At 31.1% G+C, this 121,896-nt stretch overlaps 2 protein-coding genes and 1 long non-coding RNA gene across 3 annotated transcripts; all 3 read right to left on the bottom strand.

Moving 5' to 3' along the window:
- Positions 1 to 2,568: 2,568 nt before the first annotated feature.
- LOC139494055 (uncharacterized) lies at positions 2,569 to 27,592 on the bottom strand. Its single transcript, XM_071282222.1, has 19 exons — positions 27,480 to 27,592; positions 26,474 to 26,565; positions 24,510 to 24,684; positions 23,871 to 24,173; positions 21,355 to 21,412; positions 20,656 to 20,714; positions 19,442 to 19,513; positions 18,047 to 18,130; positions 17,146 to 17,193; positions 15,939 to 16,157; positions 15,001 to 15,221; positions 13,828 to 13,897; positions 12,756 to 13,681; positions 12,405 to 12,447; positions 11,191 to 11,248; positions 10,080 to 10,285; positions 5,267 to 5,457; positions 4,802 to 4,874; positions 2,569 to 3,794 (listed from the first exon to the last, which is right to left on the bottom strand). Exons 2-19 carry the CDS (start codon positions 26,525 to 26,527, stop codon positions 3,790 to 3,792), a joined length of 2,865 nt encoding a protein of 954 aa, XP_071138323.1. The 5' UTR covers positions 26,528 to 26,565; positions 27,480 to 27,592; the 3' UTR covers positions 2,569 to 3,789.
- Positions 27,593 to 27,885: 293 nt separating this feature from the next.
- Positions 27,886 to 29,059, bottom strand: LOC139495265 (uncharacterized). Its single transcript, XR_011657299.1, has 3 exons — positions 28,956 to 29,059; positions 28,451 to 28,531; positions 27,886 to 27,949 (listed from the first exon to the last, which is right to left on the bottom strand). It is a non-coding gene; the product is annotated as an uncharacterized lncRNA (long non-coding RNA).
- A 12,463-nt stretch (positions 29,060 to 41,522) lies between these two features.
- Positions 41,523 to 78,125, bottom strand: LOC139494054 (uncharacterized). Its single transcript, XM_071282221.1, has 13 exons — positions 78,104 to 78,125; positions 77,486 to 77,551; positions 76,407 to 76,472; positions 75,310 to 75,519; positions 68,926 to 69,146; positions 68,451 to 68,520; positions 66,016 to 66,953; positions 64,877 to 64,919; positions 63,895 to 63,952; positions 61,997 to 62,253; positions 60,995 to 61,190; positions 50,459 to 50,526; positions 41,523 to 42,397 (listed from the first exon to the last, which is right to left on the bottom strand). Exons 1-13 carry the CDS (start codon positions 78,123 to 78,125, stop codon positions 41,523 to 41,525), a joined length of 3,090 nt encoding a protein of 1,029 aa, XP_071138322.1.
- Between the last annotated feature and the right edge of the window lie 43,771 nt (positions 78,126 to 121,896).

The raw sequence follows: 121,896 nt of genomic DNA, 5'->3' as shown, positions 1-121,896 counted from the left end.
TTCCTCCTGACTGTATCAAAAGTTCACGCCAAGGTCTCCTCCTATTTCCTGCACACAGATGTCCCCTTCCCCCTCCGACCATATGGTCAATTCGTCCCCCATTTTAGACACTGATACCTGGGATATTTGCACCACTGGCTCTCGTGTGCCTCTGATTTGTGTACTACCATAGGGTGTCTTTTCGCCAAGGGTATCGTATCATCGACATTTTCTGTGAACTGTCCCCAATTTTGTTGGGCCCGGGCACAGTATGTACATCCCCCACATGGCAAATCTGCTAGAACCCTCTCTACTTGAAACTTTGGACAGGGGCCATATTGAGGCAATTGAGATAAAGCGTCTGAATTAGGATGTTTAGCCCCGGGCCGGTGTTTAATTTCCATATCAAACTGACTGATTTCTTCCAGCCACTTGGCTAATTGTCCCTAGGGTTCCTTGAAACTGGTCAACCAAGTGAGGCTACTATGATCTGTTCGAACCGTAAACCGCCGCCCAAGCAAGTAATGTCTGAATAGCCTAGTGAACCTGACAATGGGGGGAGGGACTTCTGGATGGGGGCCTAGCATTGTTGGGGACGGCAAAAGATAGCTTTTGGATTTCAGACATAATATTACCAAGGGTTCCGCTTACCTTCCCTTTGAAGGCATGAAATTGGTCCTTCAAATCCTGGACATCTTTAGGGGGATGTTCTTTAGGGGAAATTTTGGTGGGAACATTATTGGAGACTGGGCCTGAGGTGGAATATACAGTATAGAGGTCCCCACCCCTGCCTCTGGCCTCAGGGCTTACACTTTTGACTTCCTTTCGGGCACTGCGGCCATATATGGCTTGGTGGTTATGTTGATGCCAAAGAATTTTATCCACCGCCTCCGCAATACTTTTAAGTTTGGCATTGAAGGCCAACATTCCCCCCTCCTTATCTGAGGCCATCTGACACAATCTCATGATGGCTTGTTGGTACATATGATCCTCGGGCAGATGACGGAAGGCTTTTGTGGCAAGGGATTGGACCCTGTCGGCCCAGTCCTCTAAGGTTTTGTCCCCACCCTGCTTGGCAATGTTTAGTTGGACTTGGGCTGTTTCTGGCAACTCATTGAACCCAAGATTACTAAAAGTTTAGAAAAATGCTTTAAAATTTACTATAAAGGGTAATTACTCCTTAAGGGATCAACTTATTTGTAGATCTTACTTTGCTGAACATTATTGCTCATTACAGTTTATCTCTACTTATAATAGTATTCAAGATGATAACCAAAAACGGCAACAAATCATTAAAATAACCAATTCAGGGGCAACAACCCAACAGCAACCCAACAACCGGTTGTCAGATTTATCTTGACCTGAAAAACAATTTTCCACTGTCAGATTTGCTCTAAATGCTTTGGTTTCAGAGTTATAAGCTAAATTCTACATTTTACCCCTATGTTCTATTTTTAGCCATAGCGGCCATCTTGGTTGGTTGGCCGGGTCACCGGACACATCTTTAAAACTAAATATCCCAATGATGATTGTGGCCAAGTTTGGTTTAATTTGGCCCAGTAGTTTCAGAGGAGAAGATTTTTGTAAAAGTTAACGACGACGACGACCGACGACGAACGCCAAGTAATGAGCAAAGTGCATTTGGACCTTTGGGCCTGATGAGCTAAAAAAAGGGACATTACTGAAGAACCGTAAAAGTGTACTTGATCTGAATTATGTTGTAATAATCATTTTATATAAGTTTCATAACGTTTAGTTTAGGCTAACTTCAAACTTGATCTGTATTTAGTGGTAATATGCATTGTGTATAAGTTTCATTACATTTGGTTAAGCCAAACTAAAAAAATCAGCAATTTTTCATTGTAAAGGGGCATAAATCTAGAACATTTATATGGAAACCTTCAACATTCAAACTAGATCTGTGATTTGTGGTCATAAGTATTGTATAAAAGTTTTATAACATTTCATCGAGGCAAACTAAAGTTAGAGATCGGAAACATCCTTTTGGACGGACGTACGTACGTACGTACAGACGAACAAGGGTATGACTTACTGCCCCCTCCGTTATGGCGGTGACATAAACATACGAGATGAGGTATTAATATTAATGAGATATCTATCATTATAATAAAATACCATTAATAGTAGGAAAACAAATTGTTAATTATTCTTACATTTCCGTTCAAAAGAAAGCATGTGGCATCTTAAGGACAGTCTCCAAAATAAATTTCAAATGTTGGTATGATTATAACATTACTGAATGTCTGATAGTTTATGTATATTTCAGATGCAAACTTGTAACATAACTTACCAAGCTATGTGTCGGACTGATAAGAAAGGTAATAACATTTCTGCTAATCATGTCAGCATACTTGATACCCTATACATGCATTAATAATATTGTTACATAAATATCCATGGTAATAATTTATAGATGAAGTGATGTTTCATAAACCATTTAAGCAAGTTCATAAGTACACACAAGACATATACAATTGTTATAAATTTGACATGCACAAATACAAGCATAAGATTTTGTTTATTACTTTTTATTCAGCATTGAATGAATTTATCAATATAAATCTGGCAAAGGCATAGCTGTTTAAAATGGGAGATTAAATAAATATACATTTCATTATTGATGGTAGAGTTATTTCCCCTTAACTGTATAGTGACAGTAAAACATCTTATTTTCTCATAAAAAATTATTAAGAGATATATCTCTTGTACTCTTGTACTTTTATATCATACTATAAATAAGATAGATCATTCACGACTGATATAAAACACTATTTTACTTCAGCATTTATTGTTTAATGTATAGCTATCTATTCATAATCATGGTAAGCTGTACAAAAATGATAACTGATTAATAGCTCTCATATATTTGTATGCCTCAACTACGATAGTAGAGGGGCATTATGTTTTCTGGTCTGTGCATCCGTTCGTTCGTCTGTTCCTTCCTCCGTCCCGCTGTTCGTTCGTTCGTCCGTCTGTCCCGCTTCAGGTTAAAGTTTTTGGTCAAGGTAGTTTTTGATGAAGCTGAAGAGCAATCAACTTGAAACTTAGTACACATATTTCTTATGATATGATCTTTCTAATTTCATAGCCAATTTTGACTCCAATTTCACGGTCCACTGAACATAGAAAATAAAAGTGCGAGTTTCAGGTTAAAACTTTTTGTCAAGGTTGTTTTTGATGAAGTTGAATTCCAACCAACTTGAAACTTAGTACACATGTTCCCTATTGTATGATCTTTCTAATTTTAATTCCAATTAGATTTTTTTCCCAATTTTTATGGTCCATTGAACATGGAAAAGGATAGTGCAAGTGTTGCATCCGTGTACTTTGGACACATTCTTGTGGATTTTATATTACCTTCCATAATGTCAAAAAGGCCAATTTTTTTATGATATTAGTTTCAGATTTTGCATTCACATTACAATTGTATAATCCAAATATTTTGAAATTTCACAGTGTTTTTAAGTCTTATCATTAGTGTGCATCGGGAATACCTATTGTTTAATCTACCTTTCTTTTTTTTTATCTTATTGACTGGATACAAAATGATGCATTCACACATTTTAACACACACAACAAGTCATATTATTTTATATACAACTAAAGCAAATGAGATCATAAAATAGTAGTTGACGATTCAAAATGTATTGTGCAACGTCACACTCAGATAAAAAAAAAAAAGGTATTACTTCGACTTTCTACAATCGAATGTATTTTTGATTCTCGTAGTATACTTAACGGACGTTGAAACTTTCGCTTTGATATGTACGTTGAAATGTCATCCTGGATTTATTCTGGAAAGAAAGATTATGAAATATTAAAAATGTTTTGATCTATTTAAAGGTATCAAACGGATAAAAAAAAGAATTGAAAAAAAAATGCATTCATATATAGTTTTTTCTTGGCTCTTTGCACCCAAGACGCCTGGCATAAAAATCAGAATGTAGAAAGCTTAATTTGAGAAGAGTATGCCGAGTTTCTATATGTGTTTTAGCTTTTGAGTGCAGTTGGACAACGAGCAACTTTGTTTTGCTTATCAAAAATCTAGCGTATGCATTATATAAGTCAAGACGAGGGTCAATAGATGTAATTTCAATTTAGAATATTCAAGTAGGAAAATTTGTGCTTAGATTTTTTTTTTCGATCATTTAAATGTTTTTTGTCAAGCTTTTGGATTGTTTGTTCGTTTTTTCATTACTATCTATAAGGTAAATTAAGATTATTATCTTATTAAAGTATGTATGTATTGTGTTTATTATTATTATTATTATTATTATTATTAGGTAGGTTACAACTTTTGAATAAGAGCATATCAATCTAGTTTCAGATAAGAAGTCAACATTTTTTATCGATCCAGGAAAGTATATTGACTTTGAGATACGTCTCAAAGGCATATTAGCATTTGGACCAATAAAACATGCAATTAAAAGACGACATATTTTAAAATATGTATGTATAGGTATTACTTGTGTATTATTCCTCTGAATTTACCCTCACTTGTAATAACTTGTTATAAAATCTACCTACAGTTATATCAATTCAGCAAATAAGATTATTTGAACTTGAAAATAAAGTATTCGTGATAACTTATATATAAATATATAAGAAACACTATTATGATTGCAGAAAGGATGAACTAGTTATTTATGATATTATTTAGGTAAGCCTGAGACGTTTGTTTCTGTCTTATGTAATTCTGTCATATATTAACATCAATACAACATTTTGTACAAGGTTTTTGTAATATTGTGAAGAAAAATGTGGTCTATGTATTTACTCCATGTAGTATTATTCTACTTACCAAATATATTTCTGGTATGACGAAGTCTTGACAATTCGTCTTTATACTTTTCTCCTCCCAAGTGCAAGACTGCCTAAAATCATTAGAACTTTCTATCGTCACAAAAATAAGAGGAATCCTTCATACAAATAATTTTAAATATCTCTCTATTATATGTTTACACATTTACAATGTTGGTTTACTTAAAAAAAAAGGGAAGAAAAATACCAGAGTGAGAGTCAAACCCATAGATTGAAGTAAACTAACAAGGCCATGGCTAAAAACTAAAAGACAAACAGACAAATAATAGTACAGAAAACAAAAGACTAAGCAACACGAACATTATAAAAGTAATCATAAGGCTTACTAAGTTGAAAGGTATAAACAAATAGACAAACACAGATAAAATTATATGCACAGTACTATATATTCGAAAGAAGTATCGCGAGAGAACTGTTTTGTCACAGAAAAAAAAATTTGACGTACCTTGCTCATGCGGCTAATAATATCGTTGAATTTTGTTTGGTCCAATGTTCCACTACTGCTTTGAACAATTTCTCTTCTGATCATCTCGGTAGCGTCTAAATGGTTGATAGAGCATTTGTTCCGCTCAGACTTCGATCTTTCTTTCAAAATATTAATCATCAATTCAAAGTCTGGGTTCTTCAATTCCTCACCTAAAATGTACAAGTTTAAGTTTTAACAATGTATCCTATAAATTCAGCACAATTAATAGCTGTTATGGTCATCCGATATCTCCTAATGTAATTAACTATATTGCGGATTATAATATGTTCAATTTGAGGTTTACGATTTCTGTGCTGTATTACTCATGCCGTTTTGATTATACCAATTACTGCTACGTATTACTATGTATGGTTTTAATGGAACAAATTAACACTCAAAGATTGAAAAAGAGTAGATTTGTTGACTTAATTGCATTCAATTTAATGATGGTTACAATTAAACATAGAACAACTTTAGAAAATCATTTTTATTCCCTATCATAATAAACATTATGATTTTGATAACTTTCTTCTTTTTTTTTTTTTTTTTTTAAATTATCATATTTTATTGAAATCTGTACATTTGTTAGTTTAAAACATCAAGTACCGGTACCTTATCCCGGCCTCGTTAACATTAGTAAATATCATATTTATACAGTTGTTAGTATTTGTTAGTATTATACATTCAATTTTCAATATTTGGAAAAAATAAAAAAATATACCATGTCAGTAATTTCAAAAAGAAAGAAGTTTAATATTAAGATTTTTAAACATAATTATCTGTATAACAAATGCACAGGTTTAGAAAAAAATATATATATATGTATTGTTTTTTGTATTAAATTTCTTTTTTTCTTATTTGCACATGACCATAATAAGTTACACACTTTTGTATGCATAATAGTTATATACACTAAAAAGAAGATATATAATATATTATTTAATAGACACATCTGTTTTAGTTTGATACATTGCAGATAATGATTTTAAGACAGAGGCTGTTTGGATATGAAATATATACGTATTACTATGTATGGTTTTAATGGAACAAATTAACACGCAAAGATTGAAAAAAGAGTAGATTTGTTGACTGAATTGCATTCAATTTAATGATGGTTACAATTAAACATAGAACAACTTTAGAAAATCATTTTTATTTCCTATCATAATAAACATTATGATTTTGATAACTTTCTTGACAGCTTAGTTTTATTTAAAGAACGTTGATCTTGATTTGACAGAGCCAAAATAAGTAGAATTGTCCTCAGTTTTGGATTCAACGAATTTCATAACAGGAGAATACGAAAATAGGGTACAGTTTTCGTTGTTCCCGTTATTTGTATAAGGTTCAGAATATTTCAAATTAAGACACACAGGCTGTTAAAGTACAAAGACACCATTTGTGGATTTGAACATGACATGAAATAATGATAAAACGTAAAAATTATAAAACGTAATTCTATATCAATACCTAATTACAATTTTCAGTTCATTTTCTGTAATTGATATCAATATACAAATATGAAATGGAATATATTTGAATGAATGATAGGAAAAGAGAGACGAAAGATACCAGAGGGACAGTCAAACTCATAAATCGAAAATAAACTGACAACGCCATGGCTTAAAATGAAAAAGATAAACAGACAAACAATAATACACATGACACAACATAGAAAACTAAAGAATAAGCAACACGAACCCCACCAAAAACTAGGGGTAATCTCAGGTGCGTCGGAAGGGTAAGCAGATAACTGTTGTCCAGATTAATTAAGGGCTCTAATGGCATCCATATCATATATTTAACAATTTCGTGCATCTGTAACTGTTTCTTTTTTTTTTAAAACGAAGTGATATTATATGCATGTCAAAACTATAACCTATGGTGTTTTGTGCTGCATAAGAGCACCCTGGACAATGTTGTTCTTGTTGATGTGACTATTTATCATATCAAAACACCGTCAAAATTTCATGTTTGGTTATTTAATATTTTTCAATTTTCTTCAAAAATACTAATTTGGTCATCTGTTTTCTGTATTGCCCTTTCTTACTATTTCAAACTGCAAGGTTTTCTTACACTAATTTCGCTGTGCCCCATGCTGTCTATGATTTATGTTGTTTAGTTTGAAATGTTTTCATCTATTTGTTGTTGCTTTGAATATATTGGTCTTTTTTTGGTAGTAATTATAGTTCGTTTCTGTGTGTGTTACATTTTTATGTTGTGTTTCTGTCGTGTTGTAGTTCGAACAGCGGAATACTACTGCCTGTATTTGGGTTATGTATAAAAAAAGATAAAAGATAAAAAAATAAATTCAATTATGTAATTCATTGACCTCTCCCAATATGCGCAGCTACAATATTCAAAGCATATTTCAGCGCGTCAATGACAATGTTAGATATAACAATAAAATAACAATATTACATGACAGGACTACATTTCAAATAAATGCAAGAATATTCAGGACAGAAAATTTCACAAATATACATTATAATAAGACATTTCTACATGTTAATAATTACCAGTCTTATAATATAATACACCATACGCTCGTTTAATCTACGTAAGACTCACCAGTGACGGTAAGATCAATATAGTAACGAGAGCCAAACAAGTATGAAGTTGAAGAGTATTGATGACCAAACGTTCAATAAGGTTGTGCCAAATACGACTAAGGTCTATATGCCTCGGATAAGAAAATCCTTAGTATTTAGATTAGTTCTTACTTTTGCAAACAGTAAATGTATAAAAATGATCATATAATTGATGTTCATGTCAACACCGATGTGGTGACTACTAACCACAGAATAAAAAAGCCAACACGAAAAAAAGAAGGTGAACTGTTGTTTATTTGTATCAATGGTATCCTTGAAGTCGACGCTAGAGCCTTCTTGACCTTGTTGTAGGGTAGGAATGATTCGTTCACTGTTTAAGACCATACATTAATCGTTAAGATTAAGAACAGAAATAAAAGGCCTGTTTATGGATTTTTTTTTTATTTTTCTCTATGTATTGTGTGAGATTTGTCGCATGTACATATTTACTCCAGATCCTTTTATTTTTTATATTCTTAACTGAGCAGAAGGCAAAATATGTAAATACAATAGAATTCTATTCGACATAAACTTTAATAAATGTTTCGACAATGATCCCGAGTTCTAACAGCCGTCATTTGATACCATATTACACTTTTGACCGCTTATTCAATAAAATTCAGGTAAAGCAAAGAATTATGTTTTTAAGTCAAAGAATTGTCTACGCCAAGTAAGGAATATGATAGTTATTTTCATTTTTTTTTTTATATTTGAGCATTTGATTTTGCTATTTTTTTTAAATAATTATCCGTTTTAGATATGCCTTGAAGCTCGTTTTGTCCGGTATTAGTTGTTATTTACTTTAAAAATGAAAACCAATACCGTAATGAAGCTTAAAAAGAGCTCTCGAATCATAATATATCAAACAAGAAAAATTGTTTATTCAAATGATATCCAACCAATAAATGAGTAAAATAAATATAACAGACGGCGACTAATAATTACCACATAATTGCATACTCATGACTACATGTATTGCCAGCCTGTATTGAATTCGTACATACTCTTATATGTATATTAATTTGGAAAACATAAGAATACTATATCGACAGTTTATAGTACAATAAGTGTTTTTAACTGTTTGTTAATTGTTAAAGGTACAGCATTTTGTAGTTTATTGTTATAAAATTAATCAATCATTTACTATTTGTACATGAAATATAAGCCATAGTAATCAAGGGGGATATGACCACGCTAAGTACGGACCAGACGAATTGCTGCATTCGAAAAAGAAACATAAAACTATATAGAAATACATTTTTTTTTGCATGTTTTGTTGAAATAAAATTTCTTATCTGTAAAATATTCTACAGATGAGAGCATTGCAAAATACAGAATAAAAAAATATGGACAAATGAAATGAAAAGGAGATAATAATGAATGCTTAAATATAAAAAATAGAAAACATTTGGATGCGAAATCAAAAAACTAAAAAAAAGATGAATCCCAATCCAATACCCAACTGTTATTACGCAAATGACCTCCGACACGGATAACTTCTATTGACAAAAGATTGTACCAATCAGATCTCGAGAAGGTGTCATAATATAAGGCAACATAATTATTGACTTATTTCTCTCGTATTTAGGAGCTCTCCTTTTTTTCGGGGGATTGTACATCATAGAAGTGAACATCAATGAAGCCGGTTTTGTTGTTGAACAAATAAAGAGATGACAGACAGAGACAACATGAAGTATTTCTAACTATATTCAGACTCACGGTTATTTTAAAATGTTCAATTTTCTTTATGTCACGTGAGACCCTTCTGTCCTCATTCATATAAACATTATGAATATGTTCCTGTTTGTTGAAAACATTTTAAGCTGAAACGGTCACACACATATTGAATTGACCAGCTTTTAAAAGTTTTATCACTAAGTTTTATGGTCAGGTTTCATGTTACAATCTTTTTAAATTGATAGTTTGCAGTATTTTTAGAACTGTTCAGAAGTATACTAGTTCAATGTATGTCGATACTTTTTAGCAACTGTTGTTTTTGCTGAATTGACTGTAAAAAATTGTGAACAGTACTGAATTTACCTTACAAAAATATCTTGAAAAAAACCCAAATTACTGTGATCTTAGATACGACTTGTTGTTTTGCATTTCAGACTTTTTAGATGGTGTTAAGAAAAAAATAAACGTTGTCGATTAACATTTATTATCTAGAGATACTACAACTTATTATCTTTTACACTTACTTGGAAAGAGTTGCTTTTTAAGATCTGGACTTTGATGTTTTCTGTTGATTTGATCTTTTATTACATCTCTGCTCTCTTTCGCAGTCATTTGATCAGGACACTGAGTGTTAAACTTATCTTTAATAACAGGATATACTAGTTTTGTTAATCCATAAACCACCACTAAATAATTAGTTTCTTCAGTAGTCAGATCGTTAAACTTTTTTCTGGAAAATATAAATGCAATATATATATAGTATAAATAATCCATAGAAAAAGTTATAAAAATGTTTTATCGTTTCTATATAAAGACAGCGCCTTTAAATAACAGAGGGAACGATACACTCGATACTTTAAGGTGCGTATGTTGGAAAAAGACAACTGTCGTGCCCAGAGTTGTTAACTTTTTTTCATGTTAAACATTTTCCTTGTTATAAATGTAGAAAGAAAATTCCGCGTATCTAGTATTTTAGAACAACTGTAATGACGTAGTATTTCATGTCGTATTTTATGTCCAACCGTCAAACATATTCACGAGACATTTTTGTACGCTCAAGAATGGTATAGAAGTGGACAAAAAATCGATAAATGTAATAAAAGTGAATGAAGAGTTAGTGTTTCGTATATTATTGAATAATAAGAAATGTAAATCTTTGATCTTTGAAACCATCAACAACAAACGGTTACGTTTAAATATTGTTTTATGAAGCGAAATAAACAAATAAAAAAATGTTTCGTGTTCCTCAGTGAAGTGTAATACAATGTTTAGCTCTTCAGATACAATAACAATGGCATAACCGTAAATTTATTACCAATTATAGGTCGATGTACGGATTAAAAAAATAATGAGCAAACATTAAAACACATAAAAAGAAATTTCAAATTTCAAATTTACAGCATAATGCATGTACATATAGTATCTCGTTAATTATTTCAGACAAAGGTCAATGCAGTACCAGCAATGATTCCAATATTTGTTTTTTTGTCAAAGCATAACATCATCAGGACATTTACTTTTAGCTATTTTTTATTTTGTATAACGTGCTATGTCCAGCTTTTAACTTTTTTTTTGTGTGTATTTTTGTACAACCTTTCACTGTTCGATATGCGAAACCTAATAAATTGTAATTACGTTCTACAAGGCAAGGAAAAATCATCAGGGACCAGTACACTTCTTACAAACAAACCATCTGCAAATAAATGTGCATCATAAAATTAATTGTTGAATTTGAAATGAACTTTCATTTAATCAAACGAATTAAGTAAAAGATTGTGATTTGTAAAATCTAACAAAGTAAGATATTTTTAGCATGAATAATATAAATTACACTTATGTTATTGACATGCATTATCTGAATTTTCATTTTCAATATTTGTGTTACTCGTATCTTACAATATAGTGCCTAACACAATACAAAGAAACATGTTAAATTATATGAGAAATGGTCACAGCTAAAACATAAGGTATTGTGTACCCTTCCCCTCATTTAAAAATAATTAAATGAAAATAATTGACCTCAAATACTCAATGTTTTAAATTTTTGTTATCGAAATAAACGATCAATCGCAAGCATGAACATTTACTCACGACACTCTAGGCTATCTATTAAGACCTCTGACTTGTATAGTGAGTGTTTTTTATAAGGCTTCTTATTTCCTTTATAAAAGAGATTGATGATAGTTATTCAGCAACTTGTGTCATAAGCAGTGGAAAATGTATAGTATATTTCGTTTACTTTACTACATTGGTTAGAGGTATAGGGGGAGGGTTGAGATCTCACAAACATGTTTAACCCCGCCGCATTTTTGCGCCTGTCCCAAGTCAGGAGCCTCTGGCCTTTGTTAGTCTTGTATTATTTTAATTTTAGTTTCTTGTGTACAATTTGGAAATTAGTATGGCGTTCATTATCACTGGACTAGTATATATTTGTTTAGGGGCCAGCTGAAGGACGCCTCCGGGTACGGGAATTTCTCGCTACATTGAAGACCTGTTGGTGACCCTCTGCTGTTGTTTTTTATTTGGTCGGGTTGTTGTCTCTTTGACACATTCCCCATTTCCATTCTCAATTTTATTGTCACGAGGGTACTGATGAAAACACCAATGATACCAACACAAAAAGAAAACCTTAAGTTTCATACCATTTAAAACTGTTCCAAATATGGCTAGATATTTAGATAACCGCGTTAATATTACAGTGTAAAATCAAAGAAACACATACAAGTATGAGTCTGTGAATTATGTAAAGATAACATGATGTTTGGAATTCTTATTCAAGAAAAATCGGCCGTTACGTATACTCTTTGTTTTTTCATTGCCTTTAAACATTAACAATACACATAACATACCCTCATCGCGCATCAGAATTTGAAGTTGTTGTTTTCTTGTTGCCTACAAGTATTAAACTAAATAATTAAAATCACACATTTTCCCTACAAAGGTCTTCGCACATATAACATGTATAATGAACACCACTATAAAAAATTTCATTCAGTATAAATCTTTATCATTTAGATACATTCTACGGGTAGAACGATTATGTTATATTTGAAGAGATTTGTTCAATATAAGACACAGTTTAATCGGTAAATGCACTTGCTTATATACAGAAAAGAGTGACACAGAGTACAGTATGTTTTTCTCCGCATATCTTTCAAATGAATTAAAACTTAATTTGAAAGCAAAATAGGAATACATACTTCTTGTTTTAGCAAATGTTTATCAATCCAAGTGCGTACATTAAATTGTTTCGGTGTAGTTTCTTCCAATTGATTGGGTATAACTGATGACATGTTAATGTTGCACGTTTTGTCTTCTTTCATGTTTTCCAGATCTAATAGAGCGTTTTGTAAGGGCTCACTATCAACAGTCCAATATAGAAAGTACAAAAGAGCATCTTGTTCAATTTTGTTTAGAAGACCAATAGGTCCAGCAATACTGAAAATTTTAGACAAACAAATATCTTCTAAATCTGTGGATTTAATTCCATTTATTACTGAATACTGACAGCAACAGTTCTTGGTTCTGTGATTACAAGATATATTATCTTCCTTTTTAAACAACATGTCCCATTCCTCTTTATTAATAACTATTTTTTCCGTAGGTATCTTATCGCACTTGCAACACATTTCTCCATCCATAGAATGGTATATAACATGCTGATGTTTCAAAAGAAACTGATCAAATTCACAAATGTTTAAACGGTTAATCACATAGGTCAAAATATCTGGTATATTAAGAATCAATGCCTTTGAGACTAATAAATCCCAAGTCGTCATCCTTTTTGGAACAAAACGTTCGATGCATGGTTTTTCTCCAGATTGGCAGGAATGTGAATAACCACTCTTGAGTTTACTATACAATGATTTCCACTGCTGTTCGGGAATAAATTTATGGCAGATAGAACCCGAGGGACATATACAGCATGGAACATTTTTGATGCGTTTATGATAAAGTTGGTGTTTTTCATTTCTAAGAATTTCTTCTACTGTTGTTGACTTTGACGCGCAATATTCAGAAATAACTTGTTGGAGTATAATACCAGGACGGCTTTCAGACATATCGATAAAAATGCCCAGTGATCTTGTGTCGATGTTTTTAGGGTTCAACGTAAGAAGTCTGTCTACTGTAAATGAAACTGACACATTATTATAAACATTAAAAACATTAAAACATTGGTTCTATTATAAAATGATATAAACACACTTTCCGAATTTTATGAAATTTTTAATTATATATGTTTCTTAATTGTAGATAACAATTTGTTCTTACCAATTAAGCGTGTTTTCTCTGGATCATTCTTTGTGTCCAGATTAAGAGACGATGCCAACTTTAATACTGCCTGTGTAAAATAGATGATAATACATACCGTTAAAAACTTCAAAAATATCATATTAATTAGTGCAACTTGTTTATATTTCTCTTCATTACTGTTTTTGTTAGGCTAACATGCGATACACTTAATCCTTACACTTATATGTTCGTAAGAGGAAATCCCAAAAGTAACAATTTTTATAATATGCAATTATAACGATAATCAGTTTCTACCAAGTTGCTAGTTCTTCAGTTATATGGAGAAACTATACGATGACGAGATAATGATGCACATCGTCTTCTATATGAATACTTGTGTATTACCAATTGATAAATAATATCGGCAAACCAAAAAGGTAGGTTGTAAATGATGCATTTCCATCCAAAATGTAACTTGTGTTGAACCACCTTTGTTTTTCTTTAATTATGCTAAATTGACTCTTTTCAATGACTTTTGAAGACATAATAATTTATATTGGAATTTCTGTGTGTTTCCGTTTCTATGTGTGATCGTTTATATAGAATTAGCTTGTATTGATGAGTCTTGTCATGTATCCCACATTCAAAAGCACGAATGTAAAACAGTTTAACAACTATAAGAAACCTTGAATGAATATATCGATATAATTGAAAACTTTGATATATCTGCTTAAACTTTTTTTGATGTTTATTGTTCAAAAATATAAAGTCTTGTACCAATGTACAAGGAACAATTGATTTTTTTTTAATTTTTAATATCATAAGAAAAGTCAAATGTAAAATCTTGAGAAAGTTCAACCACAGAACAACTAAGGGAAGCACTTGTTTTGTTCCCTTTCCCTAAATTATATCAAATACACTAGCACTCAGTGTCTCTAATGGTATGATCTTAATTTAGAAAATTATTGTTTTATATAAATTTGAGTTAATCAACTTTTGTTCAATAGTTAGAAGGAAAGCATTAAAAATTCGTATGCATATTTGTCTTTATCCCCATCTTTTATGTTGAAATCATATTAAAAACTGTATTTAAAAAAAATTGTTAAAATACTTAAAAGTCAATATGTGTTTTGCCTAAACATTTTGACCACCATGTCTGATCAAGTCTGCCATAATTTCTGTACAGCATTTACATACATAAAGGCATTTTACCTGTCCAATGCAATCCCAGTTTTCATTGAATGTATATTCCGAGAGTTTTCCGTCAAAGTTCCGAAGTGTTTCTTTGCTTCTGAATTGAATCCTGGAAAGCATTGCACGGATTTTTATGTCAGAATATACTGGATATAAATCGCCAACATCAATGTTTGCAAGTGTACTCAGAAGATATGTCATGAGTCTTATATCAAAGTCACTGGAAGTTACTGTTTGTCCTGTAAGAAAAGTCGATTAGATTATTACAAAATTACAACAATTCAATAGAAGTGTGAAACATTACAAATATTAGAATATAAGACAGTAAAAGATACTGGAGATTCCTATATTATTTGTCCTTTGTCTGAGTAACTCTACCTTGACATCAATATAGATAAATAGTGGGGTTGTTAAGGCAAAAGTAGCAACGTGAAACTAAACACACACCCAATCTTTTTATTTTCAGACATGTACGGAATTTCACATCGATGTAAAACATACATACAGTAAAGGTTTCCCTGATTTTTCTTTTAGAATTATGGCCAATTTTCTACTTTTTCCACGAACTTATATTTTGTTGTTGTTTAAAATGGAACTAGGTGGAATGGTATTTTTCCCTAGGTTATTAATAAGAAAGATTACAAGATTGCAATGAGCTTCGTACTGCTCAGTATTGTTTTGCCATGACGTTGTCAGTTTTTTTTCTTCAGCTGATGAATCTGAATCTCCCTTTGAATTATATCGCCTGTCATCCCTTGGTCGTTTCAGAAAGTACAATACTTAAGTCAAGGTTAATTGATTTTGCTATATTAAGGTAAAATTTTGTTCTAATCTAATTGATGTCTGCTTCAAACCTATTGCACATTATTTTCTTTTTATTCCGATATGTTTTGCCAGCTTGAACACCAAAATCTATAACCCGAAATCGATTATGGATTATTACTTTAACTGTGTACCTTTGTCTGGTTCAAATAATAGACTCCACTGAAAGTCATTTATGATTTTATCTTTCTTTCTGTATTGATTTAACATTTTTTGCTTGTTTTTATCAAGTGTGTTTTGGAGCTGGTCAGGTTGGATCTCTTCGTCAAAAAACATGCGAACAACTGGACATACCACTCTAACTAGAAGATGTATAAGACGTAAAAAGTTCACTTCCTCTTTTGTTCGATCACCTTGAAAAAATAATTGTGAAAATCAAAACTTTATTCCTGTTTTGAAATTGAAAATTTCATATTAATATCATGAGGCTGATATAAAAAAAAAACATGTTTGAAAGAAAACATTTACTATCCCATCTTCTTTACTTATCATTATTGAATATATGTATCCTTTTTTTTTAAATATAAGTGTTCTATTGTGAATAAAATAACACAATAACTTTAATAAGTTTGTATTTACAAGCAGATGCACGGCGGACATTTAGACCTAAAATCAATTCAGTACCAGAATAAGATGAATTGTTTGTTGATGCATGTAGTATCTACAATAAAAATCTCACCACGAAAAGTATTGTTGACTTGAAATGACTTAAATATCAAATGGATCACGAAGACGGACCTGCACACAATGCAAACATCCGAATTTGGAATAAAAGTTGATCGAGTGTTTATATTATCTAAACAAGATAATTACTGAAAAAAATCAGCTTTAACCCATGCATCATGATCAGTAGGTCAAGATCAATGAAACCTTTAGGAATCAAACCACTTATTCGGGCCTGGTCTGAAAGAACATACATAGTTCCTTTGCATAGCTTTATTTTTTGCCAAAAAAATATATTGGCAGTTTTAATATCATACATGTATGAAAGTTTTGGCTCTTATATGCAATTAAAGGTAGGTTGAATTTTCAACATTTAGTAGTTTTAAACCTTAACGACAGACATCATGGACATTAACACCTTATAGTTATTCGATACACCGCATACATGTGCAGTTGTCCACATATGTAAAGCATTTGAGGTATGGATGAGAAAATACTAAGCTTGCTAACTGATTCATGACATAAGGACACGTTTTCACCCAAAGCTTATCATGTTTAGTATACGACTTCTCCATATGTCTATTTGTATATATTATAACATTTGATTAGTTTGTCAAGTTTCTAGAAGAAAACGAAATATTTTAAAAGAAATTTATTTTAAACTTAATATAACCTTACTATGTCTTATTGATTGGTTTTCTCCCTCGTTTAATCGTTCTTCTCCAGCTGTAAAATTAACATCATATATACAAATGATATGTTAACTGTTTACTTAAAACTAGTTCCATTATTCTATGACAAAACGACATGACTAGAACACGTCCATATATAGAATATAAGGGATCGAGGTGTCATATTGTATTATAAATCAAGTCATAATAGTTATACATTATGATGAAGAAATCCTATGTCTTATCATATGACTATCAACTTTTGTTGTAAATCTTCTTTGATAATAGTAATCAGAGGTACCAGGATTATAATTTAGTACGCCACACGCGCATTTCGTCTACATAAGACTCATCAGTGACGCTCATATCAAAATATTTATAAAGCCAAACAAGGACAAAGTTGAAGAGCATAAAACATTACATAACCCGCGGCAAAAATCACGAGAATATTATATAAGATTTGGAACAGCGTTCGTTTACATATATATAGATCTCTCAAGAAAACGCCAATGACGTAGGTTTATGACTTCAAGTTAATTCCCGTTTTCTTTTTCTTCTTGTTTTCATAGGCTCTTTGACCCATAATAATTGACTTTTACAAAATGTGACTTGGATGGAGAGTTGTCTCATATATAGGTTTTTTTTGGGGACGAATTCAATAAATATACATATAAGTAATGATTCGAAATAAAAAAAAAAACGAAAATAATATTATGTAGTTCGTGTTATCAACCATTATATACGCATGATCTTGATATAATTGTTTTTTTCTGAACAATTATATCTCTTAATGAGAATTTTTCGGAAACATTTTGTCAGATAATTTGTATTTGAATGGATTAAAATAGAAATACACGGTAATTTATATTATATATTAATGTTTCTTTCTATGACTAAAATGAATCTACCTTTATGGGTTCCTCGAAAGTACCTTGCAAATAGTGGTATTTTTTCAGAAGTCCATTCGTGATGTACCACAGCAATGAAAAATCCTGCAACAATTAGATGAAACAATAACTTTTCTATTGTTCTTTACTAGGGTCGTGCGATTATTATTTGTTTAATTGCATATGTTGTACCAGCTACAGTGGGGTTGATTTTGAATTTGTTTAAGTTCTGATCTGTGTTGTTTTTGTTGATTTTGTTGATTTTATGACACATTGGAAATATTTTATAGTACTCGTTGATGTTGCTTGCGATTCAAAAACTTCATGATGATACAGAAAAAACATTCATTGTCTGTAAGTTTTTATTTTATTTGTTCGAAATTATAAGCTGTTTGAATGTACGTTTTGTCTGAACAATTATATCTTCTCTGGAGGCTTGTACAAAAACAATTTATGGTTATTCTTTATTTAATACAAAAGAGGGGCGAAATATATCAGAGGGACATTCAAACTCATAGATCAAAAATAAATCGACAACGCAATGGCTGAAAAAGAAAAAGAGACAAGCAATAGTACACATGATACAACATAGAAAACTAAAGGCTAAGCGACACGAATCCTACCATAAACGTGAGATGATCTTATGTGCTCAGAAAGGGTCAGCAGATCCTGCACCACCTGTGGCACCCGTCGTCTTGTTCATGTTATTGCAACTTTATGAACTTTGTCAAAAGAAATAATAAGGGTAAAAACCGTCATTCTCAGTTAAACTTATTGTGTAATTTAAAAAAAAAAAAATTTTGAAATATTTTTTTAACAAAACACTTAAAATAATCAAACAGAAATTTGAAAATAATGTCATAATATGTATTGGGGTCTTCTCCCCATCGTCAATCTTAGCAGGTCAAGTCGATTGCTTATCATCTGAAAGCTAGTCACACAGTAAGCAGAAATGTTCTTACGATTCTATTTTGTTGTTTTATTTTGTTTACTTCTCATTCATCATTGTTATTCAGATATCAGGTCATGAATACAGTAAATAATGTATAATGCCGCCTTTATTAATATTTGATTTACAATAGTTGAACGAATATCTGCAATAGTACATGTATGCAATTCTGAATTATACATTGGTCACATAACTTGTCTGAGATAATGTCAGGAAGAATTTGCAGGTAGTGTTTTTTGGAGCATATTGGGAAAGAGGTTATTTAAGGGAATTTTGTATTGGGACAATTTGACATGTCACTTAACCGACTTTTGGCATAGTCAAATGATAAGGCATACAGTTGTGGACATAATAGAAATTAATCACTTTTATATTAACTATGGGAAAACATGTTTAAATTGTTATTTGTATGGAGAGTTGTCTCATTGGCACTCACACCACATCTTCCTATATCTATTAAAACTTACCAAGTATAGTCACGATAGAAAATAAGGCTAATATTGTAGTGTGTGTTGTGTATCTCCACTTGAATTTGGAAGCTATTAAAAAATGTAAATAATAATATAATTCCACTGCTTCATTAATCCAATGACATATATTTTTTTCTTTGATGGAAGGTCAAGATACTTTATTCATGCTAACATTATAATGACAGTATGACGTAAACTTAAGTAATCTATTCGAAAAACTTTATCAAAAAACAAACCACATTTAACTTTACTGAACATAACATCTGCACCCTGTCAAATATCTAAACACAAACATTCATAAATATTCAGTAACTATATTCTCATTTACAAAACACAAGATAATTCCAAATGTAGGTCATTGTGAAAAACTTATTTAATCTCACGATAGTGGATATTAGGAAAAGGGGCAAAACATCCCTTGATGGAAACACATACGTGTAAAACTGATTTTTGTTGAGTTTAATACAAATACTTTAATAGTTGATTTTGTCCGTTCGTGTCATAATTTGATTTCTTAAGACTTCTTGAAAATATGCAATATGATATATTTGACCTGCAATCATCAAGTATTTGCGTTTGATAATTACGTTTGATATCTGATTAAAGCTGATGTTTTAAAAGAAAAAAAGTGTTAAAGTCACATGATATTGAGACAAGAAATATAACATGATTAAATTAAAGAATACATGTCAATGTATCCTCATGCGGATTGTCATCTGTGATGTTTGTGAGTTAAATACTCTTTTATACTGAATGACTTTTTCTTAATGTTGGCATTTTACATCATGCAATATATCTTGTAAGCGTTCAAAAAGTCACTAACTATGACAGGTAAATCAGTGATGTTTAATTTCAACTTACATTTGAGCAACTAGATACAACATTTTCATTTGTTGACAGTTTTCGCGTAAGTTAGTTTGTTACACTACTGGTTCAGGATATTAGAAAAACGAGTGTCTCTAATCCCGTTATATATCCCAACGAGAAAACTATAAGTTGGTGATTCCGTTGTTTTTTGTATATGATATATGACTTTCATTTTTATTTAAAAAAATAATCATACATATAGTATTTTTCGTATATTATATTGTACTGTAACATAAAGTTGTTTACATCTACCTCATTAACGTCAGTGGTATACTTTTTCACACGCAATCATACATCATCTTTTTATTTTTATATTTTGTTTGAAATCAATAGTTTAAGCTTACTTGTTATTCCTAATGATATTTGATTTTCTCCCTCATTACCGACCAAGGTTTTGTCAAATCTACAATAATGTTTAATATATATGAGTATTTAAAAATGTACTATATATTTGAAAATAACTCTACTGAACTAACAAACGCATGTAAAGTTTCGTATCAGGTGTCGAATTTAAGTCTTTTTGTGTACTGGCCGGCCAGACCAGTGGACTTAAAATCTTCTGGTCCGGCTCCAAATCTACTGGTCCTGCAAAATGATGTTTTTTCCAGGATATTTTATACTTTATTCTATACTTAATAGAAACATTTTAAAAAAATGGTGTCAACGTTCAGTTAAGCTCACAATTTGCCTTCGACAGAAGCATGCATTTTTGTTAAGGTACTTTTTCTGTTGAACTAATAAGAGAAAAAAGGTAAAAAACAAATAAGAAAATAACTAAATTGAAAAAAAATAATAAAAAATATATGTCATCAATGAGTTGTATATTTTTAGAAGTCCATTCGTCATGTTAAACAGCAATGAAAAATCCTCCTGCAACTGAAAAAATGAAAATAAGATAAAACAATTACCTTTCACTTTTCTACTGTTCAACCCATTGTCAACTTTCAAAGATCGACATATCCTTCGCATTCTGGACACACACTTTTAGTACCACACAACCTCATAAAGAATATATTTTTTATCTAAATATTAAATAACCTTACTTTGTTATTTCAGTACAAGTTTGGTTTTGCTTGTCTCCACTTTTGTTGCAACTATAATCTGAAGAAGAGAAAACAAAAAGAAATCTGGATATATACCTCTATAATCATGTTTCTTTTCTTAAAAAAATAAAATTGATCGGGTGTCCCTCAATTTTTGAGATTGTTTAAACAGAAAATATTCAGTTGAGATCGATTATGGAAATCGTAATTTTAAAGAGAGCAATGTAATGCATTTATAAGACTTTTAACTGAAAGAGCATTTTGTTTTACCATTACGACCGTTTTGCATATACCACACATGTGTTGTGTGATTATTTTTCCCGGACTGAGCCATACTAGGAGATACAACTCATACTAACTTTGATAAAAACAAAAATAGTAGTAAACTAACCTTTTTCTTTTAGTAGAAAGAAAACTATTCCCGTAAACTTAATAATTCCCCCCCCCCCCCTGAAAGCACACTATTTAGTTTTCTGTTATAGTTTATCGTAAAATTTAATTTTATAGATAAGCTTTCTTCCAATTACTCACATTTGTTTATTTCAGTTAGATTCGCAACGATAACTGACAATTAATGTTTTATAAATTTAAAATACATTATATGATGGCAAACTATTAAAATATTTTATCGACTTTTATGTGGAAACTCCCTCACCCGCACCTATCATAAATAGTACAAATGAAATTGAAAAAAATGCTACCAACACATACTAGTGTGTAATATTTAGTTTAAACATATTTATCTATAGTGGATTGGGACACAAGTTATAGCAACTTATATTAATCTCTTTCCACTTTGAGGATGCGAGTGCTGCTTTGTAGCGGCATAAGCCTGCTCTTTTTCGAAACATACAAGGGTGTCATTTACGTGCCATCTATATGGATCTCTCGTAACACTGGTCAGTTATTTATTGTCCCCTTCCGACGGACTATCCGCGATTCTCAAGACCATACTCGCGAATGATGTTAAAGAAGAACCGAAAATTCAGTCACTGAAATTTTCTCTCTGAATCTGAAATCCAACCAAGAACTTTTTTTAGTAGTCCGATGCACTAGTCATTACACCACGGCTCTAATATATAATATTTATATAGTTATTTACAAGTTTATCCAACTTTTATTCCAAATAAGTTCTATTATAAAAATGTATATATATATATATATATATATAAGTCTGAAAATTACACCAAACAGTGTTAGAGTTAGATTTTATACTGACAATTTTTTGTCCGTCCCTCAGCGGGATTCGAACTCACACCTTTGATACACTACAGCACCAATCGCTTAGCCTCAAGTCCAGCGCTCTAGACCACTCGACCACATCCGCTATATAAAAATATAACTTCAATAGTCGTAGTGTTACCTTGTCACGGAAGGTGAATCTAGAGATAGACATGAGACACGTGTTTTTTAAGCGTGTGTAGATGTTATATTATTATTTTCATACACAGTGTATTTATTATTTGTCAGCAAATATATAATATATATATATATATATATATATATATATATATATATATATATATATATATATATATATATATATATATATATATATATATATATATATATATATATATATATATATATATATATATATATATTAACAATAACATCTCCATGCCTTATATATCATGTACTGTAGTACGCCGCCAGATTAAAACCGACGAGGAAAGGTAGCAAACGGCCACCGAAAGCTTGTGAAGCTCAAGTGGTCGTGTGGTCTAGCGGGACGGCTGCAGTGCAGGCGATTTGGTGTCACGATATCTCAGTAGCATGGGTTCGAATCCCGGCGAGGGAAGAACAAAAAATTTGCGAAAGCAAATTTACAGATCTAACATTGTTGGGTTGATGTTTATACGAGTTGTATACACAGCCATGTATCACCATCATTGCTGGTGATCCGATGGATACATCTGTTGTAGAGTTGTCACTGACTCAGACGTACTTATATATATATATATATATATATATTAAAAATTAAATACACAAAAAGAGTTTTAAAAGCTTTTAAAACTCTTTTTGTGTATTTAATTTTTAATATATAATTCTGTACACCGCTTGAAAAGAAACTTTTTTTGTATATATATATATATATATATATATATATATATATATCGGTGAATAACATTTTTGTATATATATTTATGAACGCAAGTATAAATAAAAAGTTATAATGGAAACCAACATATTTCTAAACTCAGTTTTGGATTTTTGATTAAATCTTAAACTGTAATCATTTGTTTTTGTGTCTTTGAAAAAGTATTTGGTTTAATTTCTTTATATCTTCTCAATACCTATGGTTATACCACCAATAACGAATGACCTTGACTCTATATTCATATATTACATAGTTGTCGATCATGAGTGTTTTTTTCAAGTAACATTTTAGATTTCACAATTAAAAGAAATATACTTTGACACATTCCCCATTTCCTTTCTCAATTTTATATATGATCAACCCCCCCCCCCCCCAAAAAAAAAACAAAGAAAAAAAAACAATATAAGCAAGATACCTGGTGATAGTGATGAATTTACTGGGCATGATTTCACATAACAAGAGCAGTCTTCTTTGGTGGGAATACAAAAACAAACATGTTTTGGATTTTTAAGAAATGCATAACTCTTTGTATAATCACATCGACATGTTCTATCATCTTTTGATGAACCGGCCTTGTAAATTACTTGTCCTTCTTCATTGCAGTGTGATTTATCATAGATACAGTCACTCATGCTTTCAGTCTGGAAATTAAATGGCTGAAAGCGATTGTGTATACACTTTCCTCTTGTAAAGGAATTAGCAAATATTCGCTTACTTCCTGTAATATAACAATTATCATGATACAGCATTAGTTTACTTGAATCGACGTTTAGTTATAAACTACTAGACATCCGGAATATAACAACTGCTAATTTATTTACATATCATTCAAAATCGAAAATCTCGACACATGTCGTTAGAATAATGCAAAACGTTCACAATTCGTACAATGGGAATACTTTTCTGGGTATAATAGTTAATGTAATGTTTTACTTTTTTCGTTTTCAATTATTCAGCAGAATTTTTATGAGCATGTTATGATGTGCCTATGACTACATGACGTATACATACTAAAATATAATCTGAAATACACGTTATCTGATATTACATTTACCTTTTCTATCCCAATCTGGTCTATTGCATCCTTCGACATATGTCCCTACCACATTGTTGTACAAGCAAAAGTATTTCAAGGTGATGTTACACATTAATTTGGCCCGAATTTTCCAACTATTTTGTGACGGACATTTCAAAGTGTACGATTCAACGTTAACAATAACTAGAATAGCCTGCAATACATGCACATATTTATTAATAAATGTAAGATGACTTCATAATAATATTTAAGTATTCAGGATTGTGTTGTTGTTTACGGTTTTTTTTTTTTGCGTTATGACTTGAGAGATTGTTTAAGTTCCCAAGTTTACTGTAAGAACAAACATTTACATATTGCCATTCAGGATGTTTCTTCTGGTTTTCATGCACATGCAAAAGCCTATTTATTATTACAAACAAGGGTTCACGTCCGCTATTATGTGATACAGTTGAAAATCATGGCTAGTGAACGATTGTAAAACAATAGTAACGCATCTTAATATGATAGTTAAACCAAAACAATTGATTGATTTATTGTTTTTTTCATTAACTGTAGTATTAGTAGAAATATGGTTATACAGCATACTGTCAAAACTTTAACTTTTCAAAAGGACAAAAATGAACCCCGCTGGGTGTTGTTGTTAAAGTTTTTGACGTACGAAGATACACGTACTTCTTTTGTACGTTGCACCCAATTAAGGTCTCGCATACCTACTTGACATTGCAGCGAAAAGATGTTATCAGCACAATCAAACTAAAGCTAAACGTTAGCAAGGTTTACTGCCGTAACGGGAAGACTACGGATAAACCATATTGAAGTTGCTAAGAGTATGAATGTGTCAATCATGCTGTGCTATGAGTCATTTCTGTTATTTAATTAACTGTTTTAAAAACAACCATTGGTTCTAAAACTTTTCCAAAGATCAATTATCATAACTTTGCAACTCCAGTATCAAACTTTAGCGCTCCGCTTGATTTTATTCAACAAGTTTCAATTTTACTGTACATATATCTGTCAAAATCAATATAAATTTTACAGTTTCTTTTTTCACTCCTGGCATCATAAAACAATACAGTTTCCTCAACTATGGAAAGGTATAAGCAAAAGTGTCATCAATCTATTCATGTATGGAATGATTTAAAACAATCTATGAAAATAAAATTAAATTTCATCAAGCATTTTCTTCAAAATATATGTAAAATTGAGAATGGAAATGGGGAATGTGTCAAAGCGACAACAACCCGACCATAGAGCAGACAACAACCGAAAGACACCAGTGGGTCTTCAATGTAGCAAGAAACTCCCGCACCCGTACTTCAGCTGGCCCTTTTACAAATAAGTATACTAGTTCAGTGATAATGGACGTCATACTGATACCATCATGAAATATATGAGAAGAACATAACCCGGTTTTAGAATAAATGTGTTTAATTTCGATGCAAAGTCTATGAGTAAGTTAATATTAAAGCCTACATATGCAATCTGTAATGATCTGACAACAGTATCGTAACTGTATCCCTTCTTAATAAGTCTGTTTAAAGGTTTTGTTAGCTTTTGAGGTGAATACTGACATTTTTGTGCTTGGTAAAGAATATTGACATAAAAGATTGGATGTGAAATACCTGAACGTATAAGATGTCTGCATGTTAAGTTATATTTACAGATGATTTCCTCATACCGATGATAAAATTTAGTAAATGTTTTGACTAGTTTATGATATCGAAAACCCTGGTGTAATAATTTTTCAGTAATACATACATGTCGTTCGCTAAAATATATTACGTTCTTACAGACACGAGTTTTAGTTGTAACCCGATTTTTCTTTTATGACTATCGAACAGCGGTATACTACTGTTGCCTTTATTTACATTTATTTTGTAGGATATAAGTGTTACAGACGAAGGAACTGAGGAAAAGAAAGACTCGTGTCCCTGCATTTCAATCGATTTTAAGTCGGTTTACAAGTATATGATTATACTTACTTGGAACACTAAGAACTCCAAGACGACGGTATTTAATGAAAAGCCGTCTTTCATGTCTGTATGTATATCATTATCAGGACAAATATCTGTATCTATAGAAAATATAAAAGAGTATTATTTACAGAAACATTTACACGAATTGAAGAGTGTTCACAAAGCACACAGCCCTTTTGATGTTGAAATTAGTTTAAATTGAACTATGACGGAGATTGCTGATAGTTAAATCTGACAATTTAGGCATTATTTAGATTTTCGATGTTCAAATCTTATACACAGTTACAAAAAATACACATAAGGGGCGATCGAAAACAAAAATCAAAGAAAAAAATGAGTGAATGAATTTATGTAAAGCAATAATAAGTCATAGACAATTTGTAAATTCCCACTGTGCATTAATGTGTGACAAAACTTATACACTCTATTTAATACAAATCAATATTATGAACAGGTAAAACATTTTATACGCAGTTTATGTACTTGCTATATGGTATTAAAGAGATATCGTTTCACCATGTTATCTATTATGTATTACATGTATTACTTACTGTTGATTTTAATGTGTTGAAAATGTGAAAATAAAAAAAATAAAAAAAACATTCCGATGACAAACACCGTTTGATAAGAGTATATAGCAATACAATGTCATTCGCCATTTTAGCCATTTGTCTAAAATCAATAATGTATTGTAATAGACTACCTGACTAAACATTGTTTTTTAATGTTATATTTATCATTCATTTTTAAAAATTAGGTCTGTCACACCTTGATAAAGATATATTATCAATTTATTCACAATAGATTAGTATAAGAATATATCTCATGTGTGTCACATAGAAACATTATTCGGAAATATAAATAAAAACTTACTGCCAAAGATAAACCTACAGTTATTTTTTAATGAAGCAAAAGGTGTCACTGACATTAAAGTTAACTTGAATATATAAGGTTTCAAATTTGATAAGTACTGTATCTATTCAAAATTGTTATTTCTTGTACAAAACCTTACCACATTCCTTTCCGAAAACAATTTGTCCTCATATTGTTTGTCCTCATCTAGGTCCTATTGGTAGAGAAAAATATTACCTTGGGAAGCAAACGTATGCTTTTTGCAATCTTGACAAGTGGGAAAAACCTTGTAAATTGACAAAACGAAAGTTGTTCTGTAGTTTTTTAATATCTAATTTGGGTTTAGTAAAGAATAATCTTAAATATTCAATCCTTGATATTTTACGTTCTCAATACCAAAATTTTTTTGTTTTTTTCACTTCCCGAGCATACAGAATGATGACGAATGTCACTATAAATAACGGTATGTTGATATATCTGTAAGGACGTTATCAAAGATATAAATTACTATAAATAAACTAGAAGATAAAAGTTTAAACTTATGTAACAGGGTCGATTCTTTGGTCAAGTAATAATAAACTCTGTTTAGGGTTCGGATGATTTATTATACCAGTAGTATAAAAATAAACTCTGAAATAACAATATCACAATAATAAATAACAGATCTATTATAAAACACAAGTATCTTAAATTACACATTACACATATAGTTATGGTAAAATACAATGCACATTAATCATGTTAATACTGTGTACTATATAGCGAATACACATAAGAGACAATCAGTGAGCTAATGTCACGTGTACTTTTAATTCACATTGTGATACACTACATAAGAATGTAACCCTTCATCGTAAATAATAAACTATATAGTGTTTACTGGTTTTCTATGTGTACGGTACAAAACTAAAGTTAAAACTGCAAATGTAACATTAAACTGATCGGAACATAATATATTGTTTGTTCTTTACATACAATTACGTTACAACAATCGTCGAATTGTAAATACTATTTTCATAAAGACTAATTAAGCCAATATATTAAATATGCTTAAAACCACATATTTAAAGAGAAATAATCCATAACGTCTTGTTTACAACATTACATAGTTAAAAATAGATTGACTCTTACCACTTGTGGAGTGAGTTTTTACTGGCAAGGACAAGGCACAGTTCACTAATACATTCTTTATATAATTACATCAATGGAGTCCTAAAACCAAAATGCAATCATAAATATTCGGACTAGTAAAATATTAAAATATACAATATGACAAAATAACTCAAGTTCATTCATAGCTAGACTTCTATCATTTCAATGTATAATATAAGTGTACTAATAAATATCAACGTTACCACTTTTCCATATTTTGTCTAATATGCCGCCATTTATGAAATATAAATTATCTGTGTCAATCAAATAGCTAAGCAAATATACTGTTCTATGTTCTATCGTGACAAATTAACGGTAGATAATAAAATACCGGTAGCACGAAGCTAAATAAAATATTCTAAGCTACATCTATCATACTTATGTAATAAACAAACTTTACAAGGCGAACGAAATCATACAACAGAAACTTTCCTAAATTTTATCATGTGAAAATATTAATAATATAATAAAGAAGTTAACTTACAATAATCAGGTAATAGGTTGTGTCCACAATGAATTAAAACCATAGCACAGTTATATAAATCGGGATACAATATAATGCGACTGTAATTTTCAAGTTCCCGTGCAAATTATCCCTGGTCAATACAAAATATAAATTGACCGCGAAATCACAATTATGACCAAATAAATACGTAATTTAAAGTAAGAACCTTTTGAATATTCATGAACTCAATATAAAAAGTAAAGTGTAGATTTGATTTAAATAATAATATTCCTTTATCAAAATTCTAGAGTTAAACGTTATTATAAATAGAATTAATTTAAGAACTTTAAAGATATTTTTACTATTATTTATATATAATTAATAGACGTAAAAATGACACTACTACACTTATAGTACAGATTTAGCAATAGTTTATGGTTCAAGAAAAAACGACAAAATGAGAATAATGTGTCGAAAAAAAGTACGAGATGTTAAATTGTTTCTGCTCCTAAACTAACGATAGCTAAATATCTACTTGGTTCCCAAACCACGTTAACATGGTTAATGAAAACTTGTTAATGTATGGATGTTATTATTTAGTACTACGAAATACCATGAAATATATATAAAAAAACTAAGTGTGTACATACCTACAATGTTTAGAAAGAAATCCAGTGTGAAGGATTAAAAATCGAATTAATTTGTTTAAGTTGTCCATGTTGTACCGATTTTATGCTTTTATGAAGACACTGTGTACTAGTTAAGATGAAACGTTCCTTGTGATTATACCTAATTCATATAATTTTCTTTTAGTAAATTGTAAATAATACAGACATAGAATAACATAAAACATTGTAATTTTTTGTTGTTGGTATCTTCAGACCAGTAAAATAATGCGCTTTTATGAGCTTCGACCAAATGTTTTAAAGTGACAAATATAAAACCATTGAAACGGAAAGGAAAAATTTAATTTAAATTGGTTAATCTATTTTTGGAAATTTTTTTTTCTCTTATATTAGTAATAATAAGATTTAAACGAATTTGTTAAATATTAATTTCGTTAACTTGGATAACTGATAATTTTTGAAATTGTTAATTTGTCAGTATATGTTAACATAGGCTAAATATCACAGGAAAATCCAAATAATACTGAAACACCCATAAATAAAACCAACACTATAAACGTTTGACATTGGGCCGTGTTATATGGTCAATTGTTCTTCACGGTAGACACATTTTATAAGCTCAAAGTCAGACACGTTATAAATACATGATAACTATCTACATAATGTTTCTTTGTTATAAATAAAAGTGAGAATGGAAATGGGGAATGTCTTAAAGAGACAACAACCCGACCATAGAGAAGACAACAGCAGAAGGCCACCAACAGGTCTTCAATGACTTGGTATATTATTTCTCTTTTTTCTTATGTAATATTTGCCAGTAACAAACAATACAAAACAAAAATCATAAACACAAAAATCCTTATGCTATAGATAAAAGCAAACTTTTATACATATGTACATTGTTCGTTACTTTGACAGCCACCTGGTATTTATTTTACATGTGTTGCTTTTAAAGAACGGCTGGCAAGAATTACAAAGTAAAGGATACATATCAATATGGGCCTCAAAAGGTTTTTCAATGATACAGTCTATTTATTTATTTTTCACTACGAATTTAGTCGTATGCACTGAATATGCTGTGTGTCGATTAAATTAAAAATATGCCAGTAAAGGCAACAGTAGTAGTAGACGCACCTACAAAGTATTTAAATATACATCAGCAATCTTGTTCCATTTCATAGCTGAAAACAAATATTAAGATGTATGAGTTCTTAATTTTTCAGATGAAATTTTACTGAACTAGTACACATTTGTGTTTCGGGGCCAGCTGCACTATGTATTGGTCTGTCCTAACTCGGAGCCTCTAATTCAGTGGTGGTTGTTTGTTGCTGTATAATGAATTGTTTTTCATTCATTATTTTGTACATAAATCAGCCCGTTAGTTTTCTCTATGTGGTATTGGTATTACATATTGTTCATGGTTGAACGATGAACTGTTGTTGTTTACTTCTGCTTCTTTAGTCTCCTGACGCGAGTGGTCTCATTGCATCCGTTCAACATTTGTCTTACTATCATAAGTGATGAATATTTTGCTAGTGTTGTTATCAAATGTGGTAATCACTGTAGATCACACTTTGACCTATATTTGTTTATACCTTTTCGGGCAACAGATTAACCACGAGAAGACAGTAGGACAGACTGCGGTTTGGAGTCTGGAACTGTCGTGGTTGGTCTTTGAAAGATAACGACAACTCGCAGTTTAGAAAACAGGTACTTTAGGATTCCAATTGCGATATATTTGCCATTCGTGAAACGTTTTTTCGGGGAAATGAAGTTCCGATTGTAGATGGATATATATGGATCGGAAATAATCGGGGAAATTTACACAAAAGAGCCGTTCGCGGCTCAGGCGGAGTTGGCCTCTTCATCAAAAGTGAAATATACAATGATTTTGAAATTTTGTCTCTAGATAAAAGTGTAGAAGGAACTTTATTGATACCACTTAAAAGTAAAACATCAAACTCTTCTATATGCTTTGCCGTTTGTTATTTACCGCCGAGAGAGCCGAGTAGACCAAACGATCAGGAATTATTTTTCGATAATCTGCTTCAACTGGTGTATTGTAACCAAAATAAAGGCTTAACCGTTATTTGTGGTGATTTTAACTCCCGATGTGGCCGCAACAACGGTAATATTGAAGGTGTAGATGATATTAGTTCGAGGAATGTTATTGATCAATCTGAAAACTATAACGGCGATCTGTTCGTTGAATTCTTGTCGGATTTAAAGTTTGCCATGCTAAATGGAAGAATCGGATGTAACGAATGTACGTATATCTCACCGCAAATAAAATCGGTAGTGGACTACCTTTGTGTTCCTTATGAACAAATTGGGAATATTTTAGATTTTAATGTTGTAAAAATGTCAGATATACTGTGAATCACTGTCTGGTTAGTGTACCAGAAATCGAAATCAGAATACCCGAAAATACGCAATGCAGCATAATATTTGATACATCTGATAGAAGTATTGAAAGTGCAAAGCGAAAATACAATGCAAGCAATATTCCCAACAGTTTTCTGATTGATCAATAACGACTTGATTTAATATATGGAGCAATAAACCGTATTTAAAATTCTATAAATGTACACAACTGCGTTCAGTCGACATACGACAATTTTTGTGCTGTAGTGAAAGACGAAATGTAAGACAAACTACCGGTTATCAAAAACAACACCACCAATCGAAACAAACATACCAAATCTATGTACAAACCGTATTGGATTGAAGTTCTCCAAGATCAATGGAACAACGTTTGCAAAAGTGAAAAGGATGTCAGAAGGATCGAATGCTCATAAGAAAACATTGAAGGAAAAGTACTGTTTTGAACGTAAGTATTTTGATAGGTTGAACAGAAAATATAAACGACAAAACGTTTATAGGAAAAAAGAAAAACTACAAGAAAAAAAACTATATTCAACGAACCAAAGAGACTTTTGGAAGTCTATAGGAAAATTGGGAATAGCGAGTGAGAGAAATGAAAGTATTCCATGGTCCGTAATCGATAGTGAAGGAAATATCAGTGCAGAAAAAGGTTTTGTTCTAAAACGTTGGAGATCTGACTTTGAAGATCTTTTTAACAAAATTGACCATGCACAGGCATCGATAGAGGATAACGGAAATGACATTCAGTATGATGTGACGAAATTAAATGATCCTTTATCATTAGAAGAAATCATCAAAGCAGTCGAAGGTGCTAAAGTGCGTAACGCTACCAGGTTTCGATGAAATCCCCGCAGAAGTTTTAAAAAACCCTAAAGCTGTTGAACTTTTATTCGTTATATGTAATGGTTGCTTTAAATTGGTGAAAGTACCAGAACAGTGGACAACAGGGATAATTAATCTGATTTTTAAGACAGGATCCGACGATAGGAAGAATCCTAGGAACTATCGTGGTATTACATTAGTGTCCGTTCCTAACAGAGTATATTGTCATGTATTGAATTCACGACTGAATGAGTGGATGGAAGCTAATAAAACTCTATGCGAGGAACAGAACGGTTTTCGTGAGAAGAGAAGTTGCGAAGAGCATATACATACGACACATACTGTCATCAATAATAGAGAGATATCGAAACTTTAAACTTTTGTGTGCTTCATATTTATGCGAAAGGCGTTCGACTCCATCCCTAGAAATCTCCTTTGGTATAAGATGTTTAAAGCTGGAATACGTGGAAAGTTCCTTACCACCATACAATCTCTGTACGATGATGTTAAATGTCGTTTCAGGGGTTAAACAAGGATGTTTGATGTCGCCTAGTCTTTTTACGGTGTATATAAACGACCTGGATGAACGAGTAAACAACTTAAACTGTGGTATTAAGATTGACGATAATGAGTTAAGCATACTACTGTATGCCGATGACATACATGTAGCTGTTATTGAGCCGGATGAACACAAACTACAGAGAATGCTTAATGAGGTTGCGTCTTGGTGTGATGACTGGAAACTTGAAGTCAATCGGTCCAAAACCAAAGTAGTGCATTTTAGAAGTCCTTCGATACCTCGGTCAGACTTTGAATTTGAATGTGGAACTCACAACTTAGAATATATTGACTCATACAAATATTTGGGACTTTGGTTCGATGAGTTCTTAGCACTAGAAAAGGCAGTTACAGAACTTTCTAAATATGCCAGTAGAGCTTTGGGAGCCCTTTTTGCTAAATTCATAGCGGCAGGTGGTATGACCTGGAACGTTTATCACAAACTTTATACGACGACGATGAGAACCAGTTTTATTCTATGGAAGTGCTGTTTGGGGATACAAATCCTACATAGTAATAAACAATGTACAGAACAAAGCTGCAAAATACTTTCTTGCAGTTGGGAAGCGAACCTCCAACACAGCGGTGCGAGGAGATCTTGGACTAACCTCATGTTATACGAAGCAAAACTATCATGCCTACGTCTAAAATGTAAGATCATACAAGTTAACGATGATAGACGTATATCAAAAGTAACAGGGTGGGCTTCGCGGATACGAAAAGGATGGCATCATCAAATAGACAAACTTGCAAACGATTTACATTTTGCCAATATTGTTCATAACGTCACTATCAGAGTTATAACGGCGATGCGCCTCATAAGTGAAAAACTAACGAACTTTGACCAGGCTGATTTCGAAAAAGATTTATATGACGACAGAAACAATGCTAACGGCAACAAGCTAAGGACTTACCGTATTTACAAGCAAAGTGTTAAAACAGAACAGTATATTCTCTCGCTTTTACCAAGAAACGTACCGCGAACTATGACATTAATCTGCATTGGATCGCTACCCCTAGCTGTAGAGACAGGAAGATACATCAGACCGCAGATTTTATTGAACAATAGACTATGTAAATGTTGTAAATCGAATGATATTGAACACGAAACTCACTTTTTTATGGTTTGCACTCTGTATGAAAACATTAGATATGATTTGTTTCAAAAGGCACGTCAATGTATTGAAAAGTTTGAAATTATGAGTACAGAGCTCCAGTTCAATGCTTTAATGACTTGTAATGACATTCAAGTAACACTGTCCTACTCTATTCACAAATTTTATATCAGGAGAAAAAGTTTTTTATAACATATAATTGTCCATAAAGGCTTTTCTTTAATCAGGGTAAAAACATAATTTAAAGAAAATATATATTAATTAAGGGAAATAACTGTTGGTACATAAAAAATGAAAGTATATGCATTGTAATAGTTTATGTAATATGTCGATAGAACATTTTAAATATATATATTTATATTTTTTAAATTGTTGAAAGTGGTTTCAACTTCGTACTTTATTTGACATTTTAAACTTTTTTTAGATTCTAGCGTCAGTGATGAGCCTTTTGTAGACGAAACGCGCGTCTGGCGTATATACCAAATTTAGTCCTGGTATCTATGATGAGTTTATTTAAATGTACTGATGATTAAATTTTCTTTGTCTTTTTTCTATCACTTTTATTAATTTTAAATTATAATATAAAGTAATATTATATTCTTATCGCAGTTTTACACATAATTTTGTGTCATTAGACGCATTTTTTAAACTAGGTGTATTTAACATTCTTACATTTCTTTAAAATATAATTTTTATTAGTCCGTTTAATTTATCACGTTTGCAAGATAAATACATGAGATTTCTTATCATTTCCTTTTATTTTATATATATTTTTTTCTTTTTTACATGGTGTGATTGAGCTGTTTTATATGTATATAACAGTGTCTCATAAGTCTTTTTAGGCTGGGTTTTGATCTTCTTTTTTTTATGTGATTGTACTTGTGTAAATATTTTACTATTGTGTAAGATCAATACGTGACACTTTAATGAAATAAATTTATCTTATCTTATCTGTATAAAAACATATGTATGATATAAATCTAATAAGAAGCTACATTGATTGTTTCTCATAAACAAACGATCTGATTTGATAAATCCATAGTTCCAGTAACAAGTACGGTCTGATGTGAAAATAACGATATGGAGACGGCACCTAAATATATATTTACGTGTCGGATTTTTAACATTGATCATATCAAAGTAATGCAATATCAGGCACTGCTTTGGGAAATGACAGGTCCCATCCAGATGATAAAAAGCGTGATTGCATTTAACAAACCATTGTTTCCCTTGTTATTCCGATTTAGTCTTTTTCGATAGAAAATGACATATCATATAAGTTTTTTAATGCTTTTTCAATCTTCTTATGAATTGTTGGTTCCTATGGTTATCAGCGGCCCACGTGCCAGTACTTGGCATGAAATACAGATGTATGGATATTGTGTATTGTGTTCTGAACTGTATATACGATGGTTTTTTTTAAGATCTAGCATTTTATTTAAAGTAAGACACGTTGTACATAAAATCGACAATACTAGTAGTAGTGGAATATTTAAAATTGTTATGTTTTTTTCATATATGTAGCTCCATTAAGGTGGAATATACCATACTCGAGCTCCCCCGTCAAATAGCATCTGACAAAAATAATAAACATATATAAATAGCACATACCTGAAAAGGATATGGATCAGATTGACACGCAGGGAAACCACTGTCAAACGGGGCAAAGGCACCGAAATTAGTCAAACATAGTACCAAGAACAAAATAACTCCTCGAGGAATCATTCAGTTATTGTTTGTTCATAAATCTTGTCGTACTCATAATTTTTCTCCTAAAAACTCATAAACATTAACCAACTCTTCATTTAATGGCAATATTTGACCGTTCGAACATTTCCATCGCAGAAAACCTAGAACTCATTCCAGTTATTGATTTGGGTCGTGCTGTTTCAGGTTGAAGATTTCTATATTGTGTTTTGTATACGTAAGTTTGACTTTTGGTTATTTAGTTTTTTTCGAGTGCATCGGTAGTGCATTTTGGATTTGTAATTTTATATATCTCTTTTGCATGTTTCGCAGCTCTTTTTTTATACAGGATATATACTAAGAACCATTCTACAAATGACAAGTTCTGACCCTAGCCAAAGTCTTGAGCGGTCTTTTGGCCTTCAGGGCCCGGTTTTTAAAAGGCTGGATAAAGTTATCCACTGGTTAAATTCTGTATCCACTGGATAACTTCTGTCCACTGGACAAATTCGGTTGTTCAAAATTTGTCCAGTGTTTTAAATAGCTTAACCACGGACAAAATTTGTCCAGTGTCTGGGGGTTCGCATAAGTTCTTATCCAGAGCTAACTATGGGTGCCAATTTGTTGTATGATGTGTAGCAGACATATACCACAATACCATGCATTTCATGGTGAATCATATACAGTCAGAATTTCTGAAGCTAGCTTTGAAGTTATAACAATAATCATTTTACTATATGATGGTGAAAAGACCTACCCACAGAAGCCATGCCATTCCAGTTGCCACACAGATTATATATAAATAGCTACATGTATTGGATGATTTTACAGTTGCATTGTTTGTTATTGTGTAAATTGAAGTGAAAAAATCAGTTCGCACAAATTTTAAATGCGTCTTTTATTTTATTTAAAATATCACATAACGTCACAAATAGTCTGACATAGGATATGCTCGGCCATCGCACCTGCAGGCCACCGTTTCACAAAGCCTTCTTAATTTACAATCATCATATCAGTTAGCGATCTGTTTACTTGTAGTTCTACATTCACGTTACATGTGTTTCACAAAGACATCGTAAAGGACTACTTATTTGTTCGCAAGTTACGTCCTGTTTATCATTGTAAGTTTTTCGTAAACCAAAAAGAGTGCTTTCTTTCACGTCCGTACTTTTTTCGAGTATTGGATGCCAAGTTAACATTTTAAATAATTATTACAAATGACGAATTAGGACGATGTGTTTATATCAATATTAATGCAAGTAAAGAGTTTGAGCCCCTTTTCAATAATCAAGATATGACACTTTTATTATAGATATAAATTTAATTAATACAGAATTTAGTACGATTAAAGAATTATGCAAGTATTCCTGAAAATAATTCTTCCTAATGAGTTAAATGCATATTGCACAGGAAGGGAAGCTTTCAAATACTTTCTTTCATTGAAATTAAATTACTAAGACGACTGAGAGGACATGGATGGGGTATTCAATTCTTTGTTATGTATTTTTTTTTTGCCATTCTTATCTATTCAGTAAGACACATGTTTATTCTAATCCTTGAATTATGTATCCTTTTTGCGATAAAAGGTAAGAGTACTGAGAATTCGAAGCTGAGCATTAATTTTATAACATATACAGCAGCATTAGTTATGTTAGTTATCCGACATTAAGAGTTATCTTGAATTTGATAGAGTAAAATTGAACACCAGAACAAAATGTTATCATTCATAGCCCAAAATCCAACGTTCAACAAAATTAATATAGAAAAAAAATCACAGCAATCAACTGTTTTGGGAGAAACATCATTGTATATTTAACATTTATACATAGTAAAAAAGGGGTCCCCCCCTTTTCCCCAAAAAAACCCAACCACAACAAAACTAAACAATGTCATTCGTCTTCATCCATCTTCTTCCAGTCCTTAGCAATAAATTGTTGTTTTAAATAGAAATGAATTGTGGATCTTACAAATATAAAAATGAAGACTTAGAAATAATTCCTACGAAAGCGACGTTTTGATTCTGATATCACCTTTATGAGTATCGATTTATGAGTTTGACTGTCCCTCTGGTACCCTTCGTCCCACTTTTAATCATGTTAATTGTCCATAAATTTTTACATCATAATGAAACTAAGGTCTTAACACCATGAGGCAAATTTGACCTTCAACTGATTTGGTTATTTATTATGTCCTTTTTTGGTCAGATAGCTGTTCAACTGTTTCTGTTCTTTTGGCATCCTTGGTTCCAAATATTCGGCCCTTAGCGTAATTGATAAATAGAGAATAGCTCTTTGAATGTATGAAATTTATAACTACTAGTAGTTGTTTTATGGCCTTGTGTTATTGCAGAGCTTTTTGTTGTCAGAGGTTATTTTGTTTTGAACTCTAGATCTATAGCGAACTGTTTTATCAGTGTTGTAATAATTTCTGACATAATGTAGGAAAAGAATGTAAAGTTAACTTTAGATGCAATAGTGGACGAAATAGGAAGTCAATATTTGTCAACTCGTGCAAGATCGTAATTTAGGAGGATAATACCGATGTTTGTGAATGAACAGTATGTGCATGGCTAAAATCAATGAACCAGTTCTGATAACGACCAGTTTAATATTTCTTTCCTAATGATATACTTATATCAATTATAAATTTTGTATGCAGAAAACGCAGAGTTCAGTTATTTTGTATATTTACTTTGATTTATATTCTCTCATATATCGGGTTATTTCAAATAAATACAGTCCCACCGTAAGCAGATTTTGAAGAACAAAAAGTACGCAAATGGTTCGGACCGTACACGTACCGTCCAAATACTCGTATGGTCTGGAACATAGAAACCTATCTATATTGTTGAAACTTATACTATATATGTATGTTGCCCTCAAGATGTTCTTAGTATGTCTTTGTCATTTGGTTGCTGTCTTATTAACGCATATCCAACATCTCCAACAGTTTTGTATACATAAACGGTTATTGTGAATGGAATAATTGTCTTCATTTCATATCGGTTGAGAATAAGCTTCTCTTATCAACAACTAAGGTATATTTCTAAATTTGCAGAAAAACTTAGAATTTAAATGCAGTAAATAATATTTTTGTTCTCACTTATTTAAGTATTATATCATTCTCCGCTCGTATTTCGTATTTTGTATTATGTATTATGTATTATATGTTCTGTCATGCTCATCTTATATTTATATATATAATGTATCTCTTGTAAAATTCTTATATTGGTGTAAAATTGTGTATATGTATCCTAAAAGCTGAATTGCTTTCGAAATAAAGTATTATTATTGGATAAAAAGGGGCCACATGACATTCTTTATTTTCATTAACACATGACATGGGTAAAATCTTTTTGTTCTTACTGTGCTATAATCTAATCTGGATAATGCACAGGTGTGCAATAACTACCTCAGATATACTACACAGTTCAAATCTATTTTAATCTTAAGGGGCGGTTCCTGGATTTTGAAAGGGCGGTATCAGTCTATAAAAATTAAAAAAAAATGTCACCCAGTGTAGCGAGACAGAAAAACCAATATAGACGATTTTCTGCTAAAACGCGATACTGTGTCCAATCGAAGGATGAACTACGGTGACCGTTTCGCCCTAACCCCGAATCCGCCATCTGCCTTGAAATTACGACAAAGTTGAAGTTTGCACAAACATCGTAGTTTCAAAAAAGGAAAAAAAGAAGGCTTTCTCAATCCTTTTTTGTATCTACATCGCACGATGTATCTAAGCTGAGACATAACATTTTTAATTAATTTTGTGTAAAACGAAAATCTTATATAAGTGTTATAAAATCAGGAAAATGGTTAAAACAATATTTAGAAATTTCTGCCAAAAAAGACATGAATCTAATAAGAATATCCGAATAACAGAAATCTGATTTAGATTAGTTTTAGACTCAATTGGATTTATATATCTATTCCTATAAAGTGACTATTTTTGGATCGAATTTAATGAGGATCATATTTCAGTTTGTTTCAAAACAAGTCATTATAATACTGCAATTTAAGAGAAGGTTTTATTGATTGAAAGTTATTTTTTTACCGTCCAGTTGCACACACTTCATTAATATTTTTGACAAAAAGTGATATAGAGAATAATTTTCAGACAAAAAATACGAAGTGGCACACTTTTCAATTTAAAAAGAGCGGTTTGAAGGCGGTACGCAACTGCAAATAATAATAAAAAAAGACTTAACACGTTGACCATGACACACAATTAGTGTTGGATATATTTTGTTTGATCTTAATATTACTGTTACACTTACAAGATTAAAAGTAATAATTAAAATTTGAACATGGTGTCTTAATTTTTATGTCGTATGAACAGAAATGTAGGTTATTATTACACATTTTGGAAATTATTTTCGCCATCAATGATAATTGCCTAAACTATTAATGTTACCTTGGCATGCCATACTTGATAGAAATGCGGACGTGAAAGAAAGCACTTTTATAAAGCATCAATGAAGGGCGACGACTTCGTCATTCATATAAAACAAAATACATGTTTCTAAAGGTAAAGATGTACTAAAATTTAATGTTAACATCAATATCCATCTGTTGAGTAAAGATTTTTTTATTCAAAATGAGTTCCTGTTTAGAAACCACCATTCCACGGAGATTACATGCTAAACAAAGCTTTGCAGTTTTTACGCTACAAAAGAAATATTCATGCTTTGAAATTTATGTCTGTGTAACAGGGTTCTTTATATTGAAATGTTGTCAAAAAAGAATTAGTTTTTAGTATGAAAAACTTATCATATATAACTCCATTTACATTCAAAAATTTCTTTGAAGTTTTTCACAGTTTATCACAGTCCCTTCTCATATGTGGTCAAAATTCGACGGTCTACTAAAATGAAACTTTTAATCTATGAATACTAAATACAGGAATGTCCGGTTTTCCTGTCTCAAATATGTTTAATTTTCTTCTTAAAGAAACTAGCCTTTATAACATGAAGATAAGTATGTCTTCCAATCCCAGTGAATAGTGAAACAGAGCATGAATATATTTTTTTATAAGAGTTATGGGAGTTGTCCACCGGATAGTATTTTGTCCAGTGGTTAGCTGGACAATCCTTAACCAGCTTTTGAACAACACAATTTAACCACTGGATAGTTATCCACTGGATTAACATTTATCCAGTGGACAACCTTATCCAGTGGACAGCATTATCCAGTGGATAACTTTATCCAGTCTTTTGAACAACCGGGTCCTGGGAAGCTAAATAGAAGGGAGAAATAATGACACTTTAACGTTTTATTAATTGACTGTGGCAGGAAAAAAGTGTTATGTGTTTTTGAAACCTAAAACCTATCTATTATCAACAATTTTGAAAGATAAAACATTCTGATATCTCTTTTGTACATATTTGTTAGAAACACTAATAAATTGAACTCTTATTTTTTGAAAGTATGATTACAAATTATATCACTTTCTGATTTAGCTTTGAATATATTGTTAAAGTGAAGTCTGTCATCTTCGGTATAGTTGATATCTTTACCTTTGAGTTCCGAAGATATATCAATTTGAAGACGGTCGATGTTCAAAGATTTGCATGAAACAGAAACTTGTTTTCTTATATTTGACAGATTTGTATACATGTATGTACGTCCGAAGTTTATCAAATTTTCATATTTAAATATCTGAGTTGAAACCCCCACTTCCAATTGCCGGGGATGCATAGATAAATTTTCTTTTTCACCAGTTGTGTCATCATGTAAACTATTGTCTTGTTTGTGTAGTGGTGGAATTGTAAGATATTCCCCCTGTTTAGGTGGCGACATTTTAAGTATTGGTTGATATGGATTTATGTAATCATCTGTTGTCTCCTGATGGTCTTCATCATTCGATGAGGTACTGTCACTACTAAACAAGGAACTGCTTTCATTTTTGTTCGTGTTTTTCGACTTGCTAGTTGGAACTGACTGACTCGGAAAATGACGAATCTCTTTTGTTTTGCTTTCAAATATTTCTGTGCTATATGATTCGTTGATAACGTCCAAATAGTCAGACGACATTTGCATTTGCATCTGCTGTATATGACGGTCATCTAGCATATCTGTCTCATCGATTATGTCATATAAACGTTCCTCCATCTCAATTCCATAATCGTTATGCGGAGATGATGGAATGATTTGTACTTGATTAATTGTCTGAATCTTCTCTTTGGCAGCTGACTTATATTTATAGAAAATGAAGCATAAACATACTCCGAAAACTAACACTATACCTGACAATGTCAAGATTATAATCATTTCTGTGGTCAACACACCTGAAATTGCAAAAAAAAAAAAAAAGGATTTAAAGCAGCTCAGAAAAGATAAAACAGGTTTTTAGTCTTAGATGCATGATTTTTTTATGAGTTGTTAGTGGCTTTGAACTAGCTGTCATATAACTGCGAGTACTCTCAGAACTGTTCATTGTGTCTTTTTGTGTCGGGATGTATAAGTACCCGGCCACGTCCACTTGTATGTTTTGTCTATCTGATGAGTTAAGCCTTTTTCAACTGATTTTTATAGTTCGTTCTTATGTTGTACTTTTATACCACTGTCCCAGGTTTGGGGAGGGTTGGGATTCCGCTAACATGTTTAACCACGCCACATTATTTATGTATGTGCCTGTCCCAAGTCAGGAGCCTGTAATTCAGTGGTTGTCGTTTGTTTATGTGTTACATATTTGTTTTTCGTTCATTTTTTACATACATAAGGCCATTAGTTTTCTCGTTTAAATTGTTTTACATTGTTTTATCGGGGCCTTTTATAGCTGACTATGCGGTATGGTCTTTGCTCATTGTTGAAGGCCGTACGGTTACCTATAGTTAAAAATTTTTGTGTCATTTTGGTCTTTTGTGGATAGTTGTCTCCTTGGCAATCATACCTCATCTTCTTTTTTATATTAATTATTAGTCGGGCAATTTCTTCTCTGAGCCATTTTCATTAATAACCTTTCTTTGTTCTTTAATTATTTAATACCTTTATAGAATATGCAGAAATGCGTTGCTTATTTGGATATATTGCTTACTTTATTGCTAATTTTTTTTTATGAACGTTATCGGAAAGATCGGTGAGAAAAAACGGCCATGAGTAGGAAAGCTGACTTTCTTCGATAATGAAGATTGGAGTCGATCGCATCTGCAGAACGGAAGATCTGATATAAACAGTTGTATAAATAGAGATTAATACATGGCCTTTTCCATATAGTCTGGGTATCATCCCGAGACCCCCATATCAGCCCGAAACGGAGTCGAGGGATGATACCCAGGCTGATATAGAACAGGCCATGTATTAATCGCTTTATCATATACTTCCGACAATAGTTTTATGTAAGGCAAATAAACTAATGCAATAACTAAAACAGTCAAACATTTTATAAAGAAAATTAAAATTATGAATCAAATATACTATAGTTATCCAACAACAGCATCATTAACTCCTTATATATTTATGGTAACATTTCCTATAGAAGCATTTTGAAACATTGAAAATTTGGAAGAGTTTTACGATCATTACTACTCCATGTTTGTTGTACTATAAAATGATTCATAATTGTCAATGGCATTTGTTAGCAAGTATTAAACTATCCCCACAAAAGTTCCTGTAAATTTTGACGTCGTCATAAAAAACATCTGACGTCACAATGGAAACATAACAACCGATACCGGAAATACCGGAAGTAACTTGCACGAGAGGCACTATTATGGGTTTTGTGCACGAGATGCACCTGATATTGGTTATCAGCCCGGGTCGGAAATTATGGCTCGAGTATATATATACGTACTTCCGCTCATTACACATATGCAAAAGCTATCATATCAATGCTAAGTATATGATAACTAAGAAGAATATTCAGCTAAGAAGGTCTATTGTGTTGAAAAAGCAAACAAAAATAAAAGAACGCATGTTTATTATTGAAAACGAAAATAGCGTTGACAAAATATGATAAGTGGCAAAATTAGGCTGATTATTCTAAACCATTGCTTGATGAATGTAGAACATGTTGTAAATTTTACCATTCGTGCCTACCTTGTATACTTATCTTTCTCTCTGTGTCCGCTGCACTTGTACTTTGATCTAAATCCCTAAGGTGAGTCGTTATCTCTAAAAGAACTAAAGAAAATCGAATTTTTAATTAATTTCTTCCATGGTGAATCCAATTATTTCGAATCGGTATTGGTAACCTGAGAATTATAATTCATCTTACCTCCTATATACAGTTGGGTGCAGACCAAGCATTACATAAAGTAAACGCAAGTTAACGCCGCGTGCACACATTTCGTTAGTTAACTTCAAATCTCCCATTTACTAGTAAACGCACGTTTACTATAATTACGTTAACGTGGTCGAAATGGAAATTTCTAATGTCTACCCTAGTAAACGGGCGTTTACTATGTGTCCGTTTAGTCAGTAGTAAACGGGCGTTTACTTCAGCATTCTTCAAATTTATTTTTACGTGCACTTAAAAGTAAACGGGCGTTTAGTACAGATTTTACAAGTGTATTTTTACGTGCACTTGAAAGTAAACGCACGTTTACTTTTCGCGTTAACTGATTGGGTAAATTTAGAAATAAACTTCAAGTTCATTTGCACATTTATTTTATAAAAGCGACCTTTAGTCTTTATATTTCACGTATATGTGTTTCAAACCAGAACAATTCAAAAACTCTTTTAATTCGAAATATTAAATTACACAAAATCACTTTCATAAAATCCATTAACTTTACTGATTGGCAGATTTTCTATATTTTCCTTTCAAAAGTTACATGTGCAAATATCGATACGGTAAGAAAGGTTATCCGAGACATCGGGAGAAAATTTTTATATGATGGGATATAAACATCATGGTTTACGTTGTTTCGTTCCCCGTTTATAATTGTCTCTTCGAATTCCTAACTATAACTCGGTGTATTTAATACATTAATTTTTAATCGAAATTCACCTTGTTTGCCTTGGATTAACATGATAAGATTCTGTTTTGACAAATGATAAAAAAAAAAAACGTAAATTGAACAGTATATTGAAAGGGATATCAATAAAGTGTAATATAAGTATGTTCATTTGTACCATCTCGTCAATTAAAATGTTCAAATATTGCTATCTTTACATGGATATATAACTCATTTACTATGCGGCTATATAAATTTACATAATATAAATGGTCAGTTTTGGTTGTTGTGGATAAATAATTTTATTATATGAGTCAGTCTGAGGTATGAAAACTACTGAATTTTGTTTACGATTCAATATTTTAAATAAAAAAAAAGATATGCTGGCACTCTAAATTGATGGGAACAAAATTTTTTTAATCATAATATTCAAATATTACTTCCTTTTTTATAATACAATCAATCCTTACTTGAAAATATAACTCATTTACTATGCAGCTATATAGATTTACATACTAGAATGCTTATATGGTCAGTTTTGGTTGTTGCGGACAAATATTTTATTATATGAGTCAGTCTAAGGTATGAAAACTACTGAATTTTGTTCACGATTCAATATTTTGAATAAAAAAGGACATGCTGGCACTCTAAATTGATGCCAATAAAATTTTGTAATCATAATGTTTAAATATTGCTACCTATTTTTTTATACAATCAATCCTTACATGAAAATATAGCTCATGACAAATACTCTGTGGCTATATAGATTTACATAAGCAAATGCTTATATGGTCAGTTTTGGTTGTTGCGGACAAATAATTTTATTATATGAGTCAGTCTGAGGTATGAAAACTACTGAATTTTGTTTACGATTCAATATTTTGAATAAAAAAGGACATGCTGGCACTCTAAATTGATGCGAACAAAATTTTTTAGTCATAATATTCAAATATATTGCTACCTATTTTCTTATACAATAAATCCTTACATGAAAATATAACTCATTTACTATGCGGCTATATAGATTTACATACTAGAATGCTTATATGGTCAGTTTTGGTTGTTGCGGACAAATAATTTTATTATATGAGTCAGTCTGAGGTATGTAAACTACTGAATTTTGTTTACGATTCAATATTTTAAATAAAAAAAGGACATGCTGGCACTCTAAATTGATGCGAACAAAATTGTTTAGTCATAATATTCAAATATTGCTACCTATTTTCTTATACAATCAATCCTTACATGAAAATATAACTCATTTACTATGTGGCTATATAGATTTACATACTAGAATGCTTATATGGTCAGTTTTGGTTGTTGCGGACAAATATTTTTATTATATGAGTCAGTCTGAGGTATGAAAACTACTGAATTTTGTTTACAATTCAATATTTTGAATAAAAAAGGACATGCTGGCACTCTAAATTGATGCGAACAAAATTTTTTAGTCATAATATTCAAATATTGCTACCTATTTTCTTATACAATAAATACTTACATGAAAATATAACTCATTTACTATGCGGCTATATAGATATACATAATTAAATGCTTATATGGTCAGTTTTGGTTGTTGCGGACAAATAATTTTATTATATGAGTCAGTCTGAGGTATGAAAACTACTGAATTTTGTTTACGATTCAATATTTTAAATAAAAAAAAAGATATGCTGGCACTCTAAATTGATGGGAACAAAATTTTTTTAATCATAATATTCAAATATTACTTCCTTTTTTATAATACAATCAATCCTTACTTGAAAATATAACTCATTTACTATGCAGCTATATAGATTTACATACTAGAATGCTTATATGGTCAGTTTTGGTTGTTGCGGACAAATATTTTATTATATGAGTCAGTCTAAGGTATGAAAACTACTGAATTTTGTTTACGATTCAACATTTTGAATAAAAAAGGACATGCTGGCACTCTAAATTGATGCCAATAAAATTTTGTAATCATAATGTTTAAATATTGCTACCTATTTTTTTATACAATCAATCCTTAAAATTGAGAAAGGAAATGGTGAATATGTCAAAGCGACAACCACCCGACCATAGAGCAAACAACAGCCGAAGGCAACCAATGGGTCTTCAATGTAGCGAGAATTCCCGCACCCGTAGGTGTCCTTCAGCTGGCCCCTAAAATATGCATAATAGTACAGTGAAAATGGACGTCATACTAAACTCCATGAACTTACATGAAAATATAGCTCAAATACTCTGTGGCTATATAGATTTACATAAGCAAATGCTTATATGGTCAGTTTTGGTTGTTGCGGACAAATAATTTTATTATATGAGTCAGTCTGAGGTATGAAAACTACTGAATTTTGTTTACGATTCAATATTTTGAATAAAAAAGGACATGCTGGCACCCTAAATTGATGCGAACAAAATTTTTTAGTCATAATATTCAAATATTGCTACCTATTTACTTATACAATAAATCCTTACATGAAAATATAACTCATTTACTATGCGGCTATATAGATTTACATAATAAAATGCTTATATGGTAAGTTTTGGTTGTTGCGGACAAACAATTTCATTATATGAGTCAGTCTGAGGTATGAAAACTACTGAATTTTGTTTACGATTCAATATTTTAAATAAAAAAAGGACATGCTGGCACTCTTAATTGATGCGAACAATTTTTTTTTAATCATAATATTCAAATATTACTACCTTTTTTATTATACAATCAATCCTTACTTGAAAATATAACTCATTTACTATGCGGCTATAGAGATTTACATACTAGAATGCTTATATGGTCAGTTTTGGTTGTTGCGGACAAATATTTTTATTATATGAGTCAGTCTGAGGTATGAAAACTACTGAATTTTGTTTACGATTCAATATTTTAAATAAAAAAAGGACATGCTGGCACTCTAAATTGATGCGAACAAAATTGTTTAGTCATAATATTCAAATATTGCTACCTATTTTCTTATACAATCAATCCTTACATGAAAATATAACTCATTTACTATGTGGCTATATAGATTTACATAATAAAATGCTTATATGGTCATTTTTGGTTGTTGCGGACAAATAATTTTATTATATGAGTCAGTCTGAGGTATGTAAACTACTGAATTTTGTTGACGATTCAATATTTTAAATAAAAAAAGGACATGCTGGCACTCTAAATTGATGCGAACAAAATTGTTTAGTCATAATATTCAAATATTGCTACCTATTTTCTTATACAATCAATCCTTACATGAAAATATAACTCATTTACTATGTGGCTATATAGATTTACATAATAAAATGCTTATATGGTCAGTTTTGGTTGTTGCGGACAAATAATTTTATTATATGAGTCAGTCTGATGTATGAAAACTACTGAATTTTGTTTACGATTCAATATTTTGAATAAAAAAGTACATGCTGGCAATCTAAATTGATGCGAACAAAATTTTTTAGTCATAATATTCAAATATTGCTACCTAATAATAATTATATATTACGAGTTAGTCTGATGTATGAAAACTACTGAATTTTGTTTACTATTCAATATTTTAAATAAAAAGAGGTCATCGCCGTCAGGCTGGTACAAAAATTGCTGTCAATTGTTTTATATGGTCAATTATGGCATAAAAATATAACTGAATTACTTCTATATAGAATAAGATAACTTGTTAAGAGGTAAATATTGTCAGTTGTGGTGAATGGTAAACAAAATTTTGTTTTACGAGTCAGTCTGTCTAAGATGAGAAAACTGTTTGATTTTGGTGAGGATTAAATTACATGTATTTGAATAAACATACTTAAACTATTATTTGCGAAGAACAAGAAATTTACTATAATTATTGTTCAATTAAATACAAATGTGTGACATTTTTAAATAACTGTAATCGTCAATATGTCAAGCAGAAATGACCAGTTGGTCAATTAATTTTGATGTTCCTTATCATTTCATATTTTAGGTCAGTGTATCCAAGTTACGATGACAATCTGCGTTAACGGGCGTTTACTACAAACAGTAAACGCGCGTTTACTTATTACAAAAATAGAAGACGCGCCTTTTTCCACGTTAACGCGGAGGTAAACGGAAAAGTAAACGCCCGTTTACTCTTTACAAAATTAGAAGACTCGCCGTTTTTGCGTTAACGCGGAGGTAAACGCGAAAGTAAACGCCCGTTTACTTTTAATGTCTACTGCAATTTCGGAGTTAACGCACAGTTAACGCAGCGTTTACATGAAGTGCACGCGAGTAAACGCCGCGTTAACTTTTTCGGCCCGTCTACATGTAATGCTTGGTCTGCACCCAACTGTATGTCTAGGAATATGATTTGTTAAGAGCGTCCTCGTTAAAACCATGCATATTTAATATTAGGTTAATTGGGAGGCGGGGCTTATTTCATACACGGTTAGTAGTGGAGTTACGTCCCTTTATAATCCGTATAAGGTGATAAGGAGGCGGGGCTTATTTTATACACGGTTAGGAATGGTGTTATGTCGCTTTAAAAAACAAAACAGTACTGAGAAAAAATCTGAAAGGTTTTAACAGACAAAGAAAGTGATGATAAAGTAAAAATAAACTCAAAAAACACATTTAAATCAAACAAGTTGTCATTGTTGGCATCTGTTTTTGTCGGATCAAAGGAAGTAGTTTCTTAATCATGTTAATGCTAACTGTATTAAAGACTTGCTCAATTTGATAGGTCACTAGTCTACATTTTACACGTTAAGATAGTCGGTAAGATAAATTCGTTACATAGTGTGCTAGTGACGTAATACGGTATATATGGGGTCAGTAAATTCTATATGGGGATTCGAGCTTCGCTCTCAACCCATATGGAATTTACTGACCCCATATATACCGTATTAGGTCACTAGCACACTATGTAACTAATAGTATCGGATTTGTAACCCGTATTTTGATATTGTAGATGCACTTTTATTCTTTAATAAGCGTTTAAAATAACCTTTAGAACAAAAAAATAAAATGTCCACAACAATTAAAGATTTCCTTCATGCACGAAAACTAGTATATTTACCCACGATAATAAATGAATTCACAGTATATTTAAATTGGTAGATATTGAAATTTAGATTTTTACAGGAGCTGTTTGTATAAAACACTTATTCAAGTTCCAACTTTTACTATTATATATAAGAGTTCATGCTTTTTACTATTAGATATTATATTTCCAAGTTTTACTATTTGATATTAGAATTCCAATTTTTACTTTAAGATTTTAAAATTTCATTTTTTACTATCAATATTAGAATTCCAAATTTTACTATTAGATATTAAAATTACAATTTTTACTATAAGATATTAGAATTCAAATTTTTACTATGATACTTCCTGATTCGTATAAATTATGATATGTACCGAAAAACAGTCATGACTATATTTTAGTTTTTTGTTAACAAAATCCGTATATAACAAATATAAATACAAATGCTGTAATTTAAATTACTTACCTGAAGTTTCATGAGCTATCTTTTCAGTAGTTTTCGGAATTTTAACACAACCTTCAATGATGTCACAACTGCAATAACATTTAACTATATTAAATGAAATTCAATGGACTGTTTAGTCGTTTAGTTTTAAACGGGTGTTTCAACAAATAGTATTAAGCACCGTACATTACCGATGTTCCAACCTCTCAAGACACTATAAAGGAATAAAATTAAGTAGCAAAATATAACACCAGAAAATCGCATGAATTGAAAAACAAGCAAGACATCATATAAAGATATAAGAAGATGTGGTGCGAGTGCCAATGAGTCAACTCTCCATCCAAAAAACAATTTAAAAAAGTAAACCATTATAGGTCAATGTACGCCCTTCAACACGGAGCCATTGCTCACACCGAACAACAAGCTATACAGGGCCCCAACATTACTAGTGTAAAACCATTCAAACGGGAAAACCAACGGTCTAATCCATATAAAAATCGAGAAACGAGAAACACGTATCAGTTACATAAACAGACGACAAAACTGTACATCAGATTCCTGTCTTAGAACAGGTGCAAACATTTGCAGCGGGATCAAACGTTTTAATGGTACCAAACCTTTTTCCTTTTTCTGAAACAATAGCATAAGATCCCAACATAGAAAACCACACGATATGTTTTGAAAATAGCCATTTGTCACCATAAGGTCATATTCGAAAATAATTATATAAAGGATTGTTGAAAACCCGACAACATCCTTGAAAAAAATACCCTCAACCTGAATAATAATAGGGCAGCGATATCTTAGATATGTTCTCCTTGTAAATCAATCAGAATTAAATTTTTCTTTTAAAAAGGCACACGTTGAGACAATAAATAAAATATATCTACATTTCAAAAACTGAGCAAAAACAATCATATCTACATCTTTCGCCAAATGTGTTGTTGTGACATGGCCTACAGTGTTGTCCAATTTCTGATGTGTATCCATTTGGACAAGCTGTAAAATAACAAATTACATATTCCATTAAGACAACTACTTTTTTTGTTTTGCTTATATTTTCAAGCAAATGTTCACGATTTCTCAAAAAGCTGCTACCACAACTGCCAATGATATTTAATAAACATGTGTCGTGAAACTCCAAATTTAAAGTATGTAATAATGTTTATATATAAACATAAAAAAAAGTTCAAAACCAAAATTATGTAAACTTGCGTAAATGAACGATTTTCAAAACCTTCATCTAAGATAGGCTTCCAAAGTGCATTGAACTACAAACTAAATTCTTAACTGTTTATTAGTATCAATTACAAAATTAAACTTGTTCAGTGATACAGATGTAAACGAGAAAAAAAGCAAATGACAACTTACCAATGCAATCGTTTGCTCTTTCTTCATAATCAGCACAACAAGCAAGTTTTACTTCATCACTAAAAAATATTTAACACCATCCTGTTTTAATGTATCTAAAATGTTTGTCAGTTTCTAATGTCCTTGTATTTCTGAGATCTTTATTTCAATGTAAATGTATACGTTTCAAAATTAATATACGCCTTACTTTTCTTGGCGAAGACCCCAGATGCTGCAAGCACAAAACATCCACAATGTATGAGAATTTTCAATAAAGGACAATTATTTCAAATTTATATTTTTTCCAAGTACTAAACATCCTTAATCTAATATCTGTAATACACGCCTGTTCTATGGATATGTAGGTACATAAGTTGTATTAATGTAATTTATCATTTGAAGAACTTTCGACCAACACCAACTAGTTACTCGTACAATTAAAGTTGTGAAAGAGGGGTCAAACCAACGAAAATAATCATTTAGGAATAACGTTAACTGTCTCTTTCTCTATAAATAAGAATTTTATTATGAACTGTTTATTCCTATAGGTATCACTTTTTATCTACGATTGTATGATGATATTTAAAAGTGCGAGTGATATAATTCATCATCTTCTCACAACAAGGTTTCTTAGTTGAAATTGTAACGTGAACTATAACACACACGTTGAACATGTATAGCTTATGTCCAAACCGATCTTTGCATGCCTCCCTTGATGTACACATTAACTATTGAAAGGTCCACACAATGATATTTAAAAAATTTTTTTTTCGAATTAATGCACCAAATAGGTAGAGACTTTGTTCTCTTAGGAGACAATATATATCCAAATCGTCATCTTTTTGTAACATGATTAACGACACCTCATTTCAAACGCTAACCAGAAATTGGTGACTTAAAAATGTAAGAGTTTGACCTGTTTGGATTGAGGAAGCTTGTCTCATGTTTTTTTCAGTATAACTCAAGATTCAAATTATTTAGAATTTTTCTCGAAAAATGAAATTTTTAAAAAGATCTCATCATAAACTTTCAATGACAGATACTCTAAATCAGAAATTTCTATTTCTTCCTCATGATTAAAATATATTTTCCTGGAGCTAAAAATCAAAATATATTTCTAGAAAAAAATTGGTCTCTTTTACAGAGTTAAAAAAAGAGGGACGAATGATACCAGAGGGACATTCAAACTCATAAATCGAAATAAACTGCCAACACCATGGCTACAAACTTAAAAGACAAACAGACAAACAATAGTACACATGACAAAACATAGAAAACTAAAGGATAAGCAACACGACCCCCATAAAAAACTTGAGGTGATCTCAGAAGTTCCGGAAGGGTAATCATATCCTGCTCCACATGTGGTACCCGTCGTGTTGCTGGTAATAAGACTAATTCGTTAGGTCACATTTATGAAAGGGAAGGGGAATTTCCTTCCTCTAAAGAAAAGAGAACGTTTGGTGGCAGCCGAGGATAACATTAACAACAACCAATCAAACTCATACATGCGCTGCACTTGTTATTGATTTAAACTGTGTTAGATATCATTAGATCAGTGTAGTTGGAAGTCAATAGTGCAAATTTGAAACCAATAGTAAACCCTACGTTTGCAATGCCAAAGTCACGTTTGATGAAAAATATGTTTAAACGGATATACTTCGATTACAAAAATATCCTATCTTTTATATATCTAGACTTACCTTTCAGTCTTTAGAAAACACTTTTCACTATAAGCCCGTTGAAAAATTGAAACCAATAATACGAAAAAAATGTATTTTGCAGCCATTATGATGATCTGATCATAACAGTTAGGAAACTAGTTCAGGAAATAACTAATAATCTAATAGGAAATAATGAATATATATGATGCATGAATCACACACAAAAAAAAAAATATTGACATTATTGAAAAAACTAAAATCTAAACATTTTTGTTCGATGTGAGCTACGGCTCCGTGTTGAAGGCCGAACATTGACCTATAATTGTTTACTTTTATAAATTTTTATTTGGTTGGAGAGTTGTCTCATTGCACTCACACCACATCTTCCTATATGTATTGTATGTTTATAGGAAAAGTGTTGAAGAAAAAGACGAACACATACACAATTAGTCAAACGATTTGACAATGATTATTTGTTGAATTCAGAAACAAAACACTACGATGTCCACAGATCATGTTTCTTGTATATACATCGCTTTTAAACGTTTTTACTGATTCTGATTTTAATCAAAAGAAGGTATTTAAATTTATAAATCCAGGGAGGGCCGCAAATGTATTTTCCGATAAAAAAACATGTTCTGTAGTCACGCAAGTCGAAGTCGGTCAGAAAAGCAATGGTTGACACTTTCTACCCCTCTACATATATACAAGGTAGGAATATGACATTGGCGTTTAATATTTGTTTCTATTCAAAGCCTTTTGCTACAACACCAAGCGGTTGCTTTTTTCAATCCTCCAGCAAACCAATGCTTTCGAGGGGCAAATGTTTGCTGTGTGAATTGTGTTGATACCCATTTGATTATCATTTGCTATATCAATCCAAAGATATTTGATTGAAAGAGCCATTACATTAACATCAAATATAGCATTTGTACAAGACAAATGTAGTGCTGCCTACGACAAGATACCTTCTTTAACAGGTTAAGTTAAATCCCCACCCTTTATGTTCATCTACTAACTAGTTGATTTATTGTATAATTATATTTGTCCTGGTCATAACTATAATTAATATACTTCATTGCGTTCTGCTTGAAACAATACATGTATCTAATGTTTTTGACAAATGTTTTTAATATTATGTATAATTTGAATGTTTCCTTTACTGGAAATCGATCAGGGATTTCTAGTTGTTTATTTTTGTGTAGTTTTTTCCCCCATTTGTGTCAAGTTCCCACATTTATTTATAAGTATTTTTCAAATGTCATTATTTCCTTGTATATTTAAATCTAGGACAAAACGAACCGGTGATAATCGCAAAGTTCAATCGTCCATATCCGGTCAATGCAATATTATCACCCTTGTTATAAATTGTAGATTTATTTTCTTAGTAAATCATTTTGTCTATAATGTATATCTCCATTTACAGCACGCAAAGTGTATTATCCTTACTGTAGCATGTTCTATACATGTACAAGTGATGTGAGGCTAAAAGTCAATTATTATAATGTTCTTTGGAACATTTGCTTATATAATGTGTTTATTCGTATTTATTTTGTTGTTTACTGTGTTCTTTGAGTGAAAAAGCAAGTAAATACGTTTGTACCAATAGATTAAACCGAACGTTTCACACTACAATTTATTCGTACTTTTTGTTTTATATTTTCGTGTTTTTTGGTGTTTTTTTAAGAAAAGAAACGACAAATTTAATAGTACGTTTAAAATATTTAGCTTTCAACAAATTATCGGCATTTTACAATGTTTTAATGGGAAGAGACTCTGTACGTGTACATTCCTTATTGTGTTATTGTGCTATTCAGCTTCTGTAATCTTCTTTTTTGCTTAATTAAAATATTATGTATATATCATGTATATGTCATGTTGTTCTTAATTCTCTGTTACATATTTGTTCGTGCTCATAGTGATTCAGATTATAAGGCAATGTTCTGCTATACACCTGTTTTGACATGTTTAACTATAATGAAGTTTGTTTTGTTCACACATCGTGGTCAATAAAAGGGAATTGTTTGCTATTTTCTTGCAAGTGTGAGGTTTAGTTAGCTATAATACCTGGTTCAATCCAGCATGTTCTACAGAATATAAGAATATGAAAGTTGTAATACACTCGGTACTTCTGTGATTTTTCTTTTTAACAAGGAAGCGTTTATAATAAATGACTGCATAACGCTTCTATAGCCCATGTTTTGCCTTTCAAATTAAAAATTATCTTTAGGTAAAAATACTAGGGCAATAATCTGTGTTCATCTGATCAATATCTGGTAAACAAAGCTTGTTTGACCATTCGTTAGTGCCTTGTATTTGCCGTTGTCATATATTTTTGTTCATTTAAAGTCACAGAACCAATCGCAAAAAAAAAAAAATACTCATCAGGCTTCATTTGCATTTGTTCCACTATTTCAATAATATATTTATGTCATTCGCATTAGAAAAGTAGTAAATGGCACACATAGTTGTCAAACATTACCTTAACCGATAACAACTAAATATAGCACTAATAGTCACTACAGACATTCGAGACAATTATTATCGAACGAACCAACTGCTACTAACGGCTAATTATAATAAACAGTGTGATCCAATGCAACCGTGTATGTTGATGACGTAACATAAATAGCCAACAATGTATGATGATGTTGTGATAACAAATACAATTTGAACAAACGAACTTGCGTCAAATTTACGACTATGTAGAAAACTGATACAGTCATAAAGGTGTTGTAAACTAATGTAAATGGATTGACTCTCTCCGAGATCGAAAACAGCCGACAATTTACTTTATTCAGAATAACATAAACGATACCAATTTCTTTGCAACATATGCGCAATTTGACAAAAAAAATGTCTTTAAGGTAATGATCTAGACCAAATTATTTAAAAGTCCAAAGCTTATGAAAGATAAAGAGTTACATACCAAAAGAGGATAAAAAGGAAAGTCAAAGTCGGGTAAGGAATTAGAGCTTTGTATTAGAGAGTTACAATATTTAATTTAAAATGATTTCACAAATCCTATGTTCATGCCATCATCTAAGTGCTGGCTACTTGAATGGTGAAATTATTGGAAACAGCAGAGAAATTGTTTTTAAAATAGCCAAAACTTCAAAATTGTATTTGTTTTAAACAGTAAAATGATATCCAATGTACAATAGAGTAAAGCAAAATGATTAAAATATGATATATACATAAGAAGATTGTATATGAGTGCCAATGAGACAACTCCCAATCCAAATCACAATGTATAACAATTTATAGCTCAAAGTACAGCTTTTTACGCAGAGCACACAGCGAACAGTAAGCTATTGAGGTGTGCAAGATGACAAGTAAAACAATTCAAACAGAAACCACTTAATGGTCCTATCTATATAAAACAAGAGTGTGTCAGAGTGACCACAAACCAGATTTCACACAGAGGTCGTATCCTGAATAAGTATGGACACTACATTTTAGCTTAAAACTGTACTGAATTTGAATTGTGATTGATAATTTGACTCAGCATAGCTTTCAAGAACTAATAAACTTTGAAATTGGACATTTACCTAATGGTCCAATATCCAAAATATCTGTATATTGTTAGAATCAGCATATCAAAGAACCCAAGGAATTACCTTTTTGATAAAATGAAACAAAACTTTAATTTTAGTAAGGACACGTTTGACCTAAATGTGGACCAATTTGATTAATGAGCCGAAAATCTAAAATCTCTAAATACATGTTAGAATCGTCTTTTCAAGAACTTTATACATTCTATTTTTGTTGAAATAAAACAATGTCTCAAGTCTTACCCTGAAGCATGTAAAAAAATCTAAAAACTCAACTTTTGATGAAATTAAATCCAAAATGAGACATCTTAATATATGTTTATTGATAGACAATTTAAGAGCATTGTTTGAAGGAGGCCACTTAATCAAACAAATATAATAAGCATTCAAAAAATTAGTTTATACAAAATAATAAACAAATCTACCATAAAATTCATCAAACAATTATTGAAGGAAAGAAAAAATCCAAAATGTGATTTATATACAATATAATGTATAAAAGTTATCTGTTAGTGTTCTCAAACTTTACATATAAAATTTACTATTTCTGTTCAAACGGTGAATAAGTCAATCACATAACAGGTACACCTTTTCACTGGTGTAACGGGTTAAAATTCGTATAGGAGAAAAGCTAAACTTGTGAAAGTTGAGTTTTAGTCACAAAAAATGACATATCCAAATTTGAGAAAAGTTTATTTAGGAGTTTTAATGTCATTGACGGACTTTATGGAAGCCGCCCGCCCTACATCCCTTAATTAATAGCCGATTTCTAATTCGAAAATTCAGTTAAAAACGGGAAGGATCCACACCAAAAAAGATGACCACTGTGAAACTGCCTTCTGTCTTAGGACAGCACGAAAGATGCAGCGGATTTAAACTAGTGTGTTGGCACCCCACCCTCCCACTGACATAGGACAGGTGTGACATATTGAATAGGTGCCAACCCTAACCTGCGACAGTATTGTAGAATTATAACATAAAAGCGCACTGCGAAATATAAAATAAAATTACCTAACCCGATCAAAATAACATTTAAACAATAAAAGTAAATATTTTTCTAGTACACACTATAAATACAATATTGAATCGTAGGTGACTGTATAACATAGACGTAACATGTAGTAATAAAAGATATTTAGGAACAGTGTCAAAAAGATAATTTTAACAGGGGTAAAATAACGTTAAATAAAACACATAGGAAAATTAATAATATAATAGTACGAATTGATAAATTTGTTGTTCATAGTGTGATAAATTTGTTGATCAGAGTATGATCAATTTGTTGTTCATAGTACATATGTAGTATGATAAATAGGTTGATCATAGTATGATAAATTTGTTATTCATATTTGGAATACAGAAATGAAAATGTCATACTTCAAACGTACACCTATTCAGAAATATCAGTTATAATTCGATATGCATCCAACCTAGGGACCCACTATTCACGATTGAATGAAAAATTAAACTACAAAAAACTATTCTGAAAAACCATGTGAAAAATATTTGCTACAGATGGAAATTTATTACACTCTTTAAAAAACATAAAGTCTCCACCTACAGTTGGATAAATGTGACAAAACACCAGTAACGAAAATAGGTTAAAGTATGATTCCATAACAGTTTCTTCATATATGTCAATTACTAAGATCAAAATAGAAAATAGTAAAAGAGACTCCTACAACTAAATTCCTACAACAGAATGATATTATTTGGACATTTCTTAGAGTCATTATCTTACCCTCATTCCTGTTTCAATTTTTTTTTAAGAAGAACATTTTGAAGTTACTAGAAATTTCAATGACGTTTTTTTCTAAATAAGAAAATTTTCCTATAAGCAGATGCATTTAAAAAAAAATCTTCAAATTGTAGCCTGTAGGAATCAAAAGTTGCGTTTGTGTATTTTTTTTAATTTTCATGTGTTATATAACCATGTTCTGGCCGAAGTGAGAACAAGTAAATTTAATTAGCATATGCTTAGTAATAAAAGAGATTACAACAGAATCAAATACACGAGACACAATGCAGTATGCGAATGATGTGATATACCACTGACCAATATAAACAAAATCAGAGAACGCTTTAGCGATAGATAAGTGTCTTGAAATCTTTTCCTTGTTATTCAAAAAATGTCTAATCTTCTTTAACACACGTTCAATATTCTTAGATTACACAGACAAACATAAGGATTTTATTTTGAAAATCCCTTCGACTTATTTTCAAAACGATTAACCAATTAATCCTTTCAAGAACTTTAGGTGAAAAAAATATAAAATCAGTAGTGCATACAATAAAATCACTCCGCACTCAAAATCAACATCGTAAGAATAACAAACGACAACAAACATAACATATAAAATGGTTCATTAAGGAAAAAGTAGTATAGCGAAAAGTACATCATACACATTATTTTGTGTACAGTCTCCACTACATTGTAAGGAAATGGTTTAATATCATGTCTGTATTGCACCTGTCACCGAATAATGCCATGACCTAATTCTGAAAAAAATAAACAGTATTAGCATTTTTTTAACTTTGATAAACATTATAATTCGAAGTCTTCAAGTTAACCGACTAGGATTTACCTATATCGATTTACTCAAATTATGTAACGGTCATGTCGTTATGTATACAATAATTATCTAAATGACTTATGTCATGGACATTATAATAAACTGCAGAACCTAGGATTATTAGAATATTCATACCCACTAAAATATTTATCACTTATCCGTGATTTCGGATAAAACACTAATACATACTTTTTCAAACATTTTTTTTAAGGGAGTTCGCTTCTCAGTTTCAAAATAATAAACTTTTCAAAACACTAGTTTATATTAATAGGGGATTAATACAGGAATCCAAAGAGAAAAAAAATATATATAGGTCACCGTGGTTGTTTTCGAGATATTAGCCATCAAGGCATTCAAATGGATAAAACCAGAGGATTCTGAAAATCTGACAAAAAATCCAAAACATGACAAGCCAGCTTCCTTCAATTGATGTTATATGGTAATAACTGTGTTACAAAATATCAGTTGAAAGAGTTGAAATAATTTGCGTTGTAGTTTTTGTCAATTCAATTCTTGTTTACCTTTTAATTAGATTGACAAAAGCAAAGCGTTAACGTTACAAATAATTCAACAAAAATATTTTATTTTGACTTTTTGTATTTTTTTGTATTTTTCAAGATGAAACATTTGAAATCAAATAGTAATGATGTATTAGACACAAAGTATAAAAAGTTAAGTTACACATGCAAGATCGATCGAACTAAAAAAGTAAATTAGATATAAATATTACATTGATTTTGTTACAAAAATAGTTGTTGACTTGTTAAGAACGATGCTTTTTTTAAGATTTGAAATAACTTCATTTAGGTCGACATATGACACATTGAGAAAGGTAATATTTACATACCTAGGATACGTTTAACATGGCAAAGTTGTAAGATCTTTTCTACATACAGTTTTCCTTCAAAATGTAAAAGTGCCTACAAAAAACAAAACTATCAAATTTTCAATGGTAAAGAGATAAAATATCTCGTGGGTGCACGTGATCGCGTGATTACCCATTTATAACCTTTTTTTAAAATTATTTTCTAATGTTTTCTTTGTCAACGCATTAGTTTCGTATCTAAAAATATCAAAAGAACAATTGAATAAAACACAGGTTAAACTGCATCGTCAAGAAAAAAAAATGTCTTGAAATCTGTCCCTTGTTATTCAAATATGTCTAATCTGCTTTAATAAACGTTCAATATGTTAGCTATTCTTAGATTACACAGACAAACATGAGGATTTTATTTTGAAAATCCCTTCGACTTATTTAAAAAAAATAATAATCTCTGTATTGACTCGAAACATTTCCATGTTTCTAGATACCAATGTTGACAAATGATTAAACCTTAAATGTATCACTATTTGTATGCCATCTATGTTTAACTTATTTCATACTTTACAAAATAAGTGTGTCAAGAAACCGTGTCATACCACACCTTTTGTAAGCTATTCATTATATCAAGGAACCTTGTTTTATTTAAAACTCCAGTACTGCTTTGCACTATTTCTTTTCTGATATTCTCGACAGCTTCCAGTTGATGAGCATCATCTGTCTGCGCTTCCTCTTTGGATATATGTTTCAAAATATGAATCATTAATTGCAAATTAATGTTCCGACTTGCTTTCCCTAAAAAAAGAAACTTCCTTTGATATGTGTGTTCCATGTTAGAACTAGTCATGCTATAAAGTTACCATACTATAATTTTATTTAAGGAAGTTGATCTATGCTTTTCCAGATTTTGAATTTAGTAATTAATAAACTAACAGCCTTAATCGTTTTACCGAGCCAATGTTTATTATGTTATATTATTTTGCGCTGTATGATTAAGTATATTAACAATATTTTTACAATATGTGCGTTCATCTTTTTTTTTTGATAGTAGTTATGTTTACGTCGACTGAACGTTGGTCGTTCCCAGTAAATGTCTCCTTTGTTTAATTTCTTCAACTTAGTGTGCAGTTACTTGTATGAAATTAAAAAATCCTGTGTTCGGGATATACACACATAAATTAACAAATTCGCAACATTGATGTTTTGATACTCTCCCCGACGCACTTCTATTCACATCGGTATGCTGTTTTGTAATATCATGCTACATGTATGTTCATGGTGACGACTTCATTGCTGAATGATATAATATAATTATCAGGCCCAAATATTAAAGAAAGAACAACTTGTTACATCTTGTTTTTGTTAAACTCAGAAGTCAAAGCTCTTCAAATTTTGTCGGATTTACTGGCTGGGCACGTTGAACTGTATCGATGATTAACATGATTAGACAGTATGCAAACTTTTTTCATATGCCGAATAGTGATCTCCTTTAGGTGTATAAGTCATAACTACAAAGATAACTAGTGTGGATAATTCATTGTATGATAAACACAAAGCATAGAGCATGAAACAAGTGTTGTTTATCAATGACTAAAACTCACCATATGCTGGAAAAAGTTGTTGTTTTTGGGACTCTGTAAGGTAAATTCTTTTTTTCTGTCTATTGTCGTCATCACTATAGTTCTTGGCTGGTGTTTTTGTGTTAGCTTGGGAAAATTCTATCCAGATTTTGTGTAGCACAGGATCAGGACACTTTGTATCAAAGACCTTTTTTAATACTGGATATACCATGTTTGTTAGCCCATAAAATACCAATAAGAAATTATTTTCTTCAGGAGTAATATCATTGAACTTTTTACTGTAAAGATTGAAACATGAAACGTGTTACTAGCATGTAAAGGACATATAAAGAATTACATGTGGAGCAGAATTTGCTTACCCTTTCGAAGAATTTAAGATCACCACCAGTTCTTGATGGGGTTCGTGTTGCTTATTCTATAGGGGTGTTCTATGTTGTTTATTATGTACTATTATTTGTCTGTTTGTCCCTTTTTCATCTTTAGATATGGCATTGTCAGTTTATTTCGATTTATGAATTTGACTGTTCCTCTGGTATTGGTCGCCATTATCTTGTCTTATGGAGGGATAAATCCTACTTTGTAAAGGATCACTCTGATTCGAACAAAAAATTCTCTGAAACTGATATTATCAAGATGCTTGATTTCTTGGTTGACAACATATTTGTTACGTTCGGAGGACGTGTTTTTCAACAGACTGTCGGCATTCCAATGGGAACAAACTGTGCCCCTCTACTTGCCGACTTGTTTCTTCATTATTATGAGGCTGACTTCATGCAGGAACTTCTTAGGAAGAAAGATAAGAAGTTAGCATTATCCTTTAACTCTACTTTTCGCTATATAGATGATGTTCTTTCACTAAATAATTCGAAATTTGGTGACTATGTAGAACGCATCTATCCAATCGAGCTAGAGATAAAGGATACTACAGATACAGTTAAGTCGGCCTCATATCTTGACTTACATCTAGAAATTGACAATGAGGGTCGGTTGAAAACAAAACTTTACGACAAAAGAGATGATTTCAGCTTTCCAATTGTGAACTTTCCATTTCTAAGTAGCAACATTCCAGCAGCACCTGCATACGGGGTATATATCTCCCAATTGATACGATATTCCCGTGCTTGCATTTCCTATCATGATTTTCTTGATAGAGGGTTGCTGCTCACAAGGAAGCTATTAAACCAAGAGTTCAAAATGGTGAAGTTGAAATCATCCCTTTGTAAATTTTACGGACGCCATCACGAGTTGGTTGACCGTTATGGAATAACCGTATCACAAATGATATCGGATATGTTCCTTACGACGTAACTACAATCCCCTTTCCTTTCCGGAATGTGACCTACCGAATTAGACTATTTACCGGATTTCTGATCACATAAGCAAAACGACGGGTGCCGCATGTGGAGCAGGATCTGCTTACCCTTCCGGAGCACCTGAGATCACCCCTAGTTTTTTGGTGGGGTTCGTGTTGTTTATTCTTTAGTTTTCTATGTTGTGTCGTGTGTGCTGTTGTTTGTTTATCCTTTTTCATTTTTAGCCATGGCGTTGTCAGTTTGTTTTAGATTTATGAGTTTGAATGTCCCTTTGGTATATTTCGTCCCTCTTTTAAGGACATATAAAGACGAACATGCACTTAATATATCTAGGATACTTTAAAACAAAAGATATATATAAGGTCAGTAATGTGGGCTACAGTTATAGTGTACTTATTTTCTTTGGAATTATATTGGAAAACTTTGAATCCATCGATTCATTTCGAATAACTAAACAATACCTGTATTAAAAGTGCATGACAACTTTTTCAACAAAAAAATTAACAACGGCATTTTTGTACAACATGCCACATAAGATTGACTGTGCTTGTATTTTCAGATTTGTAACACATATATGTGTTGTATAATATACAAAGTCATACTTACGTTACAGGAGGCAAAGGGAAATCTTCAGGGATATCTATACTTTTTACTTTCAAACCATCTAACAAATAAAACATTTTGTTTTAAATCATTGTCTTAACTTTAAATGCCGATTCCACGATTGAAATACAGCATTCAAAAGTAAGATATTTTCAGTTTAAACTATTTAAAACACATACATTGTTAATGTCAAAATTTTTTCGTCCATTCGCTGAATAAAACTTAAAAAATGACATTCCTTTGGAAGCTGCAATGTGATGGGTCATATTCACATATTCATATAATAGAAATAAAAACAGAAGTGCTATGAGTGCCAATGAGACAACTCTCCACCAAAGTGAAATTGTGTAAAAGTAAACAATTATAGGTTGAAGTACGGTCTTCAGCACGAAGTCTTGGCTCACACGGAATGAATTGACGAATTCACCTGACAAACAAAGTTCTAGAATGACAACGAATCGATGCATGTCTTACCGATGTTTTAAAATGCCCCAATGAAACAAAATTAACAAATTCCAACTGACAGATCACTTGTGCGCACATTCAATCAGTCATGATGGCACTATCGGGACAAGAACATAAATTTCACAAAAAGTGCATATGCTTCTCTATATCATATATTGTTAAAAAAATACATATGACAAAAACAAAAATAGAATAGAATTGCTATGCTGAATAGTAATGCCTACGTCTCCAATACTGAGACTTTTGTCTCAGGCGGGAAAACAATGTACAAATTAAATTATATGTCTTGTTTCTAGAGATCTAAGACTACGTTTCTTTGTTACTAACAAGTTGTGATGTTTATCGTGCAACGCATCCCTCTTCAATTTCATTCGTTCTCATAGATACATGAAGATGTGGTATGAGTGCGAATGAACACACCCTTGTTACTGGATACAGTATGAGTAATATCTCAATGATATATCTTGTGTGTTATGTTTTGAATAATAATTCATTATTAATTAACTAATGAGTAATATACCTTCATCGCGTACAAGGATTTGACGTTGATGGTCTGTTGTAGCCTAAAAAATATATCAAATAACCTATAAAGATGAACACTCCAATCGTATTTAAAATATCCATAAATGATTTTGATATACTGTTAACTAGAACATATTCATCTCCAAACCTCACCGATATAAGCAAAGATAGATTTAAAAGAATACTTTGTTTTCCATCACAAATAGTAAGTTTTATACAATGGCAATTTTTGTGTGATATTTCATGTTTTCTATTCGTCTGCCTGTCTGTCTGGTCTGTGTATTTGTCAGTCCGATGTATTTCAGCGTGCTTCTTGATTTTCTAACTGGTATATAGTGTAACCATGACAAATGGCAGCTCAAATTTCATTTTTTTGGTAAGGTAGATTATTTTGCAAAGTGTTGGTTTTGTACTGAGAAAATCAGTTGTTTACACTTTTTTGTTACACTTGAAGATAACAATTTGATGTCGTAAATAGTTAACACCCTAAAAATTGAAAAACCAAGTTAGCATTGTTTTCCCAAACATTGAATGGTTAAGCGTTAGGTCTACGTATTACCAAACAAAACTCCCAGAATGCTTGTTGACATCAATATAACATTAATGATTTTATTTCTCAATTGAATTAATTCATATTTTGGATGATGGACCTTTTATATCCGACCATACGGTATGCTTTTGTTCTCATTGTTGAAGTCACATATAACTGTTAACTTCAACTTCATTTGAACGTTTGCTGATAGTTGTCTGATTGGCCTCCATACTATATCTCTTTATGTTTATGTATGGCGAGTATTATAATAGATGAGGACACATATAATGCTCCAGCATGAATATAACGATGTAAATGGACATAACTCGAATACAATAAAGATGACGCTTCTTAAATTGATATTAAGAGAACGGAGACCAAAAATAAAGCTTGACAGTTGAAAGTAACGCCTACCAAATTCAAAATTGATCTAGATCTGTGTTTTCTGGCTTTAAGAATTGTGTATAAGTTTCATAACGGTTGTTTGAGGCATGTCTGTAGTTAGACAACAGAAACCAAGAGAATATATAGCGTACGCATGTATAAATGAACTAAAGTTAAACTAAATACACATTTCGATATGGCAAGGACATATACAGGCATACCTGTTGTTGTTTCAAGTGTTTAGAAATCCATTTCCGTGCATCAAATTGGTTCGTAATAGTTTCATTCGACTTCGAAAGGATCGATGATCGAATGGTATGGACTAATTGTCTATCTTCTATAATGTTTAACAGTTCGATTAACACTCCCTGTAAAGGTTTGTCATCATCGGTCCAATTTAGAAAGTAGAAAAATGTATCTTGTCCCACTTTGTTGAGAACTATTAAAGGACCTGCAACATTAAAAATCTTCGACAACAATGTGTCATCCACATCCGAGTATTTTATTAAACTTCGTACTGCGTACTGACAACAACAATACTCCGAGCCTGTTTTGCAATATATAGCATTTTCTTTGATATAAAGTGTATTCCATTCTGCTTCATTGATCAATATTTTTCCAGTTGAATCATTGTTGCACTCACAACACATATTTGTCTTCATGCAATGGTATATCGTATGCTTATTATTCATGAGAAAATTCTTGAATCCCTCGACACATAATCGACTTATAAACAATTTCAAAATATTTGGTATATGGAGAATTAATGTCGTGGCCACAAATATATTAAATGTGATCATCCTTCTTGGAACAAAACATTCAATGCATGGTTTTGATTCACATTCACATTTACAGTTATATGAATTGTCAAGCTCTGGGACTGTATACAGTGCTTCCCAGTGCTTTTCAGGAATACATTTACTGTAGCTATAGATAGGAAACTCTGTGGTACATTTGCAGCATGATACTGTTTTGAGTCGTTTATGATAAAGTCGATGTTTTTCTTCTCTTAGTATGTCATGTATCGTTACTTGCTTTAACATGCAATATTCGGAAATAAATTGTTCAAGTATCATAGCTGGATATTTTTCAGATACATCAATGAAGGTACATAGTTGTCTATTGTTGATATTGATAGGGCTAATTGAAAGGAGTCTGCCTAAAATAAATTTAAAAAACACAACATTAAAAGATCGAATTTATGTAAAAAGATATCTTTATTGGACAATCTTGTTATCACACGATGCAGGGTTGACCATAATAATCGATTAATGTATTTAATTAATAATTGATAATGTGAAGGAATTTTATGCAATCGATTATTTAAGGATTACTCATTTTTTTTTGTTTATCATTGATTGTTATCGATTACTTTATCAAGAGTAATAACATTATTTTACAAGTGATGTTAATAACATTCTATAAAGTAATGAAGAAAATGTATACATAATCGTGTTGTTCAATTCATTAATAGGTGAGAAATTAACAAAACTCGTATAAATTCCTTGTTTCCAAATGTTATATTGGCAGCTGCTTTCGGCATATCAGCCCTTACAGAGAATATTAACTATTTAATACATGTTTTCGTTTTGTTGTAGGTCGTAGGTCATTTACTCCATAGTTTGCAAATTTTGCTTCATACCGATTTAAGATTGTTATTCACTTGTTATAAACAGGTATATCTGAATAATGGACCCCGTCCCCATAGCATTTTGTATTAATAAAACTGATTTAAATCGATATAAATAAAAAAGTCAGCGTTCACTTTATCTCTAATACAATATCTCTATCGGTGCGTTCACACTGCATTTAGAAAAGCAATCGATATGACGCAAATCATGAGCCTCTAGCCTCTGCTTATCTTGTATGTTCTTTAATTTTAGTTCATTTATATGTTATGGGAGTTAGATATGAAGTCAATTTTCACTGAACTGGTACACATGTTTTGTTAAGCATACCGCTGTAGTTCGCGTTTTAGTGCTGGCTTTTCATGCTGGGTTGCTCTTTGACACTTTCCCAATTTCCATTCTTAACTTTTTTTTTAATGCAAGTAGTACCTTGATTTCGATTTTTTTTGTGAATAGAAATAATTTAGAGGAAGAATTTTCTAATAAAGCTTTAAGTTGGATTAGGTTTTATGGTTAACATATGCTTTATTTATGTAGTATTATTAGTTTATTTGACAATCCTGTTTTCTTTTACTAAAATGTATAACATAAAACAATCTTTTATTGACCTTTATAAATTGGTACGAAACACGAATTCGTTTCACATATTGCAATTTTTCGTTTGATACATAATTGAACAGTACACGAAAAAGTAATCACGATTTCCTATCATTACCAAGTTCCTAAATATTCAAGCTCAATCTTTAAATTATAAATATATGAGCAGCTGTTTTTCGTTTCATTTTGTTTAGGCTACAGTGCTGTCTGTTTTTCTGTAACATATTGTTGAGGTTCCCCATGTTCAGCTAATCATCATATTATTTTACGAATGGGTTCATATACACAGTCACGTCACTCAATTGGTTCATTTTGAAAAGAACAACACAAAACGTTACATGTTGAGTTCACCTACCCAAAACAGGTGTAACATGTACCAACAATGTATAGACGTTATTTAAAATAATTATTGAATATTATTAAATTCTTACCGATCAATCGTATGTCCTCTTGGTCATTCTCGATGGCAAATGTATGTGTAGACGCTAATTTCAGTATAGCCTGTGTAATAAAAGTTTTGATAATAACGAAACACTAAATTGAATTTCTATATTAACATTGATAAAATGCATTTAAGCCGTTCACTTTATTTTATAATGAACAATCACTAAAATTGAATATTGAAATAATTCCACAAGTTGTTTTAACTTCAAGTTTTTTTTTATTTTAAGATTCACGCCCATGTGATGCAATGTTTCAATTTAAGTTAAAGGTATACATATTTGTCATTTTTTACATGATGCTATACACGTTTGCTCTATACGTTAGCATTGGTAGAAGACTTGCTGCCATTGTAACATCAAAGACATCATAATTAAAGTTGATTTTTTTTAAAATTTTATATATATCATGTATAATATATTTACTACATGTAAAATACTACAACAAAATGATATAATATCTGACCTGCCCAATATCACCCCAGTATTGATTGAACTGGTCTTCCGTGAGTTTTCCATTTCCATTTTGAGTTGTTTCATTTCTTATATATTTAATTCTTGACAGCATGGCACTGGTGCTCGTATCAGTTGGGATTGGATATAAATCGGAAACTTTGATGTTTGCAAGTGTTTGTAAAAGGTATATCATGAGATTTATATCAAAATCTTCTGATCTAACTGTTTTCCCTTCAATAAAAAAAAATGAAACAAAATAACAAGATGACAATAAAAGTATCTATATTTCAAGTAGATGTATAATGTACACCACAAGGTTTTCATTATGAGATGACTTTAAAAGTACTCGGGAAACTTTACTTTCTTAATCTCTTCGTGTAATACATGCTCTTGTACAAATACTTCTGTTCTTTTGAAAACAAATTTCATTATTTGAATTTATAACACACCAGTGAGTTATATGATTCAATTCAAAGTTTTATTGCCATATAAACTATACAGTTTGTGACATATAACAACAACAAAAACAAATAAAGACAATAACTAAGTAACTCAATATATATACACAAATTCAGGTAAATATTAAAGGGTCCCCTGTCCTCAGTTCAATTGACTTTTTTATAAAGGATCCTAGTTTATTCACTTGTGTTGGTGTTGATGGGTTAAGTATATATATAACTTGGTCAATGTCAGTGAGATTAGCAAATGAATTACTTTCTCTGTTAATGCAATTAAACTATGTTAATCTAATTTTTGAATTATGAGAACAATTTATTAAGAAATGTTTCTCATCATCTAGTACTCTGCATTTTTTGCAAAGTCTCTCTTCGCGAGGAATTTTAAAATGCCTTCCTTTTTCAATTAATAATGAATGGTCACTGATTCTAAGTTTTGTAATTAATTTTCTAAATTCAAAGTTTGGGTTAGAGAGATAAGGTTTGATCAATAGATTTGGCTCAAGTCCTTTATAAAAATTTAATTTACTTTTATCATCAATAGATTTCAACTTATCCATCAACAGGTTGTTGTAATATGAGTTTATTTGGGGTTTAATATAGCTTTTAATATTTTTTAATTGTTCTAAATTATTACAGTTTTTTAGTCTATCTATATCATTATTTATATGAATGAAGTGTTGTAATCGCAGAACTGCTAATTGATAATGAAATGGTCTTTCGAAATATTATTTAACAAGTCCACTAACAGCTGTATATAATTTCTTATTTTGTTTTAAAATTAAGATCAATAGACTCATTTAAAAATTTATCGATAATTAATATCCACAACTTATGATGCTTGGTAATATTTTGTTATTCCTTGACACTAGTTGCCTAGTGTTGAAAGGGGAAGATGAATGATCGCAATTATCTGCAAGATAATCAAATATACCCCGTAATTCTTCAACCAATAGACATTGATAGTTCTAGCTATAACATATATTAAAGGGGCATTCAAACTTCTAAGTAAAATAAGTCTCTAAATTTGTGTTTAAGGTGGTATGGGTGTTTTCCTCCATCTTGGATTGTAAACAACAGAGAACCAAAGGTCCATATTTTCTATCAAGTTAGCAAAATGTGATGCAGGAATGCAGATATTTAATGTGATTTTCATTTAAAAGAACCATTTAAACGATATAAATTACAAATATTATTATTTTTGCAAATGTTGATTAGTTTTGGTTGTTTTAAAAAAAAATGAAATTGGTATTTCAAGGGGAGGAAACTCTAAAACAGTGCATTTTCTGAAGGATTTTACATGAAATTCTACTATTTTGTATTTTAGCCGGAAAAAACGTACGGTGACCCTATCTTTTCTTTTGATATTCTCAAAGCATTGTCTAAAATCTTTTCCTTAAGTATTTAACAATTCTATCATTTTGTTTAGTTTCTAATCACAAAATGGTTGTTTTTTCCTGCATGATCCATACAAAATGTGTAATTTTGACATATCCTGTAGCTTGAGAAAATGCACGGTGACCTATAATTTTTATTATATTTTTCAACATATATCAATAGATACTACGTTTTGGCAAAGTATGAACAAATTCTATCATTTTTATTTTAGACTCCCATACCACCTTAAAGGTTATCTTTATCCATTATAATTTTCAATCAAATAAATCTAAAAGCGCAAGAAAAAAGGGTAACAACGTTTATAATAACAACTCCAAAAAGTAGTCGTCTGAATATTACCCCCATATTGTCAGATTTAGATTTCGACAATATATGTCTCTTCAGTGATGTTAGGGATCGAAACGGTATTTGGAAGGCCGTATAATTTACCCTCAATTTCAGATAGACTCTTGAATTTTAAGAGTCAATATAAAATGAATGGATCATATTAACCGGAGGGAAAATATGATACAAGCCCAAACGAAAAAATATAAACGAGTTTAAATTGGAAACTACGTTCAAACCCATGTTAATTTATTATATATAATAACTCCAGTCACATTCATGTTTGATATAAATAATGAAAAAAGGAAATTTTTGGAAAACAAAAAATATTTGAAGGAAAATGTATTAATCCCCCAAAAATAATTGGAAATACACCCCTAACATATTGAACCTTTTTTGAAAACTTTGAAGATTATTTTCTTTTTGGAAAAAAATATACAATTTCACAGATAGCGGAAGATAGTCATGACATTAGCAAGCACAATCGAGGGAATTGTGCAAATAATGAAAATTAGCACGAAGCATCATTATAATAACCTTTTTAAGAAAAAAAATCTTTTTTCAAGATGGCCACTGTCTTTTCAAAACGGCTGTTTTTTTTCGAGTTCCAAAAAACTTTATTTTTCTACAAAACTTGTTCCTTGACCTTCTTTTAGTGATATTATATGATTTGGTGGCGATATTCCTTGCATTTGACGTTTAATAGAAATACATAATTGACTCTTCATGGTTTGCTCATGCTCGAAAATGTAAAAAAACTGACACATAAACATTTAAACTATTTACTATTAACTTGGTGCTTTTGGATTTTTAAAGATATTTTGAATTGGTTTAATCAAATTATTTAAGGTTATGAAACAAATGCGTTAATCAATTTTGCTTATGCGCAAACTATTTATAGACATACAGAGCGTTTTGCACCCAATACCAGGGCACACTGATGTAAATCATAGTTCATTTAACAGAAGAGGATTTGAATTTTGTAAACATATCTTGGTCGTCATTTCATTCCTCTAAAAAAATATATTCTTCTATCCCAGTAACTGCAACTTCTTTGATGCCACTGTTTGAAAACACGCCCATTCAGTTGAATTGATCAATCATATGATGGTTAGGTGAAAAAGTGGTTAAACTTTCAAAATCCCGGCCATACATCAATTATATTGCCTTAAAATGGATGGACTTGTGCTCTCAGTTGGAAACCAAAATGGGCCTCTTTGGCTGCATTTGCACCATCGTATCAGAAACTTTTGAAAAGCGGATGCAAAAAATCCAGCGTTGTTGATAACTGTAAACGATTCTGTTCTGGCCTATCTTGTACGGCTGTGTGTGTTGGCAACTGTCAGATAATTATACGGAATGCAAGGAGCAAACAAAGACTCAAAAAACCAAAGGACGTTTACATTAATAATAAATTAGAAACAACACGAAATCCACTAAAAATTAAATTAGAAGAAAATGAAAAAAATAATGAAATTTTAAACGTTTTTGTCGCCATTTTGGAACCGGAAGTTACTTTTTCGTCGTTTATGTATTGTGTCATAGTACTTTAGGTAAGTAATCTACGTTTTAACAAAACATTGGATTATACCTACAACACAGTTTTCATGGGACTTATGAAATGTAGGCATTTCAACGTTTTTTCCACCATTTTGAAACCGGAAGTAACTTTTCGTGTTTTATGTATTGTTTTATCGTACTTTAGGAACTGTTATTTTCCTTTTATCAAACCTTACTTTGGATTATACCTAAAACACAGTTTTAAAAGGATTTACGAAATGGAGTCATTTTCAACGTAATTGCCGCCATTTTTGAACCGAAAGTCACTTTTTCGTCGTTTATGTATTGTTTTATCGTACTTTAGGAACTGTTATTTCGTTTTATCAAAATTTACTTTGGATTATACCTATAGCACAGCTTTCAAAGGATTTACAAAATGTAGCGAATTGAATATGACGCCATTTATAAAATGAGCGGTGGCCATCTTGAAAAAAAGAAATTTTTGATGGCCAGCAGCTGATTTTTTTTAATTATCGTTTAGTTAACCTCTATACCAAATTTCATGCTTGTATCACGATTTGCATAATTATCTCCACAATATCTCCCACTAAGAGTTACATAAACCATTACGCAAGTAGTTGCCTAGAAACTAAGAAAATTCTTGTTTTGGCACCTTTTTGCAATTTATTTCTAAACGTTTGGGACAACTACCTAGAAATCCAATCACGGCCTTTCCTTTATGATAATGAACGTCGTGGTACCAATTCAGAGAGATCATTTACACTTACACACAAATATTGTCCAGAAACTACAAAAACGCTTGTTTTCTTGCCCTTTATTTGACCCGAGTTCCAGATCTGTCGTTACCAGAACCCCCAATCAAAAACCAAATTCAAACCCCACCTTCTTTTTGTGGTATTGGAATTTTTGGTAAAAGTTAGTAGAAATTCATTGATCTAAACTAGGTAAAGTATTTGTCCGGGAATCAAATGCGACAACATTATGGCATTGTGGGAATGCCATTTGTTTACAGTCGTATAAAAGGAAAACATTTTGCCAAAATCATCACTAAAGGCCAATAACTCGAATTCGACCATGTTGACCTTTTTGTATAGCTTGTCTTGCTGATCATCTTAAATATTCGCTGTATCTTTAAAAAAAATTCAAAATAGTATAAACAAATGAAGAAGAAAAACACATGGTAGATTTGTCATATAGGGCATACAATTCTCTAAGAAGTCATCTGACATTTTTGAAATATATGGACAATAAGTAGAGCTTAACATCCTGATTTAAAAAAAAATAAAAGTCAGTTTGCATTCTTCCTCTTAAATTCTATGTAACCATATGTTGGCCATCTTGGTTGACAGGCAATGTCTTCAGAAATATATTGTTGTAAACTATATACCCTTATGATAATTGTTGCAAAGTGTGATTTAACTTGGCAAAATAGTTTCAGAGGTGATGTATATTTTTTTAAGATTACAAACAAATACGTAAAAATGTTAAACACTGACTATAAAAGGCAATAACTTCTTAAGGGGTCAATGTTGGTCATGCTGACTTATTTCTAAATCTTACTTTGCTGAAGGTTATTGCTGTTTATATTTTATCATTTAATAATAATCAAAATCTACAACATCTCCTTAAAATTACTAATCCACGGACAGTTACCCAACAACAGGTTGTCGTATTTGTCTGAAATTTAATGGCAGACATATGATGAAGACATAATCTTTCAATCAGTTTAATTGAAGTCTGGAGCTGGCATGTCAGTTAACTGCTAGTAGTCTGTTGTTATTTATGTATTATTGTCATTTTGTTTATTTTCTTTGGTTACATCTTCTGACATCAGACTCGGACTTCTCTTGAACTGAATTTTAATGTGCGTATTGTTATGCGTTACTTTTCTTCATTGGCTAGAGGTATAGGGGAGGGTTGAGATCTCATAAACATGTTTAAGCCCGCCGCATATTTGCGCCTGTCCCAAGTCAGGAGCCTCTGGCATTTGTTAGTCTTTTATTATTTTTAATTTTAGATTCTTGTGTACAATTTGGAGTTAAGTATGGTGTTCATTATTACTGAACTAGTATATATTTGTTTAGGGGCCAGTTGAAGGACGCCTCCGGGTGCGGGAGTGTCTCGCATCATTAAATACCTGTCAGCGACCTTCTGCTGTGTCTGTTCTATGGTCGGGTTGTTGTTTCTTTGACACATTCACCATTTCCATTCTCAATTTACATCCCAACCTTTAAACATTTATATCCCCTGTCGTATTTGTTCTTAATGCTTTAGTTTCAGAGATCTAAGCCAAAAATGCACGTTTCCACTATGTTCAATTTCAATCGTGTCGGCCATATTGGGATACTGGCGGAATCATCGGACGCAATGTTTAACTAGATACATTAATAATGATTGTGTCCAAGTTTATTTAAATCGTTTTCGTACTTTGTTTATGTTGAATGCCAACATCAATTTTTCATGTTTTACGTCGTCGGTCAAAAAAGCTGGAACAGTCTTTAGATTTTTTGTCGAATTTGTGAAAAATCCCCTTACGAATTTGAAAATGTAAAATTTGTTCAAGTGTTACTATATATGGCATAGTTACAAAATCACTCATGATTCCTGTACTGCAAGATATTTTCACCTCAGACTTCACACACCCAAATATTAACCGTTATGAACTTAGCTAACACACTATAAAGTTCAGGTTTTACCTTTGAATAACAAATTCCATTGAACATCATTGATGAATTTTCCTGTTCTGTTATTAAGTTTTGCAAATAATCCCTTATTTCTATCGAGTGTTTTTCTTAACTGGTTTGGTTGAATCTCATGGTTAAATGTAATTCGAACAACTGGACATGCAACTCTGAAGAGAAGATGAATGATTCGTAAAAAGTATATATCATCTCTTGTTAGTCCATCTGGAAAATATAAAAAAATCATTGAGAATCAGACGTTTACATTTTTCTTGAAAACATAATTCTTCGTCATTATTAATAAATGTACTCTATATTCAATTTGAAAGTATAACATCGAAATAGTTACACTACAAATATAACTTCAAATGAACATTGTAAATGATACATAAAAAAAAAGATAAAGAGCAGATATGGGCTAATAACAATAATAACATACACCATTTGTACTCAAAGATAAAAGCATCGATTTGCTTATAGTTTCTGAGGCATAGACATAGTTTGGATACTTAGATTCGTTCATTAAACCATGACATGTAGGGCAAGGTAAGATAAATTATTCCGAATAGATGTTAACAATATAATTAAATTATTGTTAAAACATTGCTTATAATATCTACACAAGAAACCAACTCAGGAAACCATACCACTGTCCTTGAACCTCGAAAAAGAGGTTAAGGTCAGATGAGGTTACAATAAGAGATAAGTGAAAGATGCATATTACAAAAAACTACATATCGTTTAGCATTCAATGAAACTGAGGTCAAGCACAATGGACATATGGGTAACAAACAATTCATACGTACAAAATTGGTGGAACAAGGTATGCAACATCTAAAATATATAGCTTTTAACAAGGGAATTATGTCGCCCGATTTAAATTGATTTGTCTCGAGACAAATTTTTGTTTTTATTTTCCCTTTCGGCGATTGTATTGTTTGTAGAATACTTTTCTTACCTTTATTTTTGTTAGTACATATTTTTTCGAACTGTTGTTTGTTGCATCATATTTCTCTCGTTTCTAAAAACCAAAAAAAGACGATACAAACAAGGAGGAAAAAGTCTGATTTTGTTGTAATGCAATAATGGTATTACAACATATACACACTCACCAAATTTTGCTGTTTGAGTAACCTTTTCATCTGACTGTATTTCCTTAAAATTCTGTTTATCATCATCTGTAAAATAAAATTGTCCTACAATTTAGAGATTAGCAACCTTGCTATAAATCTAGGTTTTACCTACCACAACGACAACCACTGAATTGCTTAGTTTAGATTGATCGTATCTTTATTGATGGGCTTTATGAACAACATTGCTATACAATTTGAAATGTTCTATCATTTTTTTAGTTAAAACTTGCTTTAAAAAACAGATTCAATGAATCATTTTCTACATATAGAAATTTCTCTTCAGAATAAAAAATAATATGATAATTGTAATCCTTTCGTTTTAAGTGCCTGAGGTTTTGATTTCATCATTTTGTATAGGGTAATTTGTTGTTATTGAGATCATTAAATTTAAACCGATGATGATGCATTCTAAAAGTGAGTCGTTGTCGGGTTTCCCAGACATTGTTCAGTCCACAAAGGGAACAATCATTTCTGCACACATTATTGCAAGTAGTACAATTAACATATTTCTGATATTTTCTAAGAAAGAGACCAACTCACGAAATTATAAAGCTGTCCTTGAACCATGGACATGAGGTTATGATCAGATGAGGTTGTTAGACATAACGAACTTGCAAGGAACATAGACACGAATTTATCAAGCATGATTATTCTTTTTTCCCTAAGAAGCGAGAACTTATCATGATCAACCACTGCACATCTTTAACAAGAAGATGAACAATACAATTGAGGTCAAGTACATTAGCCATATGACAAACATATCGTATGTAAGAAAATGTACACAAATTATGCAGCATCAATCGCTCTGTATTGAGACGAAATAATCTATGAAATATAAACGTGTTATCATTCTCCCTTTTGATAGTTTTATTCTATTAGAAATATGTTCTACTTTTTTATTTTGATAGTACGTATTTTTCTAAATATTGTTTTTGCATCATATTTATTTATTTTTTTAACAAAGTTGGATAAAACAACGAATACATTCAAAGTTATAAAATTGAAGAGAATCTGATTTTGTCATAACTAAATTTTAATATTACAAAGTAATTACAAACCTTCTTTTAATGTTTGAGTCGTCTTTTCATCTGACTGTATTTCCCTAAAATTTCGCTTATCATCCACTGTAAAAGATAAAAAAAAAAAAGTCCTACAATTTTGGGATTACCAACCCAGCCAAAAAAAAACCAAACAGGTTTTATCCACCACAACGACAACCACTGAGCTGTGTTGATTGCACTGATCGTATTTTTAATTGATGAGCTTTTTTTATGCACAAAATCGCTATAATATCTAAAACATTGTATCCCGTTTCAAGTTTAAACTCGCTTTGAAAAAACGGATTTAATGAATCATTTTCTACATAAAGAAATGTCTCCACAAAATAAGAAAAAATAATATGACAATTGTTATCTTTCCGTTTATGTGTTTAAGGTTTTTTATTTAACCATTTTATTTTAGGGAAATTTTTTATTTTTGGGATCATTTGCATTAAAACCGATGGTAGTTTATGAGTCTGTGTCGGCTTTCATAGACGTTTTAAATATTGTTTTTTGCATATTTAAATAGATTTTCGGAAAAATATTGAAAAAGCACGAATACATTTAAAGATATGCAATCGAAGAAAATCTGACTTTGTCATAACTAAATTATGATATTAAAACAGTATTACTCACCAAATGTTGCTGTTTGAGCCATTCCTTCATCTGACTGTATTTCCCTTAAATTTAGTTCATCATCATCTGTAAAAGTACAATTGTTCTACAACCGGGGAATTATCAACCTAGCTATAAAACCAGGTTTTACCTACCACAACGACAACTGCTAAACTGCTTAGTTTACATTGACCGTATCTTAATTGATGGACTTTATGAACAACATTGCTATAAAATTTGAAATGTTATATCATTTTTTTTAGTTAAAAGTTGCTTAAAAAACAGATTGAATGAATCATTTTCTAAATATAGAAATGTCTCTAAAAAAAAATATGACAATTGTTATCCTTTCGTTTTAAGTGCTTGAGGTTTTGATTTCATCATTTTGCATAGGGTTATTTGTTGTTATTGAGATCATTAAATTTAATTCGATGATGATGCATTCTAAATGTGAGCCGTTGTCGGGTTTCCCAAACATTGTTCAGTCCACAAAGAGGAAAAATTGGAAGATATATTTAAAGTTAGTGAGTTGCAGAAAATCTTACCAGGCCATGACACCTTATGGTACTACAACATATAAATACTCACCAGTTGTTGATGGTTGAGGAACCCCTTCATATAATAGTGTTTTCTCCTCTGTTAAATTACCATAATCTGCAAAATGAAAATTGACAAACACGTGGGGATATTTAGAAATACAACCAGTTTTTCAAAACCACAATGACAATCACTGAGCTGATTAGTTGACAAGGATTAAATCTAAATTCATGGGATATATTAACAAAACTGCTATAAAATTTTATAACCAGTCTTTATTGAAAGTTAGCTACAAAATTCAGGTTTAATCAACAGTTTTCTATATAAGGAAATGCCTGTACCAAGTCAGGAATATGACAGTTGCGTTCCTTTTGTATGATGATTTGTTTTTCCCATTTGTTCACGGACTTCCCATTTTGAATTTTCCTTTGTGCTCGGTATTTTTGTTACTTTTCATTTTATACCAATAAAAGCATATTTTGGCGTTGGAGAAATAAGCTCATCATAGATACCAGGATTAAATTTTGTAAGTACGCCAAGATCATTGAGGACCACAATTCCTAAAAGTTTTCCCAACTACAGCTAAGGTTATCTTTTCCTGCGTTAGAAAAGCTTAAGTATTTCGTGATTAAAAGTTCAGTTAACAGTTAATTTATAAATATGACCACATCAACGATTATTCATTTTAGGACGGAAGTGCTGACAACTGGGATACACTCGGGAAATTAAAACTCTAACAGCAGTGGCAACGACCCAGTGGTTGTAAATAAATTGTATATACCTGAATTGAATTTTGGATTTACTCCAGATGCGCATTTCGTCTACAAAAGACTCAGCATTAACGCCCGAATCCAAAAAAGTGAAAAAGGCCAAATAGAGTACGCAGTTGAAGATCATTGAGGACCATAATTCCTAAAAGTTTGCCAAATACAGCTAAGGTTATCTTTTCCTGCGTTAGAAAAGCTTCAGTATTTCGAGAGTAAAAGTTCAGTTAACAGTTAATTTATAAATATGACCACATCAACGATTATTCATTTTAGGACGGAAGTGCTGACAACTGGGATACACTCGGGAAATCAAAACTCTACCAGTAGTGGCAACGATCCAGTGGTTGTAAATAAATTGTATATACCTGAATTGAATTTTGGATTTACTCCAGATGCGCGTTTCGTCTACAAAAGACTCAGCATTAACGCCCGAATCCAAAAAAAGTGTAAAACGCCAAATAAAGTACGCAGTTGAAGAGTATTGGGGACCAAAATTCCTAAAAGTTTTGAAAACAGAGCTTCGGTAATAAATTCTTGGGGTAGAAAAGCCCATTGAATAACGAAACAGTAAAATTCGTGACTTAAATCGCAGTAGAATTTAAACTACAAATTCTGATTTACCAAAAAATGGGTTATATATGCAGAGCTACATATGTACCTGTTTGGCTTTTGTGGCAGTAACTATTCAATGGTGGTAGTCTTTCACTTAGTAAAACAGCAACGAATAACCCTCCTGCAACTAAATGATTGAAAATCAATGTCCTATGGTTCATATTTGACTTTATAAATAACTAGGTTAAAGTAAAGACATTCACGTTTAATAGAATATACAATGTACTAGTGATATGTTTAGCTATTTTGTAGTAGAACTATCTTTGAATATATCTAATTTCATACTAGTTGAGAATTATCGTTTTATCGATCTTGTCTGCTAGCTACGAGTCATGACGTTTAAGTTTTGTTTTACTTCTGTTGTGTTCTGTTTTGTCGGGGATGTTTTCCCCTTACCACTATAACAATTGTTATGTGAAAGTTAGCTTAAACATGTCTTGCGATACACAAGTTATATGTCTAATAATATTATAATGTGATTACCTGGTATTCAACTGGCAATTCAGTATGAAGATTCATACATAAATGCAATCAAGTAATGTCACTAATATTTCAAACAAATTAGATGGTGTTATACTGCACTTACTAATTATAAGTATGGAGCAAATACTTATGATTGTTACAGCTGTAATACTCCGCTTCAACTTTGATGCTGAAAAGAGTTAAAAATAAAACTATCCAAGTGTAATGAAAAAACTACAATTTTGAACACCTGAATTAATTAATTTCATGACTACTTAATTACACAACTATTTGCATCGTGGGGTGATGTATATAAACGATTGTATTGAGAAGGACTTAAACAAGACACAACACATGCACACATCTTATTTGGAATTTTAGATCCTCAATGTTCTTCAGCTTTGTACTTGTTTGACTTTTAATTATTTTGATATGAGCGTCACTATTGAATCGTATGTAGACGAAACGCGCGTCTCGCATTCTAAATCATAATTATGGTACCTTTGATTACTATTTCAAATCAATCTCTGAATTTTGTAAATTGAAAATGTTTCTAAACAACTTAAAGAAGGATGAAAAATCTACGGTTTGAGAAACAGCTTTAGAGAATAACTGCAACATTTGATATTTACATGCACTTCATCGAAAATCTAACATTACATATACCACTAAATCAGCTTTAAACAAGATGCTGATTTTCCTGCAGAGATCGAAATCTGAACAGTTAGACAAGTATAGACACAATATTTAAACGATAGAATATGTAATCGAAAATTTACTTATTATGGACTAATACCCAAAACCCAACACAATGTTAAATCGGCATTTCAAAGAACCCCAAGAGTTAAATGTTTGCTTAAATCAAACAAAAGTTTAATGTTTGTACCTTTTGTGTATAATCTAATAAATCATGAAAAAATATAAGTTTTGATTCAGCATTTCAAAGAACCCTATACATATTCAATTGATGTTAAAATCAAACATTTTATAAGTCTTGACCTCGGTGTGAACCAACTTGACAACTGGACCTAAAATCAAATATTTAAACATATGTTTGACAAAAGACAAACAAAGCATAGTTTTTGAAAGTGTTTGCTTCATTAACAAAGATACTCATAGGATTCAGAAAATAAGTTTATACAGAATAGCAAACCAACCAACCATTCACAAAAGAAAAGAAGAAAAATCCAAATAGACATTTAATACTAATACAATATCTTTTAAAAAATAATGAACAGTAAATATCTGACTTTATTTTTGAAATACACTTAGGGAACAGATTAGTTAAAATAAATATGTCACTATTAATACAATTGTGTGCAAAGGAAAGTAAAGTTATTGGTCATATTTGTTTCATTTTCAATATTTTCTATTCAGTACCACTTAGTTGTGTCAAAAGTTACATTTTTTCAAAATTGACAAAAAAATTATTTTTAACTTGTGTTTGATTATATGACTTTTGTTGATTAAAGATGACTTTGTGTGAATACAGTCATCAAAATCCAGCGAGAAGTTGAAAATATAAATGCTCTATATACTTGCTTGTTTTACTGGCACACAAGTGGTTATTGTCCTTGCAGACTTCAGGTTTCTCATCAGAAGTTTTGTTATTCCTTCAAAAAAGAAAATATGCTTTAATGTGTAGTAAAAGAGGGACGAAAGATCCCAGACCGACAGTCAAAATCATCAATGGAATATAAATCGACAACGCCATGGCTAAAAAAAAATAAAGATTTTAGAGATCAACAATAGTACACATGACACAACATAGAAAACTAAAGAATAAGCAACACGAACCCCATCAAAAACTAGTAATTGTTTAACAGTAAAATCCTTGATTGTTATCTATCGGTATTATTTTCTGTTTTTACAAATAATAAGCAGATTTGTTACTTTTTTAAATTGATGTTACTTACGTTTGTATGCACATTAATATTTGTTCAAATATTTACCTGTTTTATCATTCAGAATATTTTAAATTGATTTTACTCTTGTCATGTTGAAAATAAAATTGATATATACAACAGTTTAGACAAGAATCCAATTTAAATACATTATGTTCAAAAGCGAAAAAATTGTCACCAGATAAAATAAATAAAAGAAAATAACAACATCTAAAATAACTGACGGTTGACAAACTATTGACTTAAAACAATAAGTTTAGGGCAAATTGTCAATTTTGTCTAACTGTTGAGCGTTTAGTATAACTCCATCTTTTACGAATCTGTCATTGAAATAGTTGTAAGTCTTACTTGATTATGGGTATACATTTCGTATTTTCCTTGGAGTCATATCGTTTGCAGCTATAATCTGAAATAATAAAAAGGCAGGCAAAAATGTTATCTATTTTTTTCAGCCATAAGTGATGCTATCCAAAATTCAAGGGAAACACTGAACAAATCTGAAAGAAGTGGAAGGTTAAGGTATATATAAACCATTTTTTCTTCTTTGGATAATGCATAAACCATGAAATTAAAGTGCCAATTATTTTAGATTCGTTCCGTTGGTTTGTAAATTTTAGATTTGAATTATTATATTTTGATAAAACATGAAGATAGTGTACATGTGATTTCACTGAAAAACTAGATTTAAATGAAATACCTGATGAGAGTGTAAAGTTTTCTGGACATGATTTGATGTAGCAAGAACATTCTTCTTCTGTTGGAATACAGTAACAATTATTTCTTGGGTTTTGAATGAATGAATAGCTCTTTCTATAATCACATGCGCATACTCTATCATCTGTTGATGAATCATCTTTGTATACAACTTGTCCCTTCTCACTGCAGATCGATTTAGCATAGATACAATCGCTAACACTACCATTTGTCCAAAATACAAATGGCTGAAATCGCTGCTTTACACAGTATCCTCTGCTAAAATCCCCAGCAAAAACTCGCTTACTTCCTGTAATAAAATCATACAAAAACTGTATTGAACTCGTTAAATTTACCTTCTATAGCTACGTTATCATGAAAACCCCGACAGATAAGGGCCTAAAATATGTTTTATATTTCTTGTGTTTATTATTTAAGCAAAGTTTTAGGGATTATCATCTACAAAAGATATTTGTCAAAATATTAAAATTTACAGTATTCATGAATCATTCTCTTCAGTTGCGATATTTCATAAGAGTAATATAATTTAATAAAATATAAAATGTGGTATGAGTGCCAATGAGAAAAATGTTCATCCCAGTCACAATTTTTTAAAATAAACAATTTTTTTCAATAACACATCGATTGCTGTCAATAGAGAGAAAACGTAGTTAGTTTTATTAAAAAATAAGGGGTAATGAAAGTCATTCAAAAGTTTACAAAATATGAACCAACAAAATGTTCAGATGTTAAAAGAGTAAGACACGTTAACAAAATTATTCTTTGCATGGATACATATTGCACCGCGCGCTTTACATTAAAAATTTGTTGTTTTATGTTAGACCGTTATTACATAATGTATGTTTTTAGTTGTTACATCAAATATGTCTGAAAACTGATTTGTGAAGAATTCGTACCCCTCATGAGCAATTCCATATACACAAGTTTTACTCTTTATGAGCAAAGAAGTAGGTCCGGTAAGGACCGATTTTGACCTTAAATTTCAGGTTCATCTGACGAAAGATATTGAACACTTTTTAAACACTTAAGTGTCTATTTCATTTGAATCAATTAGTGTATGTGAAAGAGTTTTACTGATTTAGTCGATTTAAAAACGATCCGATTCAAGCTCAAATATGAAAAATCTACCAAATATGCCACTTTTTCAGATGGTTTTTGTCAAAAATGAAAGTGGCCGCATCCGTGTTCATCCTCAACCTTTATATATGTTATGTAATATCATCAAATACAACTTACATTTCAATATTAAGGATGAACACGAATGCGGCCACTTTCGTTTTACACAAAAATCGTCTAAAATTTAACTTAAATGATAGAATAGTGAAGATTTCAGTAATTTAGCATGACTTAATGGTGCTAGTACCCGATATTTGTGCATTGTATTGTCAAAAACAGGCCATTTTTATGTAGCAGAAGCATTTTACTGTCCAATAAATAAATGTTAAAAAAACACGCTTTTGGTTATGTAATGCGGTTGTTTGCAAGGGTTCAAAGGTAAGTTTTGGAAAAGATGAAACTTCAAACCAGCTTATGCTGATAATCATTTTATTCACATAACTGTTGTGATTAGAAAAAAAACACGCGCTGCATACATCTATTTTTTCTCTAAATTCGAAATTAAAATGTGAAGATTGCAAAAAAACAGACAAGGTGCTATGTAAAATGTATACAACTAATCGCAATAAAAAAAGGTTTGACTTTTTTTTCGAAACAGTCTTGGTGATATTTGGTTGAGCTGAGGTTGTGACACTATTTTTTCAACATGTGATAATTGAACTATTTATGAAGTTTTATAAAATGAATTGCTTGAATTTTTTAATCAAAAGATATTTATTGTAAGCTGATGTAAATTAAGTTCTCATAGATACATTGAACTAGGCTTAAAATTTTGTACGACAGACGCATATTTCGATTGATAAGACTCATCACTGACACTAAAACCAAAAAAGAAGATAAAGGGCCTACAATTTCAAAAGGCATGTGCCCTATCAAGAGTAGAATCAAGTGTCGCATCAGTACAAATGTAAGAACATAAGTGGCTTTGACAGGTAAAATACAAAGTTTTGAATCTCATACTGACACATGTTCAAAACGTTTAAACCATTTGCCTTTTTAGTTGTTGGGTTGATGACGTATATAACATGTGTTTACCTTTTCTATCCCAATCTGGTCCATTGCATCCCTCGACATACTGCTCTATCACACTGTTGTACAAGCAAAAGTATTTCAAGGTGCTGTTGCATTTCACTTGTGCTCGAAGTTTCCAATTGGCTTGTAAAGGACATTTTAAATCATATGCTACCACATTCGACACAAACATCTGAAAGTGTACACATATGTGGCTAAATAAAGGCAACAGTAGTATACCGCTGTTCAAAACTCATAAATCCAGGGACAAAAAACAAAATCGGGGTAACAATCTAAAACCGAGGGAAACGCATTAAATATAAGAGGAGAACAACAACATAACACCGAAACGTAACACACACAGAAACGGACCAAGCATCAGTAATAAGTAATAATAACTTCGTTTTCAACATTTATACTCAGTCATTTGCAGAGTATTTATTTAGCGATAAAAAAAGTTTAAACGTTTGATACAATAATCTAATTTTCGAATACAATTTTTGGAAGAAGGGAAATGAGCTGGAGGGCAATACCAACATATTGAAATTAAATATTCGGTTTAAGATAAATTCATAAAATTTTAGGAAACTATTCCTCAAGATAATTCATTACCCAAAGTATCACACAGAACTGTCGTTTGATTTTTTTTCTAATTGCTGCGGAATTTTCATAATATCCTTTGTTGTGGTATCCCATATTTTGGTACCGAATGTTTATCTAATAACTCATAGCTTGAAAGACTTTTCAAACTTAAAAAAACCCTGTTATTTTGAAAGAACTACGAATTATAGGTCTGGAACTATTCTTATTGATATCGAAGATATGTCAAGTGTACAGAATTAATCCTTTTTACTATATGTATTTTTACTAACATATTAACTTTAAAGTAGGTCAAGATAACAGTTTGACACTGGCAACATCGGTAATATGCTATCCAAAGTGTTCATTAGAACCGTATTTTATTTTCATACTAAGAAATAAAACCTAAATACATTAATTTAAGGTATCTGTTGACCTTACCTTTGCGCAAAACTTCATTGTTTATTTTTTTTCTTACTGTCTATGTAAATTATTTTTGATTTGGACTGATACAAAAATGTTCAAACTATTTGGTATTTTTATCAATTTAAAAAAAAATATGGGTTTTGTAAGGTGAAAGTTCTACTATTAAAAAAATAGATACAATTGATCTACAAATATGTCAGATACTAAATAAATATTGTCAATTTTTTAACATCACCAACCAATTTTTTCTAAACAAGATTTTCTCGTTAAATTAAGTAATGATTCCTTCATGTCCTGCTCTATGCTCATTTCAACATGGGTAGGCATTATATTTGTCGATACTTTACACTGAGCGTTAGCGAGATGTAAAATGTGGTCAAATATAATGCCTACCCATGTTAAAATTAGCATAGAGCATAACATGAAGGAATTATTTCGATTCTGATATGACAAATACAGTATTTTTATAGGTCGAAGCGTACGAAAATACCGTACACATGTTTGGCTTTTCCCGTTTCCTCCCCGAGGAGTCTGTGCACTACATTTCATATTTGATAGGTTCAAAAACTACGAGCAGGGTAAATATATGCTGTTTTATAAAAATATATAATAAAAGTTTATGGTAGCTGCTTAAATGTATATATTTTAAAGGATAACAATGGAAATAACGTCAATATACACAGTAAGTTCGTGCGCATGTGTCAAACATAATTTGTGCTCATTAGAACACGGCTTTGTTTACAAAGCGTAATAAGGACGTCATATTAGGATGAACAACAAGGACATGAACTCAGGAAAAAACATTTCCGATTTTACAATGATAACTATTGTGTGAATTATTATGTCCTTAATTATTTGAAAATCAATTCAAACACATGCTCTTTGTTTCCTTTTTTCCAGTTTTCAGAATGTATTAACTTCACTTGTATAGCCTGATGATTAGATTGATTACAGTTTTTTATGTGTTTAACTTCTCTCAAATGCATGTAAAGACACGGGTTATGTTCCTCTCATATATGTTATGATGGTATGATACTAAACCCCTAACTGGAAGGATTGTGCCTGATGTTCATATGATGAATTCATAATCTTTCAGTCAGTTTAATTGAAGTCTTGAGCTGGCATGTCAGTTAACTGCTAGTAGTCGGACTTCTCTTGAACTGAATTTTAATGTGCGTATTGTTATGCGTTTACTTTTCTACATTGGCTAGAGTTATAGGGGAAGGGTTGAGATCTCACAAACATGTTTAACCCCGCCACATTTTTGCGCCTGTCCCAAGTCAGGAGCCTCTGGCCTTTGTTAGTCTTGTGTTATTTTAATTTCAGTTTCTTGTGTACAAATTGGAAATGAGTATGGCGTTCATTATCACTGAACTAGTATATATTTGTTTAGAGGCCAGCTGAAGTACGCATCCGGGTGCGGGAATTTCTCGCTACATTGAAGACCTGTTGGTGACCTTCTGCTGTTGTGTTTTTTTTCTATGGTCGGGTTGTGGTCTCTTTGGCACATTCCCCATTTCCATTCTCAATTCTATGACTATAGAACCAATCTTGCTTCTTATTCTTAATGTCTTAACATTTTATTTGTCGAAACGAATAGATAGACAAATACATTTCTGTTGTTCATAAAGCCTTTTTATTTTTCCTTTTGTTTTATATTTGTAATTAGTTGTGATATGATTTCAAATTCATATTAACTGCGCTAAATTTTCATCACTCGACATTTGCAATTTGCTTTCTTTTGCAAAGAAAATTATATATTGATGTTGCGTTTTGATGAATAATGGTACTTACCAGTAACGAGATCAAATACAAATCAATTCACTCATATCTCAACTAACCTGGAAAATGAAAGATGTCAAAACACCAACTTGTTCCATACCTCGTATTCAATCATAATCATCACTATCATCATCTTCATTAAAATGGCTGAATACATTAAATATAGATAAAATATACGACATCAAATTTATAATGAAAAGATATGTTTGTCCAAGGTTCGTATAAGATAGCTAAAGGCTAAAGTGTTTATTTCCGTAACCTACATGTAAAACGTTTACCTCTTACCACAATATTATCAAGACAATGATCATTATATAGAACAATTACACTTTGGCAAAGATAATAATAAAACGAAGAATAAGTGTATATAATATAAACTCTTGACATGCAGATATAACATACTTGTACGTTATTGTGATACTTAATCTCTGGTGTGAACTGTTAAGGTTTGCGCGTTCAAAAAAAGTAAATATAGTACAAAGTCAAATGCAGTTATATCAACTCTTTATCATAACCATTTTACTTTTTTGAAGTTAATGTATTTGTTTGACGGCTCTGTGTTTTGCTTACAACTGTTACTGTAAAAAAAAATAACTGTGTGCATCCACCCATTTTATTTGCATTCATATATGTCTGATGTAATCGTTAATTGTACATTAACAAGTTGATAACATTATTTAAATAAAAACATACCTGGTACTTAACCCTTGCGTGCACGCTTGGTTTCTTGTTTCGTGTTGTTCGTCCTTTTTAACTCTGTGTATTTCACTATGGTAAAATAGAAATGGATTTATTCATCAATCATTAACTCATTTAAACACGAGTTATAACATGCAATATTCAGTGTAGTTATATTAACATAAAAGGGAAGGAACTTTGAATCACAGTTAAGCCGGACGTATATATGTAAACATGTAAAATATATTTTATGGGTTTACCTAAGAATGTTTATGCGTTGCCAGGACATAAATTCTTAAATTTAATAAAACTCTGACGGTCAGTTATACGTGTATAAAATCAAGCTGCTTGTTTACATAATCCATATCGAATTACAAAATGTATCTATGGCTTTAAGTTTAGCCATGTCTGAGGGTAAAATCGAGCTGCTTTTGTTGAAGGACCTTCAGTCTTGAATTTTTGTTAGAGTTTGTAATTTTGTTTTGTATAGTGCATTATCAATGAATATGAACAATCGATATGCGTATATCACTGTACGTATCCGACGTGTGTTCACAGAAGGCGGCCTCTTGAAATACAAAGGTTCAAACAAGTGTTTCGCCGTTTCCATTTGTAATGTCCTCTTCTGACCGATATGCATACAATTCTGAAATAGGTCGTAAATAGAATACGTCGGATACAATGTGTAGTAACCAATCCACCAAAAAAAAATGCCCTTCCACAAAATTGTAGTTATTGGGAAAATTTCATTCTGACAACTAGTTTGAAATTAGTTTTTTAAGTTGACAGAAGGCCTAAAAGTTCATTAATATACTTTATAGCTGGGCGATATATTTTCTCTTAATAGAAAAAATATCATGCAATGACTGTAATAATGATACGTCGATTACCTTTTTTAATAACTGGATTGTGACGTTAAAGTGATACTTTAACTGAAAATTTCCTGTTTCCTTTAGGGATATAATATTTTTGTGTATGTGAAAATGAAACTTTGACCTGCTATTTGAATAGCCATATAGCGAGTATCAAAGATTTTGTTACATCATCAATAAACGCAGAATGACATTAACTTATCAGCAAATATATCTTTTTGGTTCACTGAAGCAATCTTGCGACTGTATATATATTTCAAATATCTCATTAAAGCAATTTGATTTATAATCTCAATCTTATCAAAGAAAACTTTGATGCCAAGGTACAGATCAGTTATCATTTTATTTGTTATGTTTACGGAGTGGATAGTACATCCTTTTTGTTATAATAGCGATATTCAACTTCGCTCCTTAAATCACTGTGATATGTGCAAATATTTATTGTCCCTATATTGTAAACTATTAACTTTCTCCTACGTCTTGATCTTAATCATATGTTTATCGGTAGAACGCTGTATGAAATGTAAAATGACATCGATGATGTTTCATTTGAGAAATATGTGTTAAATGCACCAGGGCACAACTATACCTGAGATATAATACGTAAAATGATAATAAAAATAATAAAATGGGGACATTAAATAGATACCGTAGGGTGTTATCAGTTTTCATGTGATGGTTTGCATAACTTGATATTCATTGGTGAATCATTTTACTTTAATAGAATATCGTATTATTAATTAATTTTTTTAGCAAAGAACAGTTTTATTTTCATATTAAAATGCAGTAGCCGCCTCATGTGTATTTTTCTCACAGAAGAGAAAGCTGGTTATGTTCGTTCTATATTTGAGCAATACATCATTATCAATACTTACATATTTGAACAAGATGATAATTTAAGGGAATGCAACTTTAGTGAAATGTAACATACTTTCAGCTGCACCTCAAATATGAAGCTGCAATGTGAAGATGATTGAATGTACAGACATCCATAATAGTAAATTTAGAAAAATAAATTTCATTGGTATGAATTTTTTAATTAAAGTTAATCCTTTGAGACAAATAGATACATCCGCTAATGTTTTATACCAAATACCGAGTGAGGAATAAGGCATGCATTATGTACACTCAGTTTCAATGCATGTTTGCGTTTTCTTTTGTTGTATAAAAAAGAAGATGTGGTATGATTGCCAATGAGACAACTGTCCCCAAGAGACCAAAATGGCACATTGTTGTTCCGTGGATTTCCTCTTATAGTTGATGTGTTTTCCACGGTTTAAGTTTGTTATCCGGATTCTTTTTAGCCTAATCGAATCATAACTATTGAACACAATATACTACTGTGACTTAATTGTAAATTGACATAACACTACATTGTAATATTAGATTTTTCATAAATAAAATACGAATATACCTAAATTTAAATCTGAATTATTTTCCTTATCTTAGCAGTATATATATTATATATATGAACTCAGTAACAACGAAAAAGAAATGCACAACAACATCAATGATTTCGTGAGCAGAAAGTGCATTGATCTATTTGTGTTTAAATGTTTTCAGTTGCATATGCCTATATCTACCCAGAGTCGATATATGGTTGACATGGTTATATCTGCCAAATAAAATATCCATTATTTTAATCAACAAGAAACGACATTAAAGCAATCCTAACCAAATGTGAATCAAATTTAAAAACAACAACAGCAACGCATTAAAGTCACTTTACTTTAACTTGTAGAATTTTTATCAGGAGTGTTACGTCACCATTTTCATTGCTCACATTTGTATTAAATACTGCACCATATTGTCATTTGTAAACAAAAATATATTGTGTGTTTAAACAGTACTGTTACTTACATTTACTGTACTTTGTATACATATTTAAGACTCCAAGATATGATTGTTTACTGTACAGCTTTCGAACGAAATCAGTTATTGATAATTTTTGTACATTATCTGATAATAACACACATATTTTACATGACCTATTTATAGGACAATGTAATGTATTTGAAATGGTTGAAGGATAGACATTTAAACTACGGTATATTATCGATTGATGTCAAGAAAATTTAAAAACAACAACAGCAACGCATTAAAGTCATTTTCTTTAACTTGTAGAATTTTTATCAGGAGTGTTACGTCGCCATTTTCATTGTTTACATTTGTAATAAATACTTCACCCTATTGTCATTTGTAAACAAAAAAATATTGTGTGTTTAAACAGTACTGTTACTTACATTAACTGTACTTTGTATACATATTTAAGTCTCCAAGATATGATTATTGATAATTTTTGTACATTATCTGATAATAACACACATATTGTTCATGACCTATTTATAGGACAATGTAATGTATTTGAAATGGTTAAAAGCCAGACATTTAAACTACGGTATATTATCGATTAATAAATATTGTAAAGGGGAGTTTATTGTACTTTTCACATCAATGCAATTTATAACAATACAGCTGACTCAATAGTAGTGTTTTTTTCCTTCATTCGACATGGTCGAAGAAAGAATAGTTCTATGTAACTGTATTCATTTCATAAATTTAAGTTGTGAGTACACTATTTAGTTATCAAGAAACTATTTACATTCAGAAATGAAGTTATTGTCACTGTAGCAAAATGACGTTAATGGATTATTGTTCGGTAATTAAAAGGAGTTCTTTTATTGCACAGTTACATCAAAGACTGTGAGAGGAAATATCGGCCTAAAGGTCCAAACCGTGGTAAAATAAGTATGAATTTCTTCTATTCTAGAGGCTTATATAGCAATTCTTTTATGTTTAAAAAAAGTTATTGTGTGAAGAAGGGGATTTTAAACCACGAGGATCCGCAACACAAAAAGATTTTCTGGGTATGCTATTAAACGGAAAAAAAGAATCTTACTTCGTACCACAACAATTTAACCACATATGGAAATGTCTAAGCTTCGAAATTATCCATCAGACGCATATGGACTGAGCCACAAGAAAAAACTTTACCATTACCGTCCAGTGAAAATCAATTAAAGATTTTGACCCATCTTTCAAAATAAACATAAAACTTAGTTTTGTCATCTTTTATTTATGTGTTTTTATGATTTTTTAGGTTCACGTTCATTTATTTCCAATAGATTTCTTATATTTTCGCATGTCTTACTTCCTCGTTTTATAATGTCATATACGCAACGGGAACAGCCCAAATAAGTCATGCCGTTGTCATATCGCTGGGGATGATACATCATAGTATCGACTGGATTTACAAGTCAACAATGGTTTCATTAAATGTATTTTTATCATTCTCTAAATTTTTAGAATTTGTGTAAGATAATTCAAAACTGTTTGTATACTACATATATAATTTGCGCTTTCATTTGCCAATTTTCTAAGTTATCATTTTTAAGAAAGTTTATATATAATTATATATAACAGCATTATTTGATTTTAAATTGTAATAACAAATGCAAGTGAAAAAATCCCAGTAACAAACCCTTATTGAATTTGATGCAACAATCATACAAGTGAGTGGTTTGGCGTTTTAAAACCACGTTAAAGCCACCATTTTCTACACTTGAAAATGCCTGTTCCACGTCAAGGATGTGACAGATGTTGTTTATTCGTTTAGTGTGTTTCATCATTTGAATTTGATTAGGGACTTTCCGTTTTTGATTTGCTTCAGAGTTCAGTATTTATGTGATTTTACTTTTTCATATAAAACATGAAAATCTTGAAATTGAGCAACGGTGCTTTTGAATGATAAAGGATTTTACAGTTGCTTCTGAACGATAGTATTGCTATAAAGCTTTCGATACGTATACATCTTCGACTTTCAATATATATATATTCGGCTTTGATCATTCCTGGTGGAGCTAAATCTAGTAAATCACTTCGAACGAATGAAATTAATGCTATTGTTGTTTTCATATCTTATTAAACACAAGCTTCTTATATAATACAAATAATAACTACTTAAACATAGGAACACATGACATTGTTTTGATATTAATGTGACAGATGGCAGCCTTTTCAAGGTTTTCATGGTCATGACCAAGGCCTATATGATAATGACAAGCCCTACACCAAAACCCTTTAGATCAATTTTTATGTTTATGAATATTTTCCTATTTCGATTGATCGTCGATTTAGATTATGATTATTACTGACGCCACCGTAGTCCATAAACACATGACGTATACAGATGTTCGTAACGTACTTTCGAATCCATTTATGAGTTGTGATATCGATCCGTGGCGATATTGGAATTATTAGTCATTTTTTTCAGCTCCCTTGTTAGCTTGAGAATATTTGTTTAATTGTACATAAATAATAAATTCACTCCTTTTCAAAACCAGTTATTTTTAGTTAAAGTTAAGAATATATTTGAAATTAATGACATTGAATTCTTATTTCAAGAAATTACCATTTGTTTAGTCAGTTTGTTATTATTTATATAGAACTCACATTAAATAAATTGTCACAAATGCACTCTTTCCTAGAAAGTAATTATAAGTATATAATATAGCCATGCTGTTTATTTTACTGTTCTGGACCATTTCTACTACTAACTTTTAACTGTTTTGACATTATTTAAGGTTCAAAAAGTAGAACATTGGTATATAATGGTTTAAATGGTATAGCTTAAAAGCCCCTACTTAAGGTGAGGCATTCCACACGTTATTCAACGTTTGTATTGTTGTACCACTTACTATCATAATATTAGAAAATAATATGATCATTTAGGTATTATTTCTTGAGGACATCTTTTCCCAGAATGCTGGCTTATAATTGTCTAAATAATTGTCCAGTCGAGTATTAGCTTTGTCCTCCAAAATAATTGTCTGTTATGTTGGTTGTTGTAGACATTTGTCCCCTAGTGTGACTATGTGTCTAGTACAGAACTGGTCTTTGTAGTTCAAATACAATACACAGAACATGGGTTAGTTTGGTCATTTCGTGGCTGTGCTAGTTTTTAGTGAATAAGGTATCCGGAAAAAGTAACTTTTATTTGAATGTTAGGTCATTCCGTTTACACTTCTGTGAAATCAGTGTAAGCGAATTCCATATTACCTGTGCGCTTTAATGTCTTTCCTCATTAACAAGTCAAACAGGCCGTTACACTTATAAATCATGTGCTTAAATTTGAAATGATATTTTTTACATAGATCACTTATGTTCTATGTACCTAGTGCATATAATATAATTTCATTAGGTCTTTTGTGTGAAACGCCGTTTGTATCACAATAAGGAAGTACGTTGCGGTATCTATAAAAATCCCCATTCAGGCTAATGTACACTAGCTTAGGTACTTTAAAACATAGATAAATAAGAAGAATTGGTATGATCATCAAAACATGCAAAACTCAAGGAAAATCTGAAAACACAGATATTTTTTAACATATATCTTTCTTCAAGCAATGATCAACATAAACTGTAAAGCGAGGTGCGTGTTAAAACACAACCAGTATAACAAAAAAATCAAATAGGAGCACCTGCTGATAGATATATGCTGTTAACATTACACACCATATATTAATGACAAACGGCAACAAACGATTAGCACATGGTCCTGGTTTAAAAAAGACAGACACATGATTTAATTTTTTTGAAAATTAAACAAATAAGGAGTGATGAGATGATTGGAGCTATTGTTTTCTCCTTGATAATAATTATGCAAGTTTCGGTAGCACAGTTTATTGACAGGTTGTAGGTATTCAAATGTGTACTTATTGCACTCCTTTCATAACTGACTTGTTGTTGTACTGTTGACCCAGTTTATGACCATACTGTATAGAGACCCATATAAATTGCATTTCTTTGATAAACTCAACAGCACTTACCGTTATCTTTATGATATTTTATTTCGTTAAATAATCAAGAGTTTTCTAAATATACTGCCGAAATTTACCCCTAGGAAGGAAAAATTTACATAAATCAAATAAAAACGGTAATAACTGTCCTTTCCTCCATTTTGATATTTCGGTTTCACAAAGGAAACTCCACACTAAAATGTTCGACAAAAAGGACGATTTTTTTGTTATATACACATACATACAAAAATTAATTTATCTACAATCTGACGATACCTGTATCTTGACATTTCACAAGATTATGTTTTTCTTTGACTGTTTATGACGTCTTTTCACTAAATCTATTGGATGCAGGATGTGTACTGATTGATAATTTGGTCGTAAATGCAGGATTTTTATGAGTTTTTAGTGGATGTTAGTAACATCAAGTACTCTGAGATCTGTAATTAGTTTCCGTTTGTTGATGGGATATACAAGTACCCGACCACGTCCGCTTGGCGTTTTTGTTATATGTGTTTCTATTTGTATCCATCGGATGACTTCAGTCTTTGTCAACTGATTTTATAGTTCGTTCTTATAGTGTACTGTTACCTAGTTTTTGGTGGGGTTCGTGTTGTTTATTCTTTAGTTTTCTATGTTGTGTCATGTGTACTACTGTTTGTCTGTTTGTCTTTTTCATTTTTAGCCATGGCGTTGTCAGTTTATTTTAGATTTATGAGTTTGACTGTCCCTATGGTATCTTTCGTTCCTCTTTTATACCACTGTTTCGGGTTAGAGGAAGCTTAAGATCCCGCTAACATGTTATACCTCGCCATTCTGTATGTGTGTTCCTGTTCAAAGTGAGGAGCCTGTGACTCAGTGGTTGGATGTTTATTGATGTATAACGTATTTGTTTTTCGTTCATATTTTGTGCATACATTTTCTGTTTGCATTGTGTTACATTTTTCACTTCGGGGCCTTTTATATCTGACAATGCGGTATGAATTTTGCTCATTGTTGAAGGCCGTACGTTGACCTTTAATCCTCAATGTATGTGTCATTCAGTCTTTTGTGGAGAGTTGATTCAGTGGAAATCATATCACATCTTCTTTTAATATGGTATATAGAAATCATTTGCTTCAAAATAGTTACGGGGCATTAAGGATGTAGTCTGACAAAAATTTCCTTGAAGTTTTTGATCACTTAATTTTTCTTAACTAAAGCTGGTGACACTCGCTGGGAGTAACACTCTACCCGATGTCGCTTCTCAAACCCCAAAATGACAAAGACATAGGCGATCTAATAGTACTCGCAATTACTACGAGAACTTATAATTGAGAATTGAAATTGGGAATGTATCAAAGAGACAACAACCCGACCACAGAACAGACATCAGGAGAAGGTTTGCCACAAAGGAGATTTTATATATAAAAAAACCAATTAAAGTTATAAGCGAAGCTCAATGTTCACTTTTTTTCATATTTTCAATCAACATAAGCTTCAAAGTATTATTTTTAACATTTATTAACCAACTAAGTACATTATTGCCAAAAATGATTGTTTATTGATAACCCTAACTAGAAACTGGGCATTAACACAGGGCCATTACAGAAAAAAACATGACAATTACAGAAAAAAACAGTGTTGATATCAAATATAATAGATTTAACGATTTTTAAAACGAATCGCCTCACAAAAAAAAAATCATCATAATTCTATTCTGTAAAATACGATAATGCAATGGTTTTCGTTCAGGAAAGAGGAAATTTTAATCTTCACAGGAATAGATCACATTTTCGAACCAAAAATGTTCAAATTTAATATTGTGAATGTGTTATTAAATTCAATTATGCTTTGAAAATTAAATAATTATAATACTTTTTTGTATTTCATTTAATTTAGTGACCAGCAACCAACATTAGTGGAACCATATAAATGGATCACTGTTCATCCTGTTTTTCAACACATAACTTCTGTCAACTTAATATCTTGGATATCTGGTATATAAAAAGATTTATTATGGTGAAGTACACATTATTTTTTTCAAACTAAACTGTCATTAAAAGAGTAGAGAGTACATCAAGTTGACAGCAACACAAACACCTTTGTTCAGTTGGTTAATAAATGTATTAAGAAAAGGTTGTTTCTATAATGGCCCTGTAATATGTCCTCGGTCTGTAATACTGGCATTGGATGTCTTTAATGGCCATCAGCGTTGCTGCAGGCTATTACGGACCTCCTCGACCAACATCATAGACCTTGGACATGTAACAGGGCCATTATAATAACACCCATTCATTAATACTCTAGTATAGTGAAAACAAGATAATACCACCTGCTTAATACAATTAGTACTTGGATGTATTATACATCATCTTTAAAGTTTTTAACTTTCTTTTAAATATTTTTATTTAATGTAACTGTCAGATTTAGATCTAAATATATCATACAAAATCAATTTTTTGCCTTTAATTGAATTCATAAGTTCACCGTTTGCTTCTGACGAAATCCTGATATTCACACGTTCTGTATTTAAATTGTCACAGGACTGTGATACCCGTTTCTGTATTTTTGACAAACATCGCTGGGGAACTCTAAACATATCTTTGACTGAGGAAATATCGTAATTAAATGTCAAAGGCAAAGTGTATTTCCTAGGTGCATTGTGATGCTGACGTCCATATTCAAACTCATATGCTGCACTTCGTTTTTTATCAAACAAACTACTTTCTATTATGTGTACTGTTGCTTGTGTAGTTTTATTGCCAATGTTTGGATGCAAGTTTTTGATCAACGGCAGACTTAAGTCGTCTTTTTTACTTTTGTACTGAACATCATCAAAAGATGAGACGTTTTCGCTATCATCGGTGCTTGTTGAGTTCAGAACAACACGATGAATAGGAGGAATGCCCAATGGTTCTATATCATGTATAAATCCTTGTATGTCTGCATCTTCAATATTGTCATATACATTTTCCTCTATTTCGATATTGGTACTCCTCTTTGGAAGTGAATGATTACGGATATGAATGCATTTTGCTTTCTTCTTTTTGGGTACAATCTTGTATTTGTAGAAAATGAAGCATAGACATATTCCAGGAACCACCACCATTAGTGTTAATGTATAGTATGTAATTATTTTTCTTGACAACAAATCTGAAATGGTAATATATTAATCTTTTTTAGATATCTTTCATCGGTTTTAGTTTCTAGAACTGATAGATGATAGTTAATCCAGCGTGAGAAATAGTGTTTTAAAAATCGGTTGATTGTTAGTAATGTTATAAAACGAACTGCATTAATTATAAAAAAAAACACCATATATGACCAAATTGTATAATAGTATCTAAATTTCTGTTAACAGATGATATAAAAAGGGAAAGATGAAATTGTTGACTTTGTAAACAAATTGTTAGCCTTGAAATAGTATCATAACTATCACCTGTGTTTGAAAGAATACGTTGATTGCGTAAATGTAAGGCATAGCAAAACAATAAACATATACCTTCAATGCTTTTTTCTGTACTTTGTCCGTTTTCTCGTGGATCTGTCATGTATGTATACCAAGGCAGTGTCGGTCTATCTATAAACATAATTTGTACTTCCAAGTGATATTTAATGTTAACTTATTTAGCATAGAAACTTAAATTGGACAACGAAATGCTTGTAGATACTATAACATATATTATTCATACAAATAGTGATTACAAATATTTAATATGATATGGGTTTAAAAAGTAAAATAAGAAACGTACCGAACTCCGAGGAAAATGCAAAACGGAAAGTCTGAAATCAAATGGCAAACTCAAAAGCCCAAACACTTCAAACATATGAGTTGGGAAAGTTACATTCTATATGCAGGTGAATTTTGTATTCCTAATTTGTAGAAATTGATAATTTTCCAGAATTGTTTCATTGGAACTCATACCACATCTTTCTTTATGCGTCGGATAGAAATTATCTGATATAAGTTGACTTTAAATGTACGACTTTGATTGGTTTAAGGACTCCCAAATACGAAATAAAAGATAATTTAGCCCGTTGTGAACGGTTTTTGCATTAATCAACATCATTTTTAATTATTTACAGACTGCTTAGAAATTGTTCAAACTTTAATAAGTTAAGAGAAGCATTGATAGAACAAATGATGAATTGAAACTGGGAATTCGCCATGAAGACAACCTGATCAAAATCAGAAAACAGCTAAAGACCACATGTAAACTGTTTTGCTACAAAAATCTAAAAAGAATATCTCCTATTTCCTCTCTAACCTTTTACAGAACAAAAAGCATGAAATTAATGCGTTAAAGCTTTTAGTTCGAGGCGGTCTGTCAATTTATCCTGAAAAAAAAAGTGTTAATCGTGAAGAAGTCAAATGAATAAACGGGGGCTATTTAAGTACTAGTATGTTACATTAAACATGAATGGTTTAAATAAAATCTAACAGATCTTTGGAATTCTTACATACATGACGTACAAAAAATTAGGAAAACGATCATTGATGCACTTTATTAATAAAAATTACCATTTCGAGAGTCTGTTGCTGTTTTTGTGTTCAATGTCAAAGTCTTCTCATCTACGAAAAAACAGAATAAGTTTTTTATCATTCTACGAATTAAATGTGTTGTTGTGAAAACATCAGTTTTCAGTCGAAATAGAAATATAGCGTTTCTTTGTCTGTGTTTAAGATAGGAATAGTTTTAATAGAAATCCATGTCTGTCGGTTTTCTGCAAAAACCTTAAGAAAATCTTTAAGTGTACCCCAAATGAAGAACAAATTTTGTGAAAATAACCACACAAAAAAGAAAATATCGATCAGAAAGAAAAAAAAAACGTTAATATATTTTTTGTCAAATATTATAACACAAAAAGATGAATCACTAAAATACATTATGATTATCTTGTGAGTTTTTACTTACGAGAGGATGCGTCAACTGAGGAAGCAGTTGTTGCTGAAGATTTGACACAACCGTTAATGTGGTCACAACTGTAATTAAAATATATGTAAATAATGCATCTATTTTTTGTCTCTCATGCTAAAGGAACACTGTTTTCTATTTTAAATGTTTCAGTTAAAAAAATGTTAATAAATTAAGAAAGTAAGAAAGATATATGTTTCAACTCTTTCAGCAATAGTAAATCTTAAAATCTTAGATGCATTTGAATATATTCATCAGGATCCCTTTTGCTTCATGTGTGTAGGTGATATGCGTTCTCCATTTTCATTTTTTTCGGGATGACCGTTCCCGATCAAGAAACATCTGCTTTAGAGACACGAAATCAACAGGGTATTTTTTGTCTAGATTTAGTGTATTATGACATTTTGGTCTGTTCAGGATTCGTATATGGTGTACTATTCTAGTCAATAGCTGCTTATATCATACTACATGTATCACCAATACATGTACAGATACATTTGAAAAAAAATAATCCAGGGGTCGCGATCTAGTTAGAAAAATAATCCAGGGGTCGCGATGTGTTGCTTGTTTTGTTATCAGGTTTTTGTAAATTTACACAAATTAAGATAGGATGCAAAGATGTATATCAAGTGTATTACATACATTTTGTCACTAGAACAATTACATGTATATCGACATCTATCACCATATAAATTTTTGGAACAGGGCCTGCAGTATTGTCCCTGATCTGATGTGAACCCTTCTAAACACGCTGTAAAACATTTAAAAAACATGACATTGCTGCGAATCGATTAAAAGACAATATCTATTCATACTGATCAAATAGTTATAAAAAGATTTTACTGTTAACCTTTTTAGGCATTCAAACCGCAATCATATCCACAAACATGTTTCTTCATACTTATTTTGACGTTAAGTTTTTTAACTCTGTTTTCGTCTTTAATAATGAAACATATTATTCATGCTTTCTTGGTATTAAAATATGCTACATAATTAATGCTTTTAACAATTGCGTTTGATACAGATTGTCGACGTCATCAGTAAATGAATAGTTCGTAGCTTTAGAATTGAGTTTTGTGGTTGCAAATTTGTAGTTTACTTGTATATGGTTTACTAGTCGTTTATATGCAAAGTGTCAGCAATAGTTTCAAAACAAAAAATATAAATTGTTTATTGACAAACTGTTTTTGATAAGCATTATCGAGCCATTACGGCTTATAGTAACGTTTACAATACATTTACCACCAGACTAACAACTTTGCAAGTGTGTAGATATTTTGGTAGATATAATTTTTTGGTCCCATCAAAAGCCTTTTCATATTTACATTCTCCATCAAACAGATCATTTCACTGTTTTAAATGATGCCTTCACTACCTGCCGTTTAGGATGAAACGAAAGATAAATTTGAATTTCTATGAAATAAAGCAATTGGCCTACTTCGTATTTGTTATCAATATGTTAAATAAAAAATCTCGGCTTTTGTAAAGATATCTTCAGGGATTAGGGACTTTTCGTTTTGAATTTTCCGTGGAGTTTATTAATTTTGTGATTTTGGTTAGTTTCACATTACATGTATCTCAAAACTCATTCTTTTGGTTTACCACACTTCGAAAAAAATGAACGTTTTACAAATGTAAATTGAACAAAAACTGACTAACAACTTACCAATACAACCACTTTCTTTCTCTTCGAAATCTGCACAACATACTTTCTCTTTTGTGTCCCTGAAATCATTTACAAATTGGTTTTTAAGCAGATATACTTGAACATTTAACCAAGTTAAATATCATTCAAACCAGGGTGTTCTTTTTCCCTTTTTTGTTAGATTCATATTTTGCAAAAATAGACACTTTTGCAGGGATAAGTTCGTTCATTATTGATGGTTGTGCAGTTATTGTCTACAACATTTTCTTCGTGTCCTCTTTTTGTATGTGTCTCCAACTTTAAATCATTTCAAATTTATTTAAAACTTTTGTTGAAATCATTAGTTTCAAAGCTCTAATATTTAACCTAATGAGTATTTCCTACTCAAAATCCAACCGGTGCCATAGACAAATTGAATTATTTCGTTTCTACTGATATAAACTTAGGAAAAGGAGTAACGTTGTCAGTATGCAATGCATATCATTTTATGTTCTGTTTTACTTTATATCGGTTTTTATTATTCTAAATATATACAATATAAAGCTTGAATACTTGAAGCAGCATGGATCATTGTTTGTGTAACTTGGTGTTATTCTATTTTTAAGGATGGGAAAAATCCTTATTACGCTAGTTGGAATGAAATGCAGTTATCTAAATACCGATTTTTTTCACGTATCACTTCATATGCTAAGTAGTGTTGTCAACACATTGTCGATGTTGTATCGATAACGTAAACATAAATATAGTTTATTGAAATTACTCCTGTATTCCCATTAAAAAACACATGTTCAATATAATAAAAACAGTAAGTAATTGATATAATGAAATGTAGAAAAAATAATATTGTGTTCAACCAACACTGATAACAAACGCATTTGTTTATCAATATGTTTTTAGGTCAATCGTTTTATATTTTTGTACATTTCTTTTTTATTTTCTATTAGTTATTGTGTACATATATTTACCACACCGGCGTGACATACATGCTATAACATTTCCCAATACTCTTGATATGTAAATACCTTGTGGTTCTCCCCTCACAACTTTTGTTGTTAATGCGGTGAATAAATGTATCTAATAAAACGAAACAAATGCTGTTGTCATCCTTTGTATTTTTGTAAGAAATAAGAAATAACCAAAATAAATTTCATTAGAGTTTTTTTAAAATACTATGTTTGTATGATTTTTTTAAATGGAGAAATACATTACAATTGAATAATAACATTATTTCAAATTCACCCCAACCGTTTTTTCTTTGCAATACGATTGCTGTGAAGATTGAATAGTAAGTTCAAAAGAAAATAAAATCATTGCCTCTAACTTAATGCGTTTTTCCAAGATAACTGTATTGAGATCTAAATAAATGCTGTTGTCATCCTTTGTATTTTTGTAAGAAATAAGAAATAACCAAAATAAATTTCATTAGAGTTTTTTAAAATACTATGTTTGTATGATTTTTTTAAATGGAGAAATACATTACAATTGAATAATAACATTATTTCAAATTCACCCCAACCGTTTTTTCTTTGCAATACGATTGCTGTGAAGATTGAATAGTAAGTTCAAAAGAAAATAAAATCATTGCCTCTAACTTAATGCGTTTTTCCAAGATAACTGTATTGAGATCTAATTGACGAATTCTAATTAGATTCAATTAATGACAAAAACCTGAACGTATAATCCGAACGACAAATGTAAAACAATTCAAACGAGAACACTAAGGACATGATTTATGTACGAACATATAAATGAATAATTAATTAATAAATAATTCATGAGGGCTTAAATAAATCGTGATTTTACCACGGGTTTGCTCTTTATGCAGACTAGTTAACCCTGAGCGATAGTGAGGGGTGAAATATCGACATAAAGAGACAATTCTTGATAAAATCTAGATATATTCAAGCCCCCATACATCATTTCGATTCTAATAGGAAAAATACGGTGCTTCTGTTGGATCGAAGTGTTCTGGGTGGAGGCAAATACCTGCCGTTCCCACAAATAAACGCACTATTAAAATTATTTAAAATAACAGAGCAAACAGAATTAGTGAAATGCTCAAAATATTTACGATAACGTATTCAGATAGTTTTGGATGAATTTAAAGGATAATTTACTTATATGACTTATAGGTATAAAAACAAATTAACATATACCACATTTTAGCATCGTTTGTTTACGTTTGGAATCCTTGTTGTGATGATTTTCAGTTTCACAAGCGTGTATTTTCCCGTAAAAATGCTAAACTCTTTATGTCATCGTGCTATGACGTCGAGTAACTCATTCATAAAAGCGCATATGACGTGAAAGAACGATCGAAACAGCCCGGACAATATATTCATATTTTACCACGGGTGTGTACTTGTTAGAATATGATATAATGCGTGTGGGGTGCTTAAACATATTAACTGGCGTTACATCGCCCTAACCTGGGACAGTGGTGTATCAATTCACCGTAAGAACGAATCTTACAAAACTATAAAAAGGGCTAAACTAATCAAATAGATACAAAGCATAAATAACAGTTCAGTTGCGGAAAAAGTATTTCCATTAGTAAAATCTTGAAATTCGACTAATTAGATCATGACGCATGGAGGAGAAGGTTACGAAACAAGCTAGTTCACGACATCAACGATGAATTGTTCTTACTTAAACATATCATATTAGCAGAAATGAAAGTCCCCATTTTCATATCTGGGGGATTGTTTTGTATATTTCCGTATCTGTGTGTGTTGAATTGTTGTTTTGTATTTTGTTGCACTTCAGTGTTTTTATTGTTTCGTTGTTTTCTTCTTTATGTTGATGCGATTTCCTCGGTTTTAGTTGTAATCCGGATTTGTTTTCTCTCACTAGATTTATGACTTTTGAACAGAGTATATTTAATTTACCTTCATTTGAGACAATAAATCCTCTTTAATATACATAATCAATTAAAAGTTATATCCAATATTTATGAATAAAACCCGTTTTTCAATTTTACTTCAATATATGAAACAACATCTTAACGATAAACAGTACAAACAGTGTGTTGTCGGTATACATATATTGAGTTTTTTTGGGTTTATGTCTCTAAACTTACACCAATATCACTAGTCAGCATTTCTACAATGAACCTTTTTATAAACTTACAAAACAAATGTTTAAAATAGCAAATGCTGTAACTAAATTGCAGACCTAAAACAGGAAATTGACGGTAATCGAGATAACCTTCTTGTACGTTTTGTATATGTTACTTACCAGAAGTTGCAACAAATGAACTGCCAGTTGTTGATGAAAATTGAACACAACCTTTAACGTTGTCACAACTGCAATTAAAATTTGCGACATGACATGATACAATTTCTATTGATTTATTTCATTTTATATAACAAAAAATCAACTTAGGATATGATGTATGATTATCAACATCCATGCAGAGACCAATAGATGACATTTATAAGAAATATAAAGTATCCATCAACAATGAATACCGTATAGTAAGCTTTAAAACACCGTGCTTCTATATGACATTTTTGTACCAGTAAAGAGTACCACCACCAGTTTAAAGAATGTATCATCTGGTTGCATACGAGAAAAGGTCGCACAATTATGTCCTTGCACTGGACAGATGTAGGAAATTAAACCTTTATTCCTTTCAAATAAACATTATATGAGTCATAGACTAAATCTTGGGTGTTTAAAAGCACATTTTTTTGTTTGTTTTGTTTCTGTAGAATATTTTAAAAACTTAGGTTACATGGTTACCAAAGCTTTTCCGCTAGGACAAAAAGGTTAACATGTGATTCGTTAACTCTCAAAGATGATTATAATTTTATTTGCAATGATGTGTTCTGTTAAATTGTGTATGCAGCGGTCGATAGGATAAATCTTTCTTCATGCAAATTATATCTTTATTACAAACAAAGACAACATTAATTCTGCCACATTTTTTTTGGAAAAGTAAAAATTTTACAAAAACTAATAGGATAAACAAATGATTGTATTGACAGAAGGTGCACCCAATCAATAATGTATTGGAATGTAACACCTGTTTTCTCGTAAGCAAGATAGCTTACTGTGTAACCTGATGCTTTTGTTCAACATTTTTTATGTTTTAATATATATACCTGTATAGTGATATTTATGTAAGGTAGACATACCAACTGAACATTTATACGTGTCACCATTTGATATTTGTTCTTGGTTTGTAATCCCACATCTGGTTGATTGATGAAATGATGAAATTGAGATTGGAAATAGGGAATGTTACAAAGAGACAACAACCCGACCATAGAGCAGATAACAGCCGGAAATGGGTCTTTAATGCCGCGAAAAAATCCCGCAACCACACGCGTCCTTCAGTTGGCACCTTAACACATTTGTATACTTATTCAGTGATAATGGACGTCATACTAAACTTCAAATTGTACAAAAGAAACCAAAATTACAAATCATACAAAACCAACAAAGGCCAGAGGCTCCTGACTTTAGATAGGCGCAAAATTGTGGTGGGTTAAACATGTTTTTTGAGATCTTAAACCTCCCCCTATACCTCTAGCCAATGAAGAAAAATCAAACGCACAACAATACGTTCAGTTAAATTGATTTCAAGAAAAAATCAAGTCCGATGTCAGAATATGAAAAAAAAGAAAATAAACAAAATGATATTAAAACATAAATAATAACAGAGTACTAGCAGTTAAAGACATGCCAGCTACAGGCCTCAATTAAAATGATAAAACGATTATGTCTTCATCATATGAATACCAGGCACAATCCCTACTGTTAAGGGTTAGGTATATACTATCATGAAATATATGAGAAGTACATAACCCGTGTCATGCCAACAACTGGTTTCAGAATAAATGTGATAATTCCAATGCAAAGACCCTATAAGTGAATCAATATTAAAGCTAAAGTATGCAATCTTTAATGACCTGACAACAGTATCGTTAATATATCCCTTCTTACTTAGTTTGTTAAAGGGTGTTGTTTGCTTCTAAGGTGAATACTGACATGTTTTTTTTTTGTAAAGAACATTATCATAAAAAATTGGATGTGAAATATTTGTATTTATGGCGACAAGAAATACAATATCTTACATACACTTCAAAATCTGAGCAAGAACAATCATATCGACATCTTTCACCATATGTGTTTTTTGGACATGGCTTGCAGTTTTGTCCCGTATCCGATATGTAACCTTCTAAACAAGCTATAAAATATAAATCATGTACATGATATATATCAAGAACCTTTGCAACTGGTCTTAGAGAACTCTGTCAGTTTATGTCCAAATTTAACCATATCTTTCAACTAAAAAAAATGTTTTATGTATGCTATTACAGGATATTATATTACTTTTTTTAGCATATTTATTTTTGAAATAAAATGAAATCTATTTTGACATTAGTGCTACATAAACGAAAAATATATCTAACTGTGTTCATTGACTACACAGGCAATGATGTGTCAAAAACTCAATATGTTACAGTGTTCAGATCGTATCACAGCATAATCGTAAAATATACCACTTAGAATTACTCGAATTAACACAGCTTCTAAAAACCAGCTCTTCACTTGCATATTTTGAGCATATATTTATAAGAATGTTATGTCTTTACAGGATGCAGAAAATGCATTTTACTTAAAAAAATATACAGCTCACCAATGCAATCATATCCCCTTTTTTCGTAATCGGCACAGCATACATCTATTGATTCGTTTCTAAAAGATATCAACAAAAACTATCTACATGTGCTTCTTTTTTATCTTAGTCTTATTAAATTATCACTAGTAATTATGTGAAAATAAACCATTTTTACTTATAACGGTTCAATCTGAAATGTCAGTAACAGATTTATGCATGATAAAATTGGTAGAAAGAGGGAATATGTCTACAAGACAACAACTCGACCAAAGAGCAGATTTGAAGCTGAAACACCTCTATACAAAAACTATATCTTTAATTATAGAAAATATTGAAATAAATGCACGATCGTTGAATTGTTGAAATGTGATCTGAGAAATAGAAATTAAGCACTATCTGTTCTAGTAGTCAGCACATCTGTGTTAACTTGGCCTATCATTCATATGGTCATAAGTATCAATCAATTAACTGTTTAAAAAAAAAATGTTTTAAAATACTGAGGCTTTTCTACCTCAGGAATGGAATACCTTAGCTGTATTTGGCAAAATTTATCTCTTCAACTTCGTAGTTTTATTTTGACTTTTAAATTTGAGCGTCACTTATGCGTCTATTATAGACGAATCGCGCGTCTGATGCAAATTTAAAATTTCAATTTTGGTATCTATGATTATAATATATATAACCACTGGGTCGATGCCACTGCTTGTGAGGTTGCTAAAAAGGAAACTATTAAATCAAAAGTTCCAAATGGTGAAGTTAAAATCATCACTTCGTAAATTTTACGGACGCCATCACGAGTTGGTTGATGTTATGGAATAACCGTTTCACAAATGATATCGGATATGTTCCTTACATCGTAACTACAATTCCTTTGCCTTACCTACCGAATTAGACTATTTACCGGATTTGTTATCTTATAAGCAATCGCAACACGACGGGTGCCACGTATGGAGAAGGATCTCCTTACCCTTCTGGAGCACCTGAGATCAGCCCTAATTTTTGGTGCGGTTGTCTATTCTTTAGTTTTTTTATGTTGTGTCATGTGTACTATTGTTTGTCTGTTTGTCCTTTTCATTTTAAGCCATGGCGTTGTCAGTTTATTTTCAATAAATGAGTTTGACTGTCCCTCTGGTAACGTTCGTCTATCTTTTAGATTCCCCGAGGATATCATCAGTTCAGTATTAAGCACTTCTGATTATCATTGATATGTTTATAATTATAAATTAACTGTTAACAAACCTTTGTATTTTCCAAATACTAAGGCGTTTCCTTCTTAGGACTAGACATGAAGATAATCTGAGCTGTATTTGGCCAACGTTTAAGGATTTGTTGGTTCTCAATGCTCTTGAACATCGTAGTTCATTTGTCTTCTTTATCTTTTTTGATTCGAGTGTCACTGGTAAGTCTTTTGTAGACGAAACGCGCTTATGGCGCATACACAAAATTTAAATTTATTAAAACCAATACATGTAGTTTTTTTTAATACAACATACCTTTGATTCCTGATTTGGCAGATTTTACTTTTAGAGATTGAAACATACATTACCAATAACACAAAACAAATGCCTTTTATCGCCATTATGAGAATATTATACTAATATATGACAAATTAAGGAAATAATTGTACATTTGAAAACCCGTTTCACCGGAAAAAAACTATGAATTGGTATAATAGAAAATCAGGAAATTAGTCAGATGAGAAATTTAGACGCAATATGTTAAGTGGGACAATGTCTGCAAATCAAAAATAGACACATATAAAAATATATATCAATGTGTTAATAAGTTCATATTAGACAAACGGTCAATAATGAATAACAATTAACCGTACAGCCTTAAAAGGAAAACGACGATTTTAAGTACATCCAGACTCATAAGTCGAAAATTAACTGACAACTGACAACTGAATGGCTTAAACTGCGCCTAATCCATAAAAGTAATTAAAAATGTATGAGTCCACAAAAGACAAAGTTATTTGTATTATTATAAGTTATCTCTGCATTATTTAAATTATTCAATTGTTCTCTGTATTCTGTTATATTTGTCATATATGTATATACCTTATATTATGCTAAAGCAAATGTGTTGCTAATGCAATAAATATTCATTTATTTCTGATATTCTGTTCTAATAAGATATAGCAGAATTTTCTGCTCCAAGTTCTTACTTGTACAATTATCATTTGTACAAAATATGAATCTACTTCGCTAAAGAAAAAGTTTAATCCATTACCTAGTCAAGAATATGTCAGATGTTGTTCGTTCATTTAATATGTTAAGCGTGTTTGAGCTATTGACTTTACCATTTGTAAAATGAATTGAGCATTTTTCAAGGATATCTTTTTTATTTTACTTTTACATGCCTAACATACAACATGCATATTTCTGTATTAACTGCCTAAGGCAATGCAAACTTCTATAAAGGTCTTGTTGTACCGTTAAAGACATTTTAACAAGCGGATTGTTTCCCTACTTTAAGTGGAAAACAAACGCTAAGAGCGCATTATTAGACTATGCACAATTTCACATACTTATTTTAGTTTCTAAATTTAGGCCTTTAAAACATGACATGGGTATCAGAAATCCGAAGGCCGGCAATCAAACATGGCCCTTTACGTTTAATGACAAAATATTCTCGTACGTTATAATATTGCATAAAATTTTGTACCATTCAGCAAAATACTAAGTTATGATAAACGCAAATTTACGCATACTGCATGTTTTTATAAGGTAAATGTCGAATGTGAAAGGCTTAACAGCATACGAAGTAGAGAGCTTGTGGTTTGTGTTGCTCCCTTTTTTGCATGTTTCGTGATGGTCAGATTATCTATATATTAACATATGACAGAGTGAATCACGTATCGATTGGGACCTTTGTAATATTTAACATGTCTTATGTGGCTATAAGGATGCTAAGTTAGGTAACATTTTTTATCAATTTTTTGTAAAATCTACCACTCATTATATGACACCATATGTATTTGCAAGATTGCAATCTGGTTTGAAGTATGTGATTAAGACCTTTCTGAACATATTTCTATAATGATAACACGTAACTAAGATATCTTGACTTTTAGTTGAAAATATATGGTAAAACGTTGCAACCGGAAACTGAATATATATGAACACCCTGAAACAAAAATGAATGACGAACTGACTGACAGATGGACTAACAGATCAACAGACAGACGGACTAATGATCAGTCAAATAACCACAATTTTATTCCACCTTTTCCGCGAAGGATATAATAAAGGGGATGAAGTTGGATTGAAAATAAGTGAACTATTTGTATAAATTTTAGGCAATAACATTTACAAATGATGTTTACAGTTTGGTCCTATGTTGTATTGTTACACCAATATCCCTTGTTATAGTAAGATTGAGCGCTCACAAACATAATTAAACCCATCATATTTTTCGTGCGGTTGTGCCAAGTCAGTGGGATGTAGTTCAGTGATTCAAGTCTTTCATATTGGTTTTATTATGAAGTATGACGTTGGTTTTCTCTATTGAATTATTTCATATTTTTCGTGTCGGTGCCTTTTATGGTCGACCATACGTTATGGGTATTTCTCATAAATAAATGCCTTATGGTTACCTATATTAACTCACATCCACTTCATTTGAACTTTGGTTGATAGCTGTCTTATCAGCAATCATACCATAACTACCCTTTGTTTCAAAAAAAATATCAGTGCCGTCAATTACTGGAAGGTTGTTCATAGCCCAGTGTTATTGTTTTGATATACACTTTTTTACAAATACTACAAAGTTTTCAATATTGTCTTATATTTAATTATATGTGTATTTAAATTTTATATCTCAATATGCCAAAAATTTAGACCATTCTATTAAAATGCTTAGGCACCATTTGACGTTTGGATTTTTTTTCTATTTCATACGATTCTTAATAAGGGTGTCGTAAAGTACTCGAGAATCACTCTGTGTTTCGGAGTACCAAATACCAAAATGAAACTCGTCTAATCGAGTTATGTTTCTTTTCATAAACATGAGTATCGTGATTACCAAAAATAACTGTCTACTTGATAAAACGCGAATTAAATAATGTACTATGTAAGGTCTATAATTTTGGACAACGGTATATTTACAGATAATACTATAAAATAACATATAATATATAATAAAACATAAAATGAGAACCACTTTGATTCCATTTTTGAAATTTATTTTTCGAGATTACAAGAGTAAAACTTGGTACAGTGGGTAATGTGATGTCAGAATACTATATCCTCAGCAAAAGCTGAAATCTTGATATTTTTGAATTTTTGTCACATTTTAGCAAGATCCTGACGATGTTAAATTTTGACTTGTGTTAAATAATCCGGGCATCTAAGTGCATTTAAATGAATATCGTATTTTTTTATTAAAGGAAAGGAAATCATTTTGTTTAGCTAGAACATGCCTGCAAATATCATCATTTTGAGATTTGATTTCAATTATAATCTAATCATCACGCCATATTCCTTCAGTTGAGTTTTTAAACTACCAGCTCCTGAAGAATTCATTAATATAAAATTTTGATATTCAAATTAGCACAGTCCTGATGTCCACATCTTGTAAGCGCCGATTGGAACTGATTGTACCTTTTTTGTTATAAATTACTGTCTGTTCAATGTTCTGTTGCTACTAATACATATTTCCTGATTATCGATGATTGAATCATTGGCAGACGTTAACACTGTTGTATTTTTTCATGGAGACCCTCACCGAATGATGAAGGATTTTTGCAGCTGTCTACAATTTGGTTTTCTCCACTGAAATTGGTACTTCCATTCAGCATTTGTTGTACATATCTTAGCATATTTGTGTCATCAATAGTGTCATATAACCTTTCTTGTATTTCTATATCTTGCCTGTTGTGTGGTAATGAAGGATTTTGAGCGATTGTTATTTTCTTTGTTTTGCCTACCACCTTGTACTTGTAGAAAATGAAGCATACACATATTACTAAAACCACTACAATCAGTGGTAATGTAATATATGTCATTATCTCTATTAACGAAAATCTGAAATTGTAATATAATAATTATTTTAATGTATTATGCCAACTTTCCCTTTTAGAAAAGACACGAAGCTATTTATCACAAGAAAGTCACATAAATTGTATTTAAAAAAACAAAAAAACAAAGATGGATTTGTTTAGTAATAAAACAGCAAGCATTGATTTCTAGAGAGAATACACGTCACAAAGACTTTACTAGTATATTCATGTATACTGCAATTAGGTGCCTTACTTTACAGATACAGCCCTACAGATATCACTATGCTGTAAATGTATACTATACAAATATCTCTTTAAAGCTCCGCCCATTGCCGGACTACATTTGAGTATTATTGTTTATGAGAGTTGTATGAACATGCGTGACCTCAAAATGTGTTCAGTCGAATTCCAATGACGTATTGATTGACCTTTATGCGAACTAACGATCATTACTTGTATACCTTCCGGTTTTGTTTCAAGCATTTCTTTAAAACAAATAGAATTGAACCCATTTTCTGATAAAAGACAAACATGAATAGCAGGATTTTCTACGACTTCAATCAACGATTTTTTAAAAATTGAATGTGTAAATGTGTAGTTAAATTAAATATGTTAATTTCAGCATGCATGTTAAGTGAATAGCAAATTCAGTTCAAAATTCTGAAGCGTAGGACAACTTCTGTTTTTTAAATTCAATATTTTTTCGTTATTGATTTACTGTAACAGTTGAAATTAGTTGTTATGTTAAAATAGATGATTATTCCCTTTGAGCGATGTATTATTGTTGACCATTCGAGATTCTTTTTTGGCGAATCCGTCTTCTGCTGAATGTGTGATTTTAATATAACTACATAGGACTCAAGGGATTTTAAATCGAAAATAAATGCAAAAATGTGAGTCTCTCTGTCTTTCAAATTCCAAACAATATACATAATAATTTGGAGGATAAAGAAAATTACTGTTAAGTGTCTTTGAATATCGGCTCGAAACAGGAGTAATTGCTCGCTAAAGCTCGGATTACACCTGTGTCTTAGCCTCGTACAAATACAGCTGACATTGAAAGACACAAAACAGTTATTGGCTATATAAATGTATTTTTTTTAGATAAGTAATATTGAAACAGTTAAAGTACAATATTCTATTAAATACAAAACGTTGATATAGAAATGCACAATAATAACTGCCCTAGATTAGGGAGAGGGTTGGGATCCAGCTTACATGTTTAAACCCTCCACACTCTGTATATGTGTATCTGTCCCAAGTCAGGAGACTTTAATTTAGTGGTTGTCGTTTGTTTATGTGTTACAAATTTGTTTTCGTTCATTTTTGAACATACATAAGGCCGTTAGTTTTCTCTTTTGCATTGTTTTTAAATTATCATTTCGGAACCTTTTATACATGTTATAGCTGACTATGTGGTATGGGCTTTGTTCATTGTTGAAGGCCGTACAGTGACCTTTAGTAGTTAATTTTTGTTTCATCGTGGTCTTTTTTGGAGAGTTGTCTCATTTGCAATCATACCACATCTTCTTTTTTATATTATTTTTAAAATAGTATCATAAATTTTCTGGTACAGATTGATTGCATTAAAGTAGAAATACACATATACCTCCATCTGTATTTTGCACGTTTGTTTGACAAGTTGTAGTATCTACAAAACAAATTGTTTTGTAAATGTTCAAATAATTCAAGATCTTTTCCAATCAACAAATATTTTTTTTTCAATCCGTTCTTGAAAGTTTCATGTATTCCACTTAAAGCGATAGAAAATTTTGTTTCCTTAAACGCTATCTTAGAAATTAGTTCCACCATTTTTTTTTCTCCAACTATCATATTTTCAATAATATGAACATGCAGGAACAACGTTCGATAAGTATTTCATTGTAATATGACATTTCCATTCTTGTCCAAAAAATTCGATGTTACTTTTCGTTTGTAGTCCATCATTTTGTAAATCTTTTTTATATTCTGTGTAGCTATAGTTGCGTCTTGTAAGTCATATCTCTGTATCAAAAAAGGTTTGATATGGTGTCAATTGCTTAACCCATCACTTTTTGTAATAACAAACTGTGAGATAATGTAGCTATTTCCTGTCTGTTAAACATATATTTAAAAACGTTTAATCAACACATGGGGTTTTGTTCTGTCCCTTTTTTTAGTTAATGTCTCGTATAGACAGTATTTAAGGTTGTATGGGTGTCTTTCGCCATCTTGGATTGTAAAAAACAGAGAACCTAATGTCCAGATTTTCAATTAAGTTAGCAAAATTTGATGCAGGAATGCAGATAACTAATGTGAATTTTCATTTTAAAGAACAAATGTATATGATTATAACTTTTTAATATTAATATTTGTAAATGTGTAGAATATTTTTAATTGATTTTCAATTTTTTGAAATTGGCATTAAAAGGGTAGGTAACTCTAAAAACATCATTTTCTGAAGGAATCTATATGGAATTTTGCAATTTTGTATTCCAGCCAGAAAAAAAAAAGTACGGTGACCATATCTTTTCTTTTGATATAGTCAAAGCATTTACTAAAAGCTATCTTGTATTTTATTTTACATTTCTATCTTTTAACACATAATGATTTTTTTCCCCTGTATAATCCATACACAATGTGTCATTATGTCACAACCTGTAGCTTGAGAAATTGCGCGGTAACCTATCATTTCTATTTTTGATTTTTGAACATATATCAATAAAAACTACATTTTGGCAAAGTATGAACAAATTCTATCATTTTTAATTTAGACACCCATACCACCTTAAAGGGATTATGTACTAATTTGAATTATTTCAGACTACAATTAATTTACTAGCGTTTATATTTGGAACCTAGGATCGATATCATCAATCTAAGGAGGATATTATTTTCAATTTAACAAGAATGCACATATTCAAGATGAAGACGACGATTAGTTGTGGACCACTAGCCATTAAATTGCAACCGATGAAAAAAAAAACTTACCGTCTACATAATCTGTTGCTGGTCTTGGTATCAATGTTAATAACATGTCATCTAAGAACATGAAAAACAAATCGAGGCATCACATGACAAATCTAAGCATTATCATTCATTGGATTAATGTTAACGAGTTGACGTTGAAACATCATTTACACATGTTACACTTCAATCAACTTTTCATCATAGAAACTATTATTATGATATGTCGAAATAGAAATATAGATTCTTTGTTTCCTTGTATATATCAGAGGGATGGATAGTTAATATTCAAAAGCACGATTCTGATAGTTTTTTTTTCTAAAATTTTGAATTTGATGCGACTGTCGTACAAATGAGAGGTTTCGCGCTATAAAACCAGGTTCAATCCAACATTTTCTACATTTGAAATCGCCTGTGCCAATTCAGGAATATGACAGTTGTTGTCTATTCGTTTGATGCGTTTTATCATTTAAATTTTCCATTTGATCTGGGAATTTTCGTTTTAAATGTTCATCGGAGTGTGATTTTACTTTCGGTTTTATGCAGAAACCAAGATTAAGAGTGAAGTTGTATTTCAACTCATCTCTCAGAACCAAAACGTCATTACAATATGATTTGATCATGTATGTAGACCTGCGAATGTAAACCAAATTGATAAATTGAAATAGAAGAAAAACTCTTTTTTTTTTACTTTTGCGTTGATTAACTTTGTAAACAAAAATATGAGTTAATGAAATAAATTATGATACTTGTGTGAGTTGTTAAACACGTTACTTACGAGATGTTGTATCAAATGAGGCAGCAGTTGTTGGTGACGATTTGACACAACCTTTAATGTGGTCGCAGCTGTAAATATTTTTTATAACTACATCTTTTCTTTGTCTCTCGTGCAATAGGAACACTTGGTTTTAGTTTTTATAAATCATATTGATGATTAAAGTATCAGTTGTTTATCGCGAATTAGTAAAAAATATGGTTTGTGTCGATATCCACAAACAGAATATTACTACAGGTTGAACTTTGTAAAACAGCTTTTTCTCAAACTACGTTTTTTTTTCGAAAAGATATGTAATAACAATTGAAAAATGAACTCTGTAGTAGGCAAAATGTAAAAGAAGGTGCAGTACATAATTTTAGCATAAATTTAAACTCTAACAAGTTCGGCGCATATAAATATTGAAAAAATGCCACACAGCCATATGTTCTGACCTTTGAATACAATAATTGTGCATATCAACTTACCATTCTAGGATATTTTTTAACTCAATATTAAAAGTAAAAGTTTAAAGCTCAAAGAGATTTCCTATTGGAAAGTGCATTGTCTAAATTATAGAAATGCAACTTATATCAAAATCAGACTTGCAATTCATGTGTTTTTGTATTTGACGTCAACGAGTTATCTATAGAATACATAGAATGCACAATACTGTCACGATATGGAAAGTCACGGTTATTCTTGATTTTAAAAGTGGTTGTAAAAATGCATGCCTACATGATGTATTTCCGTATGAGAGTACATTCCTTTTGTCTATAAGGTAAGTGACATATCAACAATATAAATTGCAGTCTTTAAAGGTCGTTACTAAAGTCATTTTTAACAAACCTTTGTTACATTTTTAGTTGATAGATTAAAAAAGCAATAGGAGACTGTAGATGAATTTGATTATTTATCAAGATCCCCTTTGCTTCATGTGTGTACGCATTATACATCCTGGTGTTTCAAATATTAGCGGTTGTGCCTTTTTGATGAAGAAAAATCCAGAAAAAAATCGCTTTAGACGCACGAAATTAGTATGGCTACTTTTGTAAATATTAGGTGATAATAACATTTTGTTTGTGCAGGATTCGTACATTGTGTACTATCTTAATCATATACATAGTTGTTTATTTCATACTACATGTATCACCAATATATGTATAGATGAATTTTGTAAAATTAGGTAATGTTAGAAAAACAATCCAGGGGTCGAGATCCGGTTTGTGTTGCCAAGTTTTGTAATATTTATATATTAAGACAATGAATAAAATGTATATTTCAAGTGTATTACGTACATTTCATAAACAGAACAATAACATGTATATCGACATCTATCCCCATATACATTTTTCGAACAAGGTATACATCGTTGTCCTAGATCCGATGTGTACCCTGCTAAACAAGCTGTAACACATATAAAATTATGACATTGCTACAAAACGAAGAAAAGACAAAACCTATTTATATTGATCAATTAATTATAAGACGATTTTACTTTTTATTTTTAAGCATTACAATCACAATCACATCCACAAAAACATGTCTTCATACTTATTTTGACGTTTAGTTTTTTAAGTCTGTTTTCGTCTTTAATTATGAAAAATATTATTCATGTATTCATATTTGTATATGCTACATAATTGATGTTGTCTTTGAGCAATTGCGATTGATACAGATTGTCGACGTCACCAATGAATGAACACTAGTTCGTAACTTTATAATTGAAATTTGTGGTTGCAAATTTGTATTTTACTTGTATATGGTTTACCAGTCGTTTATATGCAAAGTTTCGGCAAAAGTTTCAAAACAAAACGTAAGAATTGTTCATTCACATATTGTTTTTGATAAGCATTATCGAGCAATTATGGCTTATGGTAACGTTAACAATCAGACAACAACTTTGCAAGTGTGTAGATATAATAATTTTTTGGTTCCATCATAAGCCTTTCTCAATCATATTTACATTCTCCAACAAACAAATCATTTCATTGTTTTTAAATGATGCCTTTACTACTTGCCGTTTAGGATGAAACGAAAGATAAATTTCAATTTCTATGAAATAAAGCAATTGGCCTACTTCGTATTGGTTACCAATATTTTAAATAGAAAATTTCGGCTTTTGTAAAGATATCTTCAGGGATTAGGGACTTTCCGTTTTGAATTTTCCTCGGAGTTCAGTAATTTTGTGATTTTGATTAGTTTTACAATACATGTATCTAAAACCTCGTTGTTTTGTTTATCTCACTTCAAAATTAAAGAATGTTTTACAAATGTACAATTGAACAAAAAATGACTAAAAACTTACCAATACAACCACTTTCTTTTTCTTCGAAATCTGCACAACATACTTTCTCTTTCTTGTCACTGAAATTTAATTACATATTGGGTTCTTAGCAGATATACTTGACAATTTAAACATGTTAAATATCAATCATAACAGGCCGTTCTCTTTCACGTTTTGTTAGATTCATATTTTGAAAAAAATAACACTTTTGCAGGGATAAGTTCCGTTCATTATTGGTGACTAAACAGTTAACATTTTCTTCCTGTCCTCGTTTTGAGGGGTGTCTCCAACTTTTAATCATTTACATTTTTTTTTTAATTTCTGTTGTAATCATGAAATTCAAAGTTCTAATATTTAACATAATTAGCCTTATCTATTGAAAAACCAACCGGTGCCATAGAAAAATGGAATTATTTCGTTTCTACTGATATAAAATTGGAAAAATGAGTAACGTTGTAAGTATGCAAAACATGTCATTTTATGTTCTGTTTTACTTTATATTGATTTTTATTATTCTAGATATATACAATATAAATATATACTTGAAGCAGCATGGATCATTGTTTGTGTAACATGGTGTTATTTTTTATTTTAAGAATGGAAACAAAAAAAGTATTATTACGCTGATTGGAATGGAATACCGTGATTTGCAGTGATCTATATACATTTTTTTTTCACGTATCACGCCATATGTTAAGTAGTGTTGTAAACACATTGTCGATGTTGTTGTTTCAAAAACGTAAACATATATAGTTCATTGTAATTACTCCTGTATTCCCATTAAAAAGCCCATATTCAATGTAATAAAAACAATAAGTGATCGATATATTGAAATGTAGAAACAATAATATTGTGTCCGAACAACAATGACAACAAACGCATTTGTGTATTAATATGTTTTTAGATCAATCGTTGTATATTTTTGTACATTTGTTTTTTTTTCGATTAGTTATTGTGTACATATATTCACTCCACCGGCGTGACATAAATGCTATAACATTTCCCAATACTCTTGATATTTAAATACCTTGTGGTTCTCCCCTCACAACTTTTGTTGCTAATGCGGTGAATAAATGTATCTAATAAAACAAAACAAATGCTGTTGTCATCCTTTATATTTTCTTTAGAAATAAGAAATAACCAAAATATGTAAATTTCATTAGAGTTTTATCAAATACTATGTTTGTATGATTTTTTTGAATCGAGAAATACATAACAATTGAATTATAACGTTATTGCAAATTCATCCCAATCGTTTTGTCTTTGTCTGTAACTTCATGCGTTTTTCCAAAATAACAGTATTGAGATCTAATTGACGAATTCTGATTAGATTCAATTGATGACAAAATACCTAACGTATACTGGTGTTTATCCATTTTTCAGTTAAAAATGTAACCAGTATGAAATGTTGCAAAAAAATTCTTGTAAATGGCACTTTGTGTTGAACGTTTCAATCTGTTTTGACTGTTCAGTAACCTTCTGTCTTCAAATATAGGAAAATAAGAATATTTGTTAATGATACAACTTTCTGTCAGATAGAAAATGACGTAGAAGATAACAAATTTTGGTCACAACATGACCTACAATAATAATCAATTGCCATACAGCATATACAAGCTACCCTACCGACAAATGTAAAACAATTCAAACGAGAACACTAAGGACATGGTTTATGTACGAACATATAAATGAATAATTAATATTAAATAATGCATGTGGCGTGGGTACTTCTGGTGAACTGGAACCACATCACCCTAACCTGGGCAAGTGGTGTATCAGTTCACCATAAGAACGAACCTTACAAACCTAAATACAGGGCTAAACTAATCAAATAGATACAAAGCACAACTTACAGTTCATTTGCGGAAAAAGTATTTCCATTAGTAAAGTCTTGAAATTCGACTAATTAGATCATAACGCATGGAAGGTAGGTTAAGAAACAAGCTAGTTGACATCAACGATGAATTGGTCAGACTTTAAACATTTCATATTTGCAGAAAATTAAAGTCCTCAATTTCATATCTGGTGGATTGTTTTGTATCATTTTCGTATCTGTGTGTGTTGCATTGTTGTTTTGTTTTTTGTTGCACTTCAATGTTTTTGTTGTTTCATTGTTTTGCTCTTTAAGTGTATGCGATTTCCTCGGTTTCAAATTCTAATCCGGATTTGTTTTTCACTTACTCGATTTATGACTTTTGAACAGCGGTATACTACTGTTGCCATCATCCTCTGTATTATACATATTCAACACAAATGTATATTATACATATATGAATTAAATTTTTTCTACTTCAATATATGAAATAACGTCCTTACGATAAATAGTACATAAAGTGTGTTGTCGGTATAAATATATTTAGTTTTCTTTGGGTTTCTGTCTCTAAACTGACATCAATATCACTAGTCAGCATTTCTACAAGGAACCTTTTTTATAACTTACAAAACAAATGCTTGAAAAAGCAAATGATGTAACTAAATTGCAGACCTAAAGCAGGGAATTGACGGTAACCGAGATAACATTCTTGTACGTTTTGTATATGTTACTTACCAGAAGTTGCAACAAATGAACTACCAGTTGTGGATGAAAATTGAACACAACCTTTAACGTTGTCACAACTGCAATTAAATTTGGCGACATGATATAATACAATTTCTATGATGATATATTTCATTTTATGTAAAAAAAACAAACATCTAAGGATATGATGAATGATTGTCAACCATCATGCAGAGACAAACAATTATGAGAAATATAAAGTATCCGTCAACAATAAATACCGTACAGTAAGCCTTAAAAAACCGTGCTTCCATATGACATTTTTGTAACAGTAAGGAGTACAAACACCAGTTTATAAAATGTATCATCCGGTTGCATACGAAAAAAGGTCGCAAAATTATTGCCTTCCACTGGACAGTTGTAGGAAATTACACCTTTATTCCTTTCAAGTAAACATTATATGAGTCATAGATTAAATCGTGGGTGTTTCAGAGCACCATTTTTCTGTTTTTTGTTTCTGTAGAATATTTTAGAAACTTAGGTTACATGGTTACCAAAGCTTTGCCTCAAGGACAAAAAGGTTGACATTTGATTCGTTAACTTTCAGAGATGATTATATAATTTGTTTGCAATGATGTGTTCTGTAAACTTTTGTGTGTAGCGGTCGATATGATAAATCTTTGTTCATGCAAATTTTATCTTTATTACAAACAAAGACAACATTAATTCTGCAACATTTGTTTTTGGAAAAGTCAAAATTTTACAAAAACTAATAGGATAAACAATGATTGTATTGACAGAAGGTGCACCCAATCAATGATGTATTGGAATGTAACACCTGTTTTCCCGTAAGCAAGATAGCTTACTGTGTAACCTGATGCTTTTGTTCAACATTCTT

This window comes from Mytilus edulis, chromosome 11 (assembly GCF_963676685.1).
Source record: "Mytilus edulis chromosome 11, xbMytEdul2.2, whole genome shotgun sequence".
NCBI lineage: Eukaryota > Metazoa > Mollusca > Bivalvia > Mytilida > Mytilidae > Mytilus > Mytilus edulis.
This window is presented reverse-complemented; position numbering and strand designations above follow the sequence as displayed.

Coding starts and splice junctions, on each gene's coding strand:
- LOC139494055 (XM_071282222.1), bottom strand. CDS start 26,527: ATGAAAGACGGCTTTTCATTAAATACCGTCGTCTTGGAGTTCTTAGTG. Junction 20,715..21,354: donor ACTTGTACTGAAATAACAAA/GTAAGGTTATTT, acceptor ACATTATTGTAG/ATTTGACAAAACCTTGGTCG. Junction 4,875..5,266: donor TTATTAGCCGCATGAGCAAG/GTACGTCAAATT, acceptor TAATGATTTTAG/GCAGTCTTGCACTTGGGAGG.
- LOC139494054 (XM_071282221.1), bottom strand. CDS start 78,125: ATGGCTCAAACAGCAACATTTG. Junction 63,953..64,876: donor AATCCTTGTACGCGATGAAG/GTATATTACTCA, acceptor TTTATTTGTTAG/ATGGTTTGAAAGTAAAAAGT. Junction 61,191..61,996: donor ACAACTTTTTCCAGCATATG/GTGAGTTTTAGT, acceptor TTCTTTTTTTAG/GGAAAGCAAGTCGGAACATT.